Consider the following 143,633-nt stretch of genomic DNA (forward strand, 5'->3'; position numbering starts at 1 on the left):
TTTGTGGACTGGTGCCAGTGGAACCGCCTCCAGATCAACACGGGGAAAACTAAAGAGCTGGTGGTGAATTTCCGCAGACTAGCACCCTGCCCTCCGACACCGGTGAACATCCAGGGGACAGACATAGAGATGGTGGCATCCCATAAGTACCTGGGCTGTCACCTAAAGACAAGAAAGGCCAGAGCAGACTTTATCTACTCAGAAGACTGAGGTGTTTTGGGGTGCGGGGGCACTCCTGAAGACCTTTTCTGACCTTTTTCTGGAATCAGCCATCTTTTATGGAGTGGTCTGCTGGGGAGCAGCATCTCGACGCCTGTCAGAAAGAGACTTGACTCTGTCCTGAGATGCCCCCTTGACTCAGTGGGGATGGTAGGAGAGAGGAGGATGATGGCTAAGCTGTCATCCATGTTGGAGAACGACTACCACCACCTGCAGGACATCTTAACAACACCGGGGAGCTCCTTCAGCGACAGACTGCTTCATCCAAAGTGTGTGAAGGAACAATATCGCAGGTCTTTCCTTCCTGCAGCTGTCAGACTTCAGAACCAGCAGACCACACACAAAACTTTTTAAACTGACTGTACTGTACATACTTTTTTATATTACTTATCTATATTACTTGTTCATGTTGTCTAAACTGTACACTGTTATTTATTGTCTAATTCTATTTCTTTTTTACTGATGCCCTCTTTTGCTGCTGTCTAATATCAAATATCTTATCATAAATGAATGAAATAAACAATCACAAATGTATAGGTTGGACAATTAGTAGTTTGTTGTAGTAGTAGTAGTAGTAGTACACTTTTAGTCACGGTCCTACGCACAGTTTTATAAGAGAGGCCCCTGGACACGGTCATTTATCCACGGTGAAGGTTTGGATGAAGATGGACTGTCTTTAGATCATTTTGTCACACCGTGGCGAGGTTGTCTCGTCAGGGTTTTTTTGTGGCTTTGTCATTTCCTGTTTTATTCAGAAATTTCTAGCTGTTATTGAGCTTTAGACTTATTGACCCGCCCCATGGTTTGGGTTGGTCATATTGCTGTTTGCCATTTAAATTTGTGAGCGTTCCCGCATTTCGTCAGTCTCTCAGAGAAGGTAAGATTTCAGCAAGAGTTTTCAAACTAAGCGCTATTTGCGATGTCAGTCTCGGAGACTTTAACATTTCATTTTCATTCAATCGTGTGTGCCGGCCGGCCGGTGTTGAAGCGCAGCATGAAGTGGGTTGTTCAAAAAGCGTGGTGTGATGATGAGGGCCGACATGAAGCGATCCTAACTGTATCAGTTTTAAACTGATTGGTCAGACTGCAGCTAATACTGTTTTCCTCACTTTTAGAAAACAGCGACGGAGCCCTCCAGAAGCTGGAAGTACCAGAGATACAGGATCACTAAGAAGTCTGAAGGATCGAGAAGTGAGAAAGAAAGGTTATTAAAACAAACAACACCTCAGTGTCACCGCAGTAAAGCAACAAAGGACAACAATCACGGCCCCTCCGCGGTGACTGAGGAAGCTTCAGATTCAGGTTGGACTTTTTCTGGTCACAATGTAGCACACATATTCACCTTGGAAAAAATGAATGATTTAATAGATGTGTCAATACTAAGTCATATTCAGAGCATCACCTTTTGGACACAGGAAGTAAGATTAAACACAAAAACATCCTCCAGTTTATATGATATTAAAAGGATTTGTTGTCTCACCTCTAAATAGAGGGAGGAAACAAAAAAACAAAACCTAACGTGATTTCCGAATTATAAACCGCTACTTTTTTCACACCCTGCTGGTTAAACAACGATGCGGCTAATTTATGGATTTTTATAAAAGTTGAGCAGTAACATGAAGAGGCAGCAGATGAAGAATGTGTTTTCTATTTCTCTTTTGTCATTTGTGAAATCAAACAGTCCATAATTTAAACACAGTCCAAAATCATTAATGTGGTCCAAAATAAAACGACAGGGCTGAACCCTCTCTGGGAGAAGACAATGTTGGTCTCTATCCTGCTCCTCATCACACTGACCTCCTGTGTGTGTGGTGAGTATACTCCTAAACTTTCTGATCCAGAAATAATCCTAGTCCTCAGTGAATCTGGTCATCACTGTCCCTCTTTGTCTCCTCCACAGGAACATCAGTAAGGACACACAGCTCCTTTCAGGCAGAGGAGAACCAAAACATCACACTGGAATTGAACTTCACCAACAAATACCACTCAGAACATGAATCCTTCTATATCGTCTGTGAATGCAACACTGGTCATGGAGCCTCAGTCGTGTATGAACTGTCTGCTGGTGCTGAGTCTCAGGATGAAGAGTTTACAGGAAGAGTCCACTCTGACAAACACGCCATCGGAAAAGGTCAATTCAGACTTCACATTTCAGGACTGAGGACTGAGGACTCAGGACAGTACTGGTGTAAAGTCAACACAAATGACGCTTCATACTTTGGCCAATATCAAGTCAACATCTCCGGTAAGTTCAATTAGTGATGAAATAAGACAAAGGACTATGAAGTAGGATTTGCAGATAGCCATGTCATTTCAGGGTAAACCTTCCTGTGTTTTATATGGCTATTATATATTACAATTTACATATTTACATCAGCTGCATTTTTTGTTTTTTTTTGCCAGCAGTTCTTCCTTCATCAGGATACTGCAACAGTTTTGCTTTTAGCTTTTAATCTGTCCTTAAATTCTTCAAACTTGTTGATGATAATATGTTTATTAGTGAATTAAGCTGCTCTGCTAGAAGTCGGATGGTCATAACCACGTACACATGCTGATGAGCAGACAAACATGGGATAACTTACCAAACTGATAACCAGCGTCTTAGCACTGACTGCTGTTATGGAGGCTGTCAGGTGAAATTAAGCTGGATCACTGGAACATTTCTGGGTTTGTTAAACCTGCTTCATAGGGCAGGCATGAGAACAGCTCTGTGTGTTGCTTTGGGGAGAAATGTGGGAACAAAAGGTGTGTCTGAAAAATGTTTCTGGATTAATTCAATAGCAGCTGAGATATTTCAGTCAGGAACCAACTGATGGCGAGCCGTTTTCATATCTTACTGGTCTTCTCCTGTCAATGCGTGTTCATGTTTTTGTTTTAAATAGCAACTTCTGACCCGCCTGTTACTAAGAGACCAACTGAAAGACCCACAGAGGGACCTGGACCTACGAGATGAGGGCAGGAGAAACTAGGACCAGAGACACAAGAAGAATCAAGGTCGCATAGATGGGGAAGGTCCGGCTTCTACGTTGCAGTGGTGTTGGGAGCAGTAGCTTTTGCTATCACTGGTTTTGCGGTGGCTTTATTCAGAAAAAAGATGTCTCTCTCTCCCTGATTCCTGCCATGAAGCTGGTTTTCCCAATTTGGCCTCTGATCTTCCACCTCTGTCAAGACAGAAGAGAAGAGAGCAATAAGATTTATTTTCCCTTGAGAGTTTTTGACTCAAAGCAGTGTTTCTTCTGTGTTCATTTAGAAATGGTGGGCTGCCACTCTTTCAAATTTTCTCTTTTTTTTTTTTTTTAATTTGTCACAAATACACCAACACCGCTGGCGGGGGACCATCCTATTGGAGTTAAGACAACATTAAGATAACTCAGCATAGTTAAATACACATTCCTAAAGTACTGATGGCCAGCTAACGTTAAGCTAATTGGGCCCAGTGCCAACTCAGTGATGCTAACGTGGGTAAAGTAATTGATAGCATTAAGTTAATATCTACACACCATGATTTTTTTTGTGCTTTATGATTCAAAATATGTAATAAAATATGTAATCATTACGCTGAGCAAACGCTCAGCAAACAAACTACAGACTCGGCTCAGAGTGTTGTGTGTACTCAGGTGAGCGATCAAAAGGCTGTACGAAACCATCTTATCAAAATTTTTGTGTGATATAAAATACGACACGACAAAATGTAAAAAAAAAATAACACTGTGCAGGCAGTCTGCAGTTTGTAAAAGGGTTCTTCCTGCTGCCAGGTGTTGTTCCTGAAGTGTGGTCAACAACAACTTTTAACTGGAGACACGAAGCAAAGCATTTGCTTGGTCTGCCAATATTTTATCGAAATACATAGTACGCAAAACCTATAACTAATAATGGCACATAAATGAACAGGAAGTTACATTAAATGCTGCATGAAAAAATGAGTAAAACATTCAAAATGACTGCTTTGATTCCAAAAGTTGCATTAGGCGTGCTTTAATAACAGTCATATAGTCTGTGCAGCCCGGAGGCTCTCCAGCAGCCACAGCATTGAAATGATGCTTCACCTGAGCTTTTTGTTTCTACCTTCGGAGCAATTAAAAGGCCAGTACCAGATGACCCCAGGATCTGCGAGGGCTCATAGTGTAGGCCCAGGATTGTTCAGACTTTTGTAGACAAGTAAAAGAACCTTAAAATTGATCCCAAAAACACACGTGGCGCAATTGCAGCGATTCTAAAACAGGTGTAACGTGCTGCCGCCCTCTGGTCCCTGTCAGCACTTGTGCAGCTGAATTCTGGAGTCGCTGAAGGTGTGAAATGATCAGAGAGCAGGGCATTACAGTAATGTAAACAACTAGAAATAAAAGCATGCTGGCATGAGAGAGAAATGGGGCATTTTTCTGAGATTTCACTAAGAAATCTTCAGAGTTGGATACAGGTTGGTAGTTACTGAGAATATTAGGTTCTGAGTTGCTTTTCTTCAGAAGGCGCCTGTTTAGAAGGCTCATCTGAAGAGAGCAATACAGAATATTTAAAAGCTCCTACTCAGAAGAATCTTTACAATTGTTTTAAAGGCAATGCAGGGATTTGGATCTAAAAGGCGGGCGGTTGGGCCTACTTGAGAGAAAAAACTCAAACAAGCAACGTCTCAAGTGTTTCCTCAAGTAAAAGTGAATCTGTTGTGTTAAATGTATCATTTTATTGGGTAAGAAGACTGAATCTAATCGTGTCAATTTTACTTCTGAAGCGGTCGGAGAAGTCCTCACATGGAGCACCTGTTGGCATCGGTGGAGGGGGCTTATTGACATTTCTGTTTATTAAAAGATTGATTGTGTTAAAAAGGCCCCAATGGGAGACTGTTACATCCCTTTTATTAAAAATAGACAGTAACATACCAACCAACTAAATTGAAGGAGTCAGAGTAGACGAGGCAAAAAGTGAATTTATTTACAGTTTCTTTGGTTTTACAAACAGAAGGTTGCAACAAAAAATGTGGGGGAGATGGGACAAAGAGGTTGTGCCAAACAAGAAACCAAATATAACAAAATAAGGCCTGACTAACCTCTACGTCCACAAACAAAAGGCCTAACTAACTTATCTAAAAAAAAGGGCCCACCAAAATAAGTACAAGGGTGGCACCAACCAATAAACCTAATGTTTTAGACAACAGTGACTACGTGTGTGAAAATGTAAAGGCCACCCAACTCACCTAATGTCCTCAAACTCCCACCACATACCTTGCAGAACCCAACACAGTTTGTTTGACCAATGCAGCAAGCAGCTCAAACAGGTCCAGTGCAGGAAAAGAGACTGTGTCACAGGGGCTGGCTCCTTTTCTCGATTGCCTGGAATCCCCATTGGGCAGCTCCAACCTGGAGGGTATTAACATCTACTGGTTCATTACTAAGATTGTGTGTTTGCATTTGCGTTTGAGCGTTTCCGTGTTTCCCTCTCCTGTGTAATATAACGTGAGAATAGAAGTGTCTGTCTGTGGTCGTATCATCAGCCTGTTCACGCATTTCAGTTTTTAATTCTGTTAAGGGTGTGTCTCTGTCACTGTGTGTGTTTGGATGGATGTCACAGAATATTTTATCCCTCTCTTTGTGGGCTTGTGTACTAATTTGGCCAGTGTTGAAGTGCATGTCTGAGTGGCGAATGGATGTGACAACTTTGTTTAAACTGATATCTCTCTCTGTGCTAGCAGAAGGAGTATTCATATCTAAGTTTGAATTTGTGTCCATATGTGTTTCTTGTCTGTCAATACCGGTGCCCAGAGAGAGAGAGAATATGGTCCGGCCAACGTGGAAGGGCAGCCAGCACAGAACAAACGCCAAGACAATCACTCCTGGAGGAAAGTGAGAGGGGAGAGAACATGAAGGTAACATATGTACTGGATACTCAGTTTACATATGTGAACTATCTTTTCAACGAAAAGCATCTGTAAACACAAAATTGGTGTACAGACAAAACATAGACACTTACAAATTGGAAGAATATATGAAGTTCTTGGACCAGATGTTGTTCTTACTCCAGTGTCGGCCTGGAAAATAGGGCAGCGACTTACCGGAGAAAAGGTAGACTTATTAGCTTAAGATAACTCCTAATGGATTTTACAAGTTAAATACAACCCATGATGTATTAACTGCTGACTGCATTTTCAGATCAGCTTTTTCAAATATTTCTGAAAGAGGAGAAAGATGAAGATGACTCTAGTCAGGTATTTATTAGCTTTTGACTGACTTCATTTTATTTGTTTTTTACTTTTTAACATTCAGCCTTTATCCAACAATTCTATACCAATGAGAGCGAACGTCACTGATCAAAACAAAAAAAAAATAAAAAATTGTACGATCAGATCTTAGGGCATTTGTCCATTGATGCTTTAAAAGTTCATTAAAAACAATTTAATCAATTCAACCAACAGTTTATATCAATTTTAAAAAACCCAGAAGCTTGAAAGGTTGACTGCACCTTTCAAATCTTTGTGCCACAGTGTCATCTAGTGTTAAAAGCGAGGACTACCACAGTCACACTACATACTCAATGGTCCACACTGATAACACACTACAGCTCCCATAATGCACTGGCAGCCAGGACTCATACGGCATACAAAGAACCTGTTAATGAGACATTAAGTGGAGACAGGACTCACAAAAAGCTTTACACCTTTGAAAACATCTGTTCTGAACACAGGTTTTTAAGTTCTGGGCTAAAACAAGTGAAGTCAGATATATGTTGACTATATGTTGACTTATGACTGTTGAATTATTTGTTTGTTGTGCTTAACTCGGGCTTCTCTTGTTCATTTGTGTGTTTTGTTGCCAGACTTGAACAGTTGCCATCTTATTGTTTCTCATTAGATTGACTAATGTGAGTCTTTCTGCACTTTTTTCTTGTGAAGTAATACATTTGTTTACATTCAATTCAAATTAAGATTTTACTATGAAAGCTTTTGACAATTGTGTGAGTTCATTTTACATGAAAAATGTCATTGTAAATGCTCGCATTCATTTTGAGACAAGTCAAGAAAATACAAATTAACTTGGAACTTGGAATTAATTTTAAAAGCTGCAGCACATTCTTGTGATTCCAATCACAATATCATTTCCATATATTAATATAATAGATTTGTGGGGAATGCATTTCTTCAGAATTATTTTCAGCACTTCTTTCATGAAGCTGGAGATGCCAGGATAAATGGAAGAAGCCATGTGATTGACTGATTAATGTGTCAATCAGAAACAGACATTTGATTGACAGCTTCATCAGCCAATGATGGCGTTGGTTGACCAGCGACGTCAGATTTCATACCGATTACTTTTTGCATAAATTATTCGATTACCGGCGATTTCTCATTGGTGAATTTTTTTCTCAATCATCATATTAGTACCCGTAAAAACCTCTCACGTCAAATACTGGTCGTTTAACAACTTTAATGTGCACGGTTCAAAATATAAAAGTTAAAGAAATAATCAGCACATATATTAATGAATTCAATAAAACAAAACACATTTGAGCTTTTCTGAGCTGAGGAGGTGCTTTTTCCATTTTTCCTTCGATATCAGGCAGTTTACCGGATGCTGAAAGAATGCTGAAAGAATGTATGAGCGGTTAACAACGAAGGAGTGGATTCGCTCCAAACCGGCTCCAAGATGGCGGCTAACGCTGGAAACGCCGGAGAACAACAACGCGAAGCTGTCAATGTCCAAACAACATTTACATCATCTCTCTGAAGAAGGAAACACTAAACTGCAAGTTTTGGGCACCCGCCGCCGTATTTGCCTTTCTCTGGCGGAGAATCCCTCCTCTTACACTGCCACCAGGATGACAGCATACAAAAGTACGGACAGTTATAATTCAATATTTCAGTCTGGATGGGTCAGTAATGCTGCCGTCTGGGAGGTGAAGGACAAGAAGTTCTTCATTGGTGAGTGCTAGCGTTAGCTAACGTTGCTATGGGTCGTCAGTGTCAGTTGGCTTCTTCAGTCAGCATTGTAGGGCAGGAGAGACAAAGCATGAATATTTTGGTCAGGTTGGCCCGGTCCCTTATAACATAAATCTGATCCCAAATGTCAGCTAAATCTTTCCTACATTTATAATGACCCACAGCTGGCAGCTTGGGTCGCTGTGGAGAAACAGGGATTGGTGCACCTGTATGGCAGCTTTGGGGGAAGTGGGCTTTCTTTCTCAGACACGACTCATTCTTGTCTCCTCGTTGATTTGTGTTCAGCAACTATCCGGCATTTTGGTTAAAGTTAGGACAAGACTAGTTAAAAAAAAAAAAAAGGCAGCTGGCGGGCACAGGACGTAGCGTCTTTTCCCCGCCAGGGGGCGTTCCTTGTTGTTAGCTTAATGGAGCCCATATCCCATAATGCACCTGATGATTCTATTTATCATGACATCATCATCATTCCTTTGGATCAATGACATCTTAAGAGTCTTAGAATTTGTGACATCTTCTTTGCCTTTGATCTTTTTCACATAAATACGGCTCCCCAGTCCAGAGACGGCACAGTTCGTCAGAGCTTCCAGGTGAATTCACATCACGATCTAGCGAGAACAGAAATCTCTGTGTGGACACAAGTGCAACAAGCCGAAGAAAGCAAAGTGAAGAACTTGACCAGAGTTTCCAGACAAGAGTCAGAAAAGACCAGTCAACTGAACTGCAGCCTGAAAACGAAACACAGACTTCCACCAAAATGGAAGCAGGAGCTGCTCCTTCAACTGCTGTTTCCACTGAAACACAGCACAAAGAAGAACTTAGACCCACGCCAATGCCAAAGATGTCAACCACAGCTGGCTACGTGGAGATCAGTCCAGGAGTCTGTATCTACCAAGTTAACAACAAAGGCCAAAGACCACCGCACAGGAACCAACAGCATCCAGGTCCCAGGCAAAACAACTGGCAACGACCAGCAAACACCAACCAGAGGAAACTCTGGAACCCCCAACAATTCCAGCCCAGAATCCAGACTGCTCCACAGCCCGGAGCTATGTACCAGGTCCAGACTGCTCCACAGCCTCCAGCTATGTACCAGGTCCAGACTGCTCCACAGCCTCCAGCTATGTACCAGGTCCAGCCTACAATCCTGACCAACCCACAACCTGCAGTTGCCTCCCACATCCTGGAAAGACCACAGCCTACAGCTCCTTTCACTGACATAAACAAACCGGCTCTCCTTCCAACACCAGTGAAACCAACACAACAGATCATCTTCGAGATGACAAGGGAAAAGTTTGACTTAATTAATGAAGTAGAGAAGCTCAAAGAGCAGCTTCAACATCAAGCAAGTCAAGCAAACCAGGAGAAGGAAGCCTTAATTGCTGAGCTATCTATGAAGGAGAAAGCTGAAAGGGATGCTGCTCAGCAAATACGCCATCTAGAAGAAACTCTCCAAGCTGAAAGGGTGAAGGCTCAACAATGTCTGGCTGCACAGCTGGTGGAAACCTCTCTAGCCCAAGCTGCACTGGTCATAGCCAAAGACCAACTGGTCGAGTCCAGATGCCAGTGGGAGACAGAAAGATCCCGTCTCCTGGATCAACACCTGCAGGAAACCTCCAACCTCCAGTCAGTGTTGATGAAGGCGCAGGAAGACCTGTCCCAGAGGCGATTGGAGAGGTCCTCCCTCCTCGAAAACCAAGTCCAAACCAAAGACGGTGACAAAGACAACAGTACAGCTGAACTCATGGAAAGATTAACAGCTCTGGAACAACAGGTGGAGGAAGAACAGAGCAAACCAAAGAAGAAATCCGCCTGGAGGCGATTCTGCCGGATCTTTAGGCGACCTCAGCGTAATCCGTCCACATGATCAAAAGTTGCCAAAAGGTTGCTCTTGGGGACCACTTCACACAGCCCCCCTCTTTTTCTCTCTCGTGGCCCCCCTTGCTCCCTCTCTCCCACTCTTTCACATGCCTTCTCTCTCTTTCTCTCTCTCTTTCTACTAAAAAAAAAAATAAAATAAAAACAAACAAAAAATAATTATATGTCGGAAAGATTATATTGTATTTCCCCTAAAAACATCACACGTGAATACTTTTCATGTCAAATATTAATGTCAATAAGTTGCTCAGGACCCTTCAGTCAAACAAACACATGAAAGTAACAAATTCTTCAGAAGCATTAGTTAATGTTGGGTGGTAAACAGTGGCATCTCCTTTTTTGTTTCACATCTTCTAACAAAACAGAAATGTGTTTCTGTAGGATCCCAAACCAAATGTTTTCAACATCATCCAGCAATCATTTTACTCTTGCTTTTATGTTGTTTCTGTCAGGTTATGATGGTTATAATGATAATAATAAAAAGATTTGTTTATATAGCACCTTTAAGAAAAAATCTTTAGAAAATGCTCAACAAATATAAAAACAAATATAGACAATTCACCTTAGAAAGATCAATAAATAAGTAATGTCACTGGATAAAGTGACTTCAGCTGGACAACTGGACCACGACTTCAGCAGCTACAGGCCGGTGGCACTAACATCTCACCTGATGAAGATAAGATAAGATAAGATAAGATAAGATAGACTTTATTAATCCCTTGGGAGGTCTCCGTCAGGGAAATTGTTGTTCCAGCAGGTACAGCACCGACAAGAACAGTAAAAGAAAGCACACAGTTTGAAATATATAAACAACAAATGTACAACCATAAATATTCAGTTTTTTTTAGTGTCCCATCTTCTCCAATCCCTCTTTCTTCCTGCTACTCCTCCCCCTCCCACCTAGTGCAGAGTTATACAGTTTTATTGCTCGGGGGACAAAGGAGTCTTTGAATCTGTTGGTTCTGCACCTGGGGAGAAGCAGTCTGTCACTCAACAGGCTTTTCTGTGCACTGATGACAGGCTGCAGAGGGTGACTGGCGTTGTCCATAATAGCCAGCAGTTTGTTTCTGGATCTCCTCTCTGCAACTGTCACCAGAGAGTCCAGCTTTGTGCCAACCACAGAGCTAGCTCGCCTGATCAGCTTGTCCAACCTGTTTGAGTGCTTTGTGGATGTACTGCCACCCCAACACACCACAGCATAGAAGAGGGCACTGGCAACCACAGACTGGTAAAACATCTGCAGCAGTTTCCTGCAGATGTTAAAAGATCGCAGTCTCCTCAGGAAGTACAGTCTACCCTGGAGCGGCTTGTCCTTGTCCATCTCCGCCCCCTGGTGAGCCCTTCACTGGATCCACTCCAGTTTGCCTACCAGCCGGGAATCAGGGTGGACGACGCTGTCATCTTCCTCCAACACCGGGTTCTCTGTCACCTGGAGAAACCTGGGAGCACTGTGACAGTCATGTTTTTTTGTCCAGTGCGTTCAACACTATCCAGCCTACACTTCTGAGAGAGAAGCTGGAGCACACCGGGGTGAACCATCACCTCACACACTGGATTGATTCTGGACCATCTTACCAACCGTCCCCAGTATGTGAGGACCCGGGACTGTGTGTCTGACACTGTCGTCTGCAGCACAGGGGCCCTGCAGACTTCTCCTACAACACACCCACCTGTCACCTGCAGAAGTTGTCCGATGACTCTGCAATCGTCGGCTTCATCTCAGATGGGGATGAAAGAGTACAGAGGACTGACGCAGGACTTTGTGGACTGGTGCCAGTGGAACCGCCTCCAGATCAACACGGGGAAAACTAAAGAGCTGGTGGTGAATTTCCGCAGACTAGCACCCTGCCCTCCGACACCGGTGAACATCCAGGGGACAGACATAGAGATGGTGGCATCCTATAAGTACCTGGGCTGTCACCTAAAGACAAGAAAGGCCAGAGCAGACTTTATCTACTCAGAAGACTGAGGTGTTTTGGGGTGCGGGGGCACTCCTGAAGACCTTTTCTGACCTTTTTCTGGAATCAGCCATCTTTTATGGAGTGGTCTGCTGGGGAGCAGCATCTCGACGCCTGTCAGAAAGAGACTTGACTCTGTCCTGAGATGCCCCCTTGACTCAGTGGGGATGGTAGGAGAGAGGAGGATGATGGCTAAGCTGTCATCCATGTTGGAGAACGACTACCACCACCTGCAGGACATCTTAACAACACCGGGGAGCTCCTTCAGCGACAGACTGCTTCATCCAAAGTGTGTGAAGGAACAATATCGCAGGTCCTTCCTTCCTGCAGCTGTCAGACTTCAGAACCAGCAGACCACACACAAAACTTTTTAAACTGACTGTACTGTACATACTTTTTTTATATTACTTATCTATATTACTTGTTCATGTTGTCTAAACTGTACACTTATTTATTGTCTAATTCTATTTCTTTTTTACTGATGCCCTCTTTTGCTGCTGTCTAATATCAAATATCTTATCATAAATGAATGAAATAAACAATCACAAATGTATAGGTTGGACAATTAGTAGTTTGTTGTAGTAGTAGTAGTAGTAGTAGTAGTAGTAGTACACTTTTAGTCACGGTCCTACGCACAGTTTTATAAGAGAGGCCCCTGGACACGGTCATTTATCCACGGTGAAGGTTTGGATGAAGATGGACTGTCTTTAGATCATTTTGTCACACCGTGGCGAGGTTGTCTCGTCAGGGTTTTTTTGTGGCTTTGTCATTTCCTGTTTTATTCAGAAATTTCTAGCTGTTATTGAGCTTTAGACTTGACCCGCCCTGTGGTTTGGGTTGGTCATATTGCTGTTTGCCATTTAAATTTGTGAGCGTTCCCGCATTTCGTCAGTCTCTCGGAGAAGGTAAGATTTCTGCAAGAGTTTTCAAACTAAGCGCTATTTGCGATGTCAGTCTCGGAGACTTTAACATTTCATTTTCATTCAATCGTGTGTGCCGGCCGGCCGGTGTTGAAGCGCAGCATGAAGTGGGTTGTTCAAAAAGCGTGGTGTGATGATGAGGGCCGACATGAAGCGATCCTAACTGTATCAGTTTTAAACTGATTGGTCAGACTGCAGCTAATACTGTTTTCCTCACTTTTAGAAAACAGCGACGGAGCCCTCCAGAAGCTGGAAGTACCAGAGATACAGGATCACTAAGAAGTCTGAAGGATCGAGAAGTGAGAAAGAAAGGTTATTAAAACAAACAACACCTCAGTGTCACCGCAGTAAAGCAACAAAGGACAACAATCACGGCCCCTCCGCGGTGACTGAGGAAGCTTCAGATTCAGGTTGGACTTTTTCTGGTCACAATGTAGCACACATATTCACCTTGGAAAAAATGAATGATTTAATAGATGTGTCAATACTAAGTCATATTCAGAGCATCACCTTTTGGACACAGGAAGTAAGATTAAACACAAAAACATCCTCCAGTTTATATGATATTAAAAGGATTTGTTGTCTCACCTCTAAATAGAGGGAGGAAACAAACAAACAAACAAACAAACAAAAAAAAACCTAACCTCATTTCCGAATTATAAACCGCTACTTTTTTCACACCCTGCTGGTTAAACAACGATGCGGCTAATTTATGGATTTTTATAAAAGTTGAGCAGTAACATGAAGAGGCAGCAGATGAAGAATGTGTTTTCTATTTCTCTTTTGTCATTTGTGAAGTCAAACAGTCCATAATTTAAACACAGTCCAAAATCATCTTTAATGTGGTCCAAAATAAAACGACAGGGCTGAACCCTCTCTGGGAGAAGACAATGTTGGTCTCTATCCTGCTCCTCATCACACTGACCTCCTGTGTGTGTGGTGAGTATACTCCTAAACTTTCTGATCCAGAAATAATCTTAGTCCTCAGTGAATCTGGTCATCACTGTCCCTCTTTGTCTCCTCCACAGGAACATCAGTAAGGACACACAGCTCCTTTCAGGCAGAGGAGAACCAAAACATCACACTGGAATTGAACTTCACCAACAAATACCACTCAGAACATGAATCCTTCTATATCGTCTGTGAATGCAACACTGGTCATGGAGCCTCAGTCGTGTATGAACTGTCTGCTGGTGCTGAGTCTCAGGATGAAGAGTTTACAGGAAGAGTCCACTCTGACAAACACGCCATCGGAAAAGGTCAATTCAGACTTCACATTTCAGGACTGAGGACTGAGGACTCAGGACAGTACTGGTGTAAAGTCAACACAAATGACGCTTCATACTTTGGCCAATATCAAGTCAACATCTCTGGTAAGTTCAATTAGTGATGAAATAAGACAAAGACTTTATACTCATAGCTCTGTGAGGCTGTATTTGTGCTGTTAATTAGCCCTGGAAGCTACAATAGACAAATGTCACCTCCGTGTCTGCAGACCAGGGGCCTGGACTATGAAGTAGGATTTGCAGATAGCCATGTCATTTCAGGGTAAACCTTCCTGTGTAGGGTTAGGGTTAGGCATGAGGCAGGCATGAGAACAGCTCTGTGTGATGCTTTGGGGAGAAATGTGGGAACAAAAGGTGTGTCTGAAAAATGTTTCTGGATTAATTCAATAGCAGCTGAGATATTTCAGTCAGGAACCAACTGATGGCGAGCCGTTTTCATATCTTACTGGTCTTCTCCTGTCAATGCGTGTTCATGTTCATGTTTTTGTTTTAAATAGCAACTTCTGACCCGCCTGATACTAAGAGACCAACTGAAAGACCCACAGAGGGACCTGGACCTACGAGACGAGGGCAAGAGAAACTAGGACCAGAGACACAAGAAGAATCAAGGTCGCATAGATGGGGAAGGTCCGGCTTCTACGTTGCAGTGGTGTTGGGAGCAGTAGCTTTTGCTATCACTGGTTTTGCGGTGGCTTTATTCAGAGAAAAGATGTCTCTCTCTCCCTGATTCCTGCCATGAAGCTGGTTTTCCCAATTTGGCCTCTGATCTTCCACCTCTGTCAAGACAGAAGAGAAGAGAGCAATAAGATTTATTTTCCCTTGAGGGTTTTTGACTCAAAGCAGTGTTTCTTCTGTGTTCATTTAGAAATGGTGGGCTGCCACTCTTTCAAATTTTCTCATTTTTTTTAATTTGTCACAAATACACCAACACCGCTGGCGTGGGACCATCCTATTGGAGTTAATACAACATTAAGATAACTCAGCATAGTTAAATACACATTCCTAAAGTACTGATGGCCAGCTAACGTTAAGCTAATTGGGCCCAGTGCCAACTCAGTGACGCTAAAGTTGGTAAAGTAATTGATAGCATTAAGTTAATATCTACACACCATGATGTATTTTTTTTGTGCTTTATGATTCAAAATATGTAATAAAATATGTAATCATTACGCTGAGCAAACGCTGAGCAAACAAAGTACAGACTCGGCTCAGAGTGTTGTGTGTACTCAGGTGAGCGATCAAAAGGCTGTACGAAACCATCTTATCAAAATTTTTGTGATATAAAATACGACACGACAAAATGTAAAAAAAAAAAATAACACTGTGCAGGCAGTCTGCAGTTTGTAAAAGGGTTCTTCCTGCTGCCAGGTGTTGTTCCTGAAGTGTGGTCAACAACAACTTTTAACTGGAGACACGAAGCAAAGCATTTGCTTGGTCTGCCAATATTTTATCGAAATACATAGTACGCAAAACCTATAACTAATAATGGCACATAAATGAACAGGAAGTTACATTAAATGCTGCATGAAAAAATGAGTAAAACACAGCCCGGAGGCCCTCCAGCAGCCATAGAATTGAAATGTTTTACTGGCGCTTTGTTTTTAACCTTCGGCACAATTAAAAAGCCAGTACCAGATGACCCCTTGTTGAAATTTCTGTTTATTAAAAGAATGACTGAAAAAAGGAATTTGGAATTGTTTGACTGGAAATTAGTTTTCCAAAATGTGATGTTCTTGCCTGTTTGACTGCATTATTGTAAATTGAGTTTTTCACTGATTATCTCATAGTGAACAGCGAGTTTGTCTTGTCTCCATTTCCTCTCCACATTCCTGCAATTTTTTCAGTTTTTTGATTTCAACAGCCCTCCATGAGGAGGGTTTAGTTTGTATCTTTTTGGTTAAGGCGGAGCTACTGAGTCAAGGGCTGACTTCATACTCCTGCTAAAATGATCCACAATTAAGTCTCAGAATGCAGGTAAAATTTCAGCAGGAGTATTGTTTAGAATAGTGATTAAAATTTGCAGCCACCTCAGTGGTTAGTGGTTACTCACAGCTCTCACTGGGGTGGTGATATTAACAGTCAAAAACAGGACACATTGTCACCCCTTCAGATTTATTTTTTTTTATAGTTTTAACATTCATTTTTGGGTAATTTATGATTTTGATTCAATTCCCTGTAGCATACATACAAAAACTGATATCATGGCAGACATGATGTTGGATTACTGACAAACTGTCCCTCAGCCTGAGGCCAGTGTGTCCACCAAACTTTAGGAAATCCCTTCATTACTTCCTGCTGACACACAGGCTAAGATGAAAACCATCTGCCACCCTCAACCGAATCAGATAAAGGCATTTATATCAGCACATCTAATGTTACATATTAGATGTACACCGAAATGAATCATGTATCAGAAATATTAGCCCTCCAGTGTTTGTGCCTGTCTGTGTGAGCATGCATGCTTACGGAGTACATATTTAGTCATACACTAGAAAAGGAAACATTGATATGCTAACGGAACATCGTTTTTAATACATCTACATCTTTGCAGGCATGTAGATGCCTTGGTGTCCCGCTTTGCAATGGTTAAGCAAGAAAACAGGCAAGGTTGACACCAAGACGGCATTTTGTACTGAAGCTGAACACCGTTTTAAGAAACCAGCTCCATTTCAATGTTTTCGTTCCTTTTTACACACAAGACAGGATTTAGTCCTCTGCTCTTTAGAGGGATAACACTGCAGGACTAGAACACATGTTGACATCTAACAGAAAAAGCCAACGCCGAAGAGCCTTAAACCTTCATTCTATCTAATGACCATCAGGGGGCGACTTCACTGTTAAGTAGTCAGGTTCCATTTAAGTCTATTGAATAAAGTTATCACTGGAATAAAACCTTATGCTCTAATAATTTCACAGGCACCTGTGAATCACTGGCCCTTAGTATAGCCAACCATTTAGAGAAGGAACTAGACCAAAGTCCAAAGACATCCGATGAGCAGATGTTTCACCAACTTACACTCAGCAGCCACCAAACTTTTCTACTTAAAATTACTTCATCCCATGCACAGACTAAAGAATAATTACAGCCCCAGTGTGAAACTGTTACATCCCTTTTATTAAAAATGAACAGTAACACACCAACCAACTAAATTGAAGGAGTCAGAGTAGACGAGGCAAAAAGTGAATTTATTTACAGTTTCTTCGGTTTTACAAACAGAAGGTTGCAACAAAAAAATGTGGGGGAGATGGGACAAAGAGGTTGTGCCAAACAAGAAACCAAATATAACAAAACAGGGCCTGACTAACCTCTACGTCCACAAACAAAAGGCCTAACTAGCTTATCTAAAAAAAAAAAAGGGCCCACCAAAATAAGTACAAGGGTGGCACCAACCAATAAACCTAATGTTTTAGACAACAGTGACTACGTGTGTGAAAATGTAAAGGCCACCCAACTCACCTAATGTCCTCAAACTCCCACCACATACCTTACAGAACCCAACACAGTTTGTTTGACCAATGCAGCAAGCAGCTCAAACAGGTCCAGTGCAGGAAAAGAGACTGTGTCACAGGGGCTGGCTCCTTTTCTCGATTGCCTGGAATCCTCATTGGGCAGCTCCAACCTGGAGGGCCCAATGAGCAGCCTGACCAGGTCCTTACAGGTGAAACTCATTCAGGGTGTTATCACCTGGAGGAAGAGAGGGGGAGGGGAGAGAGACAAGAAGGAAAACAGAACACACAGGCACTTGGATCCTGCCTGGCATGTAACAGACTAATTAAAAAAATGTAAAATGATCCTTCAAATTTCACTCAACTTTTCATTAACATTTTGGCCAGAAAGCCAGATTGTCAGGCTGCACATCTGGACCCATTTGCTGTCACATGGACCAATCCAGCCATTACCAGTGTGTTATTTGTTATAATCAGGTATACTTTGGTGCTGCTGTGTATTTAGGGTACAATCCATGGCCCCATTATAAAAACAGGGCAGCTCTACCACAAAGTTTCATAGCATAAGAGAAGTAATAGGTATTTTCTGACGCTCTTTACATCAGTTATTTTATTAACACCATCAGAGAGCAACAATTGATTTAGAAATGAAAATACACTCATTTTGATTGATTCATCCAACTTTTTAATTAATATGGTTATGTGGCTTTTTTTGCTCATTGTGTGTGCATCCCTTTCTGTATGTACAATATTTTCCCTTACATAGTGGTGGTGGAGTGTCGTGCTGTGAGTGTCATTCGTAACTGTTGAGATTGTGTGGGAGAGTATGTGTGTATGAGGCTGTGCACAGCGTGTCTGTATCTGGTGGACATCAGGTTATACAGTAAAGGATTGATTGCAGCACTGAGGTAGAAGAGCACTGAGGACACCAGGTTGAAATATTGAGACAGATAATATAAAAAATACATGTGTGTGTCAGAGTGTATGTATGTATTGTTGAGGTGTGTGTCATCATAGTATAGGTCGCTGGGTGTCACAGCACGTGTGTTTATGACTGGAGCAGGAGGTGTGTTACCGAGTATGTCACTTTGTGTGTGCATTAAAATGGATGTACTGTTTGTGGTGCTTTGTCTGTTTGTGTCTCTGCTACTTACAATTGTTCTCAGTTGTGTATTAACATCTGCTGGATCATTACTAAGATTTTGCGTTTGCGTTTGAGCGTTTCCGTGTTTCCCTCTCCTGTGTAATATAACGTGAGAATAGAAGTGTCTGTCTGTGGTCGTATCATCAGCCTGTTCACGCATTTCAGTTTTTAATTCTGTTAAGGGTGTGTCTCTGTCACTGTGTGTGTTTGGATGGATGTCACAGAATATTTTATCCCTCTCTTTGTGGGCTTGTGTACTAATTTGGCCAGTGTTGAAGTGCATGTCTGAGTGGCGAATGGATGTGACAACTTTGTTTAAACTGATATCTCTCTCTGTGCTAGCAGAAGGAGTATTACTATCTAAGTTTGAATTTGTGTCCATATGTGTTTCTTGTCTGTCAATACCGGTGCCCAGAGAGAGAGAGAATATGGTCCGGCCAACGTGGAAGGGCAGCCAGCACAGAACAAACGCCAAGACAATCACTCCTGGAGGAAAGTGAGAGGGGAGAGAACATGAAGGTAACATATGTACTGGATACTCAGTTTACATATGTGAACTATCTTTTCAACGAAAAGCATCTGTAAACACAAAATTGCTGTACAGACAAAACATAGACACTTACAAATTGGAAGAATATATGAAATTCGTGGAATTACAAATTTGTAATTTGGAATTTGGAGTATACATAAATATGTGTGTGTCTTGTCCATACAAATAAGTATGTTTATGTATGTATGCATGCATGTTATTTAAATATGGTGCCGTGTATATATATAATAAGAGGAAAATATCCAGTTTTCATTCTTTTTGCTAAATGCAATGAAATTATAAAAATGTTGAATCATTGAAATAAAATTTAGATAAAGGACCAATGTGTCGTTCGTACTCCATTTTACCTTTTTCAATCTCCAGTCCAAATTGTTCGCTTTGTCAGCAGTGGAGCCAGGTTTAGAAGGGCAAACATGCAACGCCCACGATATAGGATTAATAAGTAAAACCCAAATATAAAAAAGAAGCTTAAGTATGGTGACCCCGCAGGACACACACTCGTCGTAGCCGTTACAAGTCTCCTGCTCTTTACGTCAGTTCTCTATACATGCATGTGTATGGAGGCATGTGTGTGTTTCTCACCCAACATTTTGACAGTGTGCCGGTGGCTCTGGTCTTTGCGGCTGCTTTGTGGCCGGAGACACAGTGTCCGTCCAATCAAGCTGTAGACCAGTCCCAGGATGCAGAATGGTATCAGGAAGTACATGTTGGAGAGAATCATCATGGCCGACAGCAGCCCAGAGGAGGCAGCGTAGTGTGTGCAGCGACACTCTCGCCTGTCAGGCTTTTCTCTGTGACCTCCATCAGCACCCGCTTCACTTCCTCCTCCCTCATCTTCTTTCATTTTGTTTTGCTGCCTTCTATCATTGTCCATCTTTCCTTCTTCTTTGCTTCCATTCCCATCTGACAGTTTTTCATCTTCCATTTCTCCTCCATCTCTTTGTTTCCTCTCATCTTTTAGCCTCGGTCCCAGTTTTCTCTCCCCTTTCTCTTCAAACCATATTAACTCCCCAGGTTTTTCACTCCATCCCTTTGTCTGTGTTTCTTCCCAGTTCCCATTTCCCTCCAATTCACCTTCCCTCCCTGTCCAACCTACATCCTCCCTCCAACTGCTGATTCCAAATTCCTCTCCCTCAACATCCTCCACTCCAACCATGACCAACACTGGTGCTGCACTGACGGCTGCACCCAGCCAGAGGCAGACAATAAGAACCCTGGTTCTGCGTCGAGTCACCAGGGTCTTGGCTGTGATTGGCCAGCAGACTGCCAGGTACCTCTCAAGGGAGAGGAAGGTGATGTGGAGTATGGTACAGAAGGTGCAGCACTCTGAGAGGAACATCGTCAACTTACAGGCAAGGTCTCCTAAGGGCCAAGGTCTGGGCCTCCAGAGCTAGGAGAGATCAAACAATTATATTACCCAGACAACATTTTCATTTTCCCTCATAAGTGTCACAGTTAGGAGTGCACTGACTTTGTTCAAAGGCATTTAGTTAAACAGACCTCATATCTCAGAGCTGCCTGTATACAAAAACTCTCTAACCCAACTTGCCTGAGAAAAAGCAAAGTTCCTTGACATATTTAGTTTTTTCAGTAGTTCAGATAGGCCTGGCATTGTAACTGCTGTTAACCTGAGCTGAGCCGCGACCATAAGAATAGGGCCAGCAGAAAAGTGCAATAAAAATGGAAACAAGCCACATCCTTCACTACAGCTTTATGAGGGGACAATAAGAGGCATTACAAAATGTATAAAATCATTCTCAGCAATGAAATACAACACTTTTAGTGTTATTTACCCCCACTGAAAGATTATTTGATCTTCCATTGCTGTCGTGCAGGGGAAATGATAGAAGAGTGATGTAAGAACACTCTGCTGTAAACAGAGAAAACTTAATTTTGCACCAGGGATTCCCCTGAGGGGAAAAGCAATGAGGTCTTGTTTAAACCATTTTTTCTCAACAGGAAGAAAAGCATCATGTACCTTTCCTCTTATTAATTTGTAGCAAGAAAATTCTTATATAACTGCACCTTCTGCCAAAACATCAGCATCTGGTTAAATCAAATGATAAATAGATACATTTTTTCTACTCTTTTACAACACTTCCCAAGCCACACTCACTCATATATACTACTTTTAAAACATATATTGCTTTTACTGCCCCCCACACTGACGATACAATGGGCCAGTTTGAAGATTATGTCTTGCCAGCGCAAGTTCCACCTTTGCACCAGAACAGACAGGAAACAAACCACCTTCCAAGAAATAAACGACCCACTCTACTCCCTCATCTATAGGGGCCCACAAACAAGACTGCAACAACGTAATGAAATCTAAGGTGTGCCTTCTCTGCATCTCATGTGCTCTCATGTGCGTGAGTGCTACCTTGTATAGATCCAGAGGCAGCAGCAGGAGTATCAAAAGGTCACTGACAGCCATGCTGCTCAGGTAGAGGTAGGTGGAGCTTCTCATGTGAGGTCGGAGCCAAACCACCAGAATTGTTAGAATATTTCCAAGAAGGCCAAAGAGCATCAGTGGGATGTATATCACAGTCACACACACTAGAAAAGGAAATACTGATATGATGTTAGTGGAACAGCTTATCTATCCATCTATCTATGAATCACTATCCAGATGAAAGCTGAGTAAAGAGTCAACTTTGATGGAATTTCTGTCTCCGGACACAGATGTTGGTGAACAAATAGGATTGATGCTAAAACTTGAACATTTGCTAATGCTAATCAGCTAATAAGCTGCTGACACTAGCTTTGTGTACTGTTGATGCGTGGAAGTGATGCTCTCTCATTCAATGAAGCACTGGGGGTTTTTATCCACAAATTGTTGAGCTTATTTTTAAATATCACTTTTCTTTTCTTTTTTTTCTTTTTTTTTGTCTTGTTTTGTTCTTGCAGCTCTAAATGACCAAATGTTTAAAAATGTTATTGCTGGCATTAGCAATGTTGCTTCTTCACCCACCTAGCTCAATCAGTCCAAACATAGGTTCCTCCATAGGTTGACACTCATGGTCGGAGCAGTCCTGCGGGAAGCCCAGTGGAAGGGCACAGTTTCTGTCTTCACAGCCTCTGCCCATGTCACCCATCTCCATGAGATCCATGATGGTGGGGGTGTGGTTGGACACAAGAAGTGAAAGCAGCAGGGGAGAGGTGTGCGTGTTCCAGGCTACAGGGCCCTGAGGTGACGTACACGGATGGATTTCCTATGACGCTCGATCACAGCTTACAGTGTAATTCTTTGTCTGTTTAGAAAATTAAACATAAGAAAATCTTTACAAGAAATCATAAATAAAATGAAATGTTTGTATTATAATTGTTATCGGAATTTACTGTAAATTCAATATATATGAATAAACACACATGCATTTAAAGATGCCTACTGGATGTGTTCCCTAAGATGTTTGTTTATGTCTGTCCACCCTGAATTTATTTGCTCCATGTTTAAAAAAGATACACAAATAGATAATTGTTTTACACACCTATATTTAATATGAACACATTTCAAGTCAATCATTTGGAGTGTAACTAAGCATTCCTAGTTATTTTTACCATGTTTTATTTAACAAACAACAATGCAATTAAAAGTGGATGATTTAAAAAGCCATCTTATCATTGTTGCAATCCTCAAAACAATTACCATCAATCGATAACATCAGGCCCTTTACAATAATTATTAAAAAAGGCTCACACACGTGCACAAAAAACATGTTTTAAGGTATAAACGATATACTCACCGACCTCCAGCATGTTGTATATCGCTCTCTTTGCAGACACACATTTGCACTAACCCTAACACATCTACAGTGTGATGTCTCTCCCTCCCTCTCTCTCTCTCTCTCTCTCTCTTCCTCCCCCCAGTGGCTCCCCATCCATATAAGACTGAGGGGTTGTAAGATGACTAAAGCAGCAGTAAAGTAAAGTAACTAAAGTAACATTTGTTCTCCACAGAAGGCAGGTGGAACTGGAGGCTTAGTGATAGAGTAAATGCACCTGTAGGACCAAAGGTGAAAAACTCTAAGTTTGTGAACCAACTATTACACTTGAGCCACTCCAGTCAATAGCTCTTCACCTGAGACCACTCAAACATTTATGAAGATAAAACCGACATTAAAGATAAAGGGGAAAATGTTTGTTTTATACAGTTTACAAACAAAAATATGTGGTTTGTAAATAAAAAACCACTAACATATTGATGTATCTTGTTTTAAAAATACAAAATAATACATATAATATAATAACAAATATAAGTTAAAAGTAAGACCAAAATGACATCTACAATGACAACAAATATAAAATAAAATGTGTATTTCTTAACTTATTTAATAACTGATGTACTGGCTGCCGGATTATTGTTTTAGTATTTGTTGTGTTCAGCTCGGACTCTGTCTCCCACATACAGACAGCAGGGGGCGCTGCTGCTCGCTAAATTAACCACGAAGAAGCCGAGCGCACGTAAGCGGAAGTTGAACTTCCCTTCTCTTGGACGGAGCAAGAAGCCAAAATGGCTCTGAGAGCTGCACTCAGATCCAAGGGCAGTCTGTCAGGTGAGACTGTGAGGGACGGCGCGGTGAAGGGGGAGCTTTGTCCTTACGCGACGACATGTTAATAGTCATTGTCATGCATCCATTTAAAACAGCAGCTGCTAACTGACGGCCATTGTTTTTACACTCCAGGGCTTCTCTCCCAGGTGTTCTCTCCCAGCAGTCATGTCAGAGTGTGTGTCTCTCCCCTCACTGCCACTCAGCAGAGGTACAACTCCACCACAGCCAAGGTCAAAGTGGATTTTGACAAAAGCACAGGTCAATCATTTTTTCATGCTGATTGTTTACATGGATTGAAATAGCTTTAACATGTGAGAAGTGAATGAATGTCTACCTTTTTTTTTAAGTCAGGATAGGGAACATTCGGAGGCAGTTTCAATATTTCACATTGCAATCCGACTTCTATACTTTTTGGTTGTATTGAAATGCACCTTTGTTTAAAAATTGACGTGTGAATCCTAAGAAACATTATGCCACTGTGCTCAGATTTTCCATGCTGTTTATCTAATAATTTTACTGTGATTGCTTCTTTGCAGGCATAGCCATTATGCACATGCAGAGTCCTCCGGTCAACAGCCTCAGTTTAGATTTCCTCACAGAATTCTGCATCAGTTTAGAGAAGCTGGAGATGGACAAGAGCTGCAGAGGCCTCATCATCACCTCAGTACAGTAAAACTTTGTCAATTGTGGAAACAGAGCCTTGTCGAAGATGTTTAAGATGCCCCATGGTTAAAGTGTAGATCTCTTGTATAATGAATATGCATTTGCGTTTGATTGTGTTGCATTTATTTAGAGCCAGCCCAAGGTGTTCTCTGCTGGGCTGGACATTATGGAAATGTATGGGAATAGTCCGGAACGCTGTGGAGAGTTCTGGAAAGCTGTTCAGGAGATGTGGCTGAAACTCTATAGCTCCAGTATGGTCACTATTGCTGCAATCAATGCAAGTATAAAACACAGTCCCCCTTTCCCCACCTCCATCCCGTCCCTGTCTGACACACGACATGGTGACCTTTTAGCCTTTCTCTCATCACTGCGTCCACAGGGTTCCAGTCCTGCAGGAGGCTGTCTGATGTCCTTGACATGCGACTACAGGATCATGGCAGACAATCCTCGTTACAGCATCGGCCTTAATGAGACACAGCTGGGCATCGTAGCTCCTTTTTGGTCAGTCGTTAGAGATATGACAGCTAAGACAGTTGCGGTGGCAGTGGTGATGTCGGTAATTAGCACGAAATAAGAGTGTTTGTTCTGTTTCTTTGTGACTAATGATTACATCTGTCTGCAGGTTTAAAGAAACAATGGTGAACACAGTGGGCCATCGCACCACTGAGATAGCCCTGGAGTTGGGATTGCTCTACAACCCTCAAGACGCCCTCAAGATTGGACTAGTGGACCACGTGGTGCCTCAAGACCAGGTCCTCACCGCGGCTACAGAGACCATGGCCAAGTGGCTCACTGTTCCAGGTACAAACAGCCGTCATACACCATCACAGGATTAGGTTTTATAATAATATACCATTATCACATAAAAAAAAAAATCCTAAATGTAATTTTTTTAGAATCAGGTAACAAAGCTGGCCATAAAAGCCTCCTGTGCAGACGAACCATGAAACTCTTATAATTACTACATTACAACATTACATTACAACATAATGACAGCAGAGATGAGATTTATCAGTTGTGTGGTGTGCAATTGAGCCCCAATCCTTTGTGCTGTTGTAAATAATTGCTCTGCTAGACTTGCTTCAGTACACCCTGACATCACTGTTGAGTTTGGTCAGGTTCAACACAGCATCCAGCAGGTCAGTAACCCAACTGTTGATCTGATCCCTTTTCAGACCACGCCAGACAGATCACCAAGTCCATGATGAGAAAGCCAGCCATCAACAAGCTCAGGTCCAACAGAGAGGCTGACATCCAAAACTTTGTCAGTTTTATCACCAAAGACTCCATTCAGAAGTCGCTCGGCATGTACCTGGAGATGCTTAAAAAGAGAAAACGCTAGAGGAGAGATAAGCATTTAAAATTACACATACACAATAGAGGGACTTGATGACACTAAAACAGACCAGCCTTCAGTGTCGTGCATTAGCAAATCCAGCTCTGAGGAGCTCATCCTCACTTACTTAGAGACTGTACTTTGTTCTACTTTAGATCCACCTGAAAACCTTCCTCTTTGGTGCAGCACATATGCAGTTTTCCGAACCTCCAGACCTGCAACTGCAGTATGTTTTAAACCATCTCTGGATAAGATCACACCAATATGCTAATTTCCAGCCAAAGACGGTGGAGTTTATTGGTTGAAATGAAACTTTCCACCATCAGCCTTATGAGTCTGACCTCACTGTTGCCAGCTGACATTTTCAATATGAAACTCCACGTCAGGGTCTTAGATAAAAATACCTGATACAATGTTGTTAATGCTTTGAAGTGTTGAGGTAATTTGTGCTGGTGTTGTGGTACAGCAGTTAAATAAAACGTAATAAAAATGTGATTTCTCCTAATAGAATATTTTTGACTTGTGATGGAAAACTCTGGAATTTCACCTTTCTGACACTAAAGCCTTGGTGTTTTCAACCTTGTGCCTGGTATCTTATGTTTATGTAAACAGGTTTCCTTGTGTAACCCCGCGATGGCACTGTCAGACACAGAAGATACAAGCTAAGCTATCATAAACAAAGAGAAGGTCCACTGGGTCTGTGAGACCCGAAGATGGTGATATCTCAGGAACTGTTGTTCAAACAAGTCTCCTTGCAGTATTGGTGCTAACACCTTTTATTTTGTCTGCTAACAATAACTTCAAGAACACTACTGACTGTTCCTGCTTGTATGTGTGAGTGCATTCATGAATGCTTATTAAAACTCAAAGACAGACTTTCTTTTTAAAATACTTTTTTAAAACTTTTTGCCACCATAATTTTGGCGAACACGAAGGGAGCCCATCTGCGAGCGGTTTCTGAGATGCTGGACAGAAGGTGTTTAAACTGGCCACAACAGCTGAGACTCTTGCAACCTCGAACTCCCCCCCCAACAGAGGGTTGAGAAGAGGGCCTAGAAATTTGCAGAACTGGGATTCCCTTCACAGCTGGGGTCCAACGAACTTGGTGGCTGTTGGTACAATCCTGTCTTTCCTGGTGAGTTCTGAGGACTGCAGGGAAAATTCTTCTCCTACTACTAAGATAAGGTGGCAGATGTGCCTGGCTCTGTTTTCAGGGAATATTGAGTGCAGAAGAAGTGACGTTCTTGGTCTAGGTCAGGGTACAAGTACGGGTCAAGAACCTGGAGTGACACCTGATTATTTCAACCGTTAAAGGTGGGGAGAAACAGGGATAAAGAGAAGAGTGGAACAAGCAGAGTGATCTTACAGCTTCATATTTGTTTTAATTCGTGTTAAAACAAAAATCCTTTCCCATCCTGCGAAAAAAAATTCCCCCTGGGAAGTTAATTAGTGATTTAAAAAAAAAACAAACAAACTATTTATCGTCAATAATATTAAGATAATATTTTTGATAATGCGGGAAGAACTGGGAGTACAGTCACGGGGTCTGGACAAAGCAAGAGCTCCACTGAAGACAAGGTCAATTTTGTGGCAAAATGGCCAGCTTTTAACAGCTGGATGAAACAGGCAAGCATAGGCAGTTACCCTGGATTCGGACCTCGACTCGGCTCCACTCTCCCAGCTGCACTCCATGAAATCCGTGATATGCCCCCACCGTATCCTGGCCAAGCCGAAGAAGCCCCACCGGTGCAACTGGAAAGAGCCAAACGTAAAGGCCCTGAGCCTGGAACCAGCCACTCAACGCGCTCTGGGCTAGAGTTCAAGGGGCATGTAAAGAGCGTACAGTCCGAGGAAAGTGAGGAGGAGCAGGAGGTCGTCCCCACGCTGAAAGTGGCGGGGGGGGCAGCTACCACTGCTAATTGGGCTCTACAGACCAGCATTTATGAACTGAGACAATTCCTGTCATCACACATGAAGAGTGGCTGGTACAAAGTCTCTGGTGCGCTCCAGCCGGTAGAGGACCTACCCAAAATCTGTGCTTTCATTTGCTGCCTGCTTTTTGTAGCTGGTGGATCATGATGGTCATGATTATGTTGCTATTTGCAGCTATAAGGGACATTTTGAATTTTGCCATTTAATTTTTTTTCTTCTGACTGTTTTAACTATATCACGTCATTGTTTGATATTATTTTACGTCATCTTCAGCTTGTTTACATCAGTACCACTCTTCCTTTTACTAGTTGGTATTAATTCATAACGGCCAACTGTGTTTTTCTTTATGTAGACCATAGACGGTTTAGGTTCAAAGTGCAATCTCAGTACAAACCACGAGTTGATTGGTTTCTTTCCTTCTGTAGCTGCTTTTTTTCCACATAACTGTCCCTAAACTCGGGGCCTTTGTGTATTCACAATGTCTAATTGGCTGGTGACAGTGGCCAGGGACTCTAGGAATCATTGAAGCAATGACTATTGATGTTCTTGTTGACTGGGGTTTTGTTGTGTCTGTAGCTCCAAGTGGCTGATTTGCTCTCCAGAGTCTTTGGTCTACTCGTCGAGCACAAGGTAAAATATCAGCAGGATATATTTACTTTTTTCTCATACAGATTACCCTGAAAAGTCATATATGGCATATTGTTCCACATCAGACGCATGAACAGGTTTTAAATACAGTCCTCAGGCAGAACTAACAACTCTGAACAATGCTTGTCAATGACTGAATGTGTAGCTTTTTGATGGAGTTCCCGTAAAGGGTGACCAGAATATATTGGTCAGCTCAGATGTGAATATAAAGTAAGTATAAGTTAGTATAAAGCTTCTCTACAGACAAGCTTGTGGTGCATTCTGCAGTCGTTGTCCTTCCTGATGTTGTTACTGTTGCTGTTTTTTCACCAGGTGAAGCTGGAGAGTAACTTTGCTTCTATTGTGTTCGCCATCATGGTGCTGGAAGGTCTGGGCAGGTCACTTGGATTTGGATTTGGCCAAACCTTTGCTGCTAAAGAACTGTGCCTCACTGCTCTGATGCATTCATGCAAACACACACACACACACACACACACACAAAGAGCCACACACCAGCCTGAAGTAAATAGATCAAACACACTACCTGTGATTTGATTGATAGTGTTGTTTACTATTATACATTGCTAGAAGCAGTAAAGGTCTTTTTAATTTTATTATTCCACTGGAGATCATAAAGTCCACAGTTTTGTCACCACGTTTCAGTGTTGATAAATACCTCAGTGTGTTTTACATCAATAGGCATTTCAAATTGCATCACTGCTGCTCTTTTATCCTCTTTTGTGCGGTTTAAGTATGAACATTGCACCCACTGAAACCAACTTCAAGGCACCTCTAACAGCCTAATGAATGAGAGCATCGATGCTGTCCATGAAGCACCGTTTGTAGTTAATTCAGTGCTAATGGATGAGTCAGACACATCAGCACACACAGATTTCATCAGACCATTTGTAGCCATTTAAGATATAACACAGAATGATGTGAAAAACCGCTTGTTGATACGTTTTTACTTTTAATGACTAATATTTATCTCAGGAGATTTTAAATCACTCCATCTTTTATTCCATTTTGAATAATGTTGTATGAGCCACATTTGCTTTAGTGAGAATCACAATGTACTGTAACATTTGTTCTTACACGCTACAGTGACGATGAAGTCTTGTGACTTTGCACTCACAGCTGTCCATTGTCTATTAACGATCCATCAAAATAGTGATAAAACTTGGCTGGAATTATACATATCAATAAAAAGGGAATCGATTCTAATTGATTGTTTTATTTCCTTCACTTCCTTAAGTGACCAGCTTGTTTTCTGACCCTTTTTAGTTACGTTGATTCGATTCAACTTCGAAGCAGAAAATTCACTATCAAGGGAACGAGATCCATTAATCTACAATTTTATTCTGTCAATCTGTCAATGAAAAACACAGCCAAGAGATGCAAATCTGTCAATGGAAGAACAGTCAGCACGGCTGAAAGAGTGAGATCAGGAGGTTTTTTTTTTTTTGGGGGGGGGGGGGGGGGTGTGGGAATGATGCTTGTGTGTCGAAACTTTGTCCACGATAGCTTATCGGCGTTGCCAGATCTCAGTTCTATGTACAAAGGTTTCAAATCTACAAAGACAAGTGCAACCTCTATGTGTGACTGTCCCCTTTCTGGAGACGCTCAGAAAGAAACTTTATGAAGATATGAGTTCTATCAAAATGAGATACCCATAATAAGGTTTGCATGGCTATATATAAAAAAAATAATACTACATATACTAAAATATCTATCATTTTTCTTATTCAATCTAATATTTACTGTCACAGAGACGGAAGGTGGTCACATACCTTTGGACAATACTGTAAATAACATTTATTGACTTGGATGCATACACCATATGTACAGTACGTAAGTACCAGTTTGTAATAGATTTCAGTGTTTCCAGTTTTGTTTTATGAGTGCACATATTTTATGTTATATGTACCATGTTGATCTTTATTTCAGTTTAGTTTTATTCAGAATATTACATGAAAGGCAAACAATGTCATTGAGCAGAATGGGGAACTGACCAACTTCAAGGCGCAACAACAAGCTCCACAGTCAGTGTGTGTAAAACGCATCAGACAGTGAAGACACATTTCAGCACAGACAGCGTTTCACATTTTGATTTTGGACTGACTTTCCATTTTCAGCCTTCTACGTTAGGCATTTTTTTGACAACACAATCAATCCTGTGATCGTTAAGTATGTTACGTTTGCCAACTTATCTCAGAATTGCTATTTTTCTTCACAACAGTCACTCATAGAGTTGATTCAACGAATTATTAGTTGTCTAAGACAGTTTCCCTCTGATGGAAATATTATTTCTTACATTGTGACATCCATCCTGTTTTCAGCTGAAGATTACCCACCTAATGATGGCATCAAAGATGTCCCCCACTCCATGTGTCCAGGAGGACGAATTAGTTGAAAGAGGCTGGCTCAGCTCCAAATCCTGCTGATACCAGGCGCAGTCCATCTTGGGAGAGGGCACCTTTGTGGCAAAATGCACAAGGATCGATGACTTGAAGACGGTTGCCATCAAAATGGTCAAGAAAATGAACGACCAAGCTGAGCAGGCGAATGCGGAGGTACGTAAGCTCTACGTTAGACTTGTGCTGTACGGTAATCCTTTGGATTTAGGCTCATTTAGCTGTGTTCTTAGCTGCCAAGGTCATTGAGAATCTGCTGACCAGTCGTACTTCCACAGGTGGCTATACTTGAGAAACTGAAATCACTGAACGTGGACAAATGTAACATTGTTCAATGGAACCAGGTTTTCAACAACAATGGGTACATTTGCCTTGAGTTTGAACTCCTGGACAAAAGCCTCTATGATTTCATGAAAGAAAGATTCTTTCGACCCCTTTTTCTGAGGAAGATCAGAGCCATCATACAGCAGGCGAGGCCTAATGTGTTATTAAACAGTATAAATATTGAAAAATGCTGATAAATATTTGAAATCAATGTTAAATGTGTGATATTCGTGACTTTTCAGCTTGCCAACACACTTGACCACTTGAAGAGTATTAGATTCATACATGCAGACCTCAAGTTGGAAAATGTGATGTTGGTCAACCATATCCAGCAGCCGTACAGAGTCAAAGTGATTGACTTTGGCCTGGCATGCGAGGTTTCAAATGCTAAGGTGTGCTCATACATTCAGAGCCGTCCATACTGGTGAGTAACTGCAATGACACTGACATACTGATATACTTAATTCACTGGTTCTCACGGGTAAATCCTGAGAATGTGAGTGTCACCTTTGATATTTAAATGGTGAAGAGTTTTTGAGTTGCCTTTATGAGAGACTGAGTCTGTTCATGAGCACAGATCTAATCCAAATTCTATGACTTTTTGGACAGGAAAAACAAACGAACAAACAAAAAAACAAAAAACAAATATAAAGTTAATGAAAAAGTTAAAGCTCATTCTTTTCTAGCTGAGAAGGCTGTTTGGAGGAAAAAAAGCAGGGTGCGCTGTTGTTATTAACGTAATTTATATTCATGCATTTAATTTTCTATTTTATTATTCCTTTATATCATAATTTGTATGACAGTTGATGGATTTGTCTGCGCTTGTGTCCTGTGACCCCTGCCTGGGTTTTTCATCTCCAATGTTGGAGACCAGACATAATGGCATTGGCTGGCTCATGGAGCGTGTGGTTTAGCATTAGAATGCTAAAAAGTGGGGAATGTGATGGAAAATTCTGGCATTTAACTCGTGCTATACTTTGCATTACCTGTTCCTGGTGTTATGTTTCGTTCATACAAACGTGTTGTTGTGCTTAAGCCCTACTGTGACAGCACTGTGAGATACAGCAGAGGGTGCCACAGGGTGCCACAGGGTGCCACAGGGTGCCACAGGGTCCCACAGGAATGGGACCTCAAAGGGAGATCCCAAAGGACTGTTGTCTTGGTGAGGATTTTTGTTAAAACAAGTCTATTCATGAATGCTTATTAAAAACCAAGAAAGGCTGCTGATGTGTGTAGACTTTCTTTTTAAAATTCTTAAACTTTTTGCCACCACAGAAGTTTAATAAACAGTTAATTATTGTCAGAGACCATAATAGGCCTTCATGATGTAAAGTGCCCAGCTTCACCTTTTCAAGAGCCATAACAATAACAACAGTAATAGTGGCTGCATTTGAATTTTTCATTCATCTCTTCAACAGATTTGTCTATTTATTTTTCCTATTGTTTTTCTTTTTTTTTTGTGAATTTGTGGGCAAATTGACGAATGGTGTGATTCACTTGTCATATTCACACTTTCATTTCTGGCAGTAAGTATCTCAAATATTGAAACGAAACGAAGAAAGAAATAATAAAAATCCATAATCCAACTCAGAATCCATGCTGCTTCAGTTTGATGTTTTAAGATTTTGAATACTGACACTTATGTCACAGCCCAATATAATAAAAGTGAAGGACCTTTTTGTTTTCCCTTCACAGAGATGACACCTGCATGCTTTTTTTTTCCATTGAACAGTATGCAATGGCATCCTTCGGCAGATTTGTTTATTTTGGCCTTTGTGGATGGATGAAGTCGAACACTGTAGTTGTGACTCAGGCAGCAGGAGCCTGGCTTATCAGCCTCACCTCCACAGGAAAATGGTCACTGACAGCCAAAGCCTAAGAGATATAAGATAAAAACATTTTACACACACTTTTTCAGTTTTTGCTCCAGTTTCTCAGAGATGGTGATCAAACAGGAAATCAGTTTTTAATGAGTTGATGAATTGCATTAGAACTGATGTGTATCGAAGGCAGTTCAAGGATGGATGAGTTTTTACCAGCTCTTGGTTCAGTTTCAGGTCCATCATGTAGTCATACACCTTAGCACTTTTCTGAACCACTCCTTTATTCATGTCAGTCGTGACGACAATCCTGAAAATGCACAATATAACGTGTCATTACGTTTGGGCGCCTGTGTATGCATTCCATTAACTGTGTATGCATATACCTGTCATAAGGGCAGTTAGTGTGTGACACGGTGGTGTCCGCCTCGTCAGTGATCAGCCAATGGAAAGTCTTATCTGTGAAGATGCGGATCTGCTGCCAGTCAGAACCTGATACATAAGTGCAGCCAGCGTTGAAATCACCCAGCAGAATAATGTCCTGCAGGGAGAGAGAGAGATTCATCCAAATTCATGTTGTACCAAACTTATCCTTCTCAGTCTACCTGCCATTTGTACACTAAACAGTTGCTCTTTGGGAGCGTGGCGCTATTTGTAGGCTTAAAGAGAATATTCACATTGGTGTTCCAACGCATGCGGACATCAACCACTACATCATAGAGAGCGTCAATTTCCGCCAGTGCAGAGTCTGGAGAAGTGTGCTGAGGGATCAGAACAAAGTTCTTCACAGCTACAAAACAGAGAGGGCAGTCAGAGAGGATGTGGATACATTTACATATGTATGTATATTCTGATAATACATGTGTGCTTTTACTGGAATGAAAGTTTGAATATGGCACTAATCCTAACCCTAACCCCTGTAGAAGAATATTTTTTACCTTTTTTATTGGAACTTTAAATTATTAAAGGCTCTGAGAGGTTATCCCCCCACTGTTGGAGCTATACTGAAGATGGTCTTTATAGAGACATTGCTGTCTGATAAACTATATGACCTTTGAGTCTCATCTTACACCAGGCTGGTGTTTTGTTCTCATTTATCAGCCAATAAAGGAAAAATGTCACCCGTATTGTGTGACAGTGAGATAGCTGTGTTACTCTCTGTCCCCACCACACTCCTACTCAGCCTACCGGTGAGTTTGGAGGAGAACATGACAACAAAAGGCTCTCTGATGAAGGTATCGGTGCCACACTGCTCACAGCCGTCGTCGTAGGTGTAGCTTTTAGCCACAGACACACTTTCTTCCCTGGAAGCAGAAGAAACCTCATTATTACATCTGTGTTGTTGTGGTTAAAGTGTGTATTAGGACAGCAATTAATCACAAGACAATAAGATGATAAACAATTTAAATTAAAAACGTTTTCAATGAAATAAACAATCAATCGATAACAGCTTTGGCACGCTGTCACAACGCCTCCATTGCACTCCTGAATGTATTGCACAGTTATGTGTTGGACTGTGACTAATACTTGTTGACGAGGTTGATGGACAAAGGCACAAATGAGTTTTTTTCAAACAGTTGAGATTTAGGGAGTCGGCATCTCCTGCATGATGGACAAAGCACATATTCTGAGTAAAGGATATGGAATGGGTCCTTTTAAAGCTGACTGCGTAGATTCTTTGGAGGATCGGTATTCCCTCCTTATGATCTTCCTGTCATTCCTGTTGATTTTGATAACAGATAAGTTCCCATACCAAGCCGGCTTTTTCTAGTGTTGCCTGATAAAAAAATATATATACAAATAAATAAAATAAACTGGAGTCTCTATTTGACAGCGTGCAGTCTCAGCCTTCTCAAGAAAAACTGTTGTGTATGACTCAGCACAGTTGTGCTGCAATATTTCTTCTGCATTTCAACACTATGCATCCTGCACCCTGTATGTATGTTAACATCGCTCTGTAGGATCCTTCAGCCTTCTGCCACCGCTCACAATCAGGACAGAAGCAAACAATGATTTACATTTAAAGCTGAAATACTCCTGGTTGTGTTTTTTAACCATTGTGAAGGCTTTTTGCCTCCGTGTGCACCTGTAGAGGAAGAGGTATCTCTCCTTGTAGCTGCTGCGGCCCAGAGGTTCACTTACAATGTGGCTGTATTTGAACTGAGATGGACCTCTGGGAAAACACACACATACATTTATAGTGAGTTTACAGCCTTTTGACGTATTTGCTTTTTATGTGTGAAATATATAATATGTATTATGCATTTGTAAAATGTGTCTAACTTGTTGATGCGCTCCATGAGATTTTTGGTTGCTGAAAGATCACTGTCTCTCACTTCCTGGATCAGAAGGATGTCATAGTTGTGTGCAATCTGTCATACACAAAGAAAACATGTCAAATCAAATAGTGATAATTGTAAAAAGAATGTTGTAAGAAGATTGCTAGCTCAGATTAAATTACTCTACTTCTCACTTGATTTATTAGCTCTGAAAATGTTTGAGAAACTAATGAGTTTATGCTGGCAGTGTTTAGTTTCAACATGTTGTTAAGTTTTTAATTGAAGGTCCCATTTGGAGAAAAATAGACCATAAAGCATGCAATAGGGGGAATCACTAATATGTGATTGGCAGACTGTACCACCCTACAGATCAGGCCAGATCTCCACTTTATCCTCAAATTATGACTCCTTCTCGGTTCAAAAAACAAGCTGGCCAAAGGCCAAATTGAAAGTTCGAGGCTTCAAAACAAGGGGTTGTCACTTGTTATGGCTAAATATATAATATGCTACCAAGTTAATACAATGAACTGTAGGCTAAGCTCTGTTGTTAGCTACTCATCGTCTCTGAAAATACATTCTTTTCCATTTTTCATGTTGTATCATGAGTATATGATGAAATACAATGCGACCCCCCTCCCAAAAAAAAACAAAACAAAAAAAAAAAACAAAAACAAACAACAAAAAAAAAAAAAACAACACTCAATTGAACGCAAAATATAAAACTGGGGTTTCAGACCGTGCTGATGATGTCCATCAGAGTGGTGTTGGAGGATTTCTTGTCTCCAAAGCTCTTGATGTTGAAGGCTCCAAGCAGCAGAGATGTAGACAGATGCTGCAGGGTCATAAAAAGACCCAAAGCACACAGCAAGCGCATCCTGGGCCAAAGAGGTACGTGAGTGAAGAAATCTATTCATATCTACAGAGTTCCTCTTTGTAGAGTGTTAGGAAAGTTGTGCATGACTGGTTCAATTACAACACTAATGCTTTTTTGTGCACAGATCAATGCTTTATCAACTTTATCAGATCAACCTATTAGGAGTTATCTTTCCTTGTCAACACTTAATATTAACTCATATTATCTACTGCTATTGAAAAGGATATGAATAAATGCATTTCAATTCGACCACAATTGCAGCTACAATGTGTTTTTGCAGTGTATTCGGCCCTTCATTTTTTCCCCCAAAACTTGTTATGTTGTAGTCTCATGCTAAATTTAAGAAGAAAATATATCCCATATATCCCCCGCTCAATATATCCCAGAATGACCATGTAGTTAAAGTAAGTCAGCTCTCAAGTAACGAATAAAGCTGATGTCTGATTTCCTGAATACTGTATGCACCTGTGGACTGTGTCAGGAGTGCAAAGGTTGTAAAATATGGAAAAAGGAGAGGTAATAGTGGTGACTTGTGGTTAATCTTGCGTACACACTGTTACACTTTGGGGGTAAAACCACACCCCATGTTAGTGTAAAAGCATTTTAAAATGAGATACTCTTTCTACCATCATACACAACATGAAAAATAACGAGTGGAATTAAAACTTGCATGAGTGACTGATCATTATAAATCTACATTACTTCAGCAAAAAGTCTACAAACGTTCTTATCATCACGTACAGTGTCAGCTTAGTTGTGTTCAGAGTCAGAGGTGCATAGCTACCTGTTTTTGTCACTCTCTATGAGGAAGAAGTAGATTTATTGTGAGGCTTGTCTGTGTGAATTCCAAAGAGTCTCCACTACATTTCATGAGCCGACCCAGTGTCAGGTGTTTATTCACCTGAGAGCGCATGTGACTGGGTCAGACTGAGGAGGAGGAGGAGTGAGGAAAGGAGGATTGTACTAGATTACAGTTTGAAACTTGGCCCACCACTTTGTTCAACAGTAACTGTGCACAATGTTCTAATAGTGATGTATTATTACAGCTGGAAGTACCAAAATGACTTTCAATAACAGCCCTAAATGTCAAAGAAATTCAAGCACGAACTCACAATGAAAATCAACACATTCACGCAACTATAATAGATGTCCTTTGATTTGTTTAAGGCAGAACAGTGGTAAATGTTGTGACTGTTATACTGTGAGGTGTTTTCAATTTAAAGTCTTGAAAAAGTGCGTTTCTGACACAAATTTCTGAAACGTACTTAAAAGACTTCTCCTGACATATACTTAAAGATATGTTTTTGAAACTTAAATTTTTTTTAACATTGTTTAAAATTCCTTTAGAAATTAGAAAATCAGGAATTTGTGCCAAACTAATGGTAAAGTGTTAGAATAGAATAAAAACTGACCTTGGTAATATAGTTTTTTTGTAATTCCATAAGAAATGCATTATATATTTAAGAATAATACTACATTACATAAATAAAAGATTGATTAAACTCAATTAAAAATAATCCAGAAGCAATGATCAAACGTTTTGAAACAAAAATTTTAACCTGTGGAGAATAGTAAATGCTTTTTACTGTGCAGGCACAGTGGTAGATAACTCTTGAAGCTATTTTTAACTGCGGTGCTCACAGCAACAGTGAGAATGCAACAGGTGACTTTATTCACATGATAAAAGGAGTTGATTTAAGGTTATGTGTGATGGAAACTCTCTGCTTTTTGGAGCCATGTTTACGTAGTTTCAAGCCAAAATGGTAGGTTGCATGTGCAGGTAATAAATACGAAAAAGAAACATTTATAAATACAGTTCATGAATTTAGGACAACAGAATATTATGTTATAGACGTAGATTCATATATTTACTTGATAAAGGAAACATAGATCTTACTTCTAAGAAGTCCACTCTGGGGCAGCCCAAGAAACCAAGAACCAAGGCCAAGGCAAAAAATCAGAAACACAAATAGGTTAGTGAAATATGAGGAATCATGAAAGAAACTACACAGAAGCACTAGGAGTCTGAAAGGTAATGCAACCTGGAATCCGTCAGACAAAGACATATGGGAGCACAGAGGTTATATATATATATATACAGGTGATTAAATGGTAATGCAACACAAATGTCTGTCTTGGGTGGGGTAGACAATTACAATGGAAGAAGAAGACAAGATAAAGACAGCAAGTAAACATGAGATACACAAAAGAAGAGAAACTCCACAAAGAGTCTGGCATTTACAGAGGCAGAGCAACAAACGGCTGCAGGCAATTCTTGAACCTTACAACTGTGTTGACTCAGTATGGGCCCAAGGTGGCCTGCACCCATCCTCAGGTCAAGGTCAAGGTACATTTTAGAACAGATTTGAATATTTCATTGATGGTGCCTTGAATGCATCACCTGAGGACGATCAGGTCTTACCCTCCTTTTTTCTGTACTGGGGCTTAGGCCAAAACCAAAAGCAGCCACAGTGTTTGTAGTTAGAGCCCCTGAAGGTCCGGGACGATCTGCCTGAACACAGCAGGTCAGCTGAATCTGCAAACATATAGTGTTGGCAGAGATCTTTTCCTTTAACTTTCATTTAAATTGTTTTATTCTCCTAAAAATTCTGTTTTTTTGTTTTGACCTTTGTTTCTTGCCTTTGAAATGTATTTTGCTCATTGACTTGGTTTTTTTAAGTGCTCTAAAAAATAAAGTCATAAGTATTATTATTATTACATGTCTCCTGCCTCTCACACAGACTGGATGTATAATCATTGTGGCCACTGTAACAATAACTGACATACTCGATTAGTGGCATAATATCTTTCCATCTATGTCTGGCAGTGTGCCCTTTGTCTGAGTTTTTCTAGCGTAGTGGAAGGAAGCTCGAACGCTAATAAGTTGTTGAACAAGAAATATCAGATTTTATTTCATGTTTACATGTGCAAAGCCACAGCACGTAATGTTCTTTATGTGCTAGCATTTATCAGACAACCTGTAATTTGAAATCTATTGTAATGACGGGCTGCATGAATCAGGTCTGAATAAAATGTCGATCAGTTCCTTATATGAAAAGCCGAAGACAGCAAGACTGTGATAAACGAAAGAGTCACAACTGAACACTTTAGAAGGAAGGAGGAAAATGATATGTGTTGGGAACACAGTGTGAAAATACCACAGAAAAAGTTTAACAACTTTTTTTTTCATTATGTATTTAAAGTATAACAAAAGAACAACCATTTTGAGACCAACTGGTAAGATGAAGTAAATAAATCATCATGTCATAACCAATTACATATATCCTCCATTTGGTCATGGGGTATTCTTATCAAAGCTTTCCACTACTTCCATTGAATGGATTCAAATGATTATGCATAAATTCTAAAAGTGGCTGACTTTATTTTCAAAGTCATATCTTCTGCATCCAACGCAAAATTGATTCATCACCTAAAAAAATACTGGAAAAGTCAATAAATGCTAATCAAATTGTTTTCTTTAGCTACCAAACTAAAGCACACAAAAATGAAACAATGTTTCTCTCTCTCCCAGTTTGTTACAGAGTATTTTGTTGTTAGTGCAGTATGTGAAACACAGACTTCACACCCAAGCTCCCACTGATATAGGCAACAGGGCAAAGGCGGGTTGCCACAGTTACTGAGGCTCAACAAATAAAGACACAATGCCATTCGCACTCATATTCAATTCAGTCACCATCTAACCTGGACATGCATGTCTTTGGACTGTGGGCAAAAGCCAGACACGGTCTCTTCCCCATTTCTGTGGACTAAACAATGACGTGATGGAGATGAATTCTCACTGGCAGTGTCTGGATACGGCTCAGAGGGAAAGCTCAGATAAGCCGGTTCTGCTTTCCACCACAGATAGAGCTGAAAAACCATACTGTACGGACCTGTGGGGACCCAAAGTCCAGCAATTAGAGAGTGAACATTGTGGAGCATTTAACTTCTGAAAGGCCAGATATGATAGTTGGAGGAGACCAAAAACAGAGTTAAAAGAGAATACATTTCTCTCTTCTCTCTTCTCTCTCAGCTTCTCCCTGTTCAGGGTCACCACAGAAAGCTCCAGCTCCATGACTTGTAGTAGATGCTCTTCCTGTCATATCCCTCCCCATTTATCTGGGCTTGGTTGTGGTTTGAAGCTGGGGCCACTCTACCTCTGAGCTACAAGCCCAGGAAGTTAAAAGTTGAAAGTTAAAAGAGAATAGAATTTGGACTTATTTACGAGCACAACAAATCAAACAGATTCATGGGCTAAATCAAAAGTTATATTTTGAATTCTACAAACTAGACCTTTGATGTCATTTTTCTGAGCAGCAGGTTATGAATGTGGATGTGCGTGAAATTTGCTATTTAATTTTAATTTCTGCGAACAATCAAATAATAGTATGGGCACAGTGGAGTACACATTTACAGACACTGGACTGGCCAGAAAAGAAAACAAACCACAGCTTCAGTTACCTCTCTCTCTTGCTCACTGGCTCAGTGAGCAGACATTTGTGAGTGTGGAAAACCAAAATGTAAAGTGAAATACAATCTTCCAGGTGCTACCGCTGAGCTTACTCATAGCTGAACAATGTGGAATTACCTGCTAAACACATTTCATGTTTTATAGCGCAGCCAACAAAAGCTCCATGCCATGTTGGATTTAAATGATTAAATTCCACAACAACAAAGACGATTATTGCCCTGTAAGAAATAAGACTGCTGTTCAACTTTCCAGTGAGAGAAAAATGACTCCATTAGTGGAAGTAAAGGGGAGGTCCTGTGTTAGTCAAGCTTCCAAACGTTTTTTGGTGCAGGCTGAACATGAGCCATTCTGCGGTTGGATTTTTACATCCTACCTTATGCTGTGGTCATTAAATTGTGGTGTTGAGCGGACGTTTAACCAGATATAATGAAGTGAAAGCACATAAAAAATGACATCAGCAAAAGAGGAATGTTTGATACCTCAATAAGCATCTTGTGATCCTCTTCTGAAGTTAGTATAAGTTGTAAGTTTTAAATAAGTTTTTTTTTATATAAATATACTAATGTTCTTTTTAGAAGCACATATTTTATATTTATATAAATAAATATCATTTATATTTTATATATTTTTATCCATCCCACATTAGCTCCTACATATGTCTGCTTTTTTTTTACCTCTTATTTCTTTTGTCTGGAATTTTCTGTGAAATCGTGCGACCCTTCTGTTGATATAAAACCTCTGCTCACTGATTGATCCCACTGATGCAACAACACAGGTAAGATCACTTTGAAGAGGGGTTATAAAATACTTCAAAATATCAAAGTTTGCACACATAATTTAATAACCAAATGAGACTGAACATGTTGCATTTTTTCAGATCCTCTGTTTTTAGTTGCCTCTGTTGATTTCTTTTTATGGCAGAAATTACTGAGACTCCAAAACAACTGACTAAATAGACAACAAATATAACACGATAATGCCAAATATCGTGAGATTTTTCCACAGTGTAGTTGTATCATAAACCAGGGAATTTAATATGCTTGTTTTTTTTTTTACATTAATAACTTCCTTTTCTCTTTGTCTTACAACTTAACGGGGATTATTAAAACATGAAACAAAATAGCAAAGGTTTTTGATCTACTTTAATCTGTTTTAGATTTTATGATTTTGCACACTATTTTCATTTTCTTACATTGCAGGTGAATGAAAGTGAACAGAGATCATCACAGTGATCACCAGCTGCCACCACGTGAGTAGTGACAAATATGTAATTACACACAATTACACAATCATTATATATTACACGTACCAGAATTATTAATCAAGCCTTGAAGATGATGATGCTTTATAACAGAGAAATCAAAGTTGCTATATAATAGTAATAATTCTTACACTGAAATATATTTAGAATCCGTTAATGATAGAATGGCAGTAAAATATCATCTATGCAAAAAGCTGTAATCTCATTTTTAAAATCTTTTTGTTTTATTTTATTTTATTTCCTTTTCATTAGCAATCTTTTACAGTTTTGAAACAAAAGATAAGAAAGTGAACTGAAACTAAAGTTTAGGCTCCATGGTCAATAAAGCATGATACCTTATTGCAAAGTATCACAGCTTGTAAAAACTTTCAGTTCTTGTTTTTTCTTTGTTGCAAAAAGGCTTCTAGTTCTATGAGATTCGTGGTGGCAAAAAGTTGACAAAGATCTTGGAAAAGGAGTCTGCACACGTCAGCTGTCTTTTCTTGAGTTTAAGAGCGGATGGACTTGAACACGTATGACCGTATGAACAGTCAATGAGAGAGTCCCGAGCTCTCAAAACATACAGTTTATACAGTGTTCTTGATAAAAGGGGGTTAGTAGAAATAACATATGGTGTTAGCATCATTCTCATAACATTCTGTCTTGTTGACACATAACTACCGTGAACAGCCAATGTCAGAATTTTTAGTCTCCTTGCCAGTTTTCTAGTATTTCCTGTTTTATTTTCGTACTCTCCATTGTCTCTCATTTCAGACTCTTTACTTCCTGCCCCCGTGTGTTTCCCGTCTTGATTACCTGCCCTGCCCCAATTGGTTTCACCTGTCACTCATTACCCCTCCTTACTTGTGTGTGTATATAGTCCCTGTGCTCTCCGTTGCCAGATCATCTGTTTTACCAGAAAGTCATCTGGGGGATTTTCCCCTTTGCATTTCTCTGCGTTGACCATTTTGTGGATTATTGGATTTTGAGTCTGCCTTACCCCTCTGTACCTTTGCCTGATCCAGGCTGTCTACCTGGTATTAAAAGACCTTTTGTTTATACCCTCCTCACGCTTCTGTGGAGTCTTGCTCTTGAGTCCAGATTTGTTGGCCTGGCCCTGATAAGGGCATGATGAGGGTTATCTTGCATGCAGATCATTTACAGATATTTTGCAATCCAGGCCCAGATGCTACATTGCCTATCATGCTTTTGAGGTTTGCTTAGATATCTTGTTGATGTTTGTTTTCAGTGAACTTTCCCTCGTGCCCCTCACTTTCCCTTTAAGCTTTACGTTTCATTTTGTACTGAGCAGCAGTTTTTTTTTTCTCCTTGCAGCCAAAAGGTTGAACTTTAAATTTAACCTCATCAGCCCCTCGAATTTATTTTCAAGCTGTATCATATTTATTTCCATGGCCCCTCGCAAACTCTGATATTCAATTAAGTTCTTCAAGTCAAGTTTGAGTTTATGATTGAGGAAGAGGAGGGGAGAGGTCAGTCAGACAGTCAAACATCAGATGTGATTGTGTAGAAAATTTGGCTTTGAGGATAAAACCTTGCCCTACTCTCTGACCATCATTGATACTCCTGGGTATGGAAGCACCAAAGGGATTGAACACGGTGACATTGTTGATGAAATTAATGCTGTGGGCCCTGTGTTGAAGCGTGAGAGGCGGACAGAAGTACGTTCGTTTGTCTCTGTTTGGAAAAGACATAGAGAAAAACATTGTTGTTCTCATCACACACTCAACTGGAGCAATGCATACAAATCTTTCAAAAGCTCTTGAAACTGGAACCATGAAATGTGCCAAGAATGAGAAGCAGCAGCTGCTTCACTTCATATTTTACAATCACCAAAAGACACAGAAAACAGAAGAAACACTGATTTGATGAACGCATGGAAAGTAATGGGTCAGTTTTCTGCCTTCCTGGAAAGATCTACACTTCAAAGGCTGAGGACAACAGAAAAAGTACTGAAAGTACTGCATCAAAAACCTGCAAGAGAATATGATGCTGATTCCACTTACCTTTAAAATCTTGAAACCCTTGAATGAACCCTCTCTACTTAAAACGTAATATTTGCTGCAGATTCATCATTGTTTTTATATGGACCTTGAAGTAATCTGATTACTGTTACATAATTTCTGTTATATAATCTGATTAAATGTCAACCAAAGAAGAAACCTGTTTTCCAGCTAGTGCTTTTGGCACTTGTGCAGGACAAAGATTTCAAACATAGAATGTAACCAGTATAAAATCATCTGAATGAGTCTGAATAAATCAGTTTCTTGCACTTATATATCCTTACTTATATATGAATTTATATTTTTGATGAACTCATTTATCCACAATAGGATCAGGGAAGGACAGAACCCAACCCCCTGCCTGCTGCATGTACAACAAACAAATTTTGGATCAATAACTGTATTCTTATTGCATACCATTCAGTTGAAATGAATATAGATTGTTACATAAGGTGACCTTGGGTGACCTGAAAGGTGCCATATAAATAAAATGTATTATTATTATTATTATAAACATATAAATTAATTTGGGCTGATCATCTGTTAGATGTGATATTCAATTGTCATATATAATTTTAGGTATTACTTTTAGTTTATAGCGCATACAAGCAAATGCAATATATGAACATAAGTTCAGAACAATGTAGAACAAAGGTATATGGTTGTTTGGTATGCACAGTATAGTATGGCCAGCTGGTATGTAGAGAGTGGAACTGAGGCCCTACTGAGATCTTGACTTTTAAATGGAATGAAGATGTGTCCTGGCGTTTATTGGTCAGTACAATGGTTCATGAATACAATCTCTGGTTTATGAAATGAGTCTACATTTGATTATTAGTTTTCTGACACAGATTCAGCAGAGAAACTTTGCCATGAAGGTTGGTTGGTTTATTTTTTTATTAATTTTCTTCAAGATGTTTTGTTTTGGCAACAGGGAATGTTGCTTCTCAATACAGTTTTCTATGTAATTTGATATTAGTCTGATTTTCAAGAAAACAGTTATGGTTTGTGCAAAATTCTTAATTAAAAAGAAATCCATTACAGTGTGTATATAGGTGATTCTTTAATTAAGGGTGTTTTAATTAATTTAGCACTTTTTATTGCCTTATTATAGAGGGGATGTCAAAACATCTGGGTTGGGGAACAGTTCTTGCACATTTGAATTTTCAATGCTCCGAAAAAGTATTAAAATGTCATCATTGAGACACAGTTTCACAGAAAAATTCCCTTAACTGAAGAATCACCCATCTACTAAATTACAAGTAGAGTAGTGGTTTAGGATGAAAAATTACAAATGTTTGTGTATTCTGAAAATGATACGCCTAGTTTATCAATATTAAATCCCATGGTAAGGAATCAGTCCTCCAAGATTATTGAATGTATTGATTTTAGCTCAATGAAGTTCCATTAAGGCAATAAAACAATCAACTCTTATTTCCTTAACCATATTACTGAATTTAATTTAACACCATTGGTTAATGAATGAAATTCATGCTTTTCGTAATTTCTCACCCAAACCGTCCATGAAAGTTGTTGTTTTGTGATTTTCCAGCAGATGGCGGTAAAAGCACCGACAGCATGTTTGACATTGACTCAACGATGAGGAGAAGAAAAACATCCAGAGTGACGTCACGCAGTATCGCGGCACAAACAGGAAGAAAACACCCAGCTGTTATCAAAGCAGAGGAAGCTCGGGTTAGCTTAGCGGTCTGTGTAGCCCCCGGTACAGGAATGAAACGGCCTTGAGAGTCGGGAATAAGCTGGAGTTTTATCATGCTCTATCCGGACTAGTGACTGTGCCCGCTGATACTCAGGAAACACGGTCCTCCTCCACTTTCCTCCGGCCCGGGCGCTGAAACAAGGTACGCTAGCTTAGCGACACCAGCTAGCTAGCGTTAGCAAATGTTAGCTTGTGGCTAACACAGAAAGCGGTGAGACCTGTCAGCTCTACCTGGACACTGATGTGTCCGGACTGCATGTTAGCACTGCAGTGTCTTTTTAACAGTCCGCAGGGATGGACAACATCAGCTAGTGTGGAGACAAGCAGACATGTCTCTCTAAAAAGAAATGCAGGAAGTAATAAGCCATGTTGTTTATGTAGAAATGTGAAATGTATTCAGCAGCAGTGAAGAATGCTTGCTCTTTTTCATAGTCAGCTTGTTGGCAGAAACTCGTTGTGTTTATGATCATCTGTGTGTTAAGCGCAGAGTCCTGTTTGTTGTTACCTAACCCTAACCTGTAATGGCCACAGATAAAAGTCACTCATGACTTTTGTAATGTTGTGTCACATTACCTATGTAATGTTTCTCCTTCTCTTACACAGTGTAGAACATTGTGAAGGTACAGATGATCTTATTTTGAAAATAATCAAATTTATTAGCACAAACAGTTAGAAATAGTTATTAGCACAGATGTCGCTATTAATATCTTAGAGGCTAGAATCAGTGAATTAAATGACAGGTGAGAGCTGCTGGTATAGAAAATTATGTGGCAGCTGTTTTGAAGGTCAATTCATCTATTACTTTCATAAGAATAAACAGTTAATGTAGAGAATAATGCATTAAAGTAATTAAGAATTGAGTTATTTATTTATTTTTTACATTACTGCTATGGTGGCATAGTGGTTAGCCAGCATCCCTCCTGCAACCTGGAAGTGGATGAAGATGAATGAATGAATTTACTGATTACTGATAAGTTTTCTATTCACTGGTTGCTCTTTGTTGTTCTGCACAGGTGTGAATGAGTGACGTGGTGCCTCCCACAGCGCTCAGTGAAGTCCAGCTCCGCTTTCTCTGCCACGATGACATAGAGAATGTCAAGCTGCTCTGTGCTGATTGGTTCCCAATCGAGTAAGAATCACAGTCTTTGTTCCGCTGACAGGACTGTAACGAATCAAATCTGATTCCATCAATGATTGTTTGAATAATATTTTTATCATTTTTAAATTAATTAGTTGGAAAAATAAGCGAAAAGGAACAAATCAAAAACACATGTTTAGTTTTTGCTGAGTAGATACTGATTATGTCTATTTACATTAACTAACTAGTAATAATATCTTGAGTGCTTCTTACCATTTCATTCATTCATTTAAAATTTTTTTTTTGCCAATATCCACAAGTTTCACCTTTTGTTTCCTAGCCTTTTTAAGTTTCCTATGTATGTTAAAGGTTTAAGCCAAATGTGTCTGACCTTTGATGCAGGTACCCAGACTCATGGTATCAGGACATCACCTCCAACAAAAAGTTCTTCTCCCTTGCTGCCACCTTCAGAGGAGGCATCGTGGGAATGATTGTGGCTGAGATCAAAGGTCGGACCAAAGTACACAAAGAGGTGTGATGTTCCGCTTCCTTACACCAAGTACAATGCCGTTGCGATCTGTAGTCCCTTTAATTGTGCTCTGCAGATGTGCTACATATTGGGATGTTGGTACAGATTAGCCACTCTGATTTGAGAATTTCATGTGTGGAACCTTGAGATAGTACAGTCTGTTTTTAGCCTGCCAATTAGAAGACCCAGAAGTACTTCACTGAGTGTGCTGTTATGAAATACCTTAAGTTGAATTCACTCTATTAGAAGGGTCTCCGTCTTCCTCTCACCTTAAGCCACAAGTTTTATAAACTGTGGACTCAGAGGATGATGCACATGGTGTCACGGTTAAATGTCCCTTTGGATGATAATTTGCATTTCAGCCTCTCCTAGCTATGTGGGTAATTTGCCTTGGAAAAGTTGCTGATGTGTAATCAGGCAGTCCAAGAGGAAGAATACAGAACCTTAAAGTGTGAACCTTAAAGATGCTCAAGTCAGTACTGAAAGTAGTATTTAGTCCATATCTGGTCTGGATGCCAAAATTATTCACTTTATCTTCACAAAGAATGGTGAGTCATGTAATTTTGCTCTGTCTTGGTGTGTGTATGTGTTTGTTTGTTTTAGGATGGAGACATCCTGGCCTCCAGTTTCCCGGTGGACACACAGGTAGCCTATATCCTCAGCCTAGGAGTGGTCAAAGAGTTCAGGAAACATGGCATAGGTACAGCTCACACGCACAGACACACACAAAACGTATCATAGTCACTTCAGAACATTACACTAACTTACACTCATTTCCTTATACAGCCTGTAACCAATGCATAATAAATCCTTTCCTTAACTTCGACCTGCATGTTAAGGAGCAAAGAGACTAAAAATAAAATGACATGGAGGAAAAAAAGTGAAAGCTTAGAGGGACAGAATTGTCTTTTGTCCTGCTGATGTGGCACGTTCACTTATACAGAGGTTGTGACAGCTTATAAAAGCACTATAGGTCTGACTGTAGCAATTCAAAAAGTATTTGTTCTTAGCTCCGTCACAGAACTGACACACAGACTTGTGACTTATTCTTTGAGAGCTTGTATCCAATGTTTTTAATATGTTTACATAGCCAGTTATTTGAAATACTTCTAAACTAGATTTTTATTGTGTTGTTCTATTCATCTATCTATTGTTCTACTAAACAGTAGCCTGTCTGCCAGTCTGTTGTGAATAATGAATGAAGTGTCTGCATACAGCTCAGTAACAGTATACTTACTTTCTTTTTCAGCTTCTGAGAAAACCTGTTGCCTTTCTCTTTGTTTATCCTGTTTGTACTGTCCTCCTGTTTTGCCCTAAGCTACATTGATGCAACAAGATGAGGAAATATTTCACCTATAACCCAGTATGCTGCACGATTTGTCCTGCCCCTCACTGAGGTCTCTCCCCTTTAGGCTCCTTGCTGCTGGACAGTTTGAAGGAGCACATTTCAACGACAGCCCAGGACCACTGTAAGGCCATCTACCTTCATGTCCTCACCACCAACAACACTGCCATCCACTTTTATGAGAACAGGGACTTTAGGCAGCACCACTACCTGCCCTACTACTACTCTATACGAGGAGTCCTCAAAGATGGATTCACATATGTGCTCTACATCAATGGGGGTCATCCACCATGGACAATATTATATCCTTTTATTGAAGCAGTGTTATTTAGCTGTTTGTATTTGTGCTTCTGTCTTACACCAAAACATCTGGGCCTGTATTCACAGAGAATTTTAAGGGAAAAATACAGCCCTTTTGTCCAATTAAATCAGAAAAAATTGGGGAAAAAATCCCTACAAATAGTGGGCTTAACTTTAATTCCTGACTTTAGGGCTCCACATTTGTTGAGGGCAATTCACTAAGTAGTTCACAGCAATCGTAATTGAGACTAAATCACAAAGAACAGTTGAACGGCTGTTGCTGTAAAGTGGATTTTCATGGAGAGAGGCCTGCTGTTTGGTATCGTATTCATCATACGTCAATACGTGGATGATAGGCTTTAAGCTTTGTATGATAGCCTAAGACAGGTGTTTTTTATTTTTTATTTTTTTTCTTATTTGTTTTTCCCAAGTATATAAATAAATACAGTATTTTCCGCACTATAAGGCGCACTTAAAAGCCTTTAAATTTCTCAAAAAACGTCAGTGCGCCTTATAATCCGGAGGGCCTTATATATGGATTCATTCTGATTGTGCTTACTGACCTCGAAGCGATTTTGTGTCGCTCACGCGCTCAAAGCTGCACCGCTTGCAGCATTACGGCTACCGTAGTCAGGAGCATCACGGAGTAATCTCTATGGGAGTACCGGTAATTAGGACCCCAAAATGGCACCTGTCAAGAGACGTGCTTACAACCCGGACCTCAAAATCAAGGCTATCAGTCACGCAGTTGAACATGGGAATAGAGCAGCTGCGAGAGAATTCAACATTAATGAATCAATGGTATGGAAGTGGAGGAAGCAAGAAGATGACCTGCGCCAAGTAAAGAAGACCACACAGAGTTTCAGACTCATCTGACTGTTTTGTTTTTCTTAATGCACCTTATAGTCCAGTGTGCCTTTATATATGAAAAAAGATCGAAAATAGACCATTCATTGACAGTGCGCCTTATAGTACGGAAAATACGGTAGTTTCAAGAATTGAAATGAGCGGGGGATTATACTGGAAAATTTTATCCTAGTAAGTCAACATAAACTTAATTTTTGAGAATGTGCTAGTGTAAAATATTAATTTGTAATCGTTAGTTTCTCAGTGTATTTTGTAATTATTGTGGGATGTTTTTAGTCCCACAGCAAGTTCGTGCATGAAGATTGACATCAGCCAAAGTAACAGAGTGGTACTCTTAACTCCAGACTTTTTTCCTAACAGTTGGGCTCAACATCGTAGTGGTAAGATGAAATGTTTTGTGATTACAGGCACTGAGTAGTCAAGTATAACATTGACAAAAGGAGATGTCATGTTCAGTTACACAGCAACCAAATATGAATGCGGTGTTTTATGTTTCCTTAATGTTTTATCCCACTGACTACATCCAGCACATCGGTTCAACCCTGGCCAGCCTGAGCCCCTGCTCCATCCCACAGAGGTTGTACCGACAAGCCCAATCACTGCTGCGTTCACTGCTGCCCTGGTCCAACATCGCTTCCAAGACTGGCATACAGTACAGCAGAACAATGTGACACAACATGGTGGGTGGCAGTTGTGGTGACTGGCGCTCTACCTTTACTTGCTTCTGTGGCTTTTATTTTTAATTAAAGGGGGTGTCTAATTTAGCCTTTCCTTCTGTCTTTCAGGAGCACAGATGTTCCATTTCTCATCAGTCTTCCCCGGTACACACACATCTGTATACTCACATCCTTTCTCTTTCTCACATACTCAATCACATATGGTTTTCCACACCCTGTCTGCATTACAGGACTTGGGTTCAACCTATTTGACTGCTGACTACTCAGAGTACGTCTCCTTATTCAACACACGTTTGGCACTGTTCACACCAGATCCAGGTTTGCAGCTGTTGTTCTGTGCCCACCACGAAACAGGGTTGTTGCATTGCGTCACAAGTGTAATTCTGTGTTTACACTGATACACAGCATCATCTGGTAAAACCAGAAGGTTTCATTTAGTTCCTCAGTTACTATACTATCCCGTACAGTTTCCTATCCCGCAGTAGTTACTATAGCAACCTGTGTTTGCCCAGCTACACCAAAGCTAAGCAGAGTGGAGGACCAGGCACACAGACGACAGCCATAGGTTATTGTTTATTCTGAAAAAGGTGTAACACACACAGGGGACCCAAGAGAGACTGAAGGTTCAAACCCTGTCTATCTTTCTGTCTCACTTCATCCTCTTTACTACTGTCACGGAGTATGCTGTTTGTATATTATATATACTAAGCTAATATATAAATTCTGAATATGTATGTCTATACAATGCTGTCCGTAGACTTAGTTGGAAGATAACCCATCCATTTTTCTCTTTGACTATAGAGTGACTCCAGAGTCATTTCCATTTTGTATAATAGGCACTGAGATAAATCAGACTGTGAATCATGGTATGTTAATAGGCTAGTCGGGTAGCATAAAGCTAATTATACACAGTGAACTTTCAGATGCAATGTAGGTGGTTAAAACAGGATATTCATCAGCTAAAGAGATCCTTTACAAATACATGATATTTTCAGTTCAATTCAGTAATTGTATAGTAACGGTGGTGGCTATATCAGTACAGATACTTGAACCTGATCAATTATGCTATATTGTTTGAAAGTCTTTCATAAAGTAGTTCATATTTCCAAGCTCAATTCCCCTTCTACATTGTTTCAAAAAATGTTCACCATGTATAATTCATAGAAGCATAAGTGAATGTTTCATGAGTGTTTGTTTTAGAGTTTTTAAATGGTACCTGGTGACAGGCCTGCCTGTCATTCTGCTCTGTGGCTGTAAAATTGCTGCTAATGTAGAGCAATGTCCATTTGTTTGTCCAGATTTTTAAAAGTGTGGTCCCCATTAGATTTTTACATTGGCCTGTAGAAGAGATAAAAAGTAAGCAATGTTCCTAACACACACACACATTCACACATGTTTACGGGGGGCGAAATTAGCACGTTGCAAGTGCCAAATGTTGTGGAATACAATGAAGTTCACCCAACATATTGACTGGTAACTTTGTAAGAGAGCAACATTGTAGATTCTTAAATTTATTGTGCGCTGTTATACGACACAGTGGATTTTAAACCTGATCCAGTGTTTCAGACAGTGAGCAGATCTCTAGATTTTATACATGAAATAGCACTGACAAAGTTGAGGGGGACCGTGTGTGGAAAATGCTAATTTATTTTTAAAAGAATAGCGAGGTGAACACGCAAAAGTACATTTCAAACTTTGTGTACACATGAAATTTGTTTTCTTTAATTGATTGTAAAGTCAGTCTCACTACCCCCTCTGTATTCCTATTTTACACTGTTCTGATATTTTGTTTGTGATTATCATATTACATTGTTATAAATCTGAGTCTTGTTTTCATTCACAATTTGTAGGTATAAATTGTTTTTTTTTTTTTTTTTTATGAAGCATGTATAAATTTGGTGGGATGAGCAACAGGTTTTTAAAAATGGTCAAAAGGCAGTGGAAATAAAGCTATCCTGACTTCTTAACACCAACTTGCCCCAAAACATTTGATCCAACACTTTCCATAATGCAACAAAATTGAAACTGTTAAACTTTTCTTGATTTGCAAATGCAAGTATAAGGTGTGTTTGATCAGTGAAACCTATTTATTTTTCAAACCACTTCAGCTACCTCAATGGAAAGTCTCATGAGGTCTAGGAAAGATGCAAAGGAAAAACTCAAGCGATAAGTGCACCTAATGGGCTTTTTTTTTTTTTTTTTTTTTTTTGCTTTTGTTGTTTTTTATTGGACAATAAATACTCATTTCCTAACTACAAAACAGAAAGAAACAGGATTCAAATGTTTAAATACATTGACTATGTGAATAATATATTGTAATGATGATCGCAGATTATATGCTTGCTCTTAAAGATGGCTCGTTGCTGCCCTTGAAAGATAAAGCTAATGCAGATTTTGAGTCAGTCATAAAAGGATCTGGACTGATTTTGTATTATTAAAACAGATGTATTGATATGATGATATATTTACTTGGTACACAGTAAATTTGTTCCTTCATCAAGGATTTTTGGGATGGTATTGTCTCTTCATCATTTAGAGAATTCAGCCAGATCTTGTCAGGGCTGCCACTTACTGGGTGAAATTATCTAAGATTATTTTAGATTCTAAGATATTTTAGTAAACTTTTCCACCCACTGGAGTCTTCCTGTGCGGAGTTTGTATGTTCTCCCGGTGCCTGTGTGGGTTTCCTCCCGCCGTCCAAAGACATCAAGTTTGGGTTAACTGGTGACTTTAAAGTGTCCCTTTATCGAAATTACGTGCACAGCCATATTGTCACGAGCCAATATAAAACCTTAAAGGAAGTCTGTGAATCTTTGCAGGTCCAGAGTTTGGTTTTTACGGTACACTGAGCGGGTTTGAAATCATGATGTAAAGTCCATAACAGTAAAGAGCTGACGTCACCTTGAAACCAGTCACGCCCATTTAGAGAGAGAGAGAGAGAGAGAGAGAGAGAGAGAGAGAGAGAGAGAGAGACACACACACACACTGAGACTGAGGTTACTCCAGAGTCGTGAACGTCGACGTTGTTGACTCCTCTGCCGCGGCGCACAAACTAAGCGGACTCATTCAAACCGCCACCCAAAGTTTTTTTTCCTGCCTCCTGGGACGAGACTCCTTCGAGTCGACAACATCTTTCAGTGGTGAAGTTGGAGGAAACCAGGTGAGCGGTGCGTTTAAATGTGACTCTCAGCAGATGTGCTCAGTCCGCGGTCACCGCGACAGATAGCTATCAACTAGGCTGTAATGCTTACGCTAGGTGACCGACGTTTGGCTTGGATTTCGCCATAACTAGTACAATAAAGTTGGTGTAAGTAGTTCGAGTCAATTCGTTTTTTAAGTGAATCGCCGGGTTGTTGTCACACTGTTACTTTTTCCAATTTATCAGCTGTGTTCAAGTTCACCGATTTCCATAGTCTTTCTTTTCCGTCAAGGATTGCCTTAGGGTGGGCTCCAAACAAGCGTGGCTGGGTGAGTGTGTAAAAAAATAAAGATTAAAGAGGGAGATTTCATTCAACGACCTTGAAAGATTTTCGCTGATTCAAAGTGAAGGAAGGACCTGAAGATGAGTTTCTGTCGCTTTAGGAGCAGTAGGATGTTACCAGTGTCTGTTTGCAACTCATAAGACGAGTGTATGCACCTGCTTGTGTGTGTGTGTGTGTGTGTGTGCGTGCACACTGCAGAACAGAGGTGTTTTTTTTTTTTTTTTGTTTGTTTTTTTTTTTTGTTTTTTTCCAACCCTGCTTGAGGCCTGTTAACAGCGGAGACAAAGAAATGGCCATGGGGTGTCTGTGAGTTTGGGTGTCAGGTTTAAAAAAAGAAAATGCCTGTGTGGGCATGTGAATGGGAGGTTGGCTCTGAAACATTGTAGTGTTCCTCATAGCTACACGGATTGAAAAAACACAGATTTACTTTTCTGAACTCTAACAGCTGTACTAATGTTGAGCCATGTAGTGCAGAACACCTGCATCCATACTTCTGCATGTTTGAGCTTGCCCTGGGGTATTCAATGGGCTGACAAGGGGCCTCTGCAAGTGGACATGCCTCTGAAATTCTAATGTTAATGTGAAGGAATAAGCCTAAATGTCCTTAAGTCATTTTTTTTGTTTCGGACGTTGTATTCATTTCTTAAGAACACAAATAATTAGGCAATTATTATTTTAGACAGCATGATATGTATATTTCTATTTCAGCCAACGTAGAGTTTGACTTGCCCTTTAACCACCATTCACATTTACTGTTTTATATCTGATATACCCAGAGACCTCACTCAAAAGTGGGATATTTTCAGAGTCCATGCTCCACAGCCAGGCCATCACTCCACTGTTCCAGCAGAGATTCACATAGATCAGTCCTGCATGAATGGGTATGTTATTTAGAGTTCTGCTGAGACCATGAGATAATATAAAGGAAGTTCACTGCAATAGAGTAAAGGCTTATCATTTGCCAAAAAAATCTACCCAGGTTTTTTAGCATTCACAAAAAGGGTTTTTGTTTTTTTTGTTGTTGTTGTTTTTTTTTTTTTTCACATGAAAACATGGCTGACATCTGCATGCATTTCACTCTAACTTTGTTAAATGCCCTCACAGCTGGCTGCTGTGGGGCATCTTAGTATTTTTGTGGAAGCAGCTTGAATAGCATTGTCTTCTCTTAACTAGAAGACTGAAAGCGCAGCATGAGTTTGAATAATAAATGAAGCTATGTACCACTGGATGATTCTTCATTGCTCTCAGTGTTGTGTTGACATTTTATCTGGTCAATTTTAGAGCCGTGTTCAACATTTGTTCATACATTATGGGTGAGGTAATGTGATCCCAGAATGCATTTGCACCAGATAACATTATTTCATCTAGTTTACATGTCACTACATGAAAAAATCCCAATGGTATGACAATGTGCAAAACAGCATCCTTAGTTTTGTCTTAAATGTTTGTTTTGAAATGCCTACCACGATGTTAAACCACTTTAAAGTTTTTGCAATGGTTTTGACCATGTCTTTTACAACGATGAAGTTTGAGGATGGGTTTTGTTGTGAAGGCTTAATACGTTGTTGTGCAACATGATCTCCTGTAATAGTCTCCTGTGAGTGCTGGCTGTAGACAATAAAGTAATAATTAGGGAGAGGGAAAGATGCTATTCTCTTTCAGTGAAATATTACTGGAATGGCTTTCATGCTGATCACATCAAAGTTACACTTTGAGAGATGTATGTAAACAGATGTTACCAAACAAAATCACACTTTGTAAAAGCAGTATTGTAAAGTTATCTTGTTTAAAGAAAAAAAAACCTTTCATGGACCCCAGTAACACTGTTGGCTTCTTCTTCTATGACTTCTGGTGTTGGAAAGAAAGTGATCAGTGTCATGAAGGCATTAAGGCATAGCATGTACTTACCTTCACATATGCAAACTGGTCCAGGGAGAGACCGGCCTGGAGCAGGATGTGTTTACATGCATCTGCTCAATAATCAGATTTCCTTTTTCCTCTCGCTGCCATATATATATATATCAGGGAAATGTGTCACTGATATATGATGCTGCTGCCTAAAGCATGTTTTTTCTTTTTGTACCAACATTTGGACTCATTATGCAGTGAGAGAACAGTCTCAGTGTTGAGAGCACAGTTTATCAGAGCAGTGAAAGGCTCTGTGAAGTTAAGAAAATGTAACAGTCTTAATTCCTCACATATTCAATTACTTATTCACATTATGTTGAAGTGTTTTACAAATATCCAGCAATAACCAGCACCCGTAGGTGGATAAAAATGCACTGACAGAAAGACAGAGCCTGAAGCTGTATTCAAATGGTCAAAAGAGAGATTCAGTTTTGATTAAAAGTAAGTGCTTTACGTGATTTCTCCCCTCTGGACTGTTTCAACCCAAATCCTTTTTTATTTCAAATACAAATATGAACGTCATCAACTGGAAAAATATGAGCGGAATAAGTCAAATCTGGGTCAATTAGTAGATTTGACCACTTTTCAAAAGCAAAAACATGACACAGCAGTTCTTAAAAGTGACAGTTGTTCAAAATTATGTGTCTATTATCCATCAACGTCACACCTGAAAACCCACATACAGACCATCCACGGCAAGATTTGAATGTAAACAAAAAGCAGGTTTTTTTTTATACTGAAAGTGTGCTTAAGTCGAGGCTAATTAGACCCAGTGAGGGAGTGACTGTGGTTGTTAGCATCATGTGTTCATGTCTTACTTTAGCGCATACAGGCAGACTTTGCATATGTGTTGTGCTCTTAAAAGAACACAGCAGTGTGGACATCACTCAAATGTACTTTTGACAGCAATTAACTGATGTGACATTAACACGAAGCAATGTATATACATTCACCATTTTGTCTATATCAGATCAGTGTGGTAAATGTTGCAGATGTGCATCAATGTAATAGAGCTTGTGAATATTTCAGATGTTACCAAAAGCAGCATACATGACTCTATATGGTTTCCATAAGATATTACCAATCCAAAAAATTGTACAATGTACTCAATTTAAAATATTCATGATAATCAGTCCAGGAGGCAGGATGTGCAAGACATCGACAGTTAGCGTTCAGTGCATCATCTCATTTCAGCCCTCAGGTTTAATTCCTTCACAGGGTTTGTATTACACTGTGGGAAAGAGCTGCCATCACCATGTAAACTTATCTACATTTAGTAAAGCATTAAACTGCTTTTTCACAAGTCAGTGAAGCACACACAAGCTAAGATTTCAGTTTGCGGTTGGTTTCTGTTGTATTGTTTTACTTGTTTGCTACACAACCTGCACTCACGTGAGAAAACTCATTAATGTGTTGCACAGTGGAGTTAATCAGAGTTTCTGATAAGTTCTTTATTTGACCCAGTTACGGGTGTGTTTTCAGCATTTTGAGCTTTCTGCCAGTCTGCTCTTCCGCTCTGTTTTTTGCATTTTGTTGTGGGAGGAGACTTTCCCCATTTTTAAAATCTTCTTAGACATGGCTGCATATCAACAATGAAATGATGTGCATAATTTCCACTGATGTTACCTTTATTTTACAATGGTTTCATTCATTTAATTTCTTAGAAATACTACACTTTGTTCTATGTAGCATGGATTACTGATATTGAAGATATTGACAGAAACAGAAGCAAACAGAAACCCAAACCGAATTAATGCTTTGCCAGGATTGTAGGCTCAATTTTTAATTATCAAATTAAATAAACCCCATCAAGTGGGTGCCATGTACATAGATATCATATGTTACAGCCCTCACTGTCTGCCATGTTGACTCTCCATGTAACGACTCCAGTCTTGGCAGTGGCTGAGGTGCAGCAACAAAAAGTTTTTTGTTTTTATGTTACACATGGTATACACATGGTATACACATGGTGGTGTTTGGGCACTGTGGTTTTGGATCCTCTGCAGAGATAGTGGCAACATTTGTTTGACGGAAGTGTTTTTGTGTGTCCTGTCAGTGTGAAACAGATTGTCATTCAGTTGTGTCTTTGTGGAGATGATATTTGACGATTGTTTGATGATTTGTCTGTGTATTTGTCCATTGCATAAACAATGATTCCTCCCAGCATAGTCAGAATGAAGGGAAAGGCATGGATTTCATAACCCACAGCCTCTTTGGGGAAATGCAAACAGAGCTTTTAGGCATTGTAAAATTAAAAAAAAAAGGTTTTGGAAGCAAGTGTGTTAGGCGCATTACTGTCTTGTGTAACTTTCAGCCAACGCAATATCGAAAAGAAGAAAGGGGCCATTGTCATTTGTAGGCAGTCATGTGGGTCCAGTGCCTGATGGGAAGCTTAGCTGTGCACCACTGAATATTAAATGATGGGATCACATCATCCCCTCTCATCTTTTCACTCCATTTCTTTGTATTTTGCCATGTTAACTTTTTGGTTCTCCATAAAAAGACAAATGACGTTGTTCCATTTGTTTACAGTACACTTACGTAGCCTTGAGCCTGTGAGGTAATTAGAATTTACAATGTGAGCTGTCTTATCTTTATCAACAGATATTCCATCTGTGGTATCAAATCCAGAATGAGTTTTTGCATATCATGTGATCAAAAACAATGACAGCAGTACTTATTTTTCAAAACTATCAGTGAAACAAGATCTAACATTTGAGACAGATAGCATAAAACTTTCAGAATATAAACATAAAAAAATAGCATATACAACTTAAAATCTCTTTTTTTAAAATGACTTTGTGTATTCCCCAGGAGTAAAACGATAACTATGAATTGTTTGGGATATAGTTTTATTCGACTGAATATTTGACTCATTTGTTCATTTTTGTCAACAGTCAAAAACCCAAGATAATAACTTTCTAATGGTTTAAACAAAAGCACAACCAGCACATCCTCAATCCTCAAAATGCAACCACACTTGATCGACTTATCACAGTTTTGCTTGAAGTTCAAAAAGATGAAAATCTGATGTTTTGGATCAATGCCTTTGAATAAAAAGCCCAAAAATATATCTTTACAAGAGAAAGGGGAAAAAAAAAACAACCTAAACAAATCAGTTAATCAAGAGTAGCTTTTGTCCCTCTGGTTCTATGTTGTTTCAAAGTGTCCATGTTGGAAAAAACCAACAACTAATTGAAGACATTTATTATTTTTTGCTCCCAGATAGGTTCTCCACCAATAAGAACAATCTTCTGGATTCTGGTAAATGGCATTACCAGTACAAATGGATTAGTGGTTATGGGAAATGAGCAAAGTTAATTTCAGCAGCACCACAAATGAGCTGCAGCTACACGTGAACGCTGATGGCGTGTAGAAGAGGCTCAGTGGTCTCACTGCACAGCTTTGTCTTGTTTGTCCGTAGTGCACACTGGGTTGTAATGGCTCTGTAACTCACCACAGCCTCGCCTTTATTACCTAATGCAGTGATATTATGATGGAGGCAATGACAACTGGAAGGCACAGAGACTAAAGCGGTGTTGATGTTTTTTCTCTTTCTTACTTTTTTTTTTTTTTTTTAAGTGCTGAGACATGCAAAGCATTTAACAAGCACATATCAGTAATAGTCTCCAAAGGGAAGCAACATTTCCTTCACAAAGTGGCTTTATTGAACTTAATCTATAGATTTTCTTCTTCTCTCAGCCACTGAAGTGAACCTTTCATTAAACTGACCATTTCCTCCTTTTTCTTTTCCTTGAAATCAGCCTGACTGATTCTGATACTTTTCAAGTCTCAAGTTTTAGTTTTTCCCACCTTTGATTATGCTGCTCTGAATATTCACCGAGCAGCATGTAAAACCTGTAAATGGGTGATTATAAATCAGTGGTTGAGGCACAGTGGACTAGTGTTTTCTATTGTTCCCTCAGAGCAAGACAGCTCAGAGGCAGCTGAGGCCTACACAGTTGAAAGATGTTCAGTTAATTGCCAACTGTAAATTTCCTAAAGGTGCGCATGTAAATTTGTGCGCATTTGTCATAAAGTAGATGAATGACCGGTCAGGTGCCCTACATCTTACATTGTATCATCCAGCCAGTCCCCACCACCCCCACCATCTAATAGATGATAGCTGATAGATGGTTGGATGTTGTGCTGAATAAGATCCTGACACACTTCCTGCTTTCACTTTAGTTACTACATGTGACCTTCCATGACTTTATGACCCTTCTTCTCGTTTCTCTGAAGATGAATGTTTTCAACCCAACAACCACATTGGCTTCCTTAATGAGAACTTTGATAGCGGAGCCTGCGACAGTGTTTCTATGACTAACTGTGTTGCTGCTAGGCATAGTCATGACATTAATATAACTTAATGTTTCTTAATATTCTAAATGTGTGATATGACACATTTAATGTAAATAGTATAATTATTGTCGTGTTTTGAATGTACGATAAGAAATAACACGAGTAATCGGCTCCATCAGTTTCACCAAGGTAATGTCAATTTTATACAAATTGTACAGGTATTTGGGCATACACCAAAGTATTTGACCAACAGACAAAGTTATTACAAAACACTAATAAAAAGAAATTCTACACATGGGTGTCACCCCAAAAAATCTAATCATTCCCTCAGCAGCCAAAGTGTTTCCCCTCTCTGGTGATGGCACAGGATAAGATGCTACTTCCTGTTTGCAGTGTTAATGGCTGTGGTTGTGACAACCAAAGTAATTAACTCTCTCTTGTTTGGGGGGGAAAAAAAGGCTGTCTTTACGTGTGTGTCCTAGTCCATGTGCACAATACAAACAAAATGAGGACCCCCTTGTAAAGACAATGCTCGATAGCTCTACAATGCATCATGTTGTTGATCTAAAACCACAGCAAATCATCAAAGACCAGCTACTACAGTGTTTTAGTCAGAGTGAAATACTGGCAGCTGAATACAAAATGTTTCACCCATATGAAGGAGCTAAAGTATCCCCAGGCTTCACCTATAGTGAGGAGGGAACTGGGCTGGACCACAATACTCTGGATTTTGTAGTTTATCTTACGACCCTCAACTGTGGTTGTGACCTGTGGGTGGTGGAAGAGAAAAGAATGAGTGTGTGAAGTTGTCAGTATACAGGGCAGCTGTGCTCAGTCATACAGACACAGTATCTGCTTTTTTGCATCAAGTGTAGCCAGTTGTGGTTTAGAGCTTCTGGTAAAGATGCCTCTTGTGCGTGTTCTGGCTTAAGGACAGCAGCATGGTGGTGCTGAGGAAGGTCCTAGCCTCTATTCCCTGGGCCTGGGGTTTTTCTCTTTGGTTTGATGACTCTAAATTGCTTGTCAGTGTGACAGTGAATACCAGAACTCGCCACATGCTATTGTTCTGCTGTCAATTTGGAAGTTTGAATAGTGAAGGCAAGAGATGGGCGCCTCCTTTTGAAGAAACTATTCTTGGCACAGAAAACCAAAGTGCAACCTTGCTAAATATAAGGAATAGTTGTTGTTGTTGTGCCAGGTAACAAGATGTTTGTCTGGAACCTGTCAGTGGACAAGTCAGTCAGACTGTGACACATGTGGAAAAGGGCAAGCAGGAAGACAATGTAAGTTAATCCGGCGAAGCATTGTTTTAAATCCAAATTTATATCCACTATATATATATATATATGTGTGTGTGTGTGTGTGTGTGTGTACATATGTTTATTTATATTATATTAGCTTTTTGTGTGTTAAGTGTTTATAGAAAAAATCTGTCTCATGATCAGATTTCTGTTAACTTTGAAACCCTGGCATCAAGTTCTTTTCAAAGCCAAAAGGTCATGGCACAGGTTAGTGTCTGTGTGTGATGAAATCTGGTGCCCAAAGATGAGCTAAGAATTTGTTTTAAATCTGGAAGTACCCGCATCTGGAGCTTTGCATGCAAACGGACATAACAGCAGTGCGGCTCACATCCTGAAGAGGATGCTTCTTATGTCATCTGCACCGTATATTCGGCTATCATGAATGTGTGCATGATTGAAATACAGGAAATACTGCACTGACGCACTTCGGCTGGTGAGTCATCACATTGTGGGATCAGAACTTTCTCTTGCTGTCACACATGCACTCAGCATTTGGCCTTGGACAGACATGCACTGGACCATCCACCCACTCACACTTACTTCCAAGCGTGCACACAAAGCTTAATAGAATTGTCAGTCTTTGTCAAAGCCTAATGCTTTCTGCCTCCAGAGCTCAACACGGGCTGCATAATACATCTGAAGCAGCTTCTCTCATTCTTTGTGTCAGCGCATTCAGTTTCTCAATAACCTGCCTGGAGCCATTAACAACCCACATCCATTTTATTTTTTATTTATTTACTTATTTATTTTTTGAGACTACAGAGGTTGTTGGGAACATTAACATCCTCACACCAAACATGAAAACTAATTAGCCTAGCATTTCAACTTTACAACCCGATTGTGTTGAAACTAAATCTTAGTATTTATAAGAGGGACAGTTTTTGTAGTGTTAAGAGCTAAGTCGTGACACTGAAGTAATGATAGTGGTGTTGTTACATGCCCTAATGTGTGAAAACCAAAGTAAAACAATCAAATGGGCAATCAATAAAGCTACAGTCAACTTTAATTAGCAAAAGTGGATTTATTCAACTCAAACTGATGCATAAAAAAAAAGGGTTCCCAACTGTTGGGGAGGAGAGAGTCTGTGGGGGTTGCGCAAAATAAATGAAATAACAAAACTGGCTCTGACTCAACTCTGTCCGAGGGGAATAACAGGAAATGAGTTGGACAGACTGCCTTCTCTAAAAAGAGACTTCACGAAAACATGAACAATGGTGGCATCAAACCATAACTTAATGGAATAGACAAAATTACAGAGGTGGGTGAAAATTTGAAGGATACCTTGGTGTATCAACCTCCTACAGATGATGAAATGGAGACCTGATCTGAACAGACAGGGCTGCTCTGGACCCTGATTGTCTGTTGTTGCTGATTGGAAGCCAATGAGCTGCTCTGCTGCACACATGGTGAAACCAAAATGCTTTGAATTTGGTGATTGTGTTTCATAGTGTGTGCCACATTATGTCCCTTGTTTGAATCCAGCCAGGAAGCTGTGCTGCAGGTCATTCCCTTCTCTCCCTCTGTCTCTCGCTGTTTAGTCTCGCTGTTTCCTTTCTGACTAAAAATAAAGGCATAAAAAGACCAACAAATAATTCAAAATGATAGAGATGAAACCACTGGAGGTTGCCAATCTCCTTATTACCGCATTTGAAGATTTCTGTACGTGCTGAATAAAATTACCTGATCTTTGACAATGATCCAAAATCAATCGGTAAATGATTGCTGCAATGAGGAATCGGCATATTAAGTATTTTATTCCAGTCAGCAGCAATAAAATATTTGATAACTACATCTATTAAGGCAGTTTTTTTCTTCATAACAGTCACTGTCTGTAGCTTCATATTTTCTGTATAAATATATGATATCAGTGTTCTCATCTTAGGCTGAACAACACAGTAAAAAAATGGTTCCTAAGACCTCAAACTCTTCCTTTAAACCAATGCCTCTCATTCTGGGCAAATGTAAAGGTAAAATGAAAACAAGGAAGGCTTTGTTACGTCTTTTGTTACCTTGCTCAGGTTCACAGCTCTGAGCTCCAGTGCAAACCTCAGCTCCTCTGACATGTAATCATGTATTAACGCAGTGCAGACGGTTCCCCACTCACTTATCGGTTCGTATTCAGCTGTCCTTCCTTATGTCACATCTTTCCTTGTTCATCCCTAGGAGAGAACAGGAAGGAGATGAGATGTCAACAAGGGACTGAGTGAGAACAAAGGGAGGTGTTTGGAGGGAAAACAGAGAGACTTTGGTGATTGAGTTAAAAGTTTGTCCCTCACACGGTCGTCTTGGTCTGCTCCCTCTTCAGAACTGTAGCTCATTCCCCTCTCCTTTGCTGTGCTCTCTGGTTTTAATACACAGGCAGTATTTCCAGTCTGCATTGGTATGACTTGATGTTTGTTTGCATGGTGTGCCAAACACTTTTATCAAGCTTTGATAGATTTGTTATGTGTGTGTTGTTGTAGCATTTGGTCTTTGATTAGTGTGTTTTGGTTTGAGTTAATGACACATCAGCATTTCTTGTTCTTCTATATATACTTGACAGTGTGATTAATTGCGATTGCAATATCTGCATGATTCTCCCTCTGTGTCCTTGTTTTTCTCTGCCTGTCCAGCAGTAAACTCTCAGCAGGATGGGAGGTAACAGGATTTCCTTGTACACACAGAGACGTCCACATTCACCAGTTAAAACATTTTACTGAAGACCAGTCTAACAGAGTAAAACATTCAGTCTGGTTTGTACAAATAATTCATAAATCATCTTTGAAGCAGGCTAACCACTCTTGCTGTTCAACTGTTCACCACAAACATGCTGTAACTGATGCAAATCCTGTGGCAATTGTATGTAATGTAATGTAAAATGTGTATTTGTGTTAAAAAAGTAATTTAAATAATGCTTCATTTAAGTGGTTTTTCAACACAAGTAACAAAGTGCTACACACCAGTCTAAAGGTAAAAACACACAAATAGTAAAATTAAAGAGACAGCACACAATAAAAAGAACAAAAATAAAACCCTGCCACCAGAAGTGAGATAAAACAAGAACATGTCTGATCTCATGTAAGAAGTTGAAAGGCGTTGAGAGCCCTTTCTCCTTTAGTTTTCATCTTTGACCCAGCAATGGCCAGTGATGTCCCACCAGAGATTCTCACACTGTGCCCTGACCTATAACAGGATGAAAGCTCAGAAATGCAGAGAGGGATCCTAAGTAACTGTTATACAAATCTGAAATACAAACTGGCAACTTGTGCGATTGCTGATACGAAATAACTCTCTTCTTCAACAAGAATTCATGCAGTCTTTAATAGCTACCTGGCTGACACTGTTATAAACTCGCAATTCGGCCTCATACAGTACAATGGCCTCATTACATGGATAATGTTTGTCTCAGCAAAGCTGTCAGTGTGCGTTGGCTTAAAAAACTAATCTATATGAGTCTGTGTGTGCGTGTGTTGTGTCCCATTGGACTGGTATTTGCTGTGTCAGCAGGGTCTCGGAGGGCCAGAGACCACTATCATGGCGAATTCCACAGTATACAAGTTTAGTGCATTGTGTAGCTACGGTGTGCAGCTATGTGTGTGTGACAGAGAACGAGAGCAAGAGCAGAGAGATGCTGTAAGTAGACAAACAAATACATATATGATTTTAACTTGTTTTCATATAAAATAAAAGTGTCTAAACAGAAGGACATGAAAAATAATGTGAAATATAGAGCAGGCTGCCCCTCTCTGTGAATTTCCTCTGGTCTACCTGCATCAGCCTTCTGGTTCATTACCAACTGCACTGAATGTGTTATCAACTATCCAGTCACAACCTCTGCTTATAATTTTCTAAGAGTTTGTGGTTACTTAACTGTTTTTGACTAACACCAGGATTTTTTGTGTGAATTTCTCTGGAAACTAAGATTTCATTGTCATGGGTCTGAAGTTATTCAGGGAAAGAAAAACATGAATAAAAAATATTATTGTAACAGAAAACATTACAGTCTTGTGCAGTTACAGAGATTTTCCATAGCCCAAAGTTTAAAGCACCGTTGAATCCCCTGGTTTGACTTTTAGCATTGAGAAGTAATCTAGATACACTGAAATTATAGTCTGTAGCTTATATATATCCACCATATCAGATGTAACATGGAAGAGAAAAGGCTTCAGCAGAAGGTGTTGGTAAAAAGTACCCTGACATTCATGCTGAGTCATTGGAGGTTAAAAACAAGAAGATAAAAGAGGAGGGAGGAGAAACTGAAAGGAGGCCAAATATGATAACAGTAATGTCTGTGTCCGTAGAAATGTGTGTCATAAACATGCAAAAAGGTTCCCCAATAGACAAACAAGAAAACCTTAATCTGTTTAGGAAACTGGAAAAGGATTTCAAATCACATTTTCTCTGTTCAACTTTGACCCAGTAATGGCCAGCGATGTCCCACCAGAGATTCTCACCCTGTGTCCTCAGAAACGCAAAGAGGGATCTTAAGTAACTGTTACATTATTGAAATACAAACTGGCAACTTGTGTGATTATTGATACAAAAAGTTCAATCGCCATTCCTTCACAAATTAATATCTTCTTCAAAAAGTTTAGAGTAAACACAAGAAACAAGAATTGAGGCAGTCTTGTAATAGTTATGAGGCTGACACGGTTATAAACTCACCATTCTGCCTCATACAGTATAATGGCCTCATCACATGGATGAGCAAAGCTGTCAGTGTGTGTTGTCTTAAAAAGCTAATCTGCCTCAATCACCACACAGAAATATGGCTTATCACCATGCTGGTTGCAACCAACTCCATCATGGTGTCACCTGGCGTTACTGAGCTGGGTGTTTATCCAATGCTTCATCACATCCTCAATACAATCAAGTCAGCCCAACTCTGATCATGTGATCCTGGTTGAATGATAATTTGCAAACAAGCTACTGCAGGAGGGTTAGGGTTAGGCTCACATACAACCCTCAATTTCCCTGTGCCGTGCACTAGAGGTGTGCCCCAGCATGTAAACAAACAGGACAACGTGTACTCAACATATGACACCTAGACCTGTGGGTCTAAAGCCAGATGAGTAGTTACGTCATGGTTTCAAGACATATTGATCGTTTTCATTAGAAAGTGCATGCATCTAAGAGTTTTGGGGTCTGTTCATCATGTAGACATGAATATTTTGAATAATGTAACAGCTTAGATTTATGTCAATGGAAAATTGCTGATCTAACCTATATATGTCCAATCAAGTTGGGACTTTGAATCATTGATTGTAATTTGGAAATCGGTGACAATGCCCTTTTAATGATACAAATATATAAACCAATATAAGCTAAAAGGCAGGCCCATGGTCTAATCTATGGCAAGCAGGACAGTAATTATTTGTTTATGCAACATGCACCCATAAACAAATATACTGCATGTGTATATGCCTGATTATGTTTATATTATATTCATTTAAGTGAAAGTACTTAAGTAAAATAATGTATGCAAATAGTCCATGTGCAGGTGTATTTTCTAATTGTGGCCTACAAAGCTTTTCATACGCTCCCATTGCCCCCGGCTGTCACAGTAAACTAAGATGTAAACTTTGTAAACACTATAATAAGTAGAAATCAGCATATTGTCATTATGAACATTCAGATTTAGTTCAGTGCAATTAATCAAAATGAAATTATGTGATTCCAGTTTGGGTTAGTCTGCGTGGGAAACTGATCAGCAGGACTGGAAAGCAGAGTATTGTAAATATGGCGGACAATTACTGTGGCTCTTTAAAGCAACATGTGAAGTTAACCACCTTGCAGGCTAAATCTGTATAAACCTTATCATGTTTTCTGAGCCTCCCTCAGACATTATCTCCTGCTTATCAGCCAGTTTTCCATTTCATTCTACCCTCTGTCTCTGCTCCATATAAGGGCCCACACTCCTTTTTTGTTGTTGTTCTAAGGATTCCTTCCCAGGCCTGTTATTGAATTGGCATTCCACATTAACCCCCCTCTGCTTTGTGGTGTCGGTGTGTGCCGAGACTGTTAGGAGGGCTCTGCAGGTTGTGTGCTCTCTCCTTAAACATAATTTACTGTTAGTCTTCTTCCATTCCTTGTCCAATATAAAAACCAGATCCTACAGAGCTAGATTTGTTATCACAACAAACACAAAGTCTTGATCTGGCCCCACTACATCACTGAAGACACATGTAAATGCAGTTCTGCACAGGAGCAGAGACCATGCTAGCATGACAAGCAGGAAAATTCTTAAGAATTTGTGCTGAAATTTGCTAATGAGCTGGTGGGAATGTCGGATCCCATATTGCCTCATGGTGACATCTGAGGAAAAATGTTACTCAGCTATGATCTGCTGAGACATTTATGAACCAAGCTGGTAACAAACTGACTAATGGTACCATAGAAATGAATGATCAAACATTTCCTGAACTGGTGCAATGAACTGAGCACAGCAGAAAGAGCTGGAGCTCACTGACCTACCCCTGGAGCCTCGATCATTGTTTCCTTTTATTATGTTTATCCAACCTCCCTCATTGTTTTTCTCTCTAATTCTCTTTTAACAGTATGCCAACAATGGAAAAGATAAATCAATGGAGGTTTTCTTTTTTGCTTTCCCTAATCGGCTGGCATAGCTCATGATGTAATGAGTGAGGATGTATGTCCCTCAGCGAGGTCAATGAAGGGACTGTTCTCATTTGTTGTTGCTGTAACGGTGGTGGCCTTTCCACAAACTGTTGTTGCTATGGTAACCGGGGTTGGGGCAATGCCACGAGCAGGTCACTGATTCATTGTGTTTTGAGGTTGTTGTGCCTCATGGCCAAGAAAAGGGTGCTGCTTTTAAAGAGACAACTTAAAAAAAAAACAAAAAAACTCAACTTTCATATGTGAGTATGTGCTTTTTTTTTTATTTATTAGCATATGACTGACTTGATATCTCCTCTACTCTCCCACTCTGCTCAGGTGTTCTGCAGCCTCAGCTGACTCCCTCCTCCTTCCTCTTCACACTTAGACTCCAGCATCCTTCACGATGTCCTCTCAGGCCATGCCCATCCAGGGGTCAAGACCCGTGACCCCGCCGTTGACCTCTGAAGGATCCCCTCGCTCCCCAGCGTTACATGGTAAAGGCCAATTTAGCCATTTGAGGCTGCTGACTAAATATGTTGTATGACTGTTGACATAACAACACTGTTTTACTTTTGTTTAGCATTTCCTGTGCAGGTGGGAGTCTAAAGTCTCAGAAAATAGAACTGAGTTAAAATTTACCCATTTTAAGTTGGAGCATGGGCAGCACGGTGCCATAGTGCCGTTGCCTTATGGAAGAAGGTCATGGGTTCGATTCCCAGGTGTAGGGCCATTCTGTGTGTCCAGGGTGTACCCCATCCCTGCCCAGCATTGGCTGGTATTGACCCTGACGGATAAGTGGTAGAAAATGGGCCAGACGGAGAAGTTGAAGCATTGTGTTTGAAAGATGGGATCTTACAGTATGGGGAATATCATAGTGTACTAACTCTACAGTATGTAATCTATTTATACAGTTTAAGGTGGTAATGCCACAGTCAACACTCTCAGAATCACATTACACAGAAGATCAGTTGCTACGTAGTCATCATAATTAGTCATCAGACCAGACCGCCAATAATGAGAACTACTGTCAGTTGACTGCTTTTCTAAATGGTGGCCATTAATTCTATCAAATGGGTAGTGAGTTCATAAAAATCTCATAGATCATAACTTTAATGGAAAACATAACCCTCATTATTAGAGGAACAATTCTTCTTGCACTTGCACTGAAAGAATTAGCAGTTTTCATCAGTACTATATAGTGCATAGAGTATTGTCTGATTTTAATTAAATGCAGAGATGTTAGTCTGGCCAAAGACTGCCATGCTGCAAAAATACACCGTATAACAGCATGTTTTAGGCTGTCCAAATTTGTATTATGGCACATAACTGTAGTGCCATGATGTTACACACTGTGTTCTGTCCCAGCAGACTCCTTGCAGCCTCCAGTCTGCAGACACAGAGACCACTCACCTTCGCCCATGAGTGGCTACCTCATCCCCAGCCCTCTGCCCACCCGTAGAAACAGGACCCACTCAGCGTGAGAGCACACACACACTCCCCTGGTTTCAGTATAATGAACCTATCTTGGTGGAACTCTGCTCCATGAGATGCATAGCAAACCATGAATGCCATGTATTGGATGTCATTTCAGTAGAAAGAATTATAGATAGAATATAGTAGAAGAATATGATTGCTTTATGAGCTGAAGAATTGCTGTCAGACCTGTCCTGTTAAAACAATGGCTTCTTTCAAGCTGCATTAACAAGGGTTCAATGATTATGTAGCTGGTAGAAGCTAAAACAAAGATAAAAGGATGTGTGGAAAAACAAAATAAAAAAAAAGGTTTTATGCTGCTCTGTGTCTGCTGATTTGATTTTGCTAAATAATTCAGCTTTTGAGTCAAAGAAGCCTTAAGGATTTTTGATTATAAAATAAGATCTTCGTCTTGTAAATTGAGAGATGACATGAAACTTCAAATCAAGTTATGTCTTGTGTACTGTCACATGCCACTCAAAATGCTGCATTTACAGTAACTGTTGGATCTTCATTACTTTTTTTCTATCACTTCTTCCACTTGCCTTTCCACATTCCTCTTTCTCTACAGGACGGCTCGTGCAGCCGAGGGTCCAGTGTTTACTGGTGTGTGTAAATATTTTTCCCGCTCCAAAGGTCATGGCTTCATCACGCCATCAGACGGGGGCAAGGACATCTTTGTCCACATCTCAGAGTGAGTGTGTGTCTGTATGTCTGTGTGCGCGCTCATGCGCATGTGGATGTAACATGAGAACTTAAGGTTGGTGTGATTAAATGTCCTGAGGAATGCTTGCTGTCTTGAGTTGGGGGTGGAGTGGGGGGTATAATGGGGCATTTCAATATAGAAAGAAGATTAAAAAAAAAAAGGTTTTAATGTCAGTGTGTTCTTATGACTGTTATGATTCTTACGTGTGTGTGTGCGCGCGCGTGCGTGTGTGCTGGCGTGTGGATGGAAGGGGGTTTCTCATTGTCTCCAATGAGATGTATGCGAGGGCTGCTTTGGTTTGAATGGCTGTCCATTGAACTATAGTGGGGCTTTATGTAAGGGTAAAGGGACGCACACGCATGCACAAATGCAAATCCAGAGATAGACAGACCCACACACACACAGACGCACACAAAGCTTCCCTTTGGTGATGAGACAGACGGATTTCTTGTATTGTTTTACATTATACATTGTGCTGCTTTGTTCTGCTTGTATATAGGTGTTTAAGGCCATGTGTGTTCATGCATGCGTGCATTCATGTGTGTGCGTATGTGTACACGAGTGTATTTAAATGCAATGCTGATGTTGATAACAAAGGCATACTGGTGAAGGTCATCAGATGTTCTTTTGTACTCCTACACTACTACTGCAGCTACTGTCTGTGTGTGTGTGTGTGTGTGTGTGTGTGTGTGTGTGTGTGTGTGCGCGCACGCATCCAACACAACTTGACCTGTGTATAGTATGGTACAGTGGTACAGGTTGAAAAGTTTGTTCTCTGTGATAAATAATAGTGATTTGGCTCATAAACTCTGCGCTGTAATAGCCTTAATCAATGTTTTGTGATATTAAAGTGATAGTTAAGAATATTTGACATGTGGATATGTCTGTTATTTCAACATTTAGTGTATTTACCTGCAGTAGATTCAGATTATTGTGTTTCCTGATTAGAGAAACAGCAGGAGCAATAACCATGTTTAAAAACTCTTAAAATTTCTTCATCACTTGTTACATAGTGGAAACAAAATCAAGATTAATCCAGAAAAACTGCGTTTTGTTTTGTTTTGTTTGTTTGCTTGTCTTTTTTTTTCTTTTTTTCTAAGTCAAAAACACAAAAGAGAAGATGTTTTTCTGACTTGGAACTCAGGGCTTCTGTAGTCCAAACCTGATTTTAACTTCAGCTTGATTCTCATACTGAATGAGGACTTTGTCCTCCATTGCCACTTCATGTTATGAAGTTATGATGAGATGTCTGCATGGCAATCATGGAGTGTAGGTATAGTTTCAGTGGAAGAGTATTGACTAAATTATGTATTATATAAGACTCTGGAGTTATAATGTAATTAAACAACTTGAAATGCATCTGTGGCCTGGCAGGCAAATGTCACAACAGTGCGTAATAGCAGCAGAGCAAATGAAGTAACCTTTAGCTATCACATATTGAAGTCACATGATCCTTGAGTGTATCAAATGGACACACTGTCTAAATGACCACCATCAATACTGTCATCCAACATGCACATATTTGCACATAAGCATAGAAGTAGGCAGAACAGACAACAAAGCACCATGTTGAAATTGTCTGGTATTTAGTGGCACTTTTCATCACTTTTCAGCAAATGTCTCCATGTTAGCAAAAATATAACAGCAACTTGTATTAATTCATTTTAAATCAGTTTTGTTTGTTTTTTTCACCCACCCCCAGCATCGAGGGTGAGTATGTGCCGGTGGAAGGCGACGAGATGAGCTACAAGGTTTGCTCCATCCCGCCCAAACTTGAGAAGGTCCAGGCAGTGGAGGTGACCATAACCCATCTGAAACCAGGAACCAAACATGAGACCTGGACAGGACATGTCGTCAGCAGCTGAATGCTGCATGGAAGGGAAAGGGAGACGTAAAGGAAAATGGTAAAACAGGAGAGAGGGGTGTGGAGAACTGAAACTGAGAGCTGTTAGCAGGCAGAGGAAAAGCTGGTAATGTGATTAGACCTCCGCAGAGAAATCTATAAGAGAGCTAGGATACGTTGTGTGTCATTATAACCTCCTGAACGAGCTGATGTGACAAATAAAGATTTGGAGGAAAATCATATTTGTGTTAAAATCTTCCCTGTGGAGATGGAAAAGATACCATGGGCTTCACTAGTATTTGAATAGTTTCATGATTACAGTGGAGGAAATGTTTATCATAGAAAGATTGACATTACATACACACTACGTTACATTAGGTTTCTTGCTTTGGTATTTAGAGCCCCTTTGTTGAAATTTGATGTACAAGCTTTTACTTAATTTGGTGGGGAATTGATCTTCATTCTGGGAAACTTCTGGACATGTTCAACTCAGCTTTGTAGCATTTCAGAATAAGTGACTGTGGTCACAACAGAGCTGATGTGGAGTTATGCTAGCTGTTCATTTTAGATTTCCTAGCACAATGGACACATTTCTAGGTTTACTGTTTATGCCTACTTCTGCCCAGAGAACTTACAGCTCTGTCTGTGCCTACTCATACCAATATATTATCTGTATTTGATCATGTGGCCAAGTGAATGATATAAAGCGTCTGCAACTGCTACACATTGTTTGAGTTTTTCATTCATTTTTTCTGACTGGATTTGGTGTAACAATATATGGATCATATACAATTGTGGAAAGTAAATAAGTGCATTTACTCAAGTACATTAAGCACAACTTCCAGCTATTTGTCCTATACTAATATCACAATTTAATGCTATCTTCACTCCCCCACATTTATAGTTTTAATCATAGGTTACTTTGAATATTAGGGGTTGACATCATGGTTAGAATAATGTGTTTAAAATAAAACCTTTGTGAGAGATTTAACCAGTAGTTTGCTTCTGCCAGGAAAAACCCTGTGTGGGTGGGTCCAGCTCCACTAAACTTGTTATGATTTAGTTTTAATAAATGTTCTCAAGATCTCATAGTGAAGTCTAAAAAAAGTTTGTGAATTTGAACATTTTCTTCTCCCATTAATCTAATCATAACTTCTCAGACTGATCTGCTGTCAGCAGAAATAAAACGACAGAAAGAAGCCAACAAAGGTAATGGCAGCGACAAAAGGAACAAGCTGCTGACATTTCAGTAGTACTCTTTTATTGATGTCAAATGTTATAATATATCAGTCACAGGAACCAAAGCAGTACTTAAGCTTTAATCCTTTAACTACAGTTTAAGAAACAGTACTGTTAATATTTGAAATTTAGTAAAACAAACTTACCTGTTATGGATTATTTTCACATTGGTGTTTTGACATTTACAGATCACCAAGCAATTGATCTGAACAGTTTGTTTGAATAAGTGCATTTTGGGGAAAAAAGTCCGAATATGCTTTCGGATAATAATGAGGTTTGCCTCACTGAATCTTATCATATGTAAGTATCATATGTTTGATATGGCAGTTCCCATCATAGATAGATTTCACTCTGCTGCCCCCCTCTGCCGTCATCTTCTTACTGCAGCTTGACAACTGTGAGGTCACACTATTTTCTGCTCACACTTAGCCATCTTTTTCACAATTTAGATAGACAGCGTTTAAATTCTAAACGATGAAGAGAGTTGGCCAAGGAATTATGATATTTTAGTCAGAGGAAGCAGAAAAATGTGATCAAACACTGATGGGACAAATTCATGTTAGGAATTTTGAAATTTGGGCCTAAAACACCTCAGAAATAGAAGCGACTGAGATGCTGTTCTGACCTGAGCAGTTCAAATGAAAACCCGCTAAAAGAGAGACTCACACCAGCTTCATGATTGCCTTTTCTCTTTAAACAACAACATGACTTGCATCATGTGGGATTCCCCATTGATAAGAAAACCCTGCTTTTGTTCTCAAACTAGAATTCAATTAACAGAACTAAAGATTCATTTTGTCACCTGATATGACAGATTTTTGATTACTTTTCTGGAAAAATTACAGATAAAGCATTTTACAGATAGATATGTTATTCTGTACCGACAGTTATAGTAATTTTATATGATGCTGAGTCCAATTAAAAAAAATATATATATAAATAAATAAAGTTTAATTGTAACCAGGAGAGAAGATTTTCTGGCTAGTTTTATTCAGTTACCTATCAGTACTATGATATTTGATTTAAAATTGGTACTTGTTTACAGTGTTGGCAAAAAAAAAACAACAACCAAGACTGTTGTATAGTAGCAACATCAATAAGAAGAACTAGAATTAGGATTATAATAATAATTAGCATAAGAATAATAATGATCTGTAAATCATTATTTGCCCTGTGTTTGAGCCCAGTGTATGTTGTGGTATGTTGTTTCTAACTGTGACCACTGGACGACAGCATACAGTCATAACTGTTAACTACCAGATCAGCCAAAGAAGACACAATACTTCACCACCTCCAGCTATTCAAAATGAAGCCAAACTGTTGTTTGCTTTATTCAGAGGCTCTTTTTGTGGCCCTGTTGATATTAGTTGTGTTGTTGTTGGTTTTTTTCCATGGAATATTTGAAAAAAAAAAAAAAAACAAAAAAAAAATCTTGACTTGGAAATGACAGAAACGATCAGTTTTAATTATTGCATTTCTGAACAGTCATCAACAGTCAACATGCAGAACACAGGGACCCCTGAATGAGAGAAAATAATACAGAATACAACTCAGTCAGGCCCTGTCCCGTCCCAGCCTACATCACTCTGACTCACTGCCCGCAGTAGTTGAGCACTCCTTCTGTTTGCACTTTCCATTCCCAAGATAATAACGCTGATGACATCAATATGGCATCACCGGGGATTTTCTTCAATCCTGGAAAACTCTGACCGTCTTTGGACAGAGAGCAGTGTTTTTGCCTGACGCCTGTGGCAGATCCACCTGAGCAGCTCTCTGGGAGGTAATAAGCAGGCTGAGAGGAGTGAGGTCATTGCGCATGACCTGCAGTAGTGCAGGGACATGATAATAATTAGAACAGTAACACCTCCACCTATGCTGACCTGCCTTCAGCGGCGGGATGTTCTGTTGCTGTTGGACAGAGTTTCCCTTCCCATTTATTCCACATCATGCTGGTATTTATTCTGCTTCCATGAGCCGATGAGGTGAATTTGACCGGCAGGTGTCGTCTAATCTGACAGGCAGCTGAGGGGACTTGAGTGCCAGAGCAGAAATCAGAAATCCAGTGAAGGCAGCTGAGCCCGGGGCCTGGGCCCCGAGTCACGTGGCGGCAGCTGACCCCCAGGGTTGCTGGTTCGATTCCCCGGTGACGGTAAAACAGCAGTCAGACAGCTCAGGGAGGAGTGAAGGCAGACAGAGAGAGGTGGAGGGGAAAGACAATAAAAGGTGGTGAGAATGAGAGGAAAGACGGAACAGGGAGAGGGAGAGGGATGGAGGCAAACAGATGATGAGAGGGGGGAGGAGGAGGGGGAGGAGCAGAGGAGGAGGCAGGCGCTCAGGCTGTTCACTCGCAGCAGCAGCAGCAACAGCAGGACAATGGACCGTCTCTGCCGCCGATCCTAACGGGCACCGGGGCCGCTTCCGACCGACCGCGACACCAGGTATGAGTGAGGGCAGCGGGGGGCCCTGCGTTAAATCCGCTCTCTGTCAGGGACACAGGAGCAGAGGAGAGGCTGCAGGAAGGAAGCGACGCAGCGCAGCAGTCCGCCAGCAGGGCCCGACACACCGACCGGCTGCCTCCGGGTCCTAAACCGGCCGGGGACCCGTTACAGCTGCCGTCGGTACGAGCTGGATCTTACAGACTCGGCGGGTCGCTGCAGGAAAAGCGCCGTTTGCGAGTTTGTTCGATCGCTGCGTTTCCAGTAAGAGCGTCTCGCCGAACTCCCATGTAAAATGTCGCTGTTTAACATTTCCGTGCTCACCTGCAGAGGTAAACACACCCGAGTCAGTGAATTCGCCCTGTCCTGTCCTGTCCTGAGTTTTCTGACAAATTCGGCGTGCGATTAATGCACCACACTTTGTTCGATATGTATTTAAATCCAGTCTCAGTTTGAGAGAACCGCGCACGTCCCGAGTCGCCGAAGTGTATTTTGACGTGCGGTAAACAGAGGGACAACGCGCCAACCACAAATAATAGTTGACCTTTAAACTCTAGTAAACGCTTCTTTGTGCATTGCAGACGCCCCGAATTAATGGGCGCCACGTGACAATTCAAAGTGGATGTTCGATTTTATTTAGTGATGGATATTTAAATGCATGAAAAGCAGCGCCTCGGAAAAATAGGCAGATTGGGGATGGAAGTCCGGAGCAGATGTCGGGTCTGCCAACAATGCCTGTGTCTAGCCAGCAGCAGCAGCAGCACGCAGTATGTCTGCCAGGATGAACCTCTACACGAGGCCCGGGCTGGGAGGCTCCTCCACAGATGCAGGGATTGTGGTGTGAATAGACGGAGTCATTGTAGTTGTCATAATGTACCTTCTGTTAGAAAGTGCGTCCGTGACGCACATTGAGGGGCGCCGATGCAGAGATGCTGTGCAGCCACGGAGGACTTAGGGGCTCATTATTACTCATGTCTGCACGGACAGCCGACAAACATCCACACCAGTGGCTGCAGTGTGTGTCGCGCATTGACCACACATATGTGCATACAAACAGGGACAGCTGTGACTGGATGCACACAACTGAAGTCCTGTGTTACAAAACACGGTGAGGCAAGGTCATTCTTGCCATATTAACCAACCAAACACAGAAAGCAAAGGACAGAGTGTTTGTGTGTGCTGTGGCTGGTGTTTTGTGAAGGGAGGGGCTTCTCGTGGGTCTCCCATCAATAGATCAGAAGTCAATAGTCTTTTTCCTCCATAAGGTGAGGATGATTGCTGCAGGGAGGTGAGCAGTGGCTGTGCTGTGCTGTATTTATTTTGGACTGTGTTGACCTGACGGAGACAGCGAGTGTGTAACATTGGTGGGAGGATGAAAGTAGCTCTTCTCCTTATCTGGAGGATGTGGCTGGATACAATGCACAGGAATGTAGTTACTGTGCAGATAAATCCACATGGACAGGGGTGATTACAAAGCAGCATCAGAGGGACCGAGGCAAATCTGCTACGTTGATGACTGGGGGCTCGGTGAATGATGCCATTCATCAACAACAAACAGCAAAATGCATAAAGGTCTCTCCATCTGTAAACAGGATAATCAAAGCGAGACAGTAGAACAGGACACAACGGCAGACCGCAGGGGATTAGGGGCAACGGGAGAGAGATGAAGTTGTTCTCGGAAAGATGAAATCAAATCTGGGGTTTATGCTCATACTGTATTTAGCAACTAGTAGAAACACCACAAAAGAAGATGTGGACAATACGTCAGGTCAAGATGGAGTTGTGGAGACTGGAGTCAGCTTGTGTTTGTCTGTGTTGTGTATTCCAAATTTGCGCATGTCAGGTTGCGTTCATCAGTTTGATGATAAGCCAATATTTCCATCTTAGCAATAACAAGAAAGAGCTCAGGAGGTATCTTAGCTCCATGTGTGTGTGGAAATGTATTGGCTTTACGTTGGATCCGCTCACTTTGGTTCTCATGATCAGTGTGTAAGAATCAACGTTTCAGCAAGACAGTGTCACAAGACCTTGTGTGGTTGCATATTGTGTGAATGGATGCGTGTGTGTCGGTCCTGCTATGGTCAGCAGTGTCACCTTACAACAGACAGGGACATAAGTGACCTTTCCTGCGCTACTCAGGATACAACAGTGTTTATTTTATTCAAGTTAAAGTAGGGTTTACCTTCCTAAACACACTAATCTTGTAAACAATGCAACATCCTGTCAGTTTGTTGCCGTTGCCATGGATGTAAAGACCTACAGCCAGACAAACAGCAACAGGATCCAGCATGTTTTATCCACTCTCAGTTCAGATGCATATTTCCGCTTATTCTGCACAATATTTGTACCACATGATGTTTTTGTGCAATCCTACATTTTTAGAAATCAGTGAAGCAATTAGTTAGTTATTTGAACATTTTATTTTATTTTTTTTTTTTTTTTACACAGATTTCTTACATTTTATGTTAACAGATTAATTGGTGATGAAAAGAATTCACCGCAGTGCCAATTAAAGTCTAAGGTTCCCTCCTATTAAGACAATAACCTGGTGTTTATCAGTTAGTGTATTTCCAGCCATCTGTTTTGAGCATATGCAAAAGAAAAGTTCATAACTGCATTAAAGTTTGTACTTCTAACTGGGGTGTATATTTGTATATTGATTAAAACTAAATGTGACAAATCGTTATGGAAACAGTTATGGAGTGTATAAATAATTAGTGACCCGTCTATCACTCAAGCGTCCACTGGGGAGATGAAAGAGATGAGAATGTCTGATATGTGTTGACTGATTTTCTACGCTCTGCAGTTTGACTGGTGAGCTAAATTCATCATCGCATTGCGTCTTTTTCTTCTGAAACGGTTTAATGATCCCCTGACTGGAAATAACAGCAATGGATGTGAACACTCAATAATCCTGATTTTCACAAAAATTTGCTGTAATTGGGCAGAAACTTGAGGAAGGTTGTTTGGGATCAGACGCGATATTTCAGATTTAGAGGAGAAGGTCTGAATGACTGAAAAAAAAGTAGAGTTGTAAAGAGTTTGGCACAGGGAGTGCCTACAAAAGAGCTGCACTTTGGGAAATGTAGGAGCTGAGCTATTTGATACATCAGAGCATCTGAGTGTCTGCTGTTTGAATATTTAGTAGATTCCCTAGGAAGTCTATGATGAAGGCTAAATTGTTGGATTATCCCTTTAAAGGTGCATGATGTGGTCATGTACATTTTAACCTCACTTCATCTTCATAGTGGATGACATGGTTTTACTCCAGACACACTGTTAAATCACTGTCTGATTAGACAATTTATGGGGACTTATTTGTGACCAAAAACACCATAAAACATGAAAAAAAAAAAAAACAATGACGTGATATTGTACTATTGTAGGGCTGTCTCATTCTGGGATAGTTTGTCGAAACCAGAGTGGAAAATGTGACTGAAGGATTTGGCTGCTTCAGAGTCAAAGCAGTTAAATAAGAGGAACACAGGTTACTTTAGTGTGGCTTTTTTTGCATTGCAGTGTTGAACTACAGCAAATACAGGTTGTATCGTGATGACAATTTAAGTCAGACAACAGTATGAATCTTCACACCTCAGCTGTGAATTTTCACAAAAAGCCCACAGGCGGCTGGAAAAAGGAGACGTGGTGTCTCTGGCTCCGTCCACATCTGATTAAATAACAGTCTGAGCTGCCAAACCACTCATTTCTATTTAACCTTTAAAGTGGTCAACAGTTAGATCCTTGCTTTATCAGACGTAGCCAGAGATCACACAGGCCATGTCAGTGTAATGCTAAGCTAACTGTACGGACATGAGTGGAATCAACATCTGGTTGGCCACAGAAAAATGTCATGTTTTTTTGAGAGGGGGAGTTGCTGAGCTTGCTTTGTTGGATTGTGTAAGATAGTCAGAAAACTGCTAGTATGACATCAACTCATCAAAAGACAGCAAAAAATAAAAGAGAGCCGTTTTGAACACAACATGCTTGGAAAGACAGCAGCCGAGAGCAGACTGGACTGATGATCTCATAGTCATGGTTCAACAAACATTTTCACGAGATCTGGAAAAACAAGGACCAGACCATGACCCTCACATTTTCACATCCCTCTCCTAAAACCTGGGCTAGCTTCCTTTTCTTACTCTGTCGTCTTCAGCTGTTTAATGCTGCTGCACCAAGATGCAGAAGGGACATTCAGCCCTGATGAAAAGAGCAGTTATTACCACAGCACTCATCTGACAGCACATGCTGCAACACGACTGCAATTACATTGTAAACATGACAAAACAGTTTGATAGCTGAGGAGCACGGGAGTGTGGAGTGTTCACACACTGACTTTGTCACAAAGTGAGTTTGGCATTCAGAGCAGCAACACCAAGCTGCACGTCATGTGAGGTAACAATGCGTCACGATTTTAATTGGATTATTTCGACAGCTCCCGGAGCGCCATGTGGGTGTTCAAAAACACAATAAACCAGTTGTTGTCATATTTGCCAATGGTGTTGCTCATTTCCAGCTTATACAATATTTATTTTTTATTAGATGGTAACTAATATATAGATTGTAGATCTGACGATTCTGTTGTGGAGTAATAGTTAAATATAAAATCCTGCTGGACATACACTACAGGTCAAAAATACTAGAACACCCCAATTTTCTTTTTTTTTTTTTCATTTAAAATTATGCAGCGTGTTGTCTCATTGTTCTCTGAAATGACTGCAGAGAGCAAACAAAAAAATTTAAGTTGAAAAAGAAATCATGGAATCAATTTATAGAACAAAAGGTATTCTGAACTTTTGGCTCATCAAAGAAGCCACCTTTAACAAATTTAACGGATGAACACACTCGTGGCATTCTTTCTACAGTGGCACTTGTAGGTTCCTTCTCTTCCACTCTTCTGTCCAGTTCCTCTGGAGGCTGTGCTGTCCACTCCATGCTTTCAAGCCCATCGTGTTCTTTTTTCCTAAAGCACAGCTCGGACTGATGTTTTGGGTCATTATCCTGCACTAGGATGAACCCCTGACCGAGCAGGCAGATACCAGAGGGGACAGCATGGCGCTGCAGAATGCTGTGGTGCCTCTCACCGACCGTAGCCCCAGACCATCACGTTTCCTCCTCCATGTTTGATAGCGGATGTCCCACCCTGAGGACATCAACTTTTTCTACCTCAACGGTGTACAAGCATCGTCTGTGATGAAGCACAAATTTCTAATTTCTAAATTAGAAATTATTTTGATTCACCAGCACATAATAACTTCTTCCAGTTTCTCAGGAGTGAATTTGCAGTGTTTAGAGGTCCAGGCAAGCCTCTTTTTCTTATTCTGACATCTCACCGATGGCTTTCTTGCTGCAACTCTATCTGTCAAACCTGCAACTTGAAGTCTTCTCTTCACAGTTGAAACTGAGACTTGTTTTCTACCACTATTAAGCTGTGCCTGAAGGTGTTTTCCTGTGAGCCGCCTATCATGCAAGCTGTTGAGTCTTAGCAACCTGTCCTCTGAGTCTGTTGTGGCTTTGGGTCTGCCAGACCCCTTCCTGTCAGAGTTTCCCCCAGTTTCTGAGAGCTGTAATGTACTCAGTGAGACCTTGATGAACTTAATTGCTATGATGGCCTCGCTCTCTCCCATTGTTAATTGTCTTTTTCTTGCCATTTTATGACACGTAGCTTTCTGCAGTGCAGTACAGTAAAGTAATGTACCACAGTGTGTTCCAACACTACTTTTATGCAAACAGAAGGGGTTGTAAGTAATCAAGAAAGGTTTGGACCCCTGTAGGAATTTTAGCACCAACTTTCAACGCTTCATCAACCTCCATTGATGCTGAAAAACATTTAACTGTTAACTCGTTTCTTGAGCCCAGAAAAAGGCCTTTTTGAAAGGCACATTATTTTTCAGGTGGTAACAGGGAGAACATACAAACTCCGCACAGAAAGGCCCAGGCTGGGAAGAGAACCCATGATCTTCTTAGTGTGGGGCAACAGCTCTAACCACTATGCTGCTGTGCTGCCCTGGTATTTGCTAACAGGACAGAATATGTAAAACAAATTTTTCATTGAATGGCATGGTGGTAGGTGGTTTGGATACCACAAGAAGAGGATTCGAAGTTCAACCCCACCTCTGTGTATGCTCTCCTTGTGCTTGTGTGGGTTCGTCCAGCTTCCTCCCACAGTCCACAGATGAGTGGGTTCAAGGTGATTTGCTGGCTCTAAATTGCCCGTAGTTGCACGTAAACGGCTGTTTTCTCGATGTGTGTAGCTCAGTGATGGACAGCTGACTGGCCCAGGATGAACTTTACCCTCGGCTGATGTCAGCTGGGATTGGTTCCTGCCCTCCCTGTGACTCTGAAAGGATAAGCAGTGCAGATAATTAATGAAGGAAAGTTTCAAGCTTTAAGTCAATTTGAAAACTGAAAAAAGCTCAAACATCTGCTCTGACACTGTACAACATGTTTTCACAAGGGAAGCATCACAATTGTGACAGTTTTATCAAAGTTGTTACAGTACAGATCACATTTTTCCCGACTAGACCTCAATTAATTGATTTTTGTCTAAATTAATCATCAGAAAATTGAAAACATACCACCCATTATCTGAAATGCTCTTCTCTGGTTTGTGTAATTGTAATTGAAATTACTGAGTTGAAGATATTTGGGGACTAAAGGAATAAAAGAAAAAACACGCATTTCTCTTGAGCCCCAGCAGAGGAGCATAATTTGGACCAATCAGAAGAGAGGAGTAGGCAGTGCTATAGTGAGCTGCAGGTCATTGTTACTCACTGTTCAGTACAGAGAGCAGGAGGAAACATCACTGGCTGGAACAAACAATAATTATTTTCAGCTCTGGCCTTTGTCACCATGACCTCTAACCTATAACAGCTTTCGCCTACACTTCTCTTTCGCCTACTCTTCTCAACAAATTATTTTGACAATTATTTCTCAATTAGTTGTTTAGTCAGACATTTCAACATTGTTTGGGTTTTTGAAATCAATTATGATTGATTAAAACATAATCAAAAATGATTAATCACAAATGAACCATTGATCTGTCTCTGTGTTTGATTCAGGAGGTGAATGTCAAACAGCTTCAGGATGCTGCAGTCCTCATCCCTGCTGACCGGCTGTTCATTAAGGAGGATCTGATTTACCAAACATGATGAAGACCGAGCCCCCGGCGGCTATGGGGAGCAATGGAGCATCAGGTGGGAGTGGCGGGGGAAGCAGCAGCTCGAACCTGCGGAGTCCCTCGCCCCACCGCAATGCCTACGAGGCAGGGCTGGCAGCACTGAAGAAGGCCACCGACCACCTCAACAACACTGCCAATGGAGGATCTGAGCCTTCCTCCAAGCCCGCTCCACTACCCCGCCCAACTGGGAGAGGCCGGAAATATGGATCAAACGTCCACCGCATCAAGAATATGTTCATGCAGATGCAGTCTCCTGGTGATGAGGAGGACGGAGCCAAGATGATTGGTAAAGACCAATCTGTTTTCTGTTGAAGCTCAAACATTATGGCGACGGTCCTTGTCAGTCCTCAGCCCCTGCACACCTTTCCATGTTCTAAACATTGTAGCTGTTTAGACTTGTAGACCTGCTATAAATTAACTTAACTCCTTGTCCAAACAACCATTGTTCAATCATAGATTTGCATAGTTAGACGCTGCAAGTCTGTCAACTTAGAATTCTGCAGGTTTCAGCTATCAGCTTCATTATCTGGAGAGTTTGGAGTCTTTTCAGCCATTTTGAAAAACTAATTTAAACCTGCCAGTCCAAAACATAGCATACTGTTTACTAACAACGTTGTGGGGGTCAGCAGGTGATGTGTTCTCTGCTTTGCTCTTTATTGCATTTGTGGAAGTTCACATCCAAGCAGTGGTGGACAAAATACAACGCTACAGTACTTGAGTCAAAGTACAGGAGTACTTGCTTTTCAAAATACTTAAGCATTCAAAGTACTTTTCATCATAATGCAGTGTGTCCTGCCACTGAACATTCAAAGAATCTGACTAAAATAATGCAGTGAATGAATCGATTTGTAATGAAGATTATTGAACAGGAAATCATATTGAAACAAACTCTAACTGACAGAAGGACCAACACTGTAATTATCTTGTCCTTTTTATTAAAAGAAAACCGCCCCTGTTCAAAATTAAAATGCTAAATAAAATAAATTACAATAAACTTCTTGACTCAGTGAAAAAAATCACTGAACTTAAAGCCACAGAGAGAAAGTTTAACATGGAGTAACAGCCCAAAAAGTGCAATTTTTCTTTGCATTCTCCCCTCGTTCTTCCCCCTCACTCCCCTCACTCTCCTGTCCTCCAACCCTCTCTCCTCTCTCTCCACTCCTCCTCCTAGTCTACTGCTCAAACTGGAAGAATTTCTCGTTCATCCTCAGCAGAAGCTGGTTATCAAAGCCCTTCACACAGGCAGCAGAGGCAGGCAGGGCTGTGTTTAGACTCAGAGACAGGTTGGACACAGCTGGGAAGGAAGCCAGCATGTCAAATCCAAATTTTACAAATAACACATTTAAAACCAAAAGAACCACTCTTTACTTATGTGAGTTCAAACACGGAGTTCGGGTATGACCACGGCTGATCAGGGAGAGCAAGAGCAGCTTCGTCTCCATTGCTGGATCACCTAAATCACTCAAGTAAAGTACAGATCCTCAAAAATTGTACAGTTATAATACAGAGTTATACCAAGCTGCTCTGTACTTCTTGGCTTGTTCATTTGTAGCTTTGCCCAGCCATTAGCTCAGTCATGTGTAGTGCTTAATTAAGTAACTGCTGAAACGCAATGTGTACTAGACAACTTTGCTATTCTGAAGTGTTCATGTTTCATTACGCTGGTGGTTATTTCTCACAGTACTCAGCTTGGTCTGCACAGTGTTAAAGCAAGTATTGGAAACAATGGCCAAAATGATACCATTAAGAAATAAAACATTTTCCCTTTTCCCCTTTAATGTTTCCATGACCTTTGCTGTCATTGGTAGGAAAAGAGCAGGCGGTTAAGCTGTCCCTGCCGAGAGCGTCCAGTCTCAATGAGAATGTCGACCACAGTGCCCTGCTCAAAATGGGGGCCACAGTCTCTGAGAGGGTCAACCGGTTTGACTCTAAGGCAGGTGGGGAGGGTGGATCTTCTGCAATGGGCTTCTCCAAACTGCAGGAGACTAGGAGGATATTCGAACAGCGGACTCTCCAGGTCAGAGAAATCTTTTCTTCTGTGTATGTATGCAAATACTTTTCATTTCATCAAGTCAACCAGAAATCATCATCTGACTGATTCTTCATTTTTCCTCCAGGAGAAGCAGGCAGCCACTAACCGCATCTTGCTGAAGAAGGAGCGGGCTTCGGGATTCCAGGGCAGCCGTTTAGATGTTGTGGCCCGGTTTAATGGCTCCACCGAGGCTCTTGACCGGCTGGACGACACCCCCGCTGCCCCTCCCTTACCTGCCACCATTCCTGCTGCTGCCGCTTCGGTCGGGCCTGGTGAGGCCGTCAGCCCCACTGTGAGCCAGCTCAGTGCTGCGTTTGAGAAGGGTGAATTACAAAACAACCTCTACCTCCCCCAGCGTCGGTCAGCGCCTGCCCTAGCACCAAAGCCCAAACCTCCAGCCAGAGCAGAGGCTGTTGGCAGGAAGGTGTGGGGGTTTTCTTCACTTAAAAACTTTCAAAGAAAGCTGCCTGCAGCAAAGTGCTGAAACCAAAAGCTATGAATTCATTTATGACCTCCTCTTGTCTCTCTCTCTCTCAGGCGAAGGTGGTGCCTCCAGGTAAGGACTCTGAGGTGGAGACATCAGCAGGAGTTGTTGTCACTGAAGCAGCAGAGCTACAAGAGGTGGCCGGTTCTCTGCAGAGGAGCATAGAAGGAGTGGCGGCCAGCGAGGAGAAGGAACGGTTCGGACAGACAGGAGACCAGGTCTCCAACTCCTCTTACTCCTCGTCGTCCTCGGTGGCTGCAACTTCCTCTTCCTCCTCAGAGGGCAAAAAGGAGTCGGAGAGCCAGCCAACATCGACCGAAGCCAGGGGCTCGAGTACAGCGACTGCCCCAGAGCTGCAGACACAAGCTGATGAGCAAGATGGCTCTACTGGGGGGTCTGAGGCTGGAGCCAGACTGGTGCAGGCTGAGGTTCATGCCTCGTTGGAAAATGGAGAAAAAGAACCTCCAGGCTCCTCCCCCTCAGAGGAGGACAAAGAAGAGGACTTTGAGGGGCCAGGAGCAAAAGAGGAAGATGAGAATGATGACGATGGCTCGAGGAAGGAGGATTACTCAGAGGGGGATCTGGTGGATATCAGTGCGTACAGCGGGCTAGGGGAGGAGGACTCTGGAGGGAGCCAACTGGATGATGAAGATGATGAGGAGGATGAGGGGGCGTACCAGCCTGAGACCAGTTGCTCTGAGATTGCAGGCCTCCCTGAGGAAGAGGAGCCTGCACCGTCCAATAGGAAGATTCGATTTAGCACTGAGCCAATCAAGGTGAGTTTTTGTTGAACGTTATCTGTGTTCTGTAATCTCTCCTCGGTGGCACAGTTGTTTTCACAAATGCCAAGATCACACTTATTAGTGAGAGGGATCACAACTTGTTGATGTTTGTGTGGTCTGAGCTGCTCCGTCAGAGGAACCTCCTGTGCTCTCCAGTTTCAGCCACATGGTAATTTCCACTGGAGAACTGCTTCATTTAAATACATGACTGACAATCCTCTGCGGGACATGAAAGATGCTGGCCTTTTAGAGGCCTGATCAAATTTTTACATTTCCTCAATTTCAGTCTAACACAGGCGTCAAAAGGCCAGAGAAGGCCAGTAATGTTTGGAAGCACCCTCTGGGGACAGTGAATATTTTGGGGGGTAGTTGCCAGAAACATGAGGATTCAGCCAGTTTGTTGACAAGTTCATCTCTAACCCTTTAGAGTGGCTAAAAGCAACAGGATGGTTGCTGGGGTTTTCTTTTTGGAGCATTATTACTTTTATTTTCTTTTTGTTATCTTTTAATCAGCACAAGACAGTGTTCTTTAAAAAGAGGTCAGGAGTTCAAGAGCAATTAAAAACCTAATTACCTGCATGGCCTACAGTTTAGTCAAAGTACAGTAACAGACAGTAAAAGACAGATTTAAAGCTGCACATATTAATATTTTCATACTAACTATGGATCAAACAACTAGGCTTGGCTACATATTATGTTTTTGGCAGTAATACTGATACCTGAATACCTTGACTTTAGCACTGACTCTAAATGGAAGCTTAATCTTAACTTAATGGTACTTTCTGGTTCCATCAGACCCGATTTATAAAAAAGGAAAATTAAAACCGATTACAGCAGCATTAGTTTTACATAAGTTTTATTTTTAAGCTCTTTACTCACTTAAACATGTTTGTGTAAATAAACAGTCAATCACCTGCATTATCATCATCATTAATTATTATTATCTCAGTCCAAGCATGCTTCATACTGATTGAGTCACTCAGAAAGATAAGATTTACTTCACATCTTAGCTATGTTTTTCAATCCTCAGGAGTATCAAGGCTATTTGATCGGTCCATGAAAGTGCTGAGGTTTGACACCCAGACCTATATTTAGTTCCTCAATGTGACAATCCCACAGTCAGTCGGCCAACTCTGAAGCTTCTTTTCCTATTTTAGCGTCCTTTCGCTCCTAATTTTGGTTTTAAGACCTCGATCTTTACTATATAGATTCGCTCATCAAACCAAGCAGGTCAACACTTAGCTAAAAGAATAACAGATTCATATGTTCATCTATGAACAGAGGAATTCTAACTCCGCAGGATTTTAAAGAAGCAGCTGTTTGCTAACATATTTGACAGCTTCATATGAATGCAGCTGTAATGAAGTTGCAGTCTCTGCATGTGTTGTGCTATCTCCCACAACATAGAGAGTATAAAAGAAAATATAGAAACAGCAAGGAAATGACAGTGGATTCACTGACTTCCTCTTTCTTTAACATCACACACACACTCTCACACACTCCCACACGGGTTTCTGGGGGGATTTTTGCTCTTTGATTTCGCCACAGCATATCCTGCTGACTTGGCTGTGTGTGCATGTGTTTGAACATAGATCTTGATTGAACAGAAGCTCCTTTCTATACTGGATTACTTGATTCTCCTAACTCTCCCACATTGGCCCGTTCACCCTCACCGCAAAGTGCAGCAGTCAGCTGGTTGAGCTCAGAAAATTGTGAAACATGCCTGAACATGCATTGGCAGAGCTGCTGCGTTAACAACATACCTCCTGAGACAAACCGTGCAATGGCACAACAAAGGGCATTACATGGTAATATACCACTTCACAGAAGGAAATGGAAGGATTGAATGTTAGCAGTGACACACTGACCATTCGGACCACAGAGCTCCATCATGTCCACTTATGCAGGTGGTTGGAGGAGGAATGTGTTTTATTGACCTGACAGGCGTCAGGTCAAAAATGAATTCCTGCCATGTACTTGGACCTTGAAACGTTTAACTGCAGTCGTCTTTCACCACAATGCAGCTAAAATTGGAGTTGTGGTATGAGGCGGAGCTGTTTGCTGTGAAGGTAACTTCTGCTGTCAGCTGCCAAGCCAGTCATGTTAAACCAGCCGGTGCTGCAGATGTGCAGCCACCTGCTCTTACATTAAGCAGATATTGGTTTCAGTATATTGGTATTGGGACCCATTTTTATTCTGCCCTATTTGTTTTTTTCTACTTGTCTTCGTTTATCATACATCGTGCAGTAACTATAAACGCATGATAAGTGTTTACACAGAGTTGCTGCAGTTACAGTTGCAGTAACTTAACGTTGGACATTGTAGTGAAAATGACTGAGCTGCTTTGAAACTTTGCACAGGCTGACTTCCTGTAGCTGCCGCCCTCAGCTCTTTGTCTATCTCTGTTTCATCTCTTCAGAGGGTGCACTCACTGTGAACAACATGCAACAGCCACTGACATTTGTTTTATCAACATCAATCATACATACCTGCAGTCGATAGGAACCCTGCAATCAAATCCAGGATGGGCAGAGAAAACAGTAAAACCTAAACGTATATGCACATTGTCAGCATTTTGAAAGAAAATGAATAACATGGTGTGCGGAGCTCAGTTTGCATGTAGTAATTATAATCTCTAAATCTTCTAGTGTGGGTTAGGCTAGTCTGACTCACCAGGTGTAGGCTGTAGGTGTAAGATGGCCATTGGGCAACTATTTGAAGATTTGAATTGTGCAGTCCCACTGGTGGTGCTTTATGAGCCATTTCAAGCTTTCAAGCTTCTTTGCTTCTCTTAAGCCTCAACTATCAGTGATCAAAACAGGCAAGAGTTACTGAAAAGTGTTACTGACCTTCATGTCACTGCTAGCAGCTGTTGTGCATTTTCATTCTACATTTTAAACTACCACTGTGCTCACTGTTCCTCATTTGTTGTATTTTTTGCAATTAATTAGCTTCAAAAGTCCTCCAGCTTGCACATCACAAAAGGCCATGTAGGTGTTTCAAAGTAGCCTGAAGTTATGACTTTTTTGCACTAGTACAGGCAATAGTCAATATCCGGTTATAGTTAAGGTTACAACACCTGGATCCACATCTGTCAGCAGTTCACATTACATAATGAACTCTGATGGTAAACAGCAGGTAGATAATCATCTTTCCAATGAAAGCAAATTAGAAGCAGAAAATAAATATAAAGTTATATGAGGGCATATAAAGTCTTTGACTCATACTGTACGTTGTCTCTCATTTTCTCACAATGAAAATGCAATTATACCATAACATATTGGTCATTGTGATATTTTGACATTCTTGTGTTATTCATATATACAGTCTAAATTGGCATGGATGCCAAATAGGAAAAAGGGGCAGCAGCTTCAACCTGAACAGAAAATATACTCATTCCGGGTCTGAATACACCACAAACACACACACTCACACACCACCTCTCATTCACACACTCGTGGTCATGGCAGGAACCTCAGCAGATTTATAGACCTGGACTGGAATTGTAGTAAGCAAACCAAAGACTAGTCAAAACCGCAAAAGTAAGACTCAGTCACTGTGAGGGAATAAACACAGCTCTAGTTACTCTCTGTATGTGCATCACTGCATATTTCCATTTTTTGTCACTTCGTAGATGTATCCATGAGGGATTCAACACAGCACCATGCAGAGTGAACTCATCCCTGAGACACTCTGACTGTCTGAACTTGTTGGGCTCAAACCAGAGAGTGGCAGAGAGGTGTTTTGCCGTAGGTAACAGAAAACACAATTGAGAGAGTCACTGTTGAGTCATGTCAGGTACTATCTCAGTTTCATAAATGCTGGGTAATTATTGTTGTGCATCTGGTGCTAAACGAACCTCCAGCCTAACCTTTCGTTAGTGTTGCTGTGAACGTTCTGGTTCGCGATAAACTCGCTCCATGGATCTGGTCTGTGCTGCGTTGTGTACAAGGATTGCCTATGTGAGTCTGAAAAAAGTAGTTGGAATGCGGCAGGGTGTGTTTGTTTTCCTTGAAAAGAGAGTGCACATACACACACACACACACACACACACACACACCACACATGCAGAGACATACAGAGAAGTAGGGGAAGCTGATTGATAAGAATCACAGAGCAGGTCTTTGTTTGGATGGAAAACCCACCTGGTGTGTGTGTGTTTATGAAAATCTCCTTGAAAAGTTTTGCCAGAGTTTAGGGATGCCCCTCATCCTGACTAAAGTGAAACTCCTGATTTAACACATCAAAGTCTGTTTACAGGTGTTTCTGGGCTACTTCAGCATCAGAGTTTTGTAAAGCCTTTTGGGGCGACGGGGAGCTGTGTGAAGTCGAGGAAACTGCCTCGAATGAAGTCAGTTGAGTCTGAGTCTGCTGGGGCTGAAGTTTAAAAAAGAGAAGTATCTGCATGAGTGTCAGACCTTGTTACTCCCCGGTTCCCCAGCTTTGCCTCAGGTTAGCCACCCAAGGCTGTTAGCATAAAATACAACCAAGCCCCCTGCTGTGAAGTTGCATTATGGGAAATGTAGGTGCCAGGTTTTGACAAAGATATAAGAAGTACTTTGGTTCTGCTTAGTTATCATTAACCTTTAAAGTCCCTCTTTAGTCATGTTTGAGGTCTAGCTAACACTTGATTGTAAAGTTACTTACTTTAACATGTGTTTCCCACATTAAAGTAAAACTATTGTGATTCGCCAAATGAAAAGTCAGAATCAAGCCTAATGCAACATAAGGCAGGAGAAGGGTTAGTGGTAGTGAGCCAGGTTGTTCGAGGTTGATGGGTGAAAGACCAGAGGAATCGTTGAGGAGACTCAGCCTCAGGTTTGGGTCTCAGTCAGAACCAGACCAGGTAGTTTGTCGTGAACCCCCGTTGGCCAGTAGACAATGTATCAGATGATGAGTGCTGTCCTTTGTTAACTTGTAACTGGCTGTGGCTGATAAAGTGTTATGCTACAGCAAAGTCAAGAGCTTTTCCATTTCAAGGGTAACAGTGCCAATGGGGTCAGCTGATTACTTCTTTACCAGTCCCTGTACATGTTAGAAGTTTAAATGCTTTTTTGAGTCTAATTGTGAAACTTAGAGTTCCAAAAGTTCCAATTTAACTTAATTTTTCAGAATTAGTTATGATCTAACTCTGTGCTACCTGGACTCCTACTACAATCCTGTCAGTGGCCAAAGATTAGATAAAAGGTGTGATTGGCTTGAGATGTGATTCCTAGAGAAGGCTTCCTCTGCCAGTGGCTTCCTCAGCACAGCCAAATTATAACCCTGGGCAGTGCCAACGCCCAATAACTTCTCTCCATCAGAAATGACTCAGTCTCAATTTTCTTGTTGTCCAGCTGTCAGAACTTCGTTTTAATTTGTGTGCATATCAGCTTCATACTTTGGCTCTCCAACGTGCACATCTGTACACCAAGAACCATTTCGTTCTTCAAAGCACATCTGGCCTTTCTGTTACGTGGACTCAATGCAGCAAAGGTTTATGCTCCAGTTGCCATTCTAGTAAAGACAACCGACACAATATGTTGCATTTGTGCCACTAAATCTGCCCGTTGGCACATGTAATGAATCTAAGATGGAATTTGACCTAAAAACAACATGAAAATAGTGGAAAGCAGAATGGGTTAGACAGTGAAATGGCTTATTTCGTGTGATTGAAAGTGTTATGTAAAAATTTTCCTTGTTCATCATCACTAATGACAAAGACAAGCACGAAAACATAATCTTTGAAAAACTGGAACTAAAGATTTTTGCGTGAGAAATGCCTTTTTGTCTATTGGTGCCTTTTTTTTTATTTTTAGATTGGCAACAATACAATTTGCCTTGACATCTGTATACTGTGCTTAGCAGTCTAGAAGAAAGCATGTGAGTTCAGCAACAAACTTCCTTTTACTTGGCTTTCCCTCCGCAGAAGTTAGTGTGTTAACTCCCTTGTTCCGGCCTGTCCGGTCACTTTCTAATAGCGAAAGGGTTGAAGGTTGAGCCTTCCCTGAAAAAGTGTTGCTGCTGAGGGCATATTATAACTTCTTACCCTGTCAAAAAAAGTCAACCGACATTCACCACAACCCAATCCTCAACCACATTTACTGGCCAAGAAAACTTACAAATAGCTCCTTTCCAAACCTTCATTGATAAAGAATAGCGGACAAATGAGTTCCGTGTTGCTTGGCTGATTCATTATTTTATGCTTTGTTTCCTTAATTCACATTTAAGCGTAAAACCAGTAAAGGCCTGCAAATTGACAGGGGTTTATGAATCAGACCACTGGTCCAGCAGCTTTGGGCAGAGCAGGCAGAGGATCTTGGTTTGAAAGGTCTCGATGCTCCTGTAATGTAAACCTGTGTCAGACTTGCGTCCTTGTTCGGTCTGGACGCAGTTACCTGTTGACGTCCACCTGACCAGAGTGACTCAGGCTAATTCACTGCTCAGCCTGCATGGATTAGCAGTGTGTGAGCCTGCTTCTGTTTTTAGCTGCAGTTTTCTTGTTTATTATGTCTCATGTGGTAGCTGGTGTTTTTGTAATTGTGGCTCAATCAGTCCGTTTAGATTTAAATTATAGCTTCAGGTAAAGCATTTAATTCTAAAAGATACTGAGCAGCTGCAGGCCACCTGGAGGGCCTGTGTGCCCACTGCCCTGGTTACCCTCTGACAGACACGCTCCCTCCTAATCCCACATTCCAGCTGTTGGTGTGATGGCCTGAATTTTCTTTCTTGTGTTTGATTGGCTGATATTTAATGTGGCCTTGAGTCAGGACAGAATGCGAGGCAACAAACACGAGAGCAAAGAGGGAAAGCAGCCTTGTGTTGGAGGTTGTCCCTGCCTCCTGCTGGAGCTCTCTGTGGCTTGGCTTCCACCCAGTGTAGCAGCGGCTACTTTGTGATTGGTCAGATCATGCAGAGGTCGTCATTTATGAGGTGGTACAGTAAGAAAAAAGGAAAAACAAGGTTGTCCTCCCAGGCAGCTTAGTTAAAATCACGATGCAGAGGGCTGTGTTTATATATAACTGCATGGCTAGTTCTTAAAGCCCCTTTCTGGCATATTTGAATCAATAAAGAGTCTGCTATTTATAATGTTGAGTGCCTTTGGAGACAGATGAATAAAGTTCAGTCTCAACACTGAACTCACTGTTCAGGAGCAGAATTGATTAGTTTTTTTGTTTTTTTTTTTTGAGAGTGAAAATTAATTGGTGGCCATTTAGCAGCATAATCAATTTATCATTCAAGACATCACTCAAGTCGCGTCGATCAAAACTGGTCTCAGACTGTGCTGGGGCTGTCGGGGTGGAAGGGCTGGTCATGAGCAAAGGAAGTGGTTCCGTGTGATATGTTCCAAAGCATCACATGAGCAGAGCCCAGCTCCAGACTAACATGTTTACTATTGTAGCAACAACTATGGAGTGATTCTTTGAAATGAAATCAACAGAATCTTCTGCTTTATTTCACTGAAAATGTTTAGGGTTTTTTTTTTTTCCAACTAAACCAAACATACAGTATCATTCTTCCCCGCAGAGTGTTTAGTGCATATGGCAGCTCCCATGTGTGCCAAAATGGTGAACAACAGTTTTTATAAAACAGCATGTGGAGGCAGACATATAACTTAAACCTGTCAAAAAATGTATGACAAATGTGTTACAAACACTTTTTAGATTCAACATCACTGGATTGTGTTATTGAAAAAGTTATTATTAAAAGTTATTAAAGTTTTTCTGCGGTGCCAAATTATCAGCTATTGGTTAAATAACCAGTCTTAGATTGAGATTGTGTACTCATGACATCTATGAGGAATTCTCTGAAGCGTCACACACACAGCTTTAAAGTTACTCATGAGGAAGGAAGCATGACGACAGGAAAGAGTTTAACAATCACACCCTCTGACACTATTTGCAGCAGAATATGTGTGTTTGCTTGTATTTTTGTGTGCTTTTTACATTCATGGATATGTAAATAACCCTGTAACAAGCATCTCCTACACATGAAGGCCTTTGGCTGTGTCTCTATATGTCTCTCTCTTTCTCACACACACACACACACATTAGCATATCTGCCAGACAGGGACAGAGAGAGAGAGAGAGGAGAGAGAGAGAGGGAGAGAGAGAGGGAGAGAGAGAGGGAGAGAGAGAGGAGAGAGAGAGAGGAGAGAGAGAGAGAGAGAGAGAGAGAGAGAGAGAGAGAGAGAGAGAGAGAGAGAGAGAGAGAGAGAGGAGAGAGAGAGAGAGAGAGAGAGTGTGAGTCAGTGCTAGTGCCAAACTCATGCTGGGCAAGTCTGTGGTTTCCGTGGCAACTAAACCACATGATCAACAAGATGGTCAGCAGGGAGATGGATGCTCTTGACCTTTCGGGCGGGTTGAAGGGGAAAAGAGAGGGAAGAAATAAACCAGAAAAATGCTTTTATACGTATATCGTGTGATCAGGCCCCATAAGAGTGAATGGAAAGGCATATCTACTGTTTACACTTCCACCACGGTCCTCTTTCTGATGTGATGGAAGATGAGTGAGCGCTGGTGCAATGATCTAATGAACCAGTCCCCATAGTGGGACTGGCTCCCTAAGGATGCTTGTGGTCAAACTGAGATGTGCCGCCACACTGACTCTGCTGGTGTTGGTGCTCTTAAAGGAGCTGGATAATAACAGATTGCTTTATGTATCAGCTGATAGGAACGTTGATCAGCTGATAATATACAACAAGGAACCACTGTAAAAATGTTGTAAACATGGGGAGTCTTTCAACAGTGACTGTGTCCTTGTTTACTGGAATTTTACAACATAAAACAGAAATGAAACTTTACATATAAAAATCATATACTCACTCTCATAAAACTACATCTCAAGTACACCAACACTGCTGGCAGTAATCTATATTTTTTTATAACTGACAACCTTTTTAGCAACATTTTGCCCACAACTTTACAGTTTTGGTTTAATTTCACAATTCCCATTGGCTCCATTTTCGTACTGGAGCATTAAACCTCTTAAGACATATGTATTTATAAACATTTCTAGGCTAGAAGAAAATAAATGTTGCACTGAATGTGAATATAAATAGATTATAATGTGGCTCCTGCCTTGCTGCCTCATTTTTTACATGAAAATTTATATTGAATATTTGTAATGGAAAAGTATGCTATCTGACCTTTGACCTTCCACTTGTGTTTAGGTCTTCACCACCTATTCAAATGAAGACTACGATCGACGCAACGATGATGTTGACCCTATGGCAGCCTCAGCAGAATACGAGCTTGAGAAAAGAGTCGAGAAGCTGGACCTATTTCCTGTTGAGCTGGAGAAAGGTACACACACACTCAGACCCGCGCGCACACACATCTTTAAAATCTTTTGAAGTCACTCAGTCAAGCCTCTTATGTAACTACACACACACTCACATGTGCAGACAATAACTGAGAGGGAGCTGCTAGCGGACAACTCCATTATCCCTTTATGGGATTAAATTTAGCGCAGATTAGCCTAATTAGCAGCTAGTAATTCGGGAGGCAATGGATTTGAACCAGCAACCATCCGTGACGGCTGCTCTCAGTGCTGTAAAATGGGTACTGACTAATGTTTCATAGAAGAGAATATGGATAATCCGTTTGTTTCACAGTTACAGCAGACTAAATGTGAGGTTACAACAGAGATCAACCAAAACTGATTATATCAGTCTCCTAATCTGTAATGTAAAACCTGTATCATGTTTATCTCTGATACCATGTGATAAGATGATTCTTGTTTACTGTAATGAACAATATGTTTGGAGGTTCTGATCGCTGAATGGGCAGATACAGTAGAGCTGCTGGTCCCAAATCTGACTCCTGGCTAGCCCGGTTTTATTAGGCCAGACTCTTTACAATCCCTCCATTTCTGTTTTTCATATTTCTTCTCTCTCTCCATTTTACTTAGCAAATGGAGGCAATTGCACTGCCGTATGTGAAATTTAATGAGGTCGTTACCTCTTTGTGTCCCTCAGACAGTGATGGTCTGGGTATCAGTATCATAGGTATGGGCGCAGGAGCCGATATGGGTCTTGAGAAACTGGGCATCTTCGTTAAGACAGTCACTGAGGGTGGAGCTGCACAGAGAGACGGCAGGTACAGTCTACTTCTGTCTATATGTGCTTTAAACACTTGGGGAAATTCACTTTTAACTGTCTTTTGGACAATGAGAATAGGAGACTTTCACTAAAGTTGAGAGATGTTTAGTCATATTTAGTTTAGGAATCAGCACAACCTACAAGACCACAATCATAAGAGAGATGGATGCAGGTGAGGGTGGTGGTAGTCTTATCTGCATTATTTGGTGGCACTAGATTAGTTTAGTTAGTTTAGTTAGTTCCATTTTTAGGTTTCAGGAAAATCCAAGAAGTAATTCGCCACTAAAAACTGACTAGCTAAAAAATGAAACCAAAACTGAGGTGGTGAAAAGTGTCCAAACATAAAGCAAAAATAAACATGGTTCCCGCCTGGCGTAAAGTCCCATTCACAATTTCATGACAGCTGTATTTATATTTTATTAAGGCTTAAACTTCTGCATAATCTGGCCAAATGGAGCCACTTTGAGTGACAGGTTGGTGACTGTATGCCTGCCACAAACAAGCATGCATCAAAGTCAAAGAAACACGCCTCAGCATTTTCCTCATTTTTTGGTTGGCCAATAAATAGTCTGGGTCAGCCTCTGCCAAGATGGCAGCGGTGGAACAGCCCACTCTGCAAATTTGGTCTTCAGAAACCTGTCTGTGACTTCACAGAGGCCACATCCATCTTTATTCACAGAAAGACACAGAAAGACACTGATCCGAGTTCATATTTTCTGTTTAACTGTTCAGTTATGACAATTGGACTGAAACATGAAATTTGTCAAAGGCTGACTCTGATCTGCCCAAAGTAAAAAAAACAAAAACAAAATGCTGTAACAACATTCTCCTTCATTTTACTGGTACATTTACAGAGGTAAAAACAACGACTGAAGGAATGTGTAGAATGCTGGTACCATTTCTAGGTGAACAGGTCAATGTGAGTGTGCCAGTCCTGTATGAGTGCTTCCCAAAACATTTAAAAACTCAAGAGTGAGTGTCTCCATCTGTGGATGAAGTAAAACGATTCTGTGCTTGGTGCTTCACCTCTGACTTGGTCAAACATCGCTGCTTCCTCACACGTATTCATTCTCGTTGTGTCTGTGTGTGAAGGATCCAGGTCAATGATCTGATTGTAGAGGTCGATGGGACCAGCCTGGTCGGCGTCACCCAGAGCTTTGCTGCCTCTGTCCTCCGCAACACCACCGGCACTGTCAGGTCTGTCTGTCTCACATACAAAGACACACACACACACACACACACACACACACAGACAGCAAGCCCATCTCTTCAGTTTTTTCAGTTTTTGATTTGTGATATGTACTGAGTATTTTTCAGGTTTTTCTTTACTATGTGCTGAGGTTTTCAGGTTTGTGTGGGGTTTTTTTATTTTCAGGTTTGCAGTCCGGTTGTTTGCATGTGATGCATTTTGAATGTTGTTTTATTTTGAGTGTTTTCTAACTATGAATTGAATTTAATTTAATTTTCAGATTTACAAATGGATCATGTTGGACGTTTCGGGTTTATTTGTGGTGCGTGTTGAATGTTTTCCAGGTTTGTGATTGGCCGGGAGAAGCCTGGGGAGCAGAGTGAAGTGGCTCAGCTGATCCAGCAGACTCTGGAGCAGGAGAGGTGGCAGAGAGAGATGATGGAGCAGAGATACAAACAGTACATGGACGATGACGAAGAGGTATACTCTGTGCACAAACATATACTTGATAATAAATACAACAGGGCCCGAAATAATAATTTATGAATTCAGAACATCAGTTGATTTCTCTGCATCATCTTAAGCTGCAGGAAATCAAAAGAGGAAGAACTGTGGCGGAGACAAGAATGAGATGATAAGCATAGTTTTGGGTATGTGTGTGTGTGTGTGTGTGTGTGTGTGTGTGTGAGTGAGAGCGAGAGAGAGAGAGAGAGAGAGTGACAAAATGTCGTCTTAGTGCCCCCATGTGGCCTGTAGTTTCAAACTCAGATCAATGTCCCCACCTTGTTGTCAGAGAGGGTGGCGCACAGTTCAGTTCAGTGCAGCACGGACGAAAAGTGAGACAGCCCAGCTGTGGTCCAACAGTCAAAATAACCTCCTTCCAAACCACCTCTCCTCCACCTCCATGGAAAACATTGTGAGGTCAAGGAAGGACAAAAAGGAAAGCTCACAAGAACTAAGAAAACGAAAACTGCTCTCACTGAGATGTTTATTTAAAAGCTGGGTAATGTTTTTTTTTCTCCTAAAAACAAAATCAAACGTGATTGACATGTTGAAATAACAGGCCATGAAAAGGAAAAAAAACAACATAAAGCTGGGCCATTAAAATAATATTTAAACTGATAAAAAAGTGACCGGGGGAGCCAGAATAAGTGATAATCACAAAAGTATATGCTGTTTCCTAACTATAGCAAACATTTTTATACATTGGCTTGGTTGAGAAAATCTTTTTTTAAATGCTCTACACAATCAGATGAGATTTAATGAAATGACATTTTTGTAAAAATTATATTGGTATAATAATATAGGTGAGTAGAGATTCATTTATCTGGAAAAATCTATCGAAATCAATATTTATGCATTCAGACAAACATTTCCTAAATGTTGAATTATGTCACAACAATTTGGGATCTCTGAGAGACTTCAACCAGCTCTTATCATGACTGTCCTAGATGCTTTGGGGCCATTTTATTCAGTTAGAGACCTTTCTGACAATAGAGATATGCATTTTCTTGCTATTATTACTTAAATTCAATTAGATAGTCCTGTCCAATTGAAAAGATCAACGACAACTACTAACCAAAGGCACAATAGTACTCATGTTGGATTTCATAAGGCTGAGTGAAATGTCTGCGCAACTCATCTAAGCAGAGATTTCAAGGAACCAGCTGTTTTAATGTTTCTACAACAGCAGACAGACTTCCTGTTTTTCAAACAAGCTGGACGAGTTCAAAAAGTTCGACTTCAAAATGAACCTCATTAGTCAGACCAAGTCATTCATTATTTTAGAAATGAAATTCCACGATAATAATGATGATAATAATTCAAGGTCTAACTTGGAGTATACACATTTTAATTGCCCTTCTAAAATGTCAGGGGACTAAATTTATGAGATTTAAAACGTAATGACCAACATTGGTGCTGTAGGGGCCACGACGCTGCATCCGGCAGAGCACACTAAGAGACAGCTTCTGATGTAGCCCTTTAACAGCCAGGAAGCTTGTCTGATATAGGATGACATCATTTAATTTGGGAAATTTTTGTCAGCAGCAACATGACTTTGAAGCTGGAGAAGCTAAAGATAATTTATTTTGTAATGTAGAGGAGGAGGTGAAGGATAAGGTGGTGCATGCACTTCAGAGGTTTAAGTCTGAACCACCAGCAAGAGCAGTCTCCATCAAATTCATTTATACAGCAACTGATGAAGAGACAAAGGACTGAGAGTTGGCTGTCACGCTTGTCCTCAAATTCCATTTCTAAGAATGAAAGTTCTTGTCTGTTTGGTACATAAAAAAGTAACATCAGCTGCCCGTTTCTTCAGCATAAAGACAGTAACTAGGTAGTAAGGAGTAACGTAGGAGGCTCGGTTCCACAGCAGCCCTGCCAGCACTTCTGAACCTCACTAAGCTGCTATAGCTTTCCTGGAAAGCTTTCTTTATTATAAATAATAATAAATACCTTTCTTTATTCTTCTTCTGATTTTGTTTTTTTGAGATTAATTGAACACAGCATAAGACTTGGAGCTTTAGAGGTGCAACTAGGCTGATTTTCAGTCCTTTTTCTATGCATAATTCTTGTGGTTTGAAATTTTTGCAAATATACCTGCAAATATTACCTTTTCTTCAATACACTTCACTCACATCTATACAGTCAATATGAATTTTCAGACAGCTTTTTGTTCCTGTGTCCAGTGTTTGTGCTAGAAAAAAAACATTTATGAACAAAATGTTCAACATTTAAAAAGTGTGGCAGACCGTAACTTTTTTCTGTTCACCCTTCATCTCTGCATGCAGACGGGTGAGTATGCAACAGATGAGGAAGAGGAGATGAGTCCAGTGTTTCCAAACTCTATAGAGGTTTTTGACCTGGCTGAGAACCAGGACATGTTGTCCCCCGTGGAGCTGGACCCTGAGAAGCTGGCCCACAAATTTAAGGAGGTACAGTATGTGTGATTTAATCATTTTCATTCATTTCAGTTGTAGTTGATCTTTTTGCCTTGTTTGATGAGGCTTTATCGGTTTTCATCTTTAGCTCCAGATTAAACATGCAGTAACCCAGGCAGAGATCCAGCTGCTGAAGAGAAAGGTAACATGCAGATATGAAATACACTTGAAATATCCAGGTGATAGTGTACTGTGGAGGAGAATGTACACAAGCGTAACTTTTTCTGGACAAACGATGACTTAATGCTTTCTCTTACCTCCCACACACCACCTCCTCCCTCCCACATTGACCCCCTTACCTCCAGCTGGCTCACGCAGAGCAAGATAAGTTGCGTTGGCGGATGGAGCGTGCTCAGTTAGAACAAAACATCCGGGACAGTAAAGAAAGGATGGAGAAACTGGAGGGCTACTGGATGGAGGCTCAGTCCCTGTGTAAGGTAATTCATTAGACAATAAACACTGAAAGAAACACCCTGGACAGGTCGGCAGTCCATGCAGGGCCAACACACAGAGAACCTAAACATGATGTCTCTGGACGGCGGGAGGAAACCCACACAGACATGGGGGGAACATGCAAACTCCACATAGAAAGGCCCCAGGCCGAGAAGCAAACCTGCAACCTTCTTGTTGTGGGGCAATTGCGCTAACCACTATGCCACCGTGCTGCCCAGAAAAACTTTTCCAGTAAATAAAAATTTTTATTTTAATGACTCATGAAATCCTGATACATATCTCCATCTTTGTTCAGTAAATATACACGTTTGTGCTAAATGTAACATGCTAGCAGTAATTGCATGTTCTGAATACCTGAGATTTATGTTGCATCAGATTAATAAATGATACAAATGGTCTGGCAACAATGTTTTGTAAAAGTTGTATACAAAATGTTTAATAAATAATATAAATAAGTTTTAATAGGTGCTTGTACAGCTGACTCAGCAGTAATCAAAATGAATCCATTCTGAAGCTAAATGAATCAGGAAATCAGTGCTGGAGACGCTTTTAAGTTTATAATCTCTCAGAAACTAGCCATTTTTTATGAACTCACAGAGTCTGTGTGTGTTTTCAGGCAGTGGATGAACACCTGAAGGAAACTCAGTCTCAGTACCAAACCCTGGAGAGGAAATACAGCAAAGCTAAGAGACTGATCAAAGAGTACCAGCAAAAGTAAGTGAGGAGGGACAATATACAGGTTCAACAGGTGTGATGATGGCAAATTATTAGTGTGTTTAATGTGTTCGTGTTCCTTCTAGGGAGATTGAGTACCTGAAAAAGGAGACGGCTCAACGTCGAGCGCAAGAAGAGACTGAGGCAACACACAAAGAAGAGACGGACAACCTGCAGGAAAAGGTTAATTAAATACACTTCTGCATCAGTTTTTCTATTGTGTTCAGTTCATATTCACAGTTTCTCACAAGAAGTTGTATCATTGTATCAGTTTCTCCTGGTTTTAATGGTTGGTTCACCCAAATTACAAAAAGGAGTGTTGACTAACTCCTATTCAAGTAACAAATGAGCCTTAAATAACACATGAGGCTGTTGTTTTTTCAGATTTAATGTTACTTAATCTCTGCTCAGTGTTTGATACTAATGAATATGTTGGATTTAAAAAAAAAAACAATATCAGGGTATGCTGCAAAGGTCTGGTTTAAATCCCTTACATAAGCCATGGTTGTTGTGTCGCATTGGGTGGTGTTCCCCAAGGCTCCATATCTAGTCCTTTAAATCTTGAAACAGCAAACAAAGCAAGCCCAGTGCTAATTCATAGTAATGACAGAGAATGATAGGTTGTTCCTGCTAGTCATCTCTTGTCGTCTTAATCCAGAAGCAAGAGAGTAACAGCTGCATGAGTCACCTTTTTAATGAGTCAAGTACAGCCTGGAGCTTCACACTGTGACGTGGCAGTAATGAGCAGCATCATGCAATGCATGTTGTCCCACTTCAATTTTATACTGTTGCTTCCAGGCAGAGCAGACTAAAACTAATTTTATTGAATAATTTTAGTGATATCAGAAACTCATATTTCATTGCACCACAAATGTGACAAAACCTTAAAAGAGACATAAGATCCTCTAACCTGCTGCATATTTGTTTATCTACATGTTTAATCTATCGAATTAGATTTATAAAATCCTGTATTTAAATGAGATGAGAGTAATGGATGTGATTGGCTGTGGATGTCATAGCCTAACATGACCAGTGTATTTTTAAATCCTACCCATCCTACATACAAACACCCCCATAACGCAGCACTGCTGATGGAAATCAAGCATTTAAAGGTGAAGTTTGGAATAGCTCAATTGTATTTCATGATCATCCACTGCTGTTGTTTCTTCAGATTACAGATTTGGAGACCAAAGTGGATGCCCTGAAGACCCCAAAACCCTCCTAGACTGCTGCTACTTCCTACCTCCTTTCTGTGACTCAAAGAGGAGGAGCTCTGCCTTCATTCTGACCGGGGCTGTATTTTATTCCAATCAACCATTTACTGCAAGGGATGGGGGGGGGGGTGACATACACAGAGGAAAGCAACCTCTCATCTGCCATCTGTTAGCAACTTAGAGCTCCGTCAGTCAATAACCAATCCCAGAATGCACCTCCTGTAATACCTGCAATCCTCCTTGTGTGTCTTCCTGGCAAATGGCTTGGCAATCAACACGGAAACCCCGCTCAACAACTTGTACATCACTTATGGATGGTCAGTTTTCTCATCAACTATCTTACCAGGACTCAGCTGTTGATCCAGATTTATTTTAAAAGAAGCGCTTTTAATAAACAGGCTCGTCACAAAGTGCTTTAATGAGTGACAGATGGGATAAAGGGGACAATGGTCATTTGGCTGTTGTTGTACTACTTTTAAACTTTGTGGGTGCGGAACCATTTCTTTTATTTTTTTGGGACCGGACTGGATTCTTAGCAACGTGTCCATCTGTTACATGGCATTGATTATTCAGATCAAAAATGAAGTGTCAATCATTTTTAAAGACTTACCTGAAGTTCTGAAGTTGAACCTCCAAGGTAATAGCAGACCATGACAAAAACTTTGAAAAGGAAATAGCCACCGTTCAATGAAAACTATGAAACAAAATTTGTGGCAAAAACTGGGAACTAACACCATGCCTGCCCCAGTCTTTTTATATATATAATTATTATTATTTTCCATTTGAATTCCCTGGAAGTGATGAAAGGAATCAGGCAGAAGCGTGTATTTCAGGTCTGAAGTGGAGGCAAATTGTTTGTATATATTCTATACATGTATTTAAAAGTGTTTAAATGGCTTAAGCAATGAAGTGGGTCTGATTTTGGTGAGTAAAGTGGTGCAATAAGTGGATGAATACGCCTTGTTTTGGAGGGTGGATTGGTTCGATAGCTCAGATTCAGTTGGTTTCATCTCTTCTCTATCAGCACCACTGGCAGACAGGGTGTGAATAATCTATTATGTGCTTATCAAGCTTCTAATGTTGTATATTTGTCTGTCTTTGCTACAGCATCTGAGTTTACATGCATTCCAACATCCTGCCATTCAGGACATCATGGCCTATATTCTTACGTTGGTGCAGGGAAATGTTGTTTTCTGCTTACAGAAATGTGTTCTTATATAGATCACAAAAAACATATTCCAGTATTCTGAAGTTATTTCTGAGCTCAGGCGCCGGATTATAGTGGGAGTATTCGCTTAACTCATTCCTTCAGAAATGTCTGATACGTATATAATGATTTCCTGAAATGAACTTTTAGTTTAAAAAGTTTAAACATTTCTTGGAGGCAGAACTCTTGACATTATCAGAGTGTTAAGAATTAAGAGTTATCATATCTTATCATCACCCAACAATAGATTTCTGAGCCAGATATGGATGTTGGGCAGTTCTTATGACAATATGTGCACTGAAGATGTTGCATCAGTATCAGTGATACTGTAATAGTCAGAATTAAACATTTCAAGTAAGTATTTGTGGGTGGTGCTCCCCACAGCGCCATCTCTGGTCCCTTTTTGGTCTTGTAATATTGCATATATTTTCACACGTAAAAAATCTAGTGCTGATCCACAGATGTGTGGGAGATGGATGTGCTGAAAACAGTTCTCACAGTACCACAAAGAAACTGTTCCTGCCAGTCTTCTCTCAATGTCTCTATCCAGATCCAGGTAACAGATATTTTTGGCATTCTATATTGCAATTTCCTGTTTCAACACAACTGAATGTGTCAGGCCAATATACATTTTCAGGGTTATAAAGAAGCAAAAGGCCATAATAATAAGTTAGAATTTCTGAAAATCAAATCTTTTATTTTCATATAATGTAGCCAATACATTTTAATGTCATGATTTTTATTTTATTTTATTTTATTTTTTCATTAATTTATTTTTCACATCTGCAGTTGTCTTAATATAATCATAGTTTTGGGAGTATTGGGTGAACTCTGATTTTGTGACCTTTCAAAATAAAAAATCAAAAAATCAAAAAGACAAAATCTAATGGAAATCAAGTTATTGCAATCACACAACTCCAAGTGCCTAAAATATATCCCTGCTAAGTGTTATTCAATTGCAATTAAGTTATGTAGTAAATGGTCTCAAACAAGCTTTTCCATTGTTTCTAAAATTCAAATTAATCTTCCTCTTGATTACATAGCCTGCTAACTTATCAGTCAGACTCTAAGAGACTCTAGTAACCCTTAAATTCAGACTGGACATGAATGCTTGTAGCAATCAACACTTCCTAATTTAGCCTTCTAAGTGTATGATATATTGTCATGAATGAAAGAAAAAGAGCCCATGCTTAGTTTCTGGTTAGCCAGAGAAGCCCTTCTGTGCAAAGCTACCCTGACTTTTGCCTCTGAGAAATGTTTGCCTAACTAAACTTTTCACTTGGATATCAGCTAGTGTTGTTCAGAAAATGGTATCCATGTAAACACGCTGTTCACCTCACATTAGGAAGAGACTACAGTCTCATGATTCCAGGTTTATTGCTCTAGAAGATGAACTTCAGTTGGTTTTATATATATATATATATATATATATATATATATATATATATATATATATATATATATATATATATATGATGTTCATATGTCGGTTGAATACAAACATTTTGCTTGTCTTTTAAGTTGTCTTTTAAGTTCATCAACACATTTTCCTCCTAACAAAGACGAGTTTTGGCCAGACAAACTGGATAAGTAAATAAGTGTTTTGAAATACACAGAACATAGAAAATGTTGAAAATAAAAAAAAAAAAGAAGAAGAAGAAGAAGATACATTTAGATGTTACTTTTGGAAATTTAAAGCTGGTAATTAATTCCATTGAAGAATGGACAAATAGACTGTTAAGGATTGAGCCGTGACTGTGCTAACAGTCCGATCTGTATGTTTAGACAGTTATATATCTAACTATTCTAGTTTGACTGTACCCAGTAGATGATGATGGTTGTGTGATGTTCCAAATATGAGCTTCATATTTGTATGTGGATGGTGAAATGGTGCTCAGTAAGACAGAGTTCAACAGAAACAACTCATATGATTAACGGCCAGTTGTGTATTTTGCTGCTCTCGTGTTGTCATTCACTACCGTGATTTTTGTGAGCTCATGTGTGTGTTAATCAAGACAATACGGCTTGCTGGCAAGCTCTCTCCTTTGAAAATGCTGAAATAGAGGAAAAAATGAGCCTACTTGCATTATAATCAATAATAATTCCCCTTTTTCTAAGTTACAGTGAAGATAAGGACAAAAAATATTCCGTTTTCTGTACTTGGTGCTTTAGGGCTGTGTTAAGTGCAGATTACAAATCAACTGTTAGAAAAATACAATCATGTAAGCCTGTGCATGTTATCACATTAACCATGCTGGTGTTAAAGCGGCAGCCATTTGGATCAAAATGGTGGACTGAACTGAAGTATTGAATGGATGACCATTTATTTTGAAGGGACATTCATGGAGTCCAGAGGACGATCCATTGACTTTCAATCCAATAGTGCCATCAGGTCAAAATATTGGTCTTCTTCTAGTGTTATCTGATCAGTGACCAACTTGGTTGAGTGTAAACCTGCCCAACATCAGCATGTTAGCATCATCATCGTGAGCATAATGGCATGCTGCAATTAGGATTTAGCTCAATGCACTGTTCTAAATACAGTACACGCCTACTAGCATGGCTGTAAAGTAGTTTCTTTAAACTATAAAAAATGAAGTATTTTGTTTGTTTCAGTAATTAGCAAGTTTAGGAAAAGATGAGCACAGGGATTCATTTCTGTTTGTTATGAAAATTAAAGTCAAAGGTTTTCATTTCCATACTTTCAAATTGTGTGAAAGGATTGTGTCACACATTGAGGCATTTGACCTCCAAGCTTGTTTTGTGTTGGCTATTCTGTCCAGGCCTTCTGCCTCGTTCCACGCATTAAACTTCACCTGAAAGTCCCTGAACTGTTTTAGCTGATGCATCTGAATCGATACCTCTGACCTACAGGAAGCATTAGTTTGTGTTAGATTTGTGTCCATGACATGTTTGAAGTGTGAAGTTTGTGTATTGTTCTACTCAAGAACAGCGGGAGAATTGTTTAGTCAAAAGGAATATAGACCAAATGGATACCTACTTCGGTTGTGCTGCATTTTCTTGCTGCCCTGATGTAATAATGTTTGAACTGGACAGATTGAGTCTAACAGAACTACATTTTTTTATTCTTATTTTTTTTAACCTCAAAAGTATTCATTGAAAAATTGCAGTATGTTTACATTGTCCTGTTGGATGGGAACAAGAAGCGTCAACACATGGGCGTTTTAAAAGGAATCAAAATCAGCCATAGGTGACTAACTTGAGTATTCTTTTCTTATATTTATGACAGTCTTATCTCTACTTTAAACTGATGTGAGCTGTTTTATTGCTGTTTCATCACCAAATCAAGTCCTGGTCACTTTGGGTTTAAACTCTAAACACATGTAGTGATCACTTTGCCTTGTTCTGACTTTTTCTTGTGAACGTTCTGCTTTTGCCTTTACAAAGCCTTCAGATGTTTGTGCAAGCTGTAGCTAGCTGTCTCAGTTCTTACCCATCATGTCTGCCCATCACTCATACCTGAATTAAAAAAAAACAAAAAAAAACTAAATAGTATAAACCAGTGTTTAAATACTGTGTGCCAGTGATAACAGACGGCCATGACTGAAGGATTGTAGCACAACAGCATTTTACCATTGTTACAGATGCCTTTGATATTTATCTTGATCAGTTCTCACCCTCAAATTTTAAGGATTTATTCAACCCAGCTTTTTGCCCTGCTTTGCATTCTGGGAGCTGTCATACGAACCTGTTGTCCCTCTGAGCAGCTCTGTTGGAGCAGGTGTAGTGCCTCGTTTCAGGGTTACAGGACAATGATTGTTGGGAGCAGCTTGTTACATCACCAGCGCTCTATAATCCGTTTCCTTATTTGATGAGCCTCCTGGTTAGAATTGCATCACAGTGTTTGGACCCGATTATACCTGTCTTGTTGATGCAATGACCCTTTGTGATGCTCAGGGTGTCAAGCTCACTCAACTCTGTCCTGAAACCACCAGGTGACCAGTATTTAAACACTTCACAGCATAGACAAGAGAGTTAGTCAAAAAGACGCCCATAGATCAGGTGTAGACTGGTGCTCACGGAATATTTACGAATCTGGAAAACTTGGGTTAATGTTTCTGTCCCAGAAAATGGGGTCATATTTAAAGTTAATTGCATCGTTTTATTATGCTCCAACACAAAACATGTCATGTTTTATTTTTTAAACACCATTTCCCCTTGGCTTGACTCCCTCTCATACACTGAATTTGGTGAATTAGGTGTCATGTGGTGTGCTTTATGAGTGATCATGGACCAAGCAGTGCCAAACACTGTGAGCAGGACAATCTGACAGTGTGTAAGCTGAATGACCTTTGAGTGTCTCAGGTCTGAAACAGATTTGCTTCTCTGCCTGGTTCTGTTCTACAGTTGACACCACCATGTTTGTCTGAAACAATACCTGTCTGTCAGCATTAATAAATAAATACATGTTGAACAAGAAACGATAGAGGACATGAGTACTTGTATTCTTGCTAACCCTACCCACAGCCGCTGTCCCTCTCCTAGAGGACGATTAGGTCTAGCTCTGGGATCCCAACCTGCTGTTTTCAAGGAAAATGTCTGTAACCGCATTCTGTTTACGGAATTTGAATTTTTCATTTGAAATTTGGTGTCCTGAAACAACGTCTGCTTGTGGATGAATTATAACTTTAATTAGGTCTTATTGCACAACAGCATCAGGCCCAATATTTAAATTTATAACTTAATACCTTTAAAAAAGCCTATTCTACATATCATAAAATCAGGCTCAACTCAAACTTAAAAGTTAAGAGCTGAGTGTTAACATATTAAACTAAAATGCTGTAAACACTCATGTCTTGAAAAATCTTGCTAGAGAATATACAAAAAAAATTAAGCTGCAAATAAAAAATAAGAAAGGACATTCTTAACTTTCATATTTCATATTTAATCAGATTAAATGCAGAAAATAAATACAAAACATTTCTGGAACACATCTGGTAAAGTGACCAAGACCTGCTTCAGTCAGGTTCAACTTCAGAAAAACTTACTGAGAGAGATTTATTTCTCTGAAACGCAGGAAGTTCGCCAAACTTCGTCTGCGCCTTTCATCAACATCAAAGATTAATTGACCCCATTTCCAAACAATTAAGATTGACTTCTAAGTAGACAGTTGAAATGCAGTGGCCTTTCTTTTTCAGATCTATGTTTCTTCAATGCAGAGCCGTCTGGTTGAAGGGACCTGCTCATCTGTGGCATGAACAAATAAATATGGGGTGGCTAAGAAATAATGGCACACTGTGATTATGGAGAATAATGGATACATATTTGGCAGATACACTGCCTCAAATGGTTCGTGGCATCCAATTAACTAGACTGAGAAAATATGTCCTGCATTAATTCCAGTTCAACTTTAGCAATGAATAAATTTGACACCAGATTAGCATCTAAGCGCTATGGCAACCATACAGGCGGTGCATGGCTAACTGGGCTAACTGTCAGGAGCCTAAACTAACTATATTAGTAACATTAGTAGACGTAACAAACAAGCAGGCTTGGATTCAAACATAAAACTCTTGTACTCCACACAATTTAATTAGCTATGAACCTGCATAATCCTGGATTCATTTCAAAAGCCATTGTGAGTCATCATGAGATAAGCCCCAGTTGTGTATCTTAGTGATGAAGGCTTGTGTGTTGTGAGTATGTCCTGTTAAAGGCACTGGCACCCCTGCAGTACAGTCTCCTTTACTAATAGTATCAGAAAAAAGACATTCAATTCCAACAGATATCATGTTCTACTACGCACAGATTTTACATCAACATTGATGTCAATGAAACCTTACAACAGTAAAAGAAAAGAGGTAATGAAAAAAGGAACTTGTGCACTGTTTGACAAGAGGGCAGCAACTAGAGAGAGGCAGTAGTCCATTAACATCCACTTAGGACTCAGGTCAGTGTGTGAGCTTTGTGGGTGTGTTTGCACATCTGTGTGTGTGTGTGTGTTGCAGCTATCTTCTACAATGCAGTCAGAGGAAAGGATTAGCGTTGCAAATTTGTGATATGATACACTCAAGGAACTGGATACTTGTGTGTATCATTCACCTAATGGTCTGGAGAAGGCAAATGGAAATCATGTCAGTATATTGGTGTGTGTGTCTGTCAGGTTATTTAGTCATCCACTCCGATGTTACGGAAGAGGTAAGACATGGACTCTCCATTATGGATGCGGCGGATGGCCTCCGACAGGATCATGCTGATGTCAGCTGTTTTGATCTTTGGACACTGTAGCTTCTGGAGCTCGTGTGGAATCGTGTTGGTCACCACCACCTGGAAAGGCAAAATGAATTGAGTGAAGAATATGAGATGGGAGACATGAAACGTGAAAGGAATATAAATCAAAAGGTCACCTCATCGATGGCCGACTCTTCTATGAACCTAGGGGCATCAGAGGAGAGGATGCCATGTGTTGCCATGACATAAATCTTGTAGGCCCCTCTTTCTTTCAGTGTCTCTGCTGCTGCCACAAAACTGTCAACATCGTCAATGATGTCATCCTGTAGGAGAAACAGACCTGCTTAAAAAACTTTGACACTTCTGGTTCACATAACTGGGAATCCAAAGACTGCATATACTGTCTTGAGTTTTAATGTAAAAGTCAAATGAAAATGAGCAAATGCAGTTGAAGTAAAAACTAGGTCAGTTACGGCTGTACTTACCATTTGTAAGTTTTCTCACAAATCTCCAACTTCCTCCTGGCAAGGTGTCTTACCAGGAGGAAGTTGCTGTGGAGAAGTAAACAGCCTCTCGATGCTGCTCGAAACGTGAAGTGCTACTGAAAATGCTTTTTGTATGAGGTCTTTTCACTTTATAACATCTCTGCATAAATATAGAAACTCCTCCTTCTTTACTTCAAACATGATTATCAGCTTTGTTTTGTTGGATGCCAATGTCTGTATACAGTAGTATACATACAGTTCAATATTTTATTTATTTATTTCTTTTAAAGAATGATGCATATCTTAACAGTGGAGCATTCACACCAGATTCAAAACAATCTACTTCCACCAGTATAAATTACACAACCTGTGTTTTTTTACCAGGCACTTCACATTTTCTCTGCCCTCAATGGAACTTTATTAAAGTCACAACCAAATAGAAAAGAATGAGCTATTCTCTGTGGAAAGCCAGACTTTGCATCCATTGATACTGGCATCATGTAGGTATTGTTCAATGTTTCCCACAGTGCAAGCTTCCTTTATTTCTCAAAGAGAGAGAGCCAATGTGCAGCCAAAACAGCAGCTGCTTCTCTGCTGCAGCTGCTTATTTGGCACATTTTTTGTTATGTTCCCTATTGTTTCTATTTAGCAGATAAAATGTCCATTACTTGGAAGTGAGAAAAAAAGAAAGGAAAAAAAAGAAAAAGAAAAAAGACTTCAATAAATTCTAACTGTATGCTCTCACCACTATGATGGCGATGCGTCCTCCTACATCTCCTACCACAGTGATTGGAGGCTTCTCCTTAGGGATCAACACTGGAAACAACAATAAAACAACAAAGCAACAAACTGAGACACTGTTTGAACGCCTCTTACAAAGAGAGAGTAATTCTTCATGGCATCAATTATTTGCAGCGGTGGAACAGTAACAATCCTGTATCTACTTATATATAGCATATTCTTTTAGCTAGCTTTGTTTTATCATGTGTGCGCATTACATGGTATCTCCATGCTGGGGTGAATGGCTCCAGTGGTCTTGACGGTGGGTGGGGAGTGTCGTCCGTCTACCTGGTCTGACTCTGCGTCCTGAGCTTCTCCATGGATCACTGCTATACCCAGACGAAGCCGTTCTGCAAATGACTGAGCCCTGTGCATAGATAGATACTCAAAATAACCGCTGTTTACGTAAACACACCCCTATCCTTTACCTGAAGCTCTCATTTTTCAGAGCAAATAGATCACCAAGTACAAAAAAAAAATGTAATACAGATATAAAAAGGACAATAATTGTTTTACTGATGTTTACAGTCAGAGTCTAGACATGATCAACAAAAGGTGTGTGATTGATATGCTAACAGTTTCAGTCTATACCATTGAAGGTGATTTCATAAACACAGAAGGTGCAGTCTGCCTACCTTTTAGCAGAAGCTGGGGACTTGGCCACAATCACAGCATTTCTATAGTCAGGGATCTGGAGATCGATTGGTGGAAAAGATAGCAATAAACAGATTTATCAAACCAATCCATTAGATTTACAAGAGAAAAGATTTTTAGGATGCTGACTAAGTATCCAGATGAGGTTATGAAATACCAAGCTGATCATACATCTACCTCCAAGAGCACTGTGCTTTCTCTAATGCAGTGAGGAAAATGATTATGACTTTAGGTGTATTTTTCAATTAATTAAAAATCTAGTAAATGTAATCAGTCACATATAAAATGAAAGTTAGTACCTGTCATATTGAACAATATAACAACTTACAATAGCTCGAGACAAAGGACTTAAGACAACCCTTTCTCCCAACCAAGACTTTTAGTTTATATTTGCGCAACAGCTCCTGACAGAATATAATCCTATACTCAGACAAAATAACTTTTGAAGAAAGTGACTGCACTATATTAAAGACTTCTGAGGCAGATTAATTGAAAAATGATGAGCTGTGCGAGTGCAGAATACTTGACTGGTATAGAAACAGTAAAGATAGGAGATGGCGCCTCGTGAATGGTAAGAGGAAAATACAACATTTAGCACAGCCAGGGCTGCCGAGTATAATGAGATTACAAGGTAAGAGAACTCTTATGTGTGCTTGTGTGTATACCTCCTCCTGTATGTACTGCAGCAGGAAGGGTGAGGCTCTCAGATTGTCCACTGGGATGTTGAAAAAGCCTTGAATTTCTTTCTGATGGAGGTCCATTGTGATCAGGTGTGTGAGACCTGCACAAACATCAGTTTGACAGCATTAATGCCTCATGCTTTGACCAACAGTCATGGCAGATACAGACATCCTCCATTCCATAAAAAAATAAATAAATAAAAAAAAGAATCCTCTGGCCATCAGTTTTTGCTCTAATTTTAAGAGAGGATCGGCTTCAGGTGAGTTATACACTGCTTTGCTTCCGTGTTGTGCTGGACAAATAGGCCCTCATTCACTCACCAGCTTTACACATCATAGAGGCAATGAGCTTTGAGACGATGGAGCCCCTCTTCCTCATCTTGCACTGCTTGCTGTAGGGGAAGTAGGGGAGGACTCCTGTGATGCTTCTCGCACAAGATGTCCTACATGCATACACCATGATCAGCATCTCCATTATGGTGGTGTTGACATCCCTGGTACAGGTATGGAGAGAAGAAATGGACAGAGGGGATGGAGCACAGAAAGGCACAATATTAAGAAAATGTGAAGTTTTCAAGTGTGTGTGCGTTTTTGTTTTGTTTTTTCTTACTTGGACACTGTCTGAATGACAAAAACATCTTTGCCTCGCACTGACTCTTGGATCTGTACTCGTGTTTCTATGGAAACAAACGGAGAGCGAGAAGGAGTGAATAGCACGTAAAAAACGCACATCAAAATATACTGTTTCTCTCACACACATACCTCCTAACACTCATTAGAGGGCAGAGCTCTTTGTGCCTTACATCAAATTGTGTAAAATTGTAGATACAGACATTCCAACAATGTGTCTCCCATAGAGAGAGAGAGAGGAAAAAAGGATTTCAGACTATTTATTTATTTATTTATTTATTTATTTATTTATTTTTTGTTGCTTTATACCAGCATTAAAAATATTAATCCTCATATTTGAGACGTTGGGAACTATTTGTAAAACACCAGAAGTTAGTGGTTGCTAAAAGGTTGCTAACTTACATAATGACCAAAAAAAAGAACAGACTAACACTAACCCAGCTTTAACTCTGACATAACCAAATGGACATGTGTCTGTTTTTTCCAGCTGAAGTCAATAGTCAGAAGCCAGATCTGTCTGTAACCAGCATGAAAGCTTAAAAATGCCTTTTCTTTGGGGATCATGGTCAGAACTGGTTTTAGGGTCTCAAGTCAACATCCCTGTTATTATCCAGGGGTATACCTGTCGGGGGGGGCTGTGTTTGGTCCTTTCATGTCAATAAAAATACTACTATCATAACACAGACATCTATTTTCCCACAGAGGATGCAACACTGTATTATCTGCATCTATTAACTGTAACTTAGTACATGTCCAGATCAGTCTTCTCTGCTGACACTCAAACTTGTACAGGTTGTGACCCAATATGTGATCTCACTTTGATGTATTTAACAAATAGAGATCATGCCATTAAGTAATTAACTGCCTATGCACAATGAGTCTTGGCAGACATCATCTTACCTCTGTTAGCTTCTTGGTACACCTGCACCTTACCAAGCTCCACCCCCAACCGCCTGAGTGACAGTGACAGAGAGAAAGCCTCAACCAAGTTTTAACAAATAAAACACGTTTAATTGGCATGAGCAGAAAAAAAGACAGAGGTCTTAGGTCTTAAACCTGTAAAATGTACACATTGGCTGCCTCCTATTTATGGAGTTAATGGTTGTTAAAATGCTCGCTTCAATAAATGGATATTTGTAAAAAGTTATTCTGCTCAGGCAGCATTCTGCACATTTTCTCTCCTCAACAGTTATTGTTATCTCACACATGGACAGAGACACAAATACACACCCAACCACCCACATGCATAGATGCAAGCCCGCTGGAACGCACACATGCATAAGAGCGTGGAATTTAGTGTGTGACAGGCCAGGGCGAATATTTGTTGTATAAACATGCGCAGACTCTAATGTCCTGGTATAGTCCAGGACTGCACTGTGCTTTTACACTCAGGTTTTGTAGTTTAACAATGTTGTGGCTACACACAATAGAGTGAAATGTGGACAATGTTGCAGCTCATCGAGGAACTGTAGCTGATTTTGAAGAGACCGCAGATGGTGAGGTCGGCAACAAATTTGCAGAATAACTTTTGTGTAACCTCTTATTCTTATTTTGAAACCCCATGGCTTCTTTCGGCATCAATGTTAACTTCTCCAGGGTATGTTAATCTTTAAATACTTAGCTTTCATTTATTAACTTTTTTTGTCATCAGGTATTTATCTTGTTAAACTAGTTAATCAGCTGTAGGGGGGTCAAATGTGGTTGTTCAGCTGGTGACTGGGAAGGTGAACAGGTCAAATAGCTCCATGTTTTGTGTGGGTCGGAGAAAAATAAAGAAATGCAGTGAAATGAGAACTTCTACAAAATATACTGGCTACTATATTCTGATAGTCTACCTGTGTTGTAAAGACGTTAAAGGTGTCCGCCACTAACTCACTAAGCTCTTTTGGGCTCATGCATGATTTGAAAAGTTTAAAAACAAAACAAAAAACCTGCATTGAAAGTCATCAAAATGTAGGCCTTCAACTTAAAAGAGCATAACAATCTCTTCCAGTCAAGAAGCTTCCATGTTTCTGCTAGTGATCCTTCAAATTAATGTTCCTTAACAAAATTTCAAAATTGCAGTCTTGGCATCGTATTTAACTTACAGGGAAAATGGCAAAATTAACATTATTCAGTAAGTTGAGGTCACATTAAATGTATTTTACGTAATTTTGTAAAGAAGGTGATTTAAAAAAAAAATCTATATATATATGAATACTAGTAACTTTCACACTTCCTGTACACATTAGCATGAGCTAATTCTGTAGCATAACAACATAACAGTGAGGGGTGGAAAAAAAATGTTGCTGCATTCTGTTGCAAAGCTGCAGGAAATACTCTGCCATTGAAATTATGTTTGCATGAAAATGACATTTTACTGTATCAGTTACTGTGTTTCGTGAAGCTGAACCAGACACCACATACCGATTTGCCATACTGTAAACAGTGTACATGTGTTGACATATGCAGGACCAACAAATCTGATGAAATACAGCACATCAAGACTTGTCTTTCAGGAAGCATGGGTGAAGACTCTTTCATTTAAAAAAAGTAATAATCCAGGTAGATTCAACAGCTCCTAAGAGACAAAGGAGGTGACGACCCTTTTCCCATGAGACTGATGACATATGACATATCCTTAACTAATGATTTTCATCCATCAGCCATTCCTCCTGTACTCACTCTGCAATCCTCTTGCTCAACTCGCGGCCAGAAGGTTGTGAGTTGGCAGTGAAGATGACCAGGCCACCCTTGGTGTGGTTCATGACGCTGGGGTCTATGTTGCTGCTCTCGCCACACTCATGCAGTGGATCCCTGGGCACCCACGCTGCACTGAGACCTTCCTGCAGTGGGGAGAGAGAAAGAGACAGGGTGAGCAAGAGGGTGGAGCAGTTATACGCTTCCTTTAAAAACCTCTATGTCAAGGGGGAACAGGAAACACATTTAGGTTAGTCTTTAAACACGTGCAATAAGCCACAGAATATTAAAGCTTTTTTTTTTTTTAAGCTAAATACAGAAAGATCTTTTTGTCTTTAGTACACACAAATATGCAGCCAAATGGAAATCTAAAAATGCTGTCAGCACCCAACCGTGACTGGACAAGTAGTTACATGCGAGTATACGAAAGGGGAGAACACTCAGTTTAAATTTTGTTTGAATTTAAGACAGAAGAAAGTATTGTTCGCCTTTTGAACTGTGCTGCAACTATAAATAAGAACAATCTAAAGTTTGCTAATATTCAAAATGATTTCTGGTCTTCACCCTACTGCGATGTTTCTTGTGACTAAGAAGTTATTTAAGAAACTTCCCTAAAACAACAGCCACACCAGTGCTTTTGCTCTGAAAGGCCGACAGTTTTTAGTGTCCACGCTCCTTTAACAAAACATTCAAATGCACTTTAGCTGTTTCTATCTTTATAAAAGCCTCCTATCTGCCAATAATCCTAGTGCTGAAAGTCAGCTTCCGAAAAGGGTTTATTATCTGAGTTATTATTATGTTATTTTATTATCTGTGTTATTTGTGTGTGTATGTGTGTTGCACTATGTTTGGGAGCATATGTGGGCAATATTATGGGATGTTTAAAGGTTTCTGTGAGTGTGATTGCACTTCAACAAGTTTAGGCAACAATAACACAGCAAACAATACAGGCTGGGTTATCAGCAGACATCACATGCAGCCATGTGCAACCAAACTATCAACGCGTTACAACATGATATCCAGATGGCCAGTTGAACGGTTAAACAGACATCTTAGATGTGTTAATTATCTTTTAAAGAGTAAAACACGCCCGATAAGCTTTAAACAGAGGATAGAAGTCGTTCATCCTGACTATCAACAGTCACGACATTAGCCTCCTCGCGTTGCTAAGCTAACGGGACAGCAGAGGATTTCGCCGTTTACAGCTGCCGTCGAGGATGAGTGGAGGTTGGACTGTGAGCTGAAGCGATGCGGGTGATGACCGAAGCTGTCAAACCCACCACACTGCTGCGCTAACGTAGAGACCGGTTCATCTCAAATCTTTGGCTGTAACGTCAGGAGATAGCGTTAGCCACCGTTAACAGAAGAGTACTACCGCGATAGCTCAATAAATAATCTTACCGAGGCAAAGCTCTTGGAGGCGTGCATTCATTTTCTTTGTGTCACAAAGCCAGTCTGTCCGTGTAACACGTGAAAAACACAACAGCAACAGCTATAAAATACAATACAGGACGAAAAGAAGCTCCTCACCAGCTTGTGCGTTAGGTCCGGTTACAATCAGCCACCGACAGTATTTTGACGTTAAAGGTTCCAGCTCCTTTTCAACCTGTTCGCCCCACTCTGACCGACTGCGAGGTTTGGCTTTGATGGACGTACGCTTAATCCAATCACGTGCCAGGAAATACTAAGTGGGCGGTCCTACGGTGCATTCATGTCCCCTTTAAACCCGTAAACTACAAACGATCAAAGAGAAACGTTCAGAGTCGACACGTCTCATGGAAGTGTTTTAAATTCTTCCCTATCAGAGCTCAGTTACACTAAATTTCATTTTTAATTCACCGATTAAAACCTAAGATGTCATATAGAGTTGCAATTTTAAGCAGTTTCTGGGAGATGTTGCACCAGACTTGGAAAGCAGCATTTCATTGTTGATTTCGAGACAGGGAAAGTAAGGAAAATATATAATACTAATGTATGTGTAACTATATGTATGTGTTGTATGTGTGCATTTTAGTCACTGGTCTGTGTTTAAATGAGCACAACACGCAACTTTTTCCATATTGCTTTGATGATAATCATTTTGTTATCCGTTAATGTTTCTGGTATAGAGCGACATCTAGTGGCAGCGAGCAGCAGATTACAGAGAGAAATATCTCCCACAAGAGGATTTCAGACAGCTGTTCCCTTTTGCAGACAGTCGAAATTGGGTCACAGCAGGTGAACAAAACTCAAACCTCTGAATGCTTGGCTGGTAAATACACAAATACAGATTCAACATTTCAGGCTGTACACAACAGGCTATGATAGAGATAATGATGTAATAGTGATAATAATGATGATCTGGAGTGTTATCTCGGTGGCAACAATGATCACAGTCTTTGGAAGGTTTTCAAAGTAACAAATAGAGATAAATTTTTCATCTCACTAAGTAGTACAAATGTGCAATTATAGCATTGGCCACCAATGTATTTCTGGAGTAGTTCATTCAAACTGAGAGGCTTATATTGGTTGATTTGTTTGCTTTATAGACTTTGACCCTGAAATTAGATTAAAAAAAAAAAAAACCCTAAACTTCATGCCTAAAAAGACAAAATAACTCAAAGGTGAGACATGAAGACTGTGCAGAAGAGGCTCACATATCAGTGAAGTCAAATGGATGACAACATCAGGTGGATAGATTGGACAAATACATCAAGGATAGGATCTGGCGGCCGACGATCTTCAAGGTGGGCATATTCACAAATGTTCTATAATTCCCCAATAAACCTGAAACTAAGTCAAACAGTTCAGTTGATTAAACCAGTTCAGAACTTAGAATCAGACTAGGGAGAGTATGGGCTCCTTTCAGGACAGGCTATATTCACCAATCTGCTCAGACTGCAGGCCAGTCGTCAGATTCCTGCTGGAGCTGGATTCTTTCTCAACCACTGCTTGTGTGTAGCGTAAGCCTTGAGGCTCTTCTCCTAGTGGATAGTTTCACAGCATGTTGTCTGTTCTCCAGTCAGAGTTCTGCTCTTGTCACTCCAGGCACTTTGGGCTGACTGTCCAGCACAGACAGCTCAGCCTCTTCATGCCTCATTGGCTTTTTTCGATCACTTAGAGTATATCTGGATCTCATAGGCTCCTTGTGCATCATTATGACTTGTCCCCCTGAAGCCTCTGATGCCTTGGCTGCTACAGTTTCTCTCTCTCCAGGTCTTTCTCTCCTCCTCCTCACTCTATTTGGCCTCCTTTCTCCTCAACTCATTCCCTCTGCCTCTTCAGCCATTCAGCATTTAACTCTTTCCTCCTTTTTGCAACTTCTCTTCTGAAGGTCCTCCAGAGCTACTGTCCTACTTTCCATCTTTTTTTCTCTCAGCTCTTTTAGCATCTCCTTTCCAGAGGAGTGATGGTGTACAGTAAAGAGGTAGAACATGATACAGCTGCCTCCATTATTACAGTACTAGATTCTTTTATGGCAGTGTTCTTCTAGAAGGATCTGTTTCCAATGATAAAAATCAATAAAAGGCTTCAGATACAGTGAAAACTTTTTTAAAAGACCTCCAGGGATTAAGCATCATTATTTAATAAAATCTAGATATTTTACTTGGTCTTTGCCATAGACCAAGCTCAAAAAACACTTCATCACACATTTTCCATAATGCAACTTCCCACGCCTATAGTAGTAGTATCACAGACTTTGTAATAGCCAAGCTGTCAAGCGGCTATTTTCTCATTTTCTCAGGCTAGTCACAGCTTCCTCCAAAGCCACTTCACAGGAATAAACACGAAAACCCTCATGGGAGTTGTATTCTCTTTAACTGGCCACTTGGAGGCAGTATTTTTATGTGGATGCTTACTATGATGCCATTTCAATTCCTGAGAAGTATCATGACTTCCAAGTTTGAAATGAACATTGATTACATATATAGCATTTTCTGCCTAATAACAAGAGCATACTTTCCCTTTTTACTAAAAATTTCAAAACCAATTATTATTGTGAAATGCTGTTGGGATGGTCCCTGCCTAAAGAAATGCATATGCCTTGAAAGAGATGGTAAAACAAATAGTATGAGAATATGACATTCAAACAATATGATTTTCTTTAGCTGAAACTTTGACTACTGCTGTACATTAAATATTCATCTGAAGAGTTTTTCTCCTGCTGCTGCTGGTTCTTTTTCCTCCTCTTTCTTTCATCAGCATTCTGTCATTCAAGCTGTCCTTGTGCCTTGAAGCGTTGCAGGTTGCACCGTTGTCAATCCCTGTTTTGTTTGCTTATTTGTTTGGTTCAGTGTGTGATGAAAGGGTGTGTCTTCAGACATGTGTGTGCACACAAACCTCTCACTTCTCCTGAGAAAGTGCCACACTGGTAAAGAATTTCACTCCCATCACCAACACACAAGTGTTAACACACACACACACACACACACAAACACACAAAGAGAGAGAGAGAGAGAGAGAGAGAGAGAGAGAGAGAGAGAGAGAGAGAGAGAGAGAGAGAGAGAGAGAGAGAGAGAGAGAGAGAGAGAGAGAGAGAGAGAAAACAGAGCTTTCTTTGATTGTAATGGATATGGCCAAGTCTCTCATGAATCTACAGTTTCCCTCATTGGACATATACTGAATTCTGTCTCGAAGCCAATGTTTCTGTCTGACAGTAGCAGAATACCAACTCACAGAAAGCAAGAGGGGAGACAGGGGGGTGGGGAAGAGCAGGTAAATTCTATAAACTGAAGCATTTAGATATCAAACGTTAGTGTTAACACAGCTCGGGGGTAAGCGAGTTGCTTTTGCATTAACAGAGACTGATTTATAAATGCTCTCTCTGTACCATATGGGCTACTTTTTTCGCATTCTTACATAACTCACTAGATATGTGGAGGAGGCGGAGAGCAGCATCCAAGTACTGCAAACTGCCCACACACACACACACACACACACACACACACATGCTCACACAATAGAGTGGAGAGCAGAGTTAAAAATCTGGAGGAGGTTGGACAGAGAGACAAGACATGCTAGATGCTGTCAGATTCACTGATTCACTCTTCACTAATCCAGTTTATGAGCATTCATGCAGCTACATTGGTTGGAGGTTAAATACATTATTATAGCTCAGCAGATTAAATGAATAATTGGAAAAGGTATTATCAAAATTAAAATTTACATGTCCACTGATATATCATTGACCCATTTAACAGCAACAGGTAGCCACCAGGAATGTGTACAGGATAATCTAGGTAATACTGTATATGCCTGTTAGTTTTCTATTTAAATGTCCCCGTCTCAAAAGAAGGTTGTGGGTTTGGTTCCCGGCCTGGGGCTTTTTTGTGTGGAGTTTGCATGTTCTCCCCGTGCCTGCATGGGTTTCCTCTGGGTACTCCGGTTTCCTCCCACCGTCCAAAGCCATCATGTTTAGATTGACTGGTGACTCTAAACTGTCTCTAGGTCTGAGTGTGAGTGTGAGCGGTTGTCTGTCTCTGTGTGTTTTTATCCCCTCAAGCATCTTACCTACTGAAATCACACCATCTGAGACTTAAAATGTTACTATCTCTAATAATGACAGTGCTAACGTGCCAAATCTAATTTCTTGACAAACAGTTTGGGTCCACAGCCAAACTATATACGTCCAGATTTGCATCTGTGTGCCAGCTTACATCATCAACAATCATGCTGTGTATGGAATATAAATATGAGCAATAGCATATTGTATAATATCAGCATATCAGTCAGATGCTCCACTTACTTGAATATCTCAAAAGATGTGTCCTAAGGACTTCAGGGATCCTCGACTTCTCCTTCAACTATACCATGATGGGAACACTTGTGAACACTTGTGTGTAAATCTGTCAGCAATCAGATGGATTACAGGAAGCTGGAGGCACAAATGTATCTCTTGCAATTAATATATTTTCATCATCAGAGAAAAATACTGCAACACGAATGGCATGTTGACTGATCTCAGATCTAATTTGTGTTAGTAGCTATAAGCTGTGGTAAACATTAAACTAATTCAACATCAGCTTACCAGAACAAGTTCATCCCCACAGAGCTGCATGGTCGTAGATTCCGATTCCCCCTTTCCACTTAAATGCTTGGATATGTGTAATACCGAATGATCTTTGTTTCTTCCACTCCCGTCCATGACCTATATGGAACATGACTGTCAGGTGTTATGCTTTTGGCAAACACACACACAAATCCTGGCCCCAGGATACCATCCAGAATCTGCCCAGATGTGGAAGTATATGGGCCAGATACAGACTGAGGTGCTAGGCATACAGTTTGTTGGGTCAGATTTTTATTTTGCTGTCTGAGGAGTGGATCGCTATAATTTCCGCCTGTACTCCCCGCACATGGGGCAGGTGTGTCCATAGAAATGACAGCTGCACCTGATCGCATCAGGTGCTGATGATAAATTAGTCAGGCAAAAAAAAAAAAAAAAAAAAAAAAACGGACAGTGAAGGAACAAAGGAGGTTGGCCTCGCAGTTTATTCACGTTTCTCCGAATCCAAATAAATCTCTGCAGCTTCTGTGCAAAGCGAAGAGGGAGCGCCATAGAGACACACACGGAGAGATGAAGGAGGAGGCGGGATAGCACCGCGCGCCTGGTCCGCCCCCAAGTTGCAGCACGATCCATTTAGCTGTACGAGCCAGTCCAGCTGTAGAGCGCGCGGGCGCGTGTACGTGTCCCCCTCCCCCCTCCCCCCCCCCCCCCCCCCCCCCCAACGCGAGGAAAATCTTTACCGACTAGAGTCCAGGCGCACGCGGAGCGATGGCTGCAGCACCGGATTGTGTTTACGACGCAGAGCGCGAGAGCGGCACAGCCCGGGGAGAAGCGGACACCGCGCACCCAATCTTTAAACGCAGGATCGCTTAGCGTCTGCGAGTGAGCCCGCGAGGCTTCCCAGCTCCCGTACGTCCGTTTGTCGTCTCCCGAACCCGAGAGGATCCCGCACCGTCCAACGCGCGGTTCGGTCGTTGTTTTGGCTGCGCAGCTGCACGAGAGCACCGACCCGCTGCCACGGATGGAGAGCCAGAGGAAACCCGTCCGCTGATCTCCGCCGTCAAAATATCACGCACGCGACGCCAGCGCGCCGCCGCCGGAGTCAGGAAGGGCCCGGTAGCCTCCGGTCCCGGCCCCATCCCTTCAGCGGGGGATACCCGAGAGCATCCCTCCATCCCACTCAAGCCATCCCTCCCTTCCCTCTCTCCGGCAGCCTCGCTCTCCCCATCACATAGCAGAGCTGCAGGGGGCGGTGGGAGGGGGCCGGGAGGGGTGGGGGGGTTCTTCTAGTCCTAGTTCTAGGAAGGAGGGAGGAGGGAGGCTGTTCGTGGCCGCGGTAGACGCACCCTCTGCCTGTTGAGGCTGGGCTGAAGCACCGCTGTGTCGGAGGATGCTGCGGGAGTAGAGCGGCTCAGGAAGATGGGGAAGGACCAGGAACTGCTGCAGGCGGTGAAGACCGAGGACCTGCTCACCGTGCAGAAGCTGCTGCAAAGGCCCCGGCCCGGGAAAGCAAGTAAGATGTTCTATTCTGCCGCGGAATCCCACTGATGTTGATGTCCTACCTCTTAGTAGTTGTGTGAAGTCAATAGTTTGAAGGCTATTTCTCACATACCATTGCTGCGAGGCCTGTGATGTATGTTTTCTCTGTGTGTGTGCGTGTGTGTACACGAAATGAATAGAAGAGGAAGGCAGAGAGAAAGGAGGGGTTCTATGCATCAGAGTGTATCAGGGAAGATTAGTGGCCTGATTGGAGACTGACAGCCAGTCTTGAGACCCCTGTCTGAGTGCACTGCAGCAGGGAGTGGGAGGGGGAGAGGTGGGCGGGTGGGGGGGTAGTTTTGTTTTTGGATGGGGGATCTGTGTGACCCTGCCTCTGAAGTTGGACATGAAATGTGAGTGAGATGATGCCACTGGACTTGTGATTGTTCAACATTAGCTTTAATGACAAATGCACTGACATACACAGAAATGCATGTGGTGTATGAATCCTTTCCTATTCTCTTTCCCATCCCTCTTTCTATTAACTGTTGATTTTCTGCAGGCAGTTTTGCATTACAATATCCAACAATGTTTGCGTTCCTCAGCCCACTTTCATGTGTGGGCAACTGAAAGTGAAGCCATAGAGAGTTGCAGATAGATCTTTTTGTAGTAGGCTGGACACAGCCATACTGATACACCCACTGATATACAAGCTCATACACTGATCAACAGACAAGGGCTGATTAGTAGAAATTGCAATTGTTGCAGATGTGATATAAGATAATTAAGCTCAGATGATAAATGCATGGATGCACACACACACACACACACACACACACACACACACACATCATCATCAGTATTTTACAGCTGGATTAACTTCTTTCTTGGTCCTAATTGCTTTTTCGGACTGTCTAATTGCTAAAATTGTCCCAGTCAGACAGGTTTGCAGTGTCTGACCTAGAAAAGCTCCCAACAGCAGGTGGACTTCATCTGAATAGAAGCAGCCAGTGTTGATTACAAATAATGGTCCAGAATTATGTTGCTTCATTAATTCAGTTTTGATTTATTTACAGACTAATAACAATAACAAATTATTCCCATTCTCTCACTTTGTTTATTTAAAAAAGAATATCTATTATTGTTAGTGAATAAACATTTTGCATTGCCCTTTTTTCCCAGGTGTTTCCATTTGGCTAATTTCATCTGTGTGACACCGTAGGGCTGCCTCTAATTGACTCCTTCACATGGCAATAGAGCCCTCAATGCCGGTCCTTGACTGGTGATCTGGTTTAGCTGAGATAATCAGGCCTTCATCTGTGATATTGTTTTTCCAGAACTGGATTGAGGCTGGAGACATAACAAGTGAAATCACTGAAGAAGACTGAGTAAATCACTGCAGATCTGGTAAAGCTAGTACTGGCTGTTACTCAATCTACTACTCCTCCTATCTGGATTTGAATTTTATTACTACGCCTTCAAACATCCTTAATACATTGAATTCTGTGGGAAGCGCAAAGTATTTTGTTATTATGTCACTCTCCATGTGGTGTTGTTCAGGTGTGCAGAAACCATCATAACCAAATAACATCTAATTTGCTCTGCCATAGATGGCAAAGCTCAGTCTGCAAGACTCATGACATGCAGCACATGGCCTCAGACCAGTTTGTAGGAGTCAGTGGGGTTTACTGTGGGCAGCATGAAGTGGCGCAAAGCACATACAGGAAACCCCTGGGATTAAAGACAGTCTACAGACTGTCTACCGCAAAGTATCCTTCATCAAAAAGAGTCTGTAGGGTTCAGCACATAAGGGCAGTGCCCAAAAATAGTGTCTGGAGAAGTGAGTGGAGTACATTATGTACAAGAGCACATCACAAAACAGCCTTTAGGCAACAGTGAAGTGCACTTCAGCTGGATGTCCCTCTCAGACTACTGTTTAGTACATCAAATACAGAGACAGGTAAGCCCTTAAACACAATTTCATTGGCAGAAGCACCTGGTATGCACAGCTGTGCACCAAAGTGATAAAATCCTCAGTGAATTGTAGTTCACGCAGAGGCCAACTAAAGCAATTTGAAGTGGGTGATGGCGTAACAATACATGCTGCTTATTAGCATAAGGAAGGTGCCCTTTGTTTATTATTAGCTATGTGTTGTAATTGTTGAATACAATATTACAGCTAAAATGAGTGAATCCCTGAAGGAACCATTAATGTGTCTAATTAGAATCAGTCTAGTCAAAACAAAACCACTGGGATCTGGAGCAGAGCCTTACAAAAACTATGACGAAATTACAGGGAAGCCTATAAAATAATAAATCCCCTGCAGCAGAGAGGTGTTTCTTCTACTTGATAGATAATTGGTAGATTAAGTAGTTAACTGGATATCAACTGGTGTTGAACCACCACTGAGGTCTGAGATATCCCTGGCTAATAAAATGAGACGTAATGGGCTCAGAATGTATTTTTCCATTACAAGTACAAATTGGAAATAGTAATTCCCTGTTGTATGTGTCGATGTTTGGTAAAATGAGTTTATCGGCAGTTGCTAGTTATCAGAATGATGTCCTCAAAAGATATGCTTCATTGGTTTGTATGCTTCATGTGTTCTGTTAATGACTGTTGCACAGGTGGACATACCAAATAAGAATTTTTCATTTGACTCCTAAAGACGTAGGCTGCTATCACTCTTCAGCAAATGCCTAATCTGTCCACATGATTGTCACATCGTTGGCTGAGACGAACATTTTATGGTTCCATCTTGGGGTCTGCCCTGATGTAAGTTGAATTAATGGCTGATGCTAAGTGCCACCTAGCGGACCTGGAGGCATTTAAATAACATCAAGGTCAGCTTTGTTGCTCTCTGCTCTATCTGTCCTTCCATTTCTGACATTGAATTTTATCATCTGTTAAATTGACAGCCAAAGGTGAAACTGATTCATTCAGCACAAACTGCTTGAAGCTGTCTTCTGACATTTTTTTTCTCACTATGTGAAAAGTTAAATTTTTTTATTTTTTTTGGGGGGGGGCGGCACGTTGGAGCATGGGCCACCCTGTCAGAAAAAAAAAAACAAAAAACAAAAACAAAAAGCAAATCAACAGGACAGAAGAAACAGGCAATAACGGCAGAGTGGAGCTGTGAGTCCCAGACAAACAACAGGGGAGGGTAACATGGGGCTGATTTTAACACAGACCTGTTTGTCATCTAGCATTAAATACCAAACTCACGGGACAGATGTGTTACTGTGTGTGTGAGAGAGAGAGAGAGAGAGAGAGTGAATGTGTGTAGTTTGTGGTGGTAAGAAGTAGATGTGTGATTGAATTGTGTGTGTGAAGGAATCAAAGAGAAGGTAAAATTAGGTTTGGTGTGTGTGCGTGTGGGTCTGGCAAAGACTCTACGCTGCTGCAACTCATTTATTCCCACTCAGTCCAGACGTACAGCGCAGAAAATATCACCTGTATCACAGACACACACATGCACACACACATGCAGCCACATCTGGCACCATCTGTTGAACCGCTATCAGTTTGCTGTCAGTCAAATTGGCTTCTGCACATGGCACTAGATGAGGTCATAACGGTGTGTGTGTGTGTGTACAAGAAGCAGACCTTGAGTGTAATCTGTATTTGTTAATGGGCTATTTCAGTGTTTGTGTGTCAAGGTGTGTGGTGTATTCTGTATTGATAGTGTGTGTGTGTGTGTGGGTGTGCGCGCAAAGGAAACTGATTTGTCAGTGTATCTGTTGCATCAGTGAACTGATTCTGACTCAACTTCTGGCACTTCACCCCCTTTCTGTGTTGCCATGAGAGACTGACACATGCTTACACGACTACCCAACACTCTGTGTCCTTCCTCTTCATTCTTTGAAGTGAGCAGAGATGCTAATGCTTACCAACCCCATCTCACTCTCCCTCACTGTGTCACCCCCATCTTTCTGTCCTGATGGCAGAGCAGAGGAATGGAGCAGATGATTGCATCCACACCAGTGCACATTCACAAAGCAGCAGGCAGGCAGGCAGGCAGGCGGAGAGGAAGCTTCATGTACTGTCAGTCAGAGTCTCCATACTGGCAAACTATGCTCTGTCTACATCTGCATACCTCAGTAATATGGTGTGAAGAAGCATGTTTTTGCATCTTTTCTTTTGCTTTGTACACATATTTTAGATTTTTGTGGGGCAAAGGAGTGCTATGAATTGAAACTGCCAGACGTTCACTTAAAATATTCATGGGAATTTCTCCCACCTATAACCACAGTGGAAGTATTCAAACCTTGCATGTCAGTATAATAGGGGTACTTGTACAAAGTCAGAATGTAGAATGTGTATAAAAATGGATGTCGAAAGAAGTCAAAGAAGTTAGATTCTATGACGGCAATGAGATAGTTATTACCTAAAGGCAATTCAAGTCCTTTTCAATAGAACATGATGTTCAGCTTTTCAATTAATCATTTATTCATTCATTCGTTCATTCATCTTCTATGGCTTATTTGTTTTCGGGTCACAGTGGATGCTGGAGCCAATCCCAGCTTCGCACTGGGTGAGGGCGGATGGACAATTTAGAGTCACCAGTTAACTCAAACATCCAAGCATGTCTTTGGACGGTGGGAGGAAAGCAACACAGGCACGGGGAGAACATGCAAACTCCACACAGAAAGGCCCCAGGCCCAGGAACTGAACCTGCGACCTTCTTATTGTGGGACAACAGCACTAACCACTTTGCCGCCATGCTGCCTTTTTTTAAATCACTGATCGTGTTTTTGGGAAAATAAGCCATAGAAGCAGCGCATATATAAGGGCTTGGCTACTGTGGGATTAACAGACTGAACCACACATTGGGATCTAAATATATTTCTTCTGGTTTCAAAAATCCAACATGGCTGACAGTCAAATTATAAAGTCCAGCCTATAAAATGTCTCTTTAGGAAGTCAATTAGATAAACGTAGGACACTGTATTATGAGGGACCAGGTTATCAGGAAAAACAAATATCAAAGAAACTCTAATAAAAATAATAACTATAATTACAAAGGCAATGCTAACTGTTATAGATTGATTATTGCAAATAATGCATGGTTTTTGTGCAATATTTTTCACTTGTGTTTCATTTCAAGTGCTGCTCAGATTATTATTGTGCAATGATTTTTAATTGTGAATCACTTTTCCCCCCAAAATTGTCTATTGGTATAGTTCTTGGTAAGTCTAACCCTTTGTTCTGATATTCCTGTACTTATGTGGTACTCTTCACGCCATCGGCAGATCCTCTACACGAGGCAAGGTGTAAATGACATGATGAAAGCATTTCCTAGGGGTGTTGCTCTAACATCATCAGAGTGGCTCATGTATAATGGAGGGCGTTATTGCAGCATGTTCCCACTGTTCAGCCCAGCACAGCAGTTTGCAGAATTACTGATTCTGGCTGTTGTTTTCAAAACCGAATTAGAAATAATAATATTGAGAGCAGTGACATGCGGTGAGGTTTGTAGTTGGGGAGGCACTGACTTGCAAGTCAGATTTACAAACATAATGCTAATAGTATATCTTAAATTCACAATTCAGCTGGCAGATCTTACACTGACTGCTTGTTATGTTTCATATCAGAAATCCTTACACACAAGTAGGACACATTTGGCAGTTCAATTTATAGCGACTCAGAGGGATATTTGCTCTTGCAATTCCACAGTATATAAACATTAAATACAAACAAAAGTAAAGAGTGGTGTGCAAAACACAGATTTCCAGTTCTGACAAAAAAGACAACACAACCAATGTGAATTCAAACCCATTTTTGTCCTAAACGAAACTATTCCTGTTGTTTTTAAAAGCTTTAAGCTAAAGCTTTGAACTGCAGGCTCACTATCGCCCTGCCCTACGTTGAGGCAGCGGTACTGGCATTTTTCTTGTGGAGTCACATCAGATCAATAAAATGTAAATATTAGACACATACGAGAAATACATTACCGAACACTATGGAAATTAAGACGTATAATAAAAGTGTCTCCAAACAAGATTATTAGATATATTAGAAACATACAGAGAAATAGCAACAAGCATGCGCCAAATACACGCGCTCAATCCAGTTTGTGAGGGATTGAGCAATCTGGGGTGAGGCACGGCTCGTCACTGCCTGTATTTGAACAGGAAATACAGAATTACAGCGATTTTTGACTGTAAAAATGATCAAGACTTATAGAAGCCACAAAACCACGAAATTGCATTGAAAGCACAGACCAGTGGACAAATATTAATAAAATTTTATTATTTCTTTCTTACTTCTCACGAGAGCCTCACCTGCCTACCCTGACCTCACGTCCATGATTGAGAGAGTGAAGGATCAACTGGTTGAGTTTGCAACATTTTCCTCCAAAGCATCCTTCATTGAATTACAGAACAGATGGGGAGAGAGAAGGGATGGATATTTTTGTCTGGAGGAAAACAGGGAATGGCGTTAATGGAGTTAATTCAAGAAAAGAGAGAAGAACAGGAGAAGGGGGGAGGAAAAGAGAAAGATTTTATGGAGTCAGAAGAGAAGGCTTTTTGGATGAGGGAGCCGGACAGATGGGGGGGGGTACAATGAAAGGCTGAAAATGATTAAAGAGAGAACAAGGGAACAAAGTGATGAAACAGAAGAATTTCTGATTGTCTACACACACACACACACACACACTCTATCCACTCAGTGCAATATACCAAAAATAACATCCAGATAGTTTAATGGGTCAGTGGCAGGTTCAGGGAGAAGAAGAGAGCACAGGAGAGGTGAGGAGAAGAAGAAGGACAGGAAAGGTAAAAAAAAAAAAAAAAAAAGAGAGAAGGAAGGGCAAAGAAAATGAAGCAAAGGAAAGCCAAAGGAATGACAAGAGAGTCAAGTAAATTAAAGGAGGGGAAAAAAGCAAGAAAAAAGAATGGAAAGAAAGAATAACGAGAAAACATGGCAGAGGGAGAGGAGAGAAAATGAGACATATGTAAAGACTGTACAAGAAAAAATGCACAGGATATGGAAGTGAATAAGGGAAAAGGGAAGAGAAGGGAATCAAAGAAAGGAAGGAAGTGGAAATGAATTAAAAATAAATCAGCATGAGGAGAAGTGTCTGAAAGAGAAAGAGAAGCAAAGGAAGGAAATGAAATGCAGCTGGTTGTAGAGGCGATAATAAGGAGAGAAGAGCACAAAGGTGGGGCATGAATAAAAAAAAGGTGCAAGGTCGCGACTGAAGTGTGACAATGGTGGATGCTTGGACACTTTTTCTTACTCTGTTGTCCTCTAGATGAGACGGGAAGGGGAGCAAGTGGTTTAGTCTGGATATAAAGACCACCCACAAAATGAAAAGGTCATTGGGGTGGGACCACCCTTGCTCAATCAGCACCAATTATAGAGGTGGCATTAACCACCTACTGCACTGGCTCATAAACACAAATGCACACACACACACACACACACACACACACACACTTCTCCACATAATCATAGGACTGGCACAGGGAGGTACAGACCATTGGAATTTACATTATCAGTGTGTATGTGTGTGTGTTATTATAGAAGTTTAAGCTAAGCATTGTCAACTGAGGACAAAAGTCACACATAGACACACAAACACCCACACAGTGCCACATATAGTACTTATGCTAGGCAGGCTCTGCAAACATTGAATCTAAAAGCAATGAATGAAAAAAGAAGATAAAAAAGACTCATGTCATTTGAGAATTTTTATGCAGCTTATACAGTAGCTGTGTGTGTGTGTAGGTGGGTTAGTTCACAAATATGTGTGTGGATGCGTATGTCTCCTTAGGAGCTGCTGCAAGGTGTGACTGTGCCTCTACATCGCCTCTCAGGATTTTTCCACACACGCCCTGAATTCAAAACATTGAGTTTATTCTCTCTGCTTCAGATTCATGTTTGAGCAGCTAATAAAGACAGGAAATTGTGCATTTTTTTAGTCTCAGCTCCAAAACTTAAACTAACATAGTCTGGACAAGGTTTCACTATGTCTTACATAGGGATCTCTCAGAAATGTTCCACTCTACACTCACAGTGAATACATTTAGCATTGCCTTGGGACTATGCGAATAAATGCTGGTGCTCTCACTGTATAAGTGGCCGGTGGCCGTGGTGATGGAGTTTGGGTGGGTTCTCATTGGTTGTACACTCACACACACATAGGACAACAGTAGCAGAAAATAGTTTCTGGATCATTCGTTTTAGACAGAGGCACACTAATGCAAGAACACTTCTGACACCTAGTGATTTTTGCTGGCTGTAATTAGCTGTTTGCATGATAATCAACTCCATTCCTTATTAAAGACTTTTTCACCTTCTGACTTGTTTTAAAGGTCCCATATGGTCTATTGACAGATGTCCATGTGCTCATTCATAACAAATCAGGTTGAAATTCTATGTTAATACTCAGTGTTGGGAGAAACACATTACAAAAGTCATTAATTACTGTAATGCATTGCTTTTTGCTGTAAAAGCTGATAACATTTTACTCAGTAAAAATATCAGTAAGGTGTGTTAAAATGCATTTTAACCCAGATTTTTTCTATACAAAATCGCCAAAATCACTGAGCTCTGCAGATGAGTTTCACTTCCCTTCTAATCTTCTATACAGAACAGAAGAGATGAGTGCAGCAGCAGCAGCAGTCCAGATGGGCATATGCCCATTACTTTCAGTTCATCAGAAATAAGGCTGTGAGGGATATCGTAATTAAATGCCCTTTGTGTGGGAAACCTAAAGATCTGTACAGTTTTTAGCCTTAAGTCTGGCTCTGTCAGATATCACATCACCTTCCACTGGATGTGTAATGTGCTACATTTAGAATGCCAAATCCATGAAATGCAAAAGTAGTGTAATGCCTTACATTTCAAATACAATAATGTAATGTAATGAATTACTTTGAAATGACAGTAACAAGTATTAAATAATGCATTACAGTTTTGACGTAACTTGCCCAACACTGCTTATATAATAAAATATCAATGGCCTCAGTCCACAGAGAAATGCTCACAGCCTGTATTCAGAAACTGAGTCTTAAGACTAATGCCACATGACCAGGCCACATAAATCTACCATCTAAAACCTTGCAAGATTTTGCTTCTCTGAGTGTTTGCTAGAGTTTTATTCAGTCATTCAGAAAACAGTCAGCCAGTCAGAAGAGTGGCTTAGAGTCTGGGATGTTTTTTGTGTCAAACACAGGACCTTTAAAATGTAAACCATATTAAAATTAGGAGTATCTGTGGAATGCACGTGATGGCCAGATAAATGATACTGTGGTAATGACAAAATTTTATATTATCATACCAGGTAACGATGCACAGCAAGAAAATGTTAGTGAAGAAACAGTGTTGTATTGTCTTGGAATCTACGGCTCTCTTGCAAATCAATGTTTTTTCAACAGCTTTTAATTTTCAAATACACTCAACTACTCGAAGTAGTGTTATTGGTTAGATGTTTGACCTTCACAATGCAGAAAGACATATGTGTGGAGTTTGACTCAAAGAAATTAGCTGAAGGTGAAAGATAGCTTCTTGAAGCGAGCCCTTGTGAAGCCTGCACTAGTCTGATCTGGAAACTTGAAGCATTCATCTCGTGGCTGATATTAATCTTCCAAAACATTTAGATTCTGGAATTTTCAGTAAGGGAGACAGAGTAGGTGTGATTTTAAACCTTCGGTACAGAAAGTCTCTGACATTGAGAGAAAGTAGTTGTTTTGCAAAGGGTTTAATTTGAGCTACATGAAATGAGCAATCATCCATACAGAGTTAGTAGAGCACATTTTTTATGTAACAGTATGAGAAATGAGTATCAGCAGGTACACAAATAAAGGTATCAGAATCATATCAGATGGAAAAAACTTGTATTGTAACTTGTATTGTAAAATTTCTAGTTACCATCTGAGTCTAATTAAGTCTAATTAGATGCTAATGTTAGCCTAAACTCTGAAGGATCATGAAGGGTCATTTTTCAAACTATGCCATCTCTGCTTTCAAAACTAGCAATTTTTACCTATTTCCTGCAAACAAGTGATAATGATGATGGATTGGTGGCCTATGTATCTGTGTGATTCCCCTTCTCTGGCACGAATACTTTAAGAGGTAGTTGTCCATCGTTGCTGCGTTGTGTGATAACATCACTTTCCGCATTAACCAAACATCAGCACATCAACTGCATCTTTTATATCGTGTGTATGCATCTTCATGCAGGAGGCAGTCATAAGAAACCAGAAGGGACTGCCCAGCAGCACAGACGCTGAGCCTGGCCTGTCTATGTGTGTGTTTGTGTGTGTGTTCATAGGCTAGTACATGTGTGCTCCAGTGGCTGAACAGATGTTGGTTGCTGGATCTCTGCCCCACACAGCTGCAAATTTACCAAATATTTCACATAATATACCTGACCTCTAATACATGCACTTAAAATTTGTTTGTCTGTTGAAAAGTCACATATATACAAATGTATCCAAATCCAGTACATTCTGCCGAATCCAGCTTTGGCAGAATGTACTTAGTTGGGAGCTTCAAACACTACTTTGACCCAGATATAATTCTTTTTACCCACTATTTTGTCATTTTCCCTAACTCTGACTGTCTTTGTCTGCTTTGGTTGGATACTTTCCATCTCATAAAAGCCAGCACTGTGAAATCTCTCTCTCCCTCTCCTCACGCACTGATAGTTACTGTAGACTTGAAGCATACTGCTTTAGCTCCACGGGATCTTCCTAACAAGTCTTCCCTGGGGTGAAGCATTGTTGCAGCCTGGCAGCAGGTGTGTTGGCTACAGCTCCTACTGCTGTGAAGATGCCTGGTGAATACACATAACCACTGAAAAAAGTTTTATTTATTACAGTGCAGACTTACATTTTCTCGAAAAAGGATTAGTTCTTTGGATATTCATTCGATTAATTTAAATGCACAGTTATTGCAACGGTGCCTGTTCAGGACCTTACTGTTGACTGGACGGCAGCTCAGCGGAGTCCAAAGGATTGCAACACTTTTGGTGTTATTTTGAAAAATCTTTAAAGTTCTTCTGAGCAGATGGGGAGAAAGACTCCTAGAGTTTGGAATAATATTTTGGCAGTTTCTCACTTGAAGTTACCAGACCTCCTCTAAATTCCTTTCTAAATTCTAAACTCTGAATGCAATTGAATTATTCACAGGTAAATTTCTGTAGTAGTGTGAAATTACATTTCTGAATGTTTTTATTCAATAAGTAAGAATTTTATAAAATTGTCAATCAGCCCTTTGGCTCCAACAGGAAACAGGAAAGTCTGTGTAAGTTTTCCGTCTTTCAGGTCAAGGGAGTCTGAAGTGCTTGAGCCCTGCTTCATCTCAAGCACTCAAAATGAATGCTAATGTTTTTCATTGTGATGTAATGAAAATAATCACAAACAAGACCGGAGCCAGTCCCAGCTGACATTGAGTGAAGGCAGGATACACCATAGGAAGGTCAATCACAGTTAATCTAGACCTGAATGTCTTCGGACTGTGGAGCGAAACCGGAGTACCAGAGGAAAACAATGCAGGCCCCTAAAAAAGAAATCCTAGAAGCTTCTGATTGTGGGATGACAGTGCTTCGCACTATTAGTGCTCTGCGATAGCCCTGTGATATACTAAGCACTTTCACGCTCATGATGAGCTGGGATCAACTCCTGCTCCCTCAAAACCCTCATGGATATGCCATTAGAAAGATGGGATGGAGTACTCTCTAGTAGTTTTTTACTCACAATAATGTGTTTGACACCATTTAATCAAGCAAATCGTTGGCAGATTAGAAAGAAGATGACTGTTGGATACATTCCCTTTGGTGATACAGTGGGTTAGGGTTACATGCATATCTAGGTTAACTGGTGACTCTAAATTAAGTAGGTGTGAATTTGAGCAGAGTGGTTGTTCGTCTTTGTGTGTTGGCCCAGTGATGATCTGGTGGCAGCCCAGCGAAATGGAAAAAGCGGTAGAAGATGGATGTTACATTGCAGTGCTTTGCTAAAATCTTTTAAGCTGATTTTTTTCCCCCTCATTGATTTACACCCAATTTTGATAGAAACACAGAAATGTAGATATATTTGCAAATTAATAAAAACTAAAACTGAAATATCACACGGCCAGAAGTATTCAGACCCTTTGCTGTTACACTTGTATATTTAACTCAAGGCACACACCTGTCTACATAAGACCTTACAGCTCACAGTGCATGTCAAAGCAAATGAGAATCATGAGGTCGAAGGAACTGCCCAAAAAGCTCAGAGACAGAATTATGGCAAGGCACCTGCAGCCCACCACCAATCGAGGCTTTATGGCGGAGAGGCCTGATGGAAGCCTCTCCTCAGTGCAAGACACAAGAAAGCCTGCATAGAGTTTGCCAAAAAACAGAAATAAGATTTTCTGGTTTGATGAGACCAAGATTGAACTTTTTGGCCTTAATGCTAAGCAGTATATGTGGAGAAAACCAGGCGCTGCTCATCACCTTCCCCATATAATCCTAACAGTGAAGCATGGTGGTGGCAGCATCACGCTGTGGGGTGTTTTTCAGCAGCAGGGACGGGACCACTGGTTGCAATTGAAGGAAAGATGAATGCGGCCAAGTACAGAGATATCCTGGATGTGCTCAGGACCTCAGACTGGGCAGAAGGTTCACCTTCCAACAAGACAATAACCCTGAGCACACAGCTAAAATAACAAAGGAGTGGCTTCAGAACAACTCCATGACTGTTCTTGAATGGCCCAGCCAGAGCCCTGACTTGAACCCAACTGAGCATCTCTGGAGAGACCTGAAAACGGCTGTCCACCAACGCTCACCATCCAACCTGACAGAACTGGAGAGGATCTGCAAGGAGGAATGGCGGGGGATATGAAAAAGTTGTTGCATAATTTCCAAGAAGATCATAGCTGTATCAGCTCAAAAGGGTCCTTCTACTCACTACTGAGCAAAGGCTCTGAAAACATATGGCCATGTGATGTCTTAAATGATTTTAGCAAATGGCTGCAATATAACAAAGAGTTAAAATTTGAGGGGGTCTGAATACTTTCTGTACACGGAGAGGCCAGAAATGGAGGTTAGAGATGACAGCACCTGCATTAAGGGTGGAAAAAGCTGATTCACTGCAACTGACAAGAGATGATTGAATAAAAAAAATAATAAAATAAATAAAATAAATAAACTCTGACTAGATGCTGGAACAGTCAACAAGAATCTAAGTGGATAGCTCTCAGAGAAATGTAGCTCATTCTAATTTCCACTTGTGAAGCAAATGCACCTACACACTGCTCCCACTTACTCACACACTCTGATTCCCATCTCACTTTTTACTCTATCATGCAATGTGAATTGTCGCAATATTGTATTATATGAATGGTTCTCCATAGTGGTTCCACCAGTAAACATATCTGTTTACTGTTTAACCTCATGCTATCACAATGCTTCCATTGTGATAGCATGTACTAGTAAATAACTGTCATGCTGAAAGCAGAATGTGAAACTAGTTATGAAGCCCTCCACTTCACCTAGCTCATAAATATTTCAGCCAGTCTTGTGATGTCTCTTTTAGGGTGAGGAAGCTTTTCCTGCAGATCCGGAGGCAGATATTTGGGCAATATTTATTTTCCAGGAAGCTTGAACCCTTGTAAAATGTTAGATGTTCGAGATGATCAGTTAACTTGTGACTGGGAGACTTTCAGGCCATCTGAACCCAATTCCCAGATCAGCTGGGAAAACCTGAGCATATTGTGTGAGTGTGACGCCTCCAGCTACTCTCCTTGAAAGAACAAAGGGAGGAAAGAAAGACAAGAAAAGAAAATAAATCAAACAATGATTAAACAGTGACCAGTGTATCTTGCTCTTTGTGTTTGTAAGGTCACAAGTCTGTCTTTAAATCACCACTGACCTCATGTAAAGATGTGATCCAACACAATCCCATTAACACAGAATGACACAGGCACACACACACACACATACGTGCAGTAGTAGTACCATGAATGTGCACACAAACCAGCAACACAAAACGCACCACAGAACTAACACAACATAAAAGTGCATAAAGACAAACTGAGCCCAGTTCACATCCCCGCTGTGACACAAGTTCCTGTTGGTGTACGTTCAGGTTGAAGGCCCCACCATGAACACACACACTCACTGATTGATTAATCACACTGCACTCATGCAAACTCATGAAGTTCTCGGGTCGATTTCTTCCATTGTGCCCATTTAATTTTTCACAGGCCCTCTCTATCTATCTATCTATCTTTCTATCTTTCTAAGTTTTCTGTTAGTTTCTATTTTCGAAAACCTAAAAAGGGAGTCAAGAGGATGTGCTGATGTGTATACTGAATGAATTAATGCTGAATTACTGCTTTTGTCCACTTGCTTTTAAAACTAGATGCATATTTTGGTCTCAGATGATTGATAAATATGCAGAACAAGGGACAAGGGCAAGTAGGAAGTACAAAAGTGCAGATTGGGTAAAACACACGATTCAGAGTTTAAATGTTTATACTTGATGAATGCGTAAATAAACGTGAATCTACATCTTCTGCCAACCATTACAACTCAAGGCAGTCATTGTCTTCATTGTGCCAGGATATGAAAATCTATGTGAATAAGCACGTTACAAATGCTCCAGTAACTTTAGAAACATTTGCTAATGCAATACATTCCTCCATCATTTTCTCCCTCTACACGTCTTTCTCTTTCCCCATTTTCTCTGTCCCTACCTCACAAACCCATGATCGTCTCTGCCTGCCCAATGAATCAGTCTGGCTGGCAGTGTGTTGCTGTCTGAGAGCCGGTGAGGGTGATTAGTTATGTCGAACTGGGCCGGGATCTGGATGTCCAGAAGTGACAACAGGAAAAAGGGATTCTGGAAGATTCCAGCAAAGGAAAAGCTGCCTGCATTTTCTTACTTTTTTTCCTTCCTTTTTGTCTTGCATTCTATTTCAGTGGAAAGAGAGACTGAAAAAAGACATATTTGGAAAAGGTCCCAGACCAGATTCTAGCTCAGTGCACCTTTTATCCAGATAAGCTACTATGATGGTCCAACATCTGTCCTCTCTTTCTGCCCCAAAAAGGAGCATGTGTGTGTGGGTTAGAAGTACAACTGACTGTTTATGGTGTCTGGTTCATGGACTGTGAGGATTGCAATAAGGGTATATTTGCATATTTGTTATTATTTGCAAATGTGTATGTGTGTTTTAAGCAATGTCATTAGGGATGGCATCCAATGGTTCACTACTTTGGTGCTGACTGAGGTATTAAGACAAGCTAAGGCTCATAGACTTAACTTTCCAGGTGTGTTACCATGCAGTTAAGATGAAACCTTAATGGCATGTGTTCTACCAGGTGACTAGATAACTATCTGTTGCAACTATTGGGTGGCTTGGTGTAAATGTTCCAGTAACTTCTGATATATTTGGTTATCCGCTGGAATTCATCCAGTGCTATCATCGCATCAGGATTTTTATTTGTCCAAAGAACTCTTCCTACTACTGGTTTATGATTAAATACATGCAAAACTGACAACATTAGCATTACCTTTAGCTTTACTGCTAAAGCATCCATCTAAAGTTATATACTAGCATGCTTACATGCTAAATTAAGATGGGGTACATGGTAAATAAGAATATCAAGGTCAACATTTAGATCACTTTAGTAGCACAGCCTGCGAGCATGGCCTGTAGTCTCTTCTTATTAATTCAATTCACAACAGACTGCAGGAAGAGGAGATAAAAATAGGAATAAAATAAAAAGTTTCATTTTTCATATATACTAATATTGCAACAACAGCTCACAAAAATGAGACACTTTCGATGAAAGCATGAGTCAGAAACGTGAGCTTATTGCAGCATGAGTGTGTTTATATTCTGTCATTCCAACATCCGTGTTTGGTTAGCTCATTTCCTTTGATCCAGCTGCTGCAGTAGGTGTGTGATCCTGCGGGCCAATCGGATGGTTGTTTTGCAGTCTGTGCGCCAGTGGTGCAGCTGTAGTGGTGTCCCTGAGCCAGTGAGCACCATTATCAGTATGTGCTGGCTAACAGGCTGGTTGTATGCAGCTGTTGCACATGCACATGTGGTTTTGGCTCTGGATGATTGTGGAGTGGTAAGTGTGTGTGAATATATATATACAATGTAAGTGTGCTTGTGTGTGTGTGTGCCCCCACCTGGTTCTGGTCTGTTTTCTATTGCTTGATTTAGCCCGCCTCCTCTTTTCCAATCTCTAGCCCTATCCCTGCTCTCTCCTCTTTTCTCACACTTCTTCTCGCACCTCTTGCCTCCATGGCAACAAACACATTCAAGAAATTTCTGGATCATAGACACTTACAGTATTCCAATTCAGCACCACATGGTCCAGTGAGGCACGTTAGAGCTGCGTGGGTGTGCTTGTGTGTGTTATGATGGGATTATGATGTAATCTAACAACACGGATTAGCACAACAAACCTACTGGCCCACTGGCTGTTACACTCAGTCTCCTTTCTTCTCCCTCCTTTTTCACTCTCTCTTTCATGACACAAATTTTCATCATCACCATCATCACCATCTCTCCATCTCCTATTTCTCTCTCGTTTATCATTTGTCCCCAGCATCCATCATTCCACTTTTGCTTTCTTCCCTTTGCCATCAACCCTTCTCATCTTTCAACTCATCCCTTTCTGCAATTCCTGTGCCTCCCCACTCCTCCTCCTCCTTCCCAATGGCACATCCTTTTCATTTCATTCATCATACATCCATTTCATTCCCCCCTCCCAATCTCTCTGTATGCCTCCCTCATCCTTCGCTCGCCTCATTTGCCTTTTCCAGTTTGACTCTCATCCCGCTGTTTCTCCTGTGTTCTTCCCTCCCTCCTCATAGTTGTCTCTCTCTATTCCTCCTATCTCCCATTCATCTATTCATCTTTCTCAGCATCTCAGCACTCCTTGGACAACAGAAATTCTCTTTCACACACATTTTCCTAATTAGTCTTCATCTTGATACTTTTATCTCAGTCTGCATCATCTTTTCTTTGTTCCTTTCTTCTCTACCGCCTTTTTCCCCTCACCTCCACCCCAGTGGGGGAACCCTGGCCCCCAGGGCCAAGTGCCAGGATAAGGGGGGATGGTGCAGGGTTGTTGAGTTGCATTCAGTGCAATTGTAGATCAGGCCTTTAAGCCCATTTAGCTAAGTTTGTTTGCATAAAGATGTGACACAGCAGCTCCATGGATGATTCAAATACCACAAGCAAAATTTGACTTCATTCTGACCAGTTTCTATGCTGCAGGCAAGCTCAAGCTAACAATAAACAGAATAAGTAGTACTAAATAGAAAACTCCTGTTTACTTCATCTCCAATTTCCTAGTTTCATTAGTTTTGTCGCTTTCATTTGTTTCTCAAGTAGTCTGGGTATGTGACATGGCTGTGGTTATGAGGAAAAGGGTGAAGCTCTTAAAGCTAATCCTCGGGACTTGAGCTTTGGAAGGAGATGGAAGATAAAAGTAGCTGAGGTGAGAGCTCCTCTACGAAGAGGCTCAGTCACCTTAAGCCACCTGTCCTTCAAACTGAAAAGAGGAGTCAGCTGGGATGGGTTGTATGTGCCCCCTCTCCCTGTAGGTACACCAGCTATGACAGCTCTTTGATAAGTGCTTTTACTCGTTCCTCTGAAGTTAGTGGAGATACCGCTTTATATCCGCTGAACTGAGATGCCTCATCTGAGAGGGAAACCCCAGACAGATTGAGAGGACAAGGAGGAAGTGATAGGAGAAAAGGCCCAGTCCAAAAGAAATTTCACTGGGATCAACATCCACTTCTTTTCTCTTTAACATTATGACCCAACTCAGGCGATGTCATCTTTGATTGGGACTTGGTTATTAACCTTATATGGAATTTGAAAAACCATGGTTTAAGGAAAGATACTATGAAGCTGCATTATGTGAATTGTAAGATGCACCTTCAAATAAATTCATTTATTATGTGGGCATAACCAAGATGAAGAGAATCCTCCTTAATACTGATTGTAAATGTAAAAGCCTATTGATTAGATGTCCTTATAGGGATTAGTTGTGAATTCCAGACATAAATGAGGCCAATATGAGAGCTCTGTTCTTTGTGTTCTGTACAGATGCTTTACATTTTCTGAAATGTCTTCATTTCTTGTTATTTTTCAGTGGTTATAGGGCAGCAAATCACATCAATTTTGTTGGTCACAAATTTTTTAAAATGATCTGTTGCAGATGAAGAAACAAATTGATTCATTTCACAGCCTCACTGTCAGCACAAGGGAGACAGTAGCTGTGAACTCAGGTACAATAAAGCTATTGTTCTCCGTGTAGCTACGCACACACTCACACTCTACACACTAATTCTCACAGCCTCTATCTCCTTGTCACGTTCACATACACTGTCACGCATGCTTCTAGTCTTTAAACTGGTGAAATCACTTTGGTGCACTGCACAGAAAAAAAGTGGGACAGCTTCATTATAGACACACACACACACACACACATTCAAACAAAGTTTTCCATTGGCCGGTGCGTATGAATAGGCATGATACAAAGAGACATTTAATAGGTGGACAATTCAGAGAGAGGGAGAATGAAAGGAAGAGTCCAGTTGGGTGCTGGGTTTCAAAGTCTTTTTGAAGTCAGGATATATGAGTTTAAAAGCTGACTACCTTCAATTTCACTGCTGCAAAATTCAAATAGGAGTCAATCGTTCATCTTTGGTTTGTGTCCAAGCCCACACAGGCCAACACATAAAACCTAATGCAAAAAGAAAATAATCATAAAAGTGCATTTAGGCACCAAAATCTCTCATTAAAAGTCATAATATTTTATATTAGATGCTTTTACAGGAAGTTAAAACTTTCTCAAAGTTTATTGGTGACATTAAATTGCATGGCTTTTATTGTTATGGTGTAGGAGCAGTTTTGTTTGGTTTTGTGTGTAAGATTGTTTCGTGTTCTTTTTTCTAATCAAAATGAAAAAAAAAAAGAACGCTAAAAAGAAGAGCAGGGATCATCTGAAGTGAATATCTGTCTTCATCACTGTTTACAGTCACTTCAATCATGACATCAGACGGACCAACTATGGCTCTATTTTAATTGACAAACCCCAACTCTGAGTAAAAAGTTACTGTAATAATTTATCTGGAATCATGTTTCTAGTTTACTTTCAAATGTAAATAACATCCATTCCCTTTTTAGCTAGTCATCTGGATATGTGGCTCTTCAGTGAATGAGTACCCCAATATGTTTACAAGCTAACAGATAGCTTTATCTGCTGTTTGGTGCTGGGCATGTAAACTACAGCTTTTACTTAAAATATCCGATGTTTGCATATCTGTCATATGCAAACATTTACTCCAAACACATATAATGCTTTCAGAACCAAAACGAAGAAAAGCTGATACAGCAACAGAAAAAACGAAGTTACCTAAAAACACTTTTAAGCTCCATTTAGTATCAAAGGAGAGAAGAAGTAAAAGGTGGTGTGGGTAAAGTGGAGGCAGGAAAAGAGATCCCCCTAAAGGAGATATTTTAACTACCTGTGTGAACAAAATAATGGCGGCAGAGAGAAACAGAGCAGTGTTATTTCAGCCTGGACTTTAGTTGGCTGGATCGGGTTCAGACCAGGGATTGTTGGCAATTCTTTGTCTGTGGGATTGGCTTCCTGTGATTGTAAATTTATCCCCTTGCTCTGTAATGGATGTCTGTTTGCGTGTCTGTTTGTGTGTAAGGGAGAGAGATCAGGGTGTGTCTTCAAAATTTCTGAACAGTCGATAAAAATGTTGACCTGTCATGTGTAGCATGTTCCTGCTTCTTACAGAATATTTCATGAAGACTTATCTTTCTCCTATGCTCGCGCTGTTATTTGCTGATGGTGTTAATGGTTAATTTCTAATTTAACAGCAGTCATGTGGTAATCATTTCCAGTAGCTTCTGCTTTGCTTTGCTTTGCTTTACTGTTAAAGTACTGTCAATAATACACAACACAGATGTGTCACATTAAAACCCTTGAAGTGGTTTTTGAGGTTATTTGATGTGGGGTTGTGTGAGACGCAGTAGTTGTGTGGCGTGTGCGTCATGGCTGCTGTTGATGATCTGCCATGGTATAAACACTTGAGTGTGTTGCTGCTTCCAGCTCCTTCTCAATACACAGCGTTTGCAG

At 40.6% G+C, this 143,633-nt stretch overlaps 7 protein-coding genes across 10 annotated transcripts; 4 read left to right on the forward strand and 3 right to left on the reverse strand.

The window, feature by feature from the left end:
* Positions 1-1,330: 1,330 nt before the first annotated feature.
* LOC115047271 (growth hormone secretagogue receptor type 1-like) lies at positions 1,331-22,418 on the reverse strand. The gene is made up of 5 exons (XM_029508082.1): positions 22,295-22,418; positions 21,704-21,879; positions 19,906-20,713; positions 5,963-6,043; positions 1,331-1,395 (listed from the first exon to the last, which is right to left on the reverse strand). The coding sequence occupies exons 1-5, from the start codon at positions 22,416-22,418 to the stop codon at positions 1,331-1,333; spliced, it is 1,254 nt and encodes a 417-aa protein (XP_029363942.1).
* A 1,351-nt stretch (positions 22,419-23,769) lies between these two features.
* Positions 23,770-26,455, forward strand: eci1 (enoyl-CoA delta isomerase 1). The gene is made up of 7 exons (XM_029508803.1): positions 23,770-23,876; positions 24,006-24,131; positions 24,410-24,537; positions 24,667-24,813; positions 24,916-25,037; positions 25,159-25,337; positions 25,712-26,455. The coding sequence occupies exons 1-7, from the start codon at positions 23,834-23,836 to the stop codon at positions 25,876-25,878; spliced, it is 912 nt and encodes a 303-aa protein (XP_029364663.1). The 5' UTR covers positions 23,770-23,833; the 3' UTR covers positions 25,879-26,455.
* Positions 26,456-32,543: 6,088 nt separating this feature from the next.
* Positions 32,544-37,023, reverse strand: dnase1 (deoxyribonuclease I). Of its 2 annotated transcripts, XM_029508774.1 has the most exons (9): positions 36,927-37,023; positions 36,005-36,143; positions 35,273-35,361; positions 35,076-35,162; positions 34,178-34,293; positions 33,667-33,779; positions 33,376-33,530; positions 33,206-33,299; positions 32,544-33,044 (listed from the first exon to the last, which is right to left on the reverse strand). In XM_029508774.1, the coding sequence occupies exons 2-9, from the start codon at positions 36,140-36,142 to the stop codon at positions 32,979-32,981; spliced, it is 858 nt and encodes a 285-aa protein (XP_029364634.1). In that variant the 5' UTR covers position 36,143; positions 36,927-37,023; the 3' UTR covers positions 32,544-32,978. The 2 variants fall into 2 exon arrangements, with proteins under 2 accessions (XP_029364634.1, XP_029364635.1); XM_029508775.1 differs by lacking the exon at positions 36,927-37,023 and having other exon boundaries at positions 36,005-36,148.
* Positions 37,024-45,537: 8,514 nt separating this feature from the next.
* On the forward strand, positions 45,538-52,363 carry naa60 (N-alpha-acetyltransferase 60, NatF catalytic subunit). 2 transcript variants are annotated; one of them, XM_029509468.1, is made up of 8 exons: positions 45,538-45,736; positions 46,608-46,723; positions 47,075-47,204; positions 47,805-47,901; positions 48,614-48,848; positions 50,228-50,393; positions 50,499-50,534; positions 50,621-52,363. In XM_029509468.1, the coding sequence occupies exons 2-6, from the start codon at positions 46,614-46,616 to the stop codon at positions 50,382-50,384; spliced, it is 729 nt and encodes a 242-aa protein (XP_029365328.1). In that variant the 5' UTR covers positions 45,538-45,736; positions 46,608-46,613; the 3' UTR covers positions 50,385-50,393; positions 50,499-50,534; positions 50,621-52,363. The 2 variants fall into 2 exon arrangements, with proteins under 2 accessions (XP_029365328.1, XP_029365327.1); XM_029509467.1 differs by having other exon boundaries at positions 50,499-52,363.
* A 1,008-nt stretch (positions 52,364-53,371) lies between these two features.
* Positions 53,372-72,744, forward strand: carhsp1 (calcium regulated heat stable protein 1). The gene is made up of 5 exons (XM_029508342.1): positions 53,372-53,550; positions 68,317-68,474; positions 69,349-69,457; positions 70,025-70,147; positions 71,862-72,744. Exons 2-5 carry the CDS (start codon positions 68,384-68,386, stop codon positions 72,022-72,024), a joined length of 486 nt encoding a protein of 161 aa, XP_029364202.1. The 5' UTR covers positions 53,372-53,550; positions 68,317-68,383; the 3' UTR covers positions 72,025-72,744.
* A 2,806-nt stretch (positions 72,745-75,550) lies between these two features.
* On the forward strand, positions 75,551-105,649 carry LOC115048085 (neurabin-2-like). The gene is made up of 15 exons (XM_029509339.1): positions 75,551-75,679; positions 82,735-83,139; positions 84,662-84,870; positions 84,971-85,309; positions 85,423-86,145; positions 95,303-95,435; positions 96,110-96,230; positions 97,325-97,429; positions 97,766-97,901; positions 100,214-100,357; positions 100,452-100,505; positions 100,669-100,800; positions 101,433-101,530; positions 101,617-101,713; positions 102,702-105,649. The coding sequence occupies exons 2-15, from the start codon at positions 82,821-82,823 to the stop codon at positions 102,753-102,755; spliced, it is 2,664 nt and encodes an 887-aa protein (XP_029365199.1). The 5' UTR covers positions 75,551-75,679; positions 82,735-82,820; the 3' UTR covers positions 102,756-105,649.
* Positions 105,650-108,839: 3,190 nt separating this feature from the next.
* LOC115048086 (phosphoribosyl pyrophosphate synthase-associated protein 2) lies at positions 108,840-117,586 on the reverse strand. Of its 2 annotated transcripts, XM_029509340.1 has the most exons (11): positions 117,453-117,586; positions 116,037-116,197; positions 114,273-114,325; positions 113,353-113,419; positions 113,064-113,236; positions 112,728-112,843; positions 112,044-112,099; positions 111,627-111,775; positions 111,374-111,444; positions 110,320-110,466; positions 108,840-110,239 (listed from the first exon to the last, which is right to left on the reverse strand). In XM_029509340.1, exons 1-11 carry the CDS (start codon positions 117,477-117,479, stop codon positions 110,081-110,083), a joined length of 1,179 nt encoding a protein of 392 aa, XP_029365200.1. In that variant the 5' UTR covers positions 117,480-117,586; the 3' UTR covers positions 108,840-110,080. The 2 variants fall into 2 exon arrangements, with proteins under 2 accessions (XP_029365200.1, XP_029365201.1); XM_029509341.1 differs by lacking the exons at positions 114,273-114,325; positions 117,453-117,586 and having other exon boundaries at positions 116,037-116,172.
* Positions 117,587-143,633: the final 26,047 nt, after the last annotated feature.

This window comes from Echeneis naucrates, chromosome 8, assembly GCF_900963305.1.
Source record: "Echeneis naucrates chromosome 8, fEcheNa1.1, whole genome shotgun sequence".
NCBI classification, from domain to species: domain Eukaryota; kingdom Metazoa; phylum Chordata; class Actinopteri; order Carangiformes; family Echeneidae; genus Echeneis; species Echeneis naucrates.

Excerpts from the sequence above, each read along its gene's own strand:
- LOC115047271 (XM_029508082.1), bottom strand. The coding sequence starts at position 22,418 with ATGGGTGACATGGGCAGAGGCTGTGAAGACAGAAACTGTGCCCTTCCA. Across the intron at positions 21,880-22,294 it reads GTTTGGACTGATTGAGCTAG|TGTGTGTGACTGTGATATAC; the intron begins GTGGGTGAAGAA and ends TTCCTTTTCTAG. Across the intron at positions 20,714-21,703 it reads TGCCTCTGGATCTATACAAG|CTCTGGAGGCCCAGACCTTG; the intron begins GTAGCACTCACG and ends GATCTCTCCTAG.
- eci1 (XM_029508803.1), top strand. The coding sequence starts at position 23,834 with ATGGCTCTGAGAGCTGCACTCAGATCCAAGGGCAGTCTGTCAG. Across the intron at positions 23,877-24,005 it reads ATCCAAGGGCAGTCTGTCAG|GGCTTCTCTCCCAGGTGTTC; the intron begins GTGAGACTGTGA and ends TTTACACTCCAG. Across the intron at positions 25,038-25,158 it reads GGCATCGTAGCTCCTTTTTG|GTTTAAAGAAACAATGGTGA; the intron begins GTCAGTCGTTAG and ends ATCTGTCTGCAG.
- dnase1 (XM_029508774.1), bottom strand. The coding sequence starts at position 36,142 with ATGCGCTTGCTGTGTGCTTTGGGTCTTTTTATGACCCTGCAGCATCTG. Across the intron at positions 33,531-33,666 it reads GCATGCGTTGGAACACCAAT|GACATTATTCTGCTGGGTGA; the intron begins GTGAATATTCTC and ends CTCTCCCTGCAG. Across the intron at positions 33,300-33,375 it reads ACTAACTGCCCTTATGACAG|GATTGTCGTCACGACTGACA; the intron begins GTATATGCATAC and ends GTGCATTTTCAG.
- naa60 (XM_029509467.1), top strand. The coding sequence starts at position 46,614 with ATGAGTGACGTGGTGCCTCCCACAGCGCTCAGTGAAGTCCAGCTCCGC. Across the intron at positions 47,902-48,613 it reads GTTCAGGAAACATGGCATAG|GCTCCTTGCTGCTGGACAGT; the intron begins GTACAGCTCACA and ends TCTCCCCTTTAG. Across the intron at positions 48,849-50,227 it reads CATCCACCATGGACAATATT|TGACTACATCCAGCACATCG; the intron begins ATATCCTTTTAT and ends GTTTTATCCCAC.
- carhsp1 (XM_029508342.1), top strand. The coding sequence starts at position 68,384 with ATGTCCTCTCAGGCCATGCCCATCCAGGGGTCAAGACCCGTGACCCCG. Across the intron at positions 68,475-69,348 it reads TCGCTCCCCAGCGTTACATG|ACTCCTTGCAGCCTCCAGTC; the intron begins GTAAAGGCCAAT and ends CTGTCCCAGCAG. Across the intron at positions 70,148-71,861 it reads ATCTTTGTCCACATCTCAGA|CATCGAGGGTGAGTATGTGC; the intron begins GTGAGTGTGTGT and ends ACCCACCCCCAG.
- LOC115048085 (XM_029509339.1), top strand. The coding sequence starts at position 82,821 with ATGATGAAGACCGAGCCCCCGGCGGCTATGGGGAGCAATGGAGCATCA. Across the intron at positions 100,801-101,432 it reads AGGCTCAGTCCCTGTGTAAG|GCAGTGGATGAACACCTGAA; the intron begins GTAATTCATTAG and ends GTGTGTTTTCAG. Across the intron at positions 101,531-101,616 it reads ATCAAAGAGTACCAGCAAAA|GGAGATTGAGTACCTGAAAA; the intron begins GTAAGTGAGGAG and ends TGTTCCTTCTAG.
- LOC115048086 (XM_029509340.1), bottom strand. The coding sequence starts at position 117,479 with ATGCACGCCTCCAAGAGCTTTGCCTCG. Across the intron at positions 113,237-113,352 it reads GTCATTCAGACAGTGTCCAA|GGATGTCAACACCACCATAA; the intron begins GTAAGAAAAAAC and ends TACCTGTACCAG. Across the intron at positions 111,776-112,043 it reads TCCCCAGCTTCTGCTAAAAG|GGCTCAGTCATTTGCAGAAC; the intron begins GTAGGCAGACTG and ends ATCTATGCACAG.